At 52.4% G+C, this 106696-nt stretch overlaps 4 protein-coding genes and 1 long non-coding RNA gene across 11 annotated transcripts; 3 read left to right on the forward strand and 2 right to left on the reverse strand.

Annotated features, from left to right (window-relative positions):
* The first annotated feature begins 11378 nt into the window (after positions 1 to 11378).
* On the forward strand, positions 11379 to 22000 carry AP5Z1 (adaptor related protein complex 5 subunit zeta 1). Of its 2 annotated transcripts, XM_055339725.1 has the most exons (17): positions 11379 to 11438; positions 14318 to 14455; positions 14699 to 14885; positions 15332 to 15476; positions 15648 to 15760; positions 16202 to 16370; positions 16736 to 16876; positions 17164 to 17201; positions 17282 to 17444; positions 17920 to 18098; positions 18602 to 18744; positions 19041 to 19181; positions 19888 to 19999; positions 20149 to 20246; positions 20734 to 20866; positions 20951 to 21165; positions 21413 to 22000. In XM_055339725.1, the coding sequence occupies exons 1-17, from the start codon at positions 11398 to 11400 to the stop codon at positions 21681 to 21683; spliced, it is 2427 nt and encodes an 808-aa protein (XP_055195700.1). In that variant the 5' UTR covers positions 11379 to 11397; the 3' UTR covers positions 21684 to 22000. The 2 variants fall into 2 exon arrangements, with proteins under 2 accessions (XP_055195700.1, XP_055195701.1); XM_055339726.1 differs by lacking the exons at positions 20951 to 21165; positions 21413 to 22000 and having other exon boundaries at positions 20431 to 20810.
* A 107-nt stretch (positions 22001 to 22107) lies between these two features.
* On the forward strand, positions 22108 to 24631 carry LOC129519321 (translation initiation factor IF-2-like). Of its 2 annotated transcripts, XR_008666395.1 has the most exons (3): positions 22108 to 22963; positions 23881 to 24061; positions 24587 to 24631. XR_008666395.1 is itself a non-coding variant. In XM_055339728.1 (2 exons), the coding sequence occupies exons 1-2, from the start codon at positions 22415 to 22417 to the stop codon at positions 23965 to 23967; spliced, it is 636 nt and encodes a 211-aa protein (XP_055195703.1). In that variant the 5' UTR covers positions 22108 to 22414; the 3' UTR covers positions 23968 to 24348. The 2 variants fall into 2 exon arrangements, 1 of the variants encoding a protein (XP_055195703.1); XM_055339728.1 differs by lacking the exon at positions 24587 to 24631 and having other exon boundaries at positions 23881 to 24348.
* Positions 24443 to 92349, reverse strand: RADIL (Rap associating with DIL domain). 5 transcript variants are annotated; one of them, XM_055339724.1, is made up of 15 exons: positions 92245 to 92349; positions 87444 to 88042; positions 49389 to 49621; positions 47115 to 47753; positions 45181 to 45218; positions 38951 to 39111; positions 34700 to 34812; positions 33238 to 33475; positions 32264 to 32436; positions 28033 to 28183; positions 26860 to 27050; positions 26373 to 26700; positions 25407 to 25546; positions 25049 to 25188; positions 24443 to 24746 (listed from the first exon to the last, which is right to left on the reverse strand). In XM_055339724.1, exons 2-15 carry the CDS (start codon positions 87976 to 87978, stop codon positions 24641 to 24643), a joined length of 3186 nt encoding a protein of 1061 aa, XP_055195699.1. In that variant the 5' UTR covers positions 87979 to 88042; positions 92245 to 92349; the 3' UTR covers positions 24443 to 24640. The 5 variants fall into 5 exon arrangements, 4 of the variants coding, with proteins under 4 accessions (XP_055195699.1, XP_055195697.1, XP_055195698.1 ...); XM_055339722.1 differs by having other exon boundaries at positions 26373 to 27050; positions 47115 to 47195; positions 47544 to 47753; positions 92245 to 92304; XM_055339723.1 differs by having other exon boundaries at positions 26373 to 27050.
* LOC129519322 (uncharacterized) lies at positions 25211 to 29559 on the forward strand. The gene is made up of 2 exons (XR_008666396.1): positions 25211 to 25280; positions 28854 to 29559. It is a non-coding gene; the product is annotated as an uncharacterized LOC129519322 (long non-coding RNA).
* On the reverse strand, positions 73428 to 76552 carry PAPOLB (poly(A) polymerase beta). Its single transcript, XM_055339727.1, has one exon. The coding sequence runs from the start codon at positions 76458 to 76460 to the stop codon at positions 74532 to 74534; it is 1929 nt and encodes a 642-aa protein (XP_055195702.1). The 5' UTR covers positions 76461 to 76552; the 3' UTR covers positions 73428 to 74531.
* Positions 92350 to 106696: the final 14347 nt, after the last annotated feature.

Consider the following 106696-nt stretch of genomic DNA (forward strand, 5'->3'; position numbering starts at 1 on the left):
CATTAATCGGGGGAGAGGGAGCTCTGGTTTGGCTTTGGACCCCAATTACTTCTTGTTTTGTTGAAACAAATTGAGGCTTAATCATAAACCTGAGATGGAAACACAGAAGGCAATGTGTATTTGTGAGGTCAGCACCTATGGGCAGTTTACCAGCTGTATGTCTGGGCTGCTTACTGGCATTAATCCCGTGAAGAGCTGGTGCTGCCGCTCTGTCTGCTAACTTCAAGAAAGATTGACGGCCACCTGGATTGGTGTTCAGGGCAGAAAGTCGTCTGGGTGAGGAGCGGCAGTCCCTGGTCCAGAGGCTCCAAAACCAGGAATCGGCAAGCCCGGCGTCCTCTGCAGGCCTGAGACCCCGGTGCCTGAATGCCGTGGGATGCGCAGCAGTGGCGTAGGCCTCTCCCACCACCGTTGTCACCAAGTCACACTTGCTTTACTGCCCAACACATACCTCCTGCTGTAAGTCACATCGTCTCCTGCTCCTGCAGCACCAGTCCTCTGGTAAGCAGTGGCCGCGCCACCCCTGCGTTCGGCTCCTGATGACTCCATTGGTCTTCCCTGCAACCTGGCCACATGACCCAGCGAGTGACACCAGCTTCCCCAGGGAAGGACCCCTGCACTTGTAGATGCCCCATGCTGCTGGAGCTGTCAGCAGAGGAGGTGAGCCCACACTGCCTGATTATTAGCCCAGTTTGGGATCATAGTTCTTCAGCTCCTCTTGGAGAACATTCTCAGGAAATGTTAAGCACGTCTGTGAAAAGTGACTTTAAATTTGGCTGCCACGCTGGCATCTGGCATCAATTTTTCTGGCAATGGACACTGCCTGAAATGGCAGCCACAGGCCCTGCACAGAAGTCCAGCAGGGATGGTTTTTCTTCCTGAAAGTAGCCTGTCCTCAGCATTAGTCTCCCACCGACCAAGCTGCCTGCCCCCCACTGTGCCCTGATGTCAGCACCTGAAAAAGTGCAGCCCCCTTAAAGCTCCCAAGAGGAGGAGTGGGCCTCAATGATCAGGTCAGGTACTGGCTCAGAACGAAAGGGAAACTGTGGAACACAATTTCGAGGCCGTTTGGGCAGGATTGGCTGATGCAAACTTGCCCCGGCGACAGCAGAGCTCATCGGAGGCCAGGGTGGGTGTGACCAGACGAGTCTTGCTGCCACAGTCGTCAGGGTGTCCATTGCTGGGGACAAGTGCAGAGTGGCCTCCTGCCCAGCCCAGGGCAAGGCCTGTACCGGTGTTCCTCAAGCCCCAAACCAGTCGTTTCTATGGCACCCAACTTTAAGTGGGAAAAGAGCTCTTCTATGAAGTCCGTACCTGTTGCCTTCAGTGACGTTGGCCGTCCTTGGGGATGAGAAATCTCACTCTGTTCTACGTCAGTGTTTTCTGTTCTATCAACTCTATCCTTTGCATCAGCTGCTGTGTGCGTGAGAGGGCGAGTGGCTGGGCGGACGCAGTGGCACGCACAGAGGTTTTTTGGCTCCTTGCCGAGGGCCTCACCTTTGAGGGTCTGACCCTAGGGCCTGTTGCTTTTTCCCTCCCACCGTCATCGTTTACAGGGTCCTTTCGGAGGGGCGGTGCCCAGGGTTTGTCTCCATAGGAAAGCTGGCGCCCTCTGCAGAGAACACAGGACAGTTGGCTGCCAGAAACGTGTCAGGGCCTCACCTGATTGGGTCAGTCTGGCACTGACCCTTTGCTCTCCCAACTTTGAGGTGTTTTGGTTTCTGCTCGTTTTTGGTGATGGTCCTGCTTTCTATTCGGGCGGTGGTTCCAGGAGAAGCGGGTACAGGGAGGTCAGGATGTCGGCTGGTGGTACTCTGCCCCATGGAGAGCTCGTGCCTTGTTAGCTCCTGCTGGGACCAAGAAGGGGACCCTGTGGGATCAGCTCAGGCAGGGTACAGGGCGGGGGGGTGGAGAGGGGCTGGGCCTTGCGGGAATGGCCACCCTGGGTTCACAGCGCGCTTCTGGATGGGGCCAGGGTCATCTGACCAGATAGCAGGCCCGGTTTATGCCACCACTTGTCCTGGGACTGGTAGCCAAAGGCCCAGGGTGGCCCATGCCTCAGGGAGATGCACCTCACAGCAGAAAGGGCTGTGCCCCAGAGCTGGCCAAGGGATGGTCTCCTCCAAACCGGAACCAAGAGGCCAGCCGTGACCAAAGAATTGCAGCCCTCAGATTCTGGATTATAGAGGGTGGGCCAACCCCCGCCGAGATTAGAACAAGTGGAAATACGTCCACTCTGGCACAATGCTGGTGTCACCGTGGCCCCAGGGGCCCGAGAACCTTCTCTTTGATCACCCAGGGGCTCATGTGTGTGAAGAGGTCAGCCAGGCCCAAGTGTGCGGCTTTGAGAGGGGCTCACCTCCTCCTGTGCTGTGACCCAGGGTATGCAGGCCCTCTCCACCTGGCTCCCAGGTACCTCTTCTCTCTCTCCTGCTTACCTGTCACCATGTTTAGCAGCACCAGGTACAGGAAAACACCCTCCCTAGGTAGGAAGGAAGTCACAAAAGTAATTACTTTTCAGTAGTTGAGCGTTTTCCACCAAGACAGTCTGGTCTGGGTTTGGGAGGCAGAGGGTTGGTAACCAGAGCTCACCTCCAGTGTCCCAGGGCCCAGTGGGTGCAGCAGTGTGGGATACAGCTCCTGGCACCCAGGGTGGATCTCACAAGCTGTCCACATCTTTGTTCCACACTGACGCCCTCCGAGGTGATACACGCCAGCGTCTGCTGAGGACAGGCCAGTACAGCGCTGCTAGGAATCAAACACACTGTCCTTTTTCCACTTTCTTGGTAAATTCTTACAGATTGTGGAGCTTGCATCCCATGGTGAGGTTTGATGTGTCCCAGAACAGCCCATTGTCTTGGCACACAGCCTTGCCCCATGCTCTGAGGACAACAGGACCGATCACTGGGTCCACCGCGCAGCGCAGCACGAGGCCAGTGCCGGGGAACAGGGTCCGTGTGCCCACTGTCGCGCCTGTCAACTTTCTGCTCTCCGTCGGGTGGGTTCATGTTTGAGGGCTGCTGTTTGTCTTTTTCTTTAAGAACCGGGCCAAGTTGAGAAGATGAGAAAGGCTTTCTGGGTTGATAAAATGAGTATTCTGTGATTCTCAAAGTAGGAGAGAATAGTTCAGGGCAGAGGTGTCGCCATGGCTGGAAGGTGGGGGTTCCACCTTGCCCCAGGCAGCCTGACCCCAAAGGGTTCCGTGGGGACCTCCTGGTCCCTTTTCTGCTCCTCACTGGGGCTGGTGGAGGATTGGCTTGAGGCCACGAGCATCACTGGGTCAGTCTCTCCCTGCCTCTGAGGACAGGTCTTCATGGAGCATTCAGAGGGCTCCATCCTCTCCAGAGGGAGCAACCCAAGTCCCCTCTGCAGAAACCCTCTTGTGAGCCATTCAGAGTTGAGAAGAAAGAGCAGGCTTGCCTTTGGCCTTGAGATCAGTTTCTTAATAGAACAAAAACTAGGCCTCACGTGAAGGAAGGAGCACCTAGTTGAATGTGAGAAAGCATCAGAGAGGAAACAACATTCCCTGAGCTCTTGGAGCACAGAAGTCAGTCCAGTGGGTACGGGTCGGGATGTGCTGTTCTCCAAATGCCACAGATTCTACTTTGCCCTTGAGCTACTGTGTGTGGGATGTGGGACGTCATGGGAGCCCAGGGCCCAGCCCTGCGTCAGGGAGGAAGGATGTAAGGTCCCCAGCAAGGGCTCCTGTCTCCGGGCAAGTACGTAGTGAGTGTGTTGCTCATTCTAGAATCAGGCTGTGAGGCTGTGCCTGTGACAGGAGCCAGGGCTGCGAGGTGGAAGGCCCGGGCAGCAGGTGTGCTGCAGGCTGGCAGCCCCCAACCACAGTCCCGTCGCCAGCATGACCTAAAGGAAAGGACGTTTCCCATAACCCCTCACAAGTCGCCCTTATGATACCTCTGCTTCGGAGCGATAGTAACAGTGCTTGCTGAGAGTTTAAGTTATTCAGATGCACCGCTGCGGCGGGGCCGCCACAGGTGTGGGTGCGCACGTCCCCTGCCCAGTTTCTGTCCATTGTTTTCAAGTTGTTCCCCCTCTTATAAAGTCTTTTTATTTTGAGTCCTTTCCCAAGGCCTCGATTCTCGCATGAGGTTTTAAATGCTCAGGACCCGGCTGGGTGGGTGCAGGGCGTATGCGGGAGCCTGGGTGGGCATGGGCAGCCAGTGGCACCAGGAGTGGGCCATGGCCTAGGCCACCACCTCCGCTGTCCTCCTGGTGTCGAGATGGGACTTTGTGATACAGCCATGAGCATGTCCTCCGAATTGATGTACAACAGGCCCACCGCACAGACTGCGTTTAAGGAACATTGTTTTGCTCCTGGCTAAGAAAGGCCACCTGCTGAGCTGGCAACCCTACAGCCCGCAGGAGCCGCCAGCCCGGGCCACCAGCCGAGCAGGACCGTCCCTGCCAAGGTGCTCAGGGGCCCAGGCTCGCCGCAGTGCAGCCCCACATCAGCACCACAACCTGGGCGGTGAGCGCAGAGGTGTTGGGAGCCAGGCCTGCAGTGTGGGGTGGGGCGGAGGGGGCAGGCACAATGGGGTTTTGCCTAGACGAGCTTCCCCCCCACCCCAGGGTGGGGGGTGGGAGGGTTCTCAGGAGCACAAGGCAACTACAAGGAGGTGGGAAGTCCGAAGGATTGCTGCTCAGAGCTTGATGGGCCTGTGCCTCCAGCACGGCAGTGATACGTCTACCCATCTGGACTGGCTGCTTTGGCCCTGGATGCAGGCCTTGTCCCTGGGATGCTGGAGCCCAGCCAGTTAGTGACAGTGGCCCTCCTATAGTCAGCCACAGCCAGGACTTCCACAGAAGCTCTGCCTACCATCAGGGCCTGGCGTTTGCACTGCATTTTTACACAGGACTGAAATGAAAATCATCTTTTCAGAATTAGTGAGACTTGGGGATCCTGTTTCTTCGTTCTCCTAACCCCTGGTTTTGGCCCTCGCCACTTCAGCCAAGAGTGAGCAGAACATCTCTGTTTCTAAGGAGAAACCCCACAAAGCACTTCATCTAGTCCTGGCACCTACTTGTCATTGAGGCTCACTTGGGAGGTGTGAGCAGCAAGAACCAGGGAGCCAGTGGGGGTGGCCATCTACACGGGGGTGACCTCCTGCAGCCCCTAGTCTCCCACCTGCTTCTCGGGCAGGAGAGTCTCCACGTGGCTCTCTCCTCTTTGTTCCAACCGTTATTTTAAGAGTCAAATACAGGTGGAAGAATTCTGGCTTGTTATCTATTCAAGAATCTTTTCTGGAACAGTTTGCTCATTTGATTCATCTAAATATTTATTGATGTCTTACACTGTGTCAGAAATAGTAAAAAGTGCCCGGGGTGGGGGCAGGCCTGGGAGGGAGGTGGCCCTGCTGCTGGGGCATGTCCCCGAGTCACGAGGCGCATGCCGACCTGTCCCCTAAATGCTGAGCGAGCTGGCTGGGCTGGAATGAGGCCTGGGACTCCGAGGCGAGTTTTCTGCACATGAAGGTAACTGGTGTGGAGGATGTTAGACTGGGCCTGTGGCCTTTTAAGCTCTTAGCCTCTGAGTTTCTGCTAACTGACCCACCACATCTTTTCTTTTCTTTTCTTTCTTTTCTTTCTTTTCTTTTTTTCTTTTCTTTTTAATCCATTAAAATGGGATTTAAAATCAAACATTTAAAATTTGGCCGTTCCCTGCTTCCCTGCCAGCTTCCTTTCCAGAAAGCTTTCTGGATACCCATACACTTAATTTACATGGCTCAGTCTGTATTTCAGGATGGGGGTCAGGGAGGAGAGAGACAGAAGTGTGCCCCCGACTCCCACCTGGGTCAGCCGAGTTCAGCCCCATTGAGCTGTGCATGTCCCGCAAACCCTCGTGCTCCAGAGCTCGGCCCACGTGAGAAGGGATTGAACCAGTACTGAGATTTTTTTTTCCTTACCTGCCGGTAATTCTCCTGTAAAGATAATTTGGGGGGCGGGTGTTAGGGGTGCGTGTGCGTGCGTGTGTGAGAGCGTGTTTTTTTTGTTGTTTTTTTTTACAGTGGCTGTCTAAAGTATTTTCCACAGTACGTGTAATAATCAGTGCTTTAAAAGCGGTGGTACCCCATACAGTGGAAACCAGCGCACGGGATTGGAGGCCCCACCGTGTTGCAGGCTCCTGCCCCCTGTGCGTGCGTCAGTCTCCGAGAAGCCCAAGGGGACCCAGACGTCCCCACAGGTGGCAGGGAGCCAGCGGTCCCGTCCCCAGAAAGACGAGAGGCCCCATAGCAGCTGGGCCCGCCTGTGTTTTCATTTCAAATGGGATACAGTATTTTTTTAATGAGGAGCCATACTTTTTTTTAAAAGTTTGAGATCTGAATGTGATTTCTAATTGTATCAGACGTTAATGTTTTAAAGCTATAACAAAGTTTAAAATTTCTACGTTTTGTTTTTCATTTATTTTAACTGTTCTTTTATCTATTAAATTGTCGTATGTGGATGGGGAAGTTCTGTTTCTCCTCTTAGCATTTGTTTCTATAACCAGAAATAAAATTATATATTACAGAAATGAGCCTGGGGCTCTGTGTGGTCCTTATGAGTGGCTGCTGGGAGGGCAGACGGGTGGAGGGGCAGGCCCCTGGACACGTGGCCCCTCTGCGCTCCCTGGCACGGGGCACCTGACCTGAGGGGCCCTCACTGGGGAAGGTGTGCTTTCTCCTATGGCACTTGGGAGGTACCCATGATTTCCTGGCCTCACTGAGCCCCAGTGAGTTCCCCAAATCTGTGTTTGCAGCCCCAGGGACGAGAAGACCCCTCACATCTGGCCCTGGACGTGGAGGAGCCAGTGGTCCTTCAGCCCGCTCCTGGGCACTGACAGCAAGGATGCCACACTGCCCCCAGCTGCCTCCATGAGTGGGCCCATGCACCCACCAGAAGCAGACCCAGGACGGGCATGGGTCCCTCCTGCCGGCACTCAGCTCCATGAGACTTTCTGCCCCTTTGTGCACGTTGTCTCTTAGACCTCGCTTGTTCTGGGTACTGGGGGCAAAGTGGAAGGCAACATAGCAAATGTGGTCAGCCCGGACTCTGCAGTCAGACTTGGGTTCAAAGTCCAGCTGGGGCGGGGGCGGGGGGGCTTTCCCCTGCTAGGGGTTCCATTTCTTCACCTGCAGAATGGGCGCCCCTGCCCCGAAGTGTTCTGTGGATCACGTGGCCCACGGCACGTGAGCTGCGGTGAAATCGCAGGGCCCAATGGCTTTACAGTTACATTGTCATAAGAAGGGTGTGCCTCTGCCGCAGAAAGTCCCTGACCGGCTCTCATAGAAAAGTGCACTTCCCACCAACGCATTATTTTTTTTTTAGATTTTATTCATTTATTCATGAAAGACACAGAGAGAGGCAGAGGGAGAAGCAGGCTCCACGCAGGAAGCCCGATGCGGGACTCGATCCCGGGACTCGAGGATCATGGCCTGGGCCGAAGGCAGGCGCTCAACGGCTGAGCCCCCCGGGCATCCCGCCAGCAACACATCTTTTGTCAGGGTTCTCTACTGTTTGTCCCCATGACTCATCGCCTGTTGGAGCTAAATAACTGGTCTGTTCCAGATTCTACAGATGCCCACAGTCGCAGCTGGAGTTTGCATTCTTTCCTTCAGGCTACCCCACGGCCACTGTCAGATTCCAATGGTAAGCCTTATCGCAGTATTGACAGTACATTTTAGGATTTTAGCCAAATAAGAGAGAACATTAAGTCTCATGAGCTACCAGTGAAGCCAGTTAACATCTTTATGCAATGCGCAGCTTTTTAGGCTTGGGTTTTAATTAAGACAACTGTTTCTCACTAGTAAGACCACTAGTAAGATTGGGACACCTGGGCGGCTCGGTTGGTTGAGCTTCTGACTCTTGATCTCAAGTCAGGTTGTGATCTCAGGGTCGTCGGTTCAAACCCTTCGTTGGGCTCCATGTTGGGTGAGGAGCCCACTTAAAACATGAATGAATGAATGAATGAATGAATGAATGAATGAATGAATATTAAGAACTTAAGGTAACATTTTACACAACTGTGAATCTTGTAAGAAACCATCATGCATTATTAATCCCGGGAAGATGCTTGGGGTATGCATGAGCGAGGAGAGAGAGGATGGTCCCGGCACACAGCTAAGTTCCCAGTAGGACTGAAGCCACCGCATGAAGCTGGGTTTGTACTGAAGCATGGGGAGGACACACCCCCACCAAAGGCAGACTGCACTTTCCAGCAGGGTTCGTGGCTGCCAGAGGGGGAGACAAACCACGTACTCACCAGCAGCAGAACGGCCTAGCGGCAATAAGCTCCTACAGTCTGCTGCTCAGCAGAACACTGCAGTAAGGGCGGAGGGCTCTGATAGCCCCACCCGGGTGGTCCTCCCCGGTGTCGGGGGAAAGAGCCACAGAGGCGGCTTCATGCTGCAGGGTCCCGCGTGTATGAAGTGCAAACAGGCAGAGCTGACCCACGCTGAGAGAAGGAGGTGCCAGGAGCCAGTGGGGAGGTGGGAAGGGCCCACCCTGCTCTGCGCAGGGCCGCATGGGCTGGGGTCAGCTTGCCAGGGCTGCTTGCTACATTTCCAGAATTTGGGGAAGCCAGCTGCTAAAGCCAGTATTAAAATTGTAATTAGGGCAGCCTGGGTGGCCCAGCGGTTTAGCGCCACCTTCAGCCCAGGGCCTGATTCTGGAGACCCGGGATTGAGTCCCACATCCAGCTCCCTGCGTGGAGCCTGCTTCTCCTTCAGCCTGTGTCTCTGCCTCTCTCTGTGTGTCTCTCATGAGTGAATAGATAAATAAATCTTAAAAAAAAATGTAATTATATAAACTTCCAATTAAATAAATTACATGAAAAACAAAGGTAATGAGTACGCGGTTCATCCCTTACTACTATTGGACTCTAACTGAGCTCTCCGCCTGTTCCCATCCCTCCTGTCTGAACGAACGATTTCTCCTGGCGATTCAGTGACGTCACATTGGCAGCTTGAAATCTGCCGTCTGGGAGTGTTTACACATGGAAATCATCAAAAGCTCAGCCCCTCTGCCCCCCAGTGAGCCAGTGAAACATTTAGGAGCATACCACTGATTAATGGGAAAGATCCTGGAGTTCACTTGAAATCTGTATACTTCATATATGCTTTACCTTAATAAACATCTTTTTAGGCTATGAAACTAGTATTTGAACTCTTTCCAGGTCTCAGATTTCATAGGTCTCCATGCGGATTTGCTGTGCATGCCACAGCCCAGGTAAATCAGCCAACTCCCTGCAAAACCATGGGTCATTATCAAGCTACGGGCTGGCAGCTTCACACCCAACTTCCTGTGTGTCTGTGATGGGGGGGGCGGACAACATGGCTGGAGGAGATGCCAACCTCTGCTCTGCCAGCCTCTTCCTTCAGTACAAGGGACTGGAAGGCAGGAGGGCGCTTCCTGTCCCTGCCAACATCATCAAACGCTCTGACAAGGGTGGTCGACTGTAGTTAGTGTCTGCAGCACAGCCAGGGCTGGCCGCCTTGGGCCTCTCCTCCTAACTCTGGGCCCCCACTCCGCCAGTCTCCCCACTGCCTGCTCCCTTTCAGCTCTGCAGTACCTAGACGGCAGCCCCAGCAGCTCTTGGGACTTGACCTCCTCAGTGCTGCAGTCTCCTAAATGTCTTCCCACTGCTCTGGCCATTCCCCACTGGGCGAGGACAGGGCGGGGGGCGGGGCGGGAGGGGGGCAGTGCAGCTGCAAGTGCCAACCTGGGGTCCGGCTGCTGGCTCAGTGCACTTCTCCACTGACAGGTGTGTGACCTTGGCCACCTTAGCCTCAGTCCACTCATCCTTCAACTCAGCTCAGAGTCGTTCCACAGGTTCCACGAGGTCGCGTATGTGCAGTGCTGGGCAAGCAGCAGGACTTCCCTGAGAACCACCTGTAGCAGACTTCCCAGCTCAGCTCCGCTCCTTGTCACTCTGTGGCTCCCGCCTCTAACTCCTTGGGCCGGTTGCCCTCCATGCCTCCTGGGTGCCATCAGGGCATCTCAAAACCACCAAGTCCTGTTTTCAGGCAGGTGAGTACCTGGCTGGTCCTTTCGGCCCCATCTCCCACCTTAAGTGTCTCCTCACTGCTTATCCCTCTGACCTCCCTACCACCCCCCTGCCCACCACCCAATTGCCTGCGCTTCCTGGGCTTCATCTCCCTTTCCTGCCATTTCCCACTACTAGGCTGAGGTGTGTATTGCCTATTTGATCACTGTCAACTTGTTGATTGTAAATTCCACCTGGCCTCCCCTGCTCACTGTCCCCAGAACCTGAAACACTCCCTAGCACAGTGAGGGGACCCAGTCATTGCTGGCTCATTGACCGAATGACTCCCCCAACTTCTCTTCTGCCCCAGCGCCAAGGGAATGGCACCACCCAGAAAGCCAGAAACCCCATCTTGCCCGGTTCCTCCTCCTGTCTCCAAATACATCCCCGGGCCCTGCGAATCCTACCCCTGAATGGTTACTGTATCTGCCTACTTCCCATCCTCCCGGCTCTACCTAGCTCCAGCTCAGGCGACCTCCCTCCCTCTCTTCCCAGGGCCACCCCATGCACTGTCCATCCTGCTGCCAGACATCAGGACCCCCATGAGGTGCATTCAGCCCCGGGAAGCAGGCCCGCAGTGCCGCCTTCATACCTTTGCCCGCCCGCCCCCTCCCCCTCCCTAGATCTGACAGCCTGTGGGCCCCGCTTGGGCTCCCGTCCCTCCCGTCCCTCCCTCCCGAGCCGGCCTGCCGCGTTCAGCCCGTAACAGCATCGCCACGCACGCCTGTCACCGCCTGGGGGCGCACCCCGTCTCCAGGCGGTCGGCAGGCGGGCATCCTGTGGCCAACAACACATCTTTCGAAAGGGCTAGAAGTTGGCTTTCCCCCCTCTAAGCCTGTCGCCTCAGAGCCTGTGGTCAGCATGGGCAGCGAATAGGACTTTTAAAGGCAGCAGTACAGCCAAACTAAATACATGAGCGCTTCAAAGCAAAAGAAAACAAAACGCCACGAAGAGGTTCAGCTGTTCCCGCAAACTGCCAGACACGGGTGCAGCCCACGCCACAGGGCTCGGGTCCTGTATTCAAGTCGTACCGAGCAGAGGAGCTGCACACAGCAGTGCGGGTCTACGGCCAGGAGACAACCTAGAAGCGGGGCAGTGGCCCCGGGGCTGGTGACGAACCGTCTCCTAATAGCACCCGGGGGCCCAAAGTCCATGGGGACGCCTGGGGTCCCGGGGTGCCGAGGCTCCGGGGCCCGCGGCCAAGCAGGGCGACCCGCAGCGCCGACGGCCCCGCCCCCGACTGCCGGGCTCCGCCACAGCCCATTGGCCGGCGGCCTGTCCGCCCCGCCCACGTGACGCGGCACGTGACGCGCCCCGGAAGCGGCGGGGCGGCGGCTCCGGGCGGCGGCGGCGGCATGTTTACGGCGGGGGCCGAGGGTCTGCTGCACCAGGCCAGGTGGCCCGGGTCCCCTTGAGGCCCCGGGCGGGGGCGGGGGCGGGGGCCTCACGGAGGGGGGTCCGCGTGCGGCGGAGCCCCGGGGGCGGGGGCGGGGGGCGGGGATCGCTCTCCTGCGCGTGCGTTAGGTCGGGTGGGAAGTCGCCGTCCGGCCCGGCCCGGCCCGGCCGCAGCCCGCTCTGGACTCCCACTGCCCGGTCGGCAGCCCCTGTCCTCCTCAGTAGCTCTCCAATGAGCCACTGGGCCATGGCTAGGTAGAGCCGGGAGGATGGGAAGTAGGCAGATACAGTGACCATTCAGGGGTAGGATTCGCAGGGCCCGGGGATGTATTTGGAGACAGGAGGAGGAACCGGGCAAGATGGGGTTTCTGGCTTTCTGGGTGGTGCCATTCCCTTGGCGCTGGGGCAGAAGAGAAGTTGGGGGAGTCACTCGGTCAGTGAGCCGCTGAGGAGAGCTACTTGCTTCCACCCGTGGGAGAAAGCCAGGCGGAGGCTCGCCCCTCCCCGCCCGTCCATCAGACAGGGTAAGACCTGGTGCCACTTGTGTAGAAGAAGAAGCAGTCAGAACCACGAGCCCAGGGCAGACTGGACCTGCACCTGGAACAATTGATGGGGAAAGACCGGGATGGTTGTGGCTGCTGTGACTCCGTGGAATCGAGATCTCGGATGCAGATTAGGTTCTGAAGGCGGTGAACGGCGCAGAAATCTTCTGCAGTCAACATGACCCTTGAAAAACCTGCTGGGAGAGCGCCTCATGGATTCGGAGCACCACCTGTCTCTCCTTCACCGCGGGACAGAGATCCCAGCGTTCAAGCTCCAGTATTACAACTCAGGCTCATAAGAATTTAGGGGTTGTGTTAAGTGAAAATAGGTATCTTTAAATACCAGCAGCATCTCACTCACCGCTCAACATGCCCACCCCCGTGTTCTTGCCAAGAGACCCACGGAAACCGACACCCGCCCAGAACGCCACGCCACGTCACGGGGCTTACCCCTCTACAGCTCACCTTCTCCGGGCCACACGTCTGCGGAATCAAAGGCGGAATGAATGACCCCTCGCCATCTAAATTCCTGTGCCTCCCTCTGTCTCGGGTGGGCGAGTGGGCAGATTGAGGGTAGCGTATAGGGTCCCACATCCACGTAACTTGTGTAATTTCGCCCTTTTAGGGCTTGAGGGAAGCCGATCACCCTCAGGACAGAATACTGTGAAAACCAGTAAGACCTAACAGCCTGCCATGGGGGGGGGGGTACTCTAGAACAATCTGCTAATGTTCCAGAATTAGGATTTGGGAGTGAATTTTAGTGTCTGAACATTCTGGAGATGAAAGCAAGGATGGAGAAAGCCATCAGAAGCATCTTTTGTGAGCTGAAGACTAACTGAAGGAAGTGGGACTTGGAGAAGGGGTGGACAGGGGTGTGTAGCAAATCAGGGGAGGTTTCCAGAAGCCCAAGACTGCTGATTGGAGGCTCTGTGTGGGAGATAACCGGGGAGGGAGAGGTAGGGCCGAGAGCAAGAGAAACAGGACCGGTGGTTCTGAGAAGTAAGGAGGGCCCAGGACCCTGCAAGCATTGTTAGTGTCCATAGGAGTTTGGGTCCAAAGGCAAACTATTAAAAGGATTGAGCAGATTGGCCTTTTAGAAAGAATGCCACAATTTAGAGAATGTACTGGAAGGGATTCACTGGGATGGGAGGTACCATCATTCTAGGAAAGAGTCTTTTCGTGTTATTTTGAGGCAGCCTGGTGGCCCCCCGCTCAGTATCAGCAGCCCGGTGAGGAACAGACCTGATGACCAGGCCTCCTGTCTTTGTGTCCTCATCCCATTGTGTCTATTGCGTTTGTAAGTCACCGGGTCCAACTGTGGCTGTGTCAAGTACCAGGAAAATGAAAATGGGATAGGAGGTGGGAAGGACACCAGAAGTAGTGGGGGATTCATTGAGGTTTATCTGCCAGCCTTCAAGTGAGAACAAGAAATGGAAGAAGCAAGCCCCAGGTGCTGGTCAGCCCGAGGCTGGAGCTCCCTGTCTGTCTGGGTTCAAAATTCTGGGTAACTGAGCTCGAGTGTCTGATTGGTCCAGTCTGGGTTTAGTGGATCTCAGCTGTGGCTAGAGGGGTGAGGGGACCCTCCGAGAGCCCCCCTAGAAGTCCCTAATACCGTGTCTCCTGGGCTGATTGTCTCGTCTTGCCTTTGGGCTGGAACAGAAGCCTAAAAACCCAGGTTTCCATTTTGAGACTGTTGGATATCTTACCTGTTGATGCTCAATAGATGCATTTTAACTAAACGGTAAATGTTACGATAAGGTAACATTTTAACTAAACGGTAAGTAATTATGTTACTTATTGTTTGGTATAAATATTTATATTTGGTATAAATATTTACAAATATAAGGGCAAACAATATTTGCCTTTTAATATAGCTGATTTCACTCTTGTTCCCAGAAGCAAAAGGCTCATGGAAGGAATCTTTTGAAAAGCAACTTATTTAGGACCAAAATGCCCTTCATTCTGACTCTTAAAATCAATGAGTTTTAGTTCTTCCACTCTGGCAACAACAAAAATCTGCAGGTGTGGTGTCTCCGTACCGGGGTCCCCTATAACTGTTGGAGTGGGGGTCTCCCGCCTGGCAGCGGGGACAGTGAACGGGCGATGGCCGGGTGCCATTCATGGAGGGGCCCGGTGAGGTAACCAGCCAGCGACTGTCCCCGAGAGGAGCTGCGGGGGCTGGACTCACTTTCCCACAGGACACCCAGGCTTCTGTGCTCCGTGGCGTGGGGGTTTTCTGCAGTCCCAGAGCCACTGTGTCATAGCTCAGGGCCGCGCTTCCGGTTCCCCTGACTGGGTGCCCCCACACCAGGTTGCCAATGCCCCGCTCTTTGTCTAGAGGGATCCAGGATGAGGAGCTGCAGAAATTTTGTTCCCGGGTCGTTAAGCTGCTGCAGAAGGAGGAACTGGGTCCCGACGCTGTAGATGCCTTGCAGAGGCTCTTCCTCATCGTCTCAGCCACGAAATACAAGAGGAAGTAAGTGTGATGATCTTGGGGGATGCAGGCCCCGGCCAGGCTCCCAGCACGTGAGGCTGCGGTGGGTGCCTGTCCGCACCTGGCAGGTTAGCACACACGTGTGTCGGGCCCTGGTATCTTCTGTCCTCAGAAAGCTGCACCAATGGCCCTCAGATACAGAAAGCTCTTCGGCCCCCGGGGGCTTCTGGGAGTGGGTGCTCCTTCAGTGAGGTGCCACCCACCCACACAGCCTTGTCCTCCCAGGCTGGAGAAGACCTGCGTGGACCTGCTACAGACCACACTCTGCGCGCCCAAGTGCCCCGAGCAGCTCCAGCTTCTCTGCACTGCCATCCTGAGAGAGAGGTCACCCTCTGATGACCTGAACCTGTCCTGTGACCACGTCCAGAACAGCCGGCAGCTGAGCCTGGTGGCCTCTGTGCTCTTGGCCCAGGTGAGGTGACGATCGCTGCTCAGATGGGCTGTCCTGTTCTTGGTGGGCTCTGGGGTGCCAGTGCACGGTCCCTGTGCAGACACGGACCTGCCACATGCGCAGGCTTGGCTTGACCTCGCCTCCCCTTCCATTCCACTGTGTTTGTGGGTGCTGCTAGCGTGCCAGTACACCCTGCACCCGGATGCTTCTGGAAGGAGAAGTACCAGCCTCCCCTGACCCCTCCTGGTCTGCCCCCATTGTTCCTGGGGAGGTGGCCGGGCTCCGCAAAGGCTAATTCAGACTGCTCTGGGGACACTCCTGGACGTAAGAGGTAGCATCATGGAAACAGTGATGCTTGTAGAGACGCAGCCTATAGCCCCATCCCAGATGTGTTCAGACCAGATGACCTGTCATTCACCCACTCAGGCAGGTCACCACTTCATGATCCCCCCATGTTGCACTTGAAGGGTGACAAAAAGGAAGAGGTCAGAAGCGTGGGCCAGCGCGCCTTCAGAGTCCTTGAGAGCCGGCAGCCCGAGGGGCCCAGTCTGAGGCACCTGCTCCCAGTTGTGTCCAAGGTCACCCACCTGGCCCCGCACACCCTCCATGAAGGTAGTCGCCTGTTTTTCCCTAGGGGAGGGATGGTGGAGAGGTGGTGGGGGAGGCCTGAGGACCCAGCACTGTCTAGTGCTCATTGTCTAGAAGGACCTGCTCATGCCCTGTGGTGCAAGTCTGCGGGGTTGACTGTTTCCCACACGTTGCCCTGCCTCTCTCCATCCGTAGACCAGACCAACCTGCTTAGCAAGAGGCTGGTGGACTGGCTTCGCTATGCGAGCGTCCAGCAAGGGGTCCCACACACTTCTGGAGGCTTCTTCTCTGCACCCAGAGCCCGGCAGGTGAGCCTGGAGACTCAGAACCTCCATGTCCTGGGGCTTCCCTCTCTGTCCTGCCCAGCATTGCCCCAGGGTCCCTTCAGCTCCCCCTGTCCTTCCACCTGCCCTGATTCCAGAATGATCCCTCCCCACTTGTGTGGGTAGGCTCTGGGTCCCCAGGGTCGAGCCCCCAGCCTGTGATGTGTGCCAATCCCACTGGCAAGGGTCACTTACCTGATAGAGGACCGTGTCAGCTCAGGTGCCAGCATTTATATGTCTCATGGGGGCCCCTCAGTCCACAAGAGTGTGAGGGCAGAGCCAGGCATGCAGCCTCCCCTCTGCCCTCCCTGGTACCTGTGAGCCCGTTGGCGCCCCCTGGCCTTGGACCCCAGCACCTCCCTGGCCCCCAGCACCTCCCTGGCCCAGGTCCCCCACGGCCCACCCTTCCTTCCTTACCTCCTGCAGCCAGGCCCTGTCACCGAGGTAGATGGAGCGGTGGCCACAGATTTCTTCACTGTGCTGTCCACGGGCCAGCACTTCACAGAGGACCAGTGGCTGAACGTGCAGGCCTTCTCCATGCTCCGGGCATGGCTGCTACACAGCAGCCCCCGGGGCCCCAGCAGCCCCGACACAGGTGAGACGCGGGGGAGGGGAGCAGGAGGGAGGCAGGACCAGGTGTGCCCTGGGGGAACGCTGGCAGCCCTGGCTGAGCCTCATTGGCACCGGGAGGCCCTTCCCCATCATGCAGGAGAAGCCGGGGTGATCACTGAGGGCAGACATCAACAAGGGTGTCAGAGAGCTTCACCAAAGCCCTTCTCTGCAGTGGTGTAGACAGGTGGACTTTCCAGGGGAGGTGGGATGCCTGTACTCCATGGGGCGTCTGGTGAAGGTGATGGTGGGGCCAGCGGGGCAAGGCCTGGGTGGCCTGCCGCAGGGGCTCCCTTCACGCCCCTGGATGGGCCAGGCCGAGTGCCCTCCGAGTGCCCCCCTCTCTTCCAGACGACAAGTCGGAGCTGGAGGGCTCCACCCTGTCTGTGCTGTCGGCCACCTCCACCGCCAGCCACCTGCTGCCGCCCCAGGAGCGGCTGAGGGAGAAGGCCTTCGAGTACTGCCAGCGCCTCATCGAGCAGAGCACACGGCGTGAGTCCTGCTGTCATGCTCCACCCCGAGGGCGCCGGAGCCTGGGCAGCCTCTTTGTCCCAGCGGGGCCTTTGGCTTCCAGGCCTAAGCCCCTGGGATCTGGGCAACGGGCAGGACCTGTCCCCAGCCCACCAGCTTCTGGCCCAGCCTCCTGTCCCCCTGGGGTGGGGGCGCCCTCTGCTGGTCTGCTCCCTGCCACCATGTCCTCCTGGAGCTTCCAGAACAGGGTGTGTCCTGCTCACTGTTTGATGGTGACCAGAGACCAGGTGACTTTCTTCCTCCCCCAGGAGCCCTGCGGAAGGCGGACTCGGACCTGCAGAAAGCCGTAGGTGCCGGGCGGGCCGGGCGGGGTGGGCCTCACCCCCGTGGCTCTGTCCGAGCCCAGCCTCCGTGCCTGCCCCACAGTGCCTGGTGGAGGCTGTGCTGCTGCTGGACGTGCTCTGTCGGCAGGACCCGTCCTTCCTGTACCGCACACTGTCCTGCCTGAAGGCCCTGCACGCGCGGCTGTGCGGGGACCCGGCCCGGGTGCGGGCGCTGCTGCCCATCGCGCAGTTCTTCCTGAACCATGGTGAGCCCCCGTCTCACGCGCCGTCTCTCAGGGTCCAGACACTGTTCTGGTTCGAGGTGAAGCACAGCCTCCCTGTTCCTGTTTGTTGCTCCTCTTCCTTTGTTCGTGGAGCCACGTCGTTTTAATGGACTGTTAGCACCAAACAGGGTGGTGTTTAAATGGGTCATGTAGTGGATTGAACTGTGGCAGCTTCACACTGATCTTAGAACTCTTTGCCACGAGAGTGCACGCGAGTTTTGTGGAAGGTGCCATGAATCCAGCACGTTCCAAAGAAGGTTCCACACTGTGTGACTCAAGGATTGGTTTGTCACCAGAGACTCCCAGGGAGAGCAGGCTGTGGCGTGGCCAGTTTTCCCTGTGGAGGAAGGACACCTGGGGCGCCTGGTGTCCAGGACTCCGAGAGCCCCTAGCCAGCCGTCCTCACAAGGAGGTAGGGACGTTCTGCTGGGGTCCTGACACCACCGCTGCCTTTCAGGGGAGGCGGCCGCCGTGGACTCAGAAGCCATCCTCCAACACCTGTTCACCAGGATCCCCTGCGAGCTCTTCCACAGCCCCATGCTGGCTTTCGAGTTTGTCTGCTTCTGCAGGGACAGCCTTCCGGTGTTTGGCAGGAACCTTGACATTCTCAGACGGAGCTTCCCCAACCTCTTCAAGGCATGCTCCGGTGTGCTCAGGCCAGAGTGGGTGGCCCGGCGGGGTGGGGATGCAGCGCCCCTCTCCCTGCTCCTCCCTCCCGGGAGGTGGCCTAAGCTGCAGGCAGAGGGCCCAGGGACCACCAGGGAGTGGGGGTGGGGGGTGCTTCTGTGCATCACACCCTGGGGAGCTCCCTGCTGGGCCCAAACTGCAGTTTATTCTAGAACTTGCCCTGTAGGCTCCTCTCATCCAGGAGCCTTGCCTGCTGGGCTCAGCCCTCCGTGCTGCTGACTTTTGATGTGTGTCTGTGACTGGCTATAGTCACTGTGTGGGCTTTGCTAATTCAGCTGGAGCCTCAGTCCTTTTGTTAGAGAAAAAACAGTGATGAATGCAAATCATCATTGCTACGAAGCGAACACAGGGCAGGGGGTTTTACAGATTACAGTGGCCCAGGGGCCATGGGTGGGACCAAGGGGCTCTCATGGGCCCTCCCGGCTCCCACCAAGCATAGCTCGTCCCCGCAGCTCCTGGCCTGGAACAGCCCAGCCCTCACCTCGGAGTTCGTGGCACTCTTGCCATCACTGGTGGACTCGGGCACGGCCGTGGAAATGCTCCATGCGCTGCTGGACCTGCCCTGTCTCACTGCGGCCTTGGACCTGCAGCTCAGGTGAGCCCCGACGGTGACAACTGTCCTGGGTCCCCTCCCCATCCTCTGCTGTTCGTGAGCTGCCCCAACGAGAGCACCCATACCCTGGGCCTTGGAGCCTCTGGCAGGTCTCACACAGAGGTAGAACCCCACCCTGCAGGTACTGGGTCCCAGGCCCCTTCCGGTCCATCCCTCTGAGGCTCACCGCTGGCTCAGGGTGCTGTGATGGCACAGTGATGACTGCTCTGTCTCTCCTGAGGGCTGGAGTCAAATCTCTCCACCCCGGAGCCCGGCCTTAGGCATCTGCTTGCTCGCAGGCTGTCACCAGCTGCAGCCGAAAGACCGCTGTGGGATGTCTCCCTCAGGAACCCTAGCTGCCTGGAGGCCTCCCGGGACCCACAGTTCCAGGGTCTCCTCCAGCACCTGCTGCGTGCCACGGCCAGTGGAACCACGGAGAGGTAGGGGCCACTTGGGCCGGGGGGGCCCTGGTTGGAGGGGGGGGTGCCTGCGGCTGAGCAGCCCCAGCCCCCTGGGCCCAGGTAGGACAGGAGAGCACCCTGAAGCCTTGGGACAGGGCTATATGTGTGGCCAGAGCCCATTCCCAGTGTGGGTGAGACTTGTCTGGGGACATCTGCCCCCCGGCCTTGTGCCTTCTGGCCCAAAGGGGCCTCTGCGGTCGCCCCCCACCCTTGGCAGGCACCACCCATGCTGTGGGTGCTCACTGGACTCAGGCCTCCCACTCAGTTCTTTACCAGCTCCCTGATGTGGTCCACACAACCCTGCAAGATAGGCACTGTGGTGACTCCATCCTGCAGCTAGAGAAACCAAGGGGTAGCACTCCCCAGGAGCGGGAGGGCCAGGACTGGAACAAGGCATCCCGACTGCAGACCCCGTGTGAGCCGTCTCCATGTCCTGTGGGAGCAGTGGCCAGTGGCTGATGACGGGAGCAAGGCTCTAGCAGGAGGCAGCAGGCATGGTGACAGGGTGGCCTTGTCCCAGGAGGGCAGTGCAGGCGGGTTCAGAACTGGGTCCATGCCATGGCACCATGACCCCGTCCTTTCTCCCCTCAGGCACCAGCCAACTGTGGATGCGTGGAGAGCGCACCCATGGGCCCCGGGGAGCAGGTGGGCAGGTGCTCAGGGGGATGCGCCGTGTGCCCTGCAGGTTGGCGCCGCTCCACCAGCTGCTGCAGCCCCTGGCCAGCCTCACCCGGGTGGTGCAGTGCGCCGAGGCCGTGCCCACCCTGCTCCAGGCCTTCTTCTCAGCTGTGACCCAGGTGAGCCCACTTCCGGGATCCTCCAGTCCCACGCCAAGGGGCTGGCCGTGGACCTTTGCAAAGCCTGTGTCCTTGATCGAAGAGCCCGCTGCCGATCAGCGAGAGGCACCGGGAAGGGGCCTGAGTATATATCTCCCTCTTCACCCCAGTTTGCTGATGGGGCCTTGAGCAACCAGCTGGCACTGCTGCTCCTGGAGAGAAGCGACTCCCTTTACCAGGTCCCCCAGTATGAGGCCCATGTGCACAGGTGGGTGCATCACCGCCTCCCCAACCCTGCTGCCCCCACCCTGGCCTCCCGCTCAGCCTGCTGCAGCTTTGAGTCCCCACGTCCCCTAGGCTACACCTCCTTCCTGCTCTCTGTGGCACATCTCCTGTCCTCCAGCATCACCCCTGGGCCAAGCTGCTGCTCATTTCCTCTGTCCCCAGTCCAGATGGGCCCCGTGTGCATCCCTCCTGCCCCAGCTCTGTAACCTCCAGTATGGCCCAAGTCCCTCCCTGAGGAGCCTTCCAGACCATCCGTCCCCCTTCCAGAAGGCCTTATCCACACAGGCTTGTGCCCACGCCACTCGCCAGCCCCAGCATCCTCCCCAGTGGGCTGTGAGTTCCTTCAGAGGACAGACCATTTCTACCTGGTGCTCAGAGGCTCCCCCCACCCCCACCTGATTCTGGTTCTGGATCGGGGGCCACAGTCTGGTGCCCGGGGGTGGCCGCCCACCAATGTCCTCCCCGGGTAGGGTGCTGAGCTCACAGTTCCTGGTCCTGTGTGCGCGGCACCCATCACTGGTGGTCGAGCTGGCTAAGGAGCTGCTGGAGTTCGTGGGGAGTGTGAGCAGCGTCCACAGCAGAGAGGCCATGCTCACGGCTGTGGTAAGGCCGCCCCGCCCCACCCCACCTCTGCCCCTTCCCAAGCCAGGGTGCCTGCAAGAGGGCTGAGGCTCTGTCCCCACCCAGGTGTGGGCTGTCGGCGAGTATCTGTCCGTGTCCTGGGACCGTCGGTGTACCGTGGAGCAGATCAACCGATTCTTTGAGGCCCTTGAGGCCCTGCTCTTCGAAGTCACCCAGTCCCGCCCATCTGCCACCCTTCCCAAGTGCCCCCCACGGGTCATCACGGTGCTCATGACCACACTGACCAAGCTGGCCTCCCGGAGCCAAGACCTGATTCCCAGGTACAGGATGGGGCAGATGGGGGAGACCTGCATGCCACCCCCTGGGGAAGGGGAGATGGCTTTCAGATATCTCCCAGGCCCCCAGGGTCTGCCCATGGCCGGCAGCACGAGGGTGACGTGGACACAAGTGGTGTGGGCAGCATCCTCGTTGCCTCACTTCTCCCAGCCGAAGCCCCACAGCCTGGAGGCCACGGCTGTCCCACGAGGGGTGCATCCACAGCTCACCAACTGGGATCCTTATCCTCAGGGTCTCTCTGTTCCTGTCAAAGATGAGGAGCCTGGCCCAGAACCCAGCCCCGAGCTCCGACCGCTGTGGGGAGGACGCGGGGGCTGTCTGCACACGGGCCGCCGAGCTGCTCACCCTGCTGAAAATGCCCAGCGTGGCCCAGTTCGTGCTCACGCCCAGTGCTGAGGTGTCAGAGCCTCGCTACCACCGTGACACCAACACGGCTCTGCCCCTGGCCCTGCGCACCGTCAGTCGCCTGGTGGAGAAGGAGGCAGGCCTCCTGCTGGGGTGAAGGGATGAAGACCCAGTGGAGGCTGGCTGGGCTGCAGATAAGAGCCCTGTATTAGGGCCAGACTGCGGCTTCCAGAACCAGAGGGCCCTGTCAGGAGGGGTGTGAGACCCAGGGAGGAGCTTGGGGTGGGTCTCAGGGCTGTCCCATGCACACCTTCCTCTGGTTGTGTTTCTCGTGCACTGAGCTGTGCTGAAACAGGTCTGACTCAAGCTCTCACTCCATTTGGGGCTAGATGGGGGCTGCTTGGTCTGTTTCTGGCTGCTCCTTGTTTGGGGGCAAGAAGAGATCCAGCTACAATAAAGGTCTTTTAGAAAGTCCCCGTGTGCACAAAGCAGGGGAGAGGGCCCCATACAGGGGAGTGCACTGGGCTGGGAGGCCTGGCCCAGGGCAGGTGGGGACCCCCCCAGCTGGGGCAGGCACCTGGGGCTGTTCCTTCCCACCTAGTCCCCACAGCAGCCCAGATGCTACGAAAACAGCAGGACTGTGGACAGTCAGGAAGCATGTGACCTTCCCAGAAGTGCAGCCACCACTGGAAGGGCCTTTGCTCAGTATCCTTTCTTAGCCTGTCTTCTGATACTACTGAATGATTAGAGAAACTGCGGCTGGGGCTCTGGGGCTCTTTGGCCTGCAGCCCCCTGCCATCAGGGCAGCACCAACGCAGCAGGGTGCTCGGCCTCGGCCTGACTCCTGCGGGCAGAGCCTGAGACAAAATCCAGGATCGCTCTGGTATTATGCCGCGTGAGGGAGACACGCTGAGTGTGGCAGAGCAAGGAACGGGCCCTGCCCCCTGCCCCAGCAACTCCTGCCCCGCTCCAGCCTTTCACACCAGCTCCCGAGGCTGCCCCTCGGCTCCGGCCGCGCGCACAGGCGCCCGGCACCAGGTGGCGCTCCTGCCCCGCGAGCCCCACGCCCGCCCCGCCGGCTCGGCTCCGGCCCCGGCTCCGGCTCCCGCCCCTGCCGCGGACGCGGGGAGGAGCTGCGGCCGCGGAGGAGGCGGGTGGGCGCCGCGCGGGCGGGACCTGGCGACGGCCGGCGTCTTCCGAGAGGACGCGTGGCGGCCGGCGGAGCGGACCGAGGACGGGCGGAGCAACCCTTGGGCTCCCCGCCCCCGTGGCCCCGGGCGTCCAGGCCGGTGTGCCGAGCCCTCCCTGCCCCAGGCCGACCTCGTGCGGCCCGGGGCCGACTTGAGGATGTCTGTCCGTCCGAGGAGTCCGTTACTTCTGCAGGATGCCTGCGGTGTTTGCCTAAGCTCGGTCTCAAACCTGCGCCAGGGCTGCTTGGTGAGGACAGGTTTCGCGGAGACCCATTTCCCTGCTTCACACGCAGAGGTTTTCTCTGCGGGGCACACTACCAGAGCTCAGACCCCCGGGGGGGCTCCCAAGGGGAGATGGGGTCTCCTGCCACACTCCGGTTGTGGCCTGGGGTGCGGCGCGAACCCCTCCCTGGGCGTCCTGTCCCACGTGCTGGGCCGGCAGCCTGGGGTGTGCTGCGGAGCGGGGCTCGGCCTCTCGCGCTTTGCCACTGCGGAGAGCATCCCCGGCCGGTGCGTGGGGCAGACGTGGACCCCACCTGGAGCTTGGAACCCCCTCCAGCTGCGCTGAGCCGGGTGAGCGATGTCTTCACACACTGAGCGTCCTGTCCCTTCAGAGCGTTAGTATGGCCGTGGCCGACCTAGAGAATCAGGCTGCAAAGCGGAGGGGGCTCTGAGCAGTTGTGGCATGTGAGGCGCCCACCGCTGTGCGCCCAGCCCCTTCCCAGGGCTCCAGCTCCTTGGGAACTTGGGTTTTGTAGGGTCGCCCACTGGGCTCCACGGCTTTGTCTCCTCCACCGCGCACAGCGGTCAGGAACCGAGATCAGTAATTGGGTGAGCCTTAGGCTCCTGCTGGCCCCTCTGAACTTGAGGCCTTGTTTCAATTTGAATTTTCCTTTTTGGTTCAATTGTACATTTAAAGTGAATTTTTAAAAAATACACATCATCCAGCAGTTTCGGATTCAGTAGCTGGCGGCACTTCAAAGCAGGCCAAGCCGTGGCCCCTACCTGAGCCGCCCAGCCAAGGGCCTGCAGCAGGTGCAGGCGCGCCTCTCCCCTACGCTCGCCAGAGGGCAGCATGGAGCTGCGCGAAGCCCAGTGCATGGGACCGACCTAGGACCCCTCTCCCTGTGAGGGGCGCGTTGGCCAGCACCCTTTCTCCCCCAGGTCTCTCTGTGCCTGTTTGAACCCAGCCGTGAGCTCTGCGCTGTGACGACCGCACAAGAGCCATCTGTACATAGGCCACCGCGCTGACCCTGCTGAAGATCCCGAGATGTCCCAGCCCCGCCATCACCAGGACACTGCCACGGCCCTGGCCCTGCGCACCGCCAGCCGCCTGGTGAAGGAGGTGAGCCTCCTGCCAGGGTGAAGGGACGGTGACCCGGTGGACACCCGCCCAGTTGCAGATTAAGAGCCTGGCCTGGTATTAGGGCAAAGCTGCAGCTTCCGTGACCAGAGGGGTGGTCAGGAGGGGCATGAGGCCTAGGGAGGAGCCTGGGTGCCCAGGGGTCAGGGGTTGTCTAGACCCTTTGAACTTTATGCTGTGCATGTGTGATCAGCAGGAGCAGAGGCAGCTACCCCCTCCCCACCACTCTGGGCTTCAGGGCTGGGTGGGGGACAGAGAGTTAGTTAAAACCATATGGGACATCACAAGGATCCTGCGTCCTCCCAGGGGGTCTCCCTCTGGACCCCAGCACAGTGTCCACACTAGCTCCACACACGGCCGCCCTCTCAGAATACGAAAGATAGTTTATTGAATCTATACGTTTCCATTAAAATTTTTAAACATAAAAGCTCTGTAACAAACATCACAACTTAGTGTTATCTGTCATATAAATAAAATATACACTAAGATGTACATTATCCACAACAGGGAACACGGCATGAGCGCGGGAGCAGCAGGGTGGGGAGCACAGGGGCGGCCACCCTAGGGAGGCGGCGTGCGGAAGCGGATCTTCTTGGCTGTTTCCACATCAGACTTGGCAACCAGAAACCGCATCTTCTTTCCCCCGTGTCGGATCAGGTCCACGGCTCTGAAACCCAGCGCAGGGGAAGGAGGATGGTGGAGCGGGGCTCGTGTCATGGGGGCTCCCGGGGGTGCCCAGGATGGGGGCCTACCCTGTGCTGTGACCCAGAAGTGCTCAGAGGGGCCTGTGCTCACACTGCCTGGTCCAGAGCCCACCCCCCAACCTGAGGAGCCCCTGGTGGAGCTGGGGTGTCATCAGAGGTCAAACAAGCAGCTGAGGGCTGAGCCTGGACCTCTACCACAGGGTAAGGATGGGACCTGCTCGTGGGCCTCGGGGTACCCTGGGGCTGCGGCACAAGGCGGTGGTACCTCAGGTAGCTGACGCCCATCAGGCTGCTGCCGTTCACTTCCAGGATGCGGTCTCCCAGGGACAGCCGGCCGTCCGACGCTGCAGGGCTACCCGGGAGCAGGGTCTGGATGTAGAGCCCAGGGGAGCCCAGCGGCGTGTGCTGGGGGGAGAAGCAGCGGCCTCAGGGCGCCGTGGTCTTCAGCATGTCTGTGAGGGCAGGCCTGGACACCATCACAGCCCCCAAGGACCGAGGTGACGCTGCACGCTCTTCCCTCCTCCCAGATTCCTGGGAACTGCCTACGCCCCAAGCCCCTGGTCCCCAGCCCTCCTCTCCTGGGGAGCTCTCACGCTGCGGGCCTGTGCAGAGGGACAACTCACCATCCCGTCGATCAGGCCCATCCCCAGTCCAGAGGGGCCCCGCTCCAGCTCCACCACAAAGACATAGCAGAAGTCCTCGGTGCTGGAGCTGTGGCTGGAGGGGGCGGCAGGGGGCTCGTCCTCATGACCCGCCCCATCTCCTGGGTGGGCAAGGAGACGTGCCACTGTCTACGCTGCCGCAGCAGCCCACCCCAAGCCCAGAGGCAGTGCTCACACAGCTCCTGTCGGGGTGGAGGGTCTGGACTCTGTCTGTGGGCAGTGCCCCCGTGTGCCTTTGGGGCACGTCCACCCCCCCTTGCAGCTTCCCCAGGACACCAGCCCCTGTCAGAGGCTGGCTAGTGCCAGTGGCTGAGCGGTGGGCTCTGCCCACGGTCCCCCCAGGCTCCCTCTCTCCTGCCACAGAACTCTCCTGAGACTCTCCCCAGGCCCCCTGCCCAGTACCAGGACCCCCAGAAAGCCTGCTCTTTCTTGACTGGGGCCACCGTGAGGGTGGAGAGTTGCATCAGTTCTCTCTCCAGGTCAGGTCAGGGCTTCAGGCAGAGCTTGCAGCCCCCATCTCCGCACCGCTGAGGTGTCCTGCCTCCGGCCTGGCTCAGCCTGGCTGTGCCTGTGCTCAGACCACACTCTGGGGTCTGCAGCACTGTCGGGGGCTGTTCTGCCCCATCCAGCCCCTGGGGAGGGGGGCACACATGCCCTGCCTCCTCCCTGCCCCCCTGCCTCACACCTCCTCCCATGTGTCACCTGAGTCGTCACCTGAGCCCACTCTTCCTCCGCCCTGAGTGTGGAGACTCAGTCCCATAGACAGCTGTGTGTGGCCCGGCTGCCCACCCCGTCTGGCGTCCCAGGCTATAGGGTTCCCGGGCAGGTACTAAAAGCCCAGGCCAGACAGGCCCCCGGGACTCATTGGTGGAATGACCCAAAGGAGATCAGCCCAGGTGCCAGCAGGGCTGGGGTACAGGCCCTCACCTTCTGGAGCTGCCCCCCGGGAGCCACTTTGTCCATTCCTCCTCCCTTCCAGGAGCGCTTGCCCACAGGTGCCACCAGGCTCTGGCCAGTCGGGGACAGCGGGCTCGAGGCCGAGTGGGGTGCCGGGAGGTGTGAGCAGGCACGAGGAGTCTGCATGCAGAGGGCCAGCCTGGAGGCCCCCGCGGCTCTGCCTTCCCGGAGGGCCCTGTGCTCGGGGAGCCCCTGAGGAAGGAAGAGCGCGCATCTGGCTGGCTTCACGGGCTCCCCTGGAAACCAGCGGGCAGCTCTGGCCCTCTGGGTGCCCTTCTGGGGTGGTGTGGTGTGGGCCCTGGAGGCAGGGGAGAGGGAGAAAGAGTTCAGGTATTGACAGGCTGACAGGAGGGGCCCAACGTGGTAGGAGAACCAGAGGGGTCTCCCCAGCCTTCTGCAGCCGGGGCTCCACGAGCTGCCCAGGGCAGCAGCCAGGCCCTGTGTTGGACCCAGGTACCTGGAGGTACTCTGGCTGGGACGGCCCACCCCCAGGACTGGGTTTGCTGCGCAGGCTCCACAGGAAGTGGCGGATGTAGAGGAGGTGCTGGTAGATGCTGTCATCCAGGCAATCTGCTTCCAGATCCACCTGGAAGCCCTCACTGGGCAAAACGATAGGCGGGGGGTTTTCATAGGACTCCAGGACATCCTCTGCGGGGGAGGGACACACTGTGACCGGCCTGGCCAAAACAAAACTTCCTGCCCGTTACCAGGCTCACCCGCCACCCCTGCCCAATACTGTAGGGACTAGGGTCACAGCAGTGGGGCATTCAGGCGAAGACAGCTGCCCACACCAGCTCTCAGCCCTTCAGTCCCAGTGACCACCCAGGATGAAGCCCAAGCTCCCAGGGAGGACACGGCCCTGCCAAGTGGAACCTCTGCCTCACCCCCAGCTCCACCCGCCCCTCTGGGCACTCCCGGCCTGTGCTGACTGCATTCCGCATGTGTCACCATGATCCATTAGCTGGTGGCACGTGTCTGTACTAAAACAGGAGCCTGGTCCGACAGCAAGAAGGCCAGCACCCACACAATTTGGGGCTCCTGGCAGAGAGCCCCCCATGCGGCCGGCCTCAGGAGTGAGGAGGGGCCCAGGGTCCCACTCAGACCACTGGCTCCATCCAGGCCAAGGCTCCAGGTGATAGGGGCACAGCAGAACGTCGCCCACAGCCTTATTTCTAGCTGTACTTTCTACCTTCTTTTAATTTCCATCTCTGTATCACGATGTCGTGCAACGAAGAGAGATGGGCATCTATTTGTAAATCACACATATATGCACATACAGAGGCCCATGTCCACTGTGTGGGGCAAGCACACCACCTCCCCCTCAGTGTGGGGACCTGCTCTCCTCCTGGTGGGCGGTGCACCAAGCAAGGCCCCATCCTTGTGCTCCTCTATGGGGAGGGGACCTCCGGCCTGACCCAGAGGTTGGAACTGGGCCATAGACTGTAGACTCTGACATCCAGCTGTGGGATCTCAGAGTCCCTAGGCAGGGGGGACAGACCCAGGCACTCGGGAGGAAGATGGCCCCGGATGCTCTGTGGGGTCCTCTAGGGAAGTCCCCCAGGGAGGCTCCCCTTTGCCCCCAACACAGCCCACAGGACCCCTTGCTCCTGCCCCTGGGATGGCAGCTCACCTGACTTGAAGGCATCAGGGCTGTCCTGGGCACCCGGCTCCCAGGCGCTCATGGGGCCCATGGCCGAGGCCAGCTGGTACTGAGTCAGCAGCCGGTGCAGTTGCGCGGGGCTCAGGGTGGGGAACGCAGCCCGCAGGTTTGCCCAGCTCATCTGGGTGACAAGAAGGAGCTTGTGGTCAAGACCTCTGGGGGGGCACAGCTACACCCCCAGGAGGGTCTTCCAGGCACTCTGTGGGCAGGGGCAGAGGCCTGTAAGGGCTGATGAGGCCAGCAAGGGAGTCAAAGCCCCAGGGGTGGCCATTCCTGGGGGCCAGCAGGCACCACACCGCACGCTCTGTGCCCCCGACATGCCTCTCACCGCATCGTGGCAGGCCCGAGAAGGGAGGGAAGGAGCCCTGGGGACACGGGGCACAGAAACGGGATTCCTGCCTCACGGCATGGAAGAGACGTCGACCCGGCAGCCTCAAGACTCCGTGACGGCACAGCCTTCCACCACCTGGGACCCCCAAGACTGGCTCTGTGGGCACAGGACAGGGAGGCTCCTCCAGGGGGGCTGGCCGCCCAAGCCATGCAGAAAAGAGCAGACTTGTGCACGATGACGTCAAACAGCTTGCATGTCCCCCGGACCACAGTCTCTCCCGCAGCTTCCTGACAGGTGCCCCAAGGACCCCCACTGACCCTGCCCATCGGGGCCGGCCCACGCTCACGCCCTGGGTGGCGCGTGGTGGCTCATTGTCCCCCAGCTCCTGAGGTTGCTCTTCAAAGTTGGAAAACACTCTGTTGGCTAATCTTCGGGATGTGTCCCGTCTTTATTCTTCCAGGAAGTTCACAGATTTCTCACGCCCAAGGTCCCGACATCGTGGCGCTGAGTACCCCCTGCAAGTCGGTCTGGCCGCCGAGCTGCTCAGCCGCAGGCACCTCCAGAAGCTCTGGGTCAGCGGCCCGGGACCTCGGGGTCTGGGCTGCCACTTGCTGCGCGCTCCACTCCTGCTGTTGGGACCTGGGCCTTGTTGGCCGGCGCCCTCCTCCCATCTTGCCCTCGCTCCTCTGCTTCACTGTCTCCCGGGTTTACTGCCAAGAGGCGGGGGCTGCGGTTAGCAGGTGCCTCTGCCAGAGGGACAGCAGTGCCCCGAGGCTCCCGGTGCGGGGGTGGGGGGTGCAGGGCAGCCGCTCGGAGCCCGCAGGCTCTGGAGGCCTCCGGGTGCCTGAGGCAGTGCCCTCTGGCTTTCCCCGTCCCTGGAATCCAGGCTTCGCTGCCCACCCCGCGCTGCGTCCAGGGCTGGGGTCAGGGAGCCACCAGCAGGGACCCAGCACACTCGCGCGTCCATCTTACCCCAGCACAGGGACACTTTCTGGGTGACTTTGTGGACTCTGTCTCCCGATCTTGCCACTGAATCCTTCCTCTCTGCTGTCACGGTTTTAGTTTCCAAGAGTCCTTTTGGTTCTCTTATTTATAGAATCCTATTATTTAACGGACACTAAGTCTTTTTTTATCTTCATGAAGATAAAAATTTTTTTTAAAGTTTCTTCTTCCTGAGAAGTCTGTTTCAGTGGATGTCCAACTATGGCCTGTATTTATAGGGCTCTCAGGCTAAAAGTTCTCACCTTTTTTAAAGGGCTTAACAACAACAGAAGAATTTGGGATGGTGACTATATGTGGCCCGCAAAGCCTACAGTATTGACCACCTGGCCCTTTACAGAGAAGTCTGTCAACCCCTGATCAGTGTCCCCCGACCTCATCTCCTGGCCCTTTACAGAGAAGTCTGTCAACCCCTGATCAGTGTCCCCCGACCTCATCTCCCCGAGCCTGTGTCTCTCGTGTTGGAAGCCACTCACTCCCGTTTCAGCGTGGGTGCTGGGTCTGCCTGGCTGCCTCACGGTGGGACCCAGGTCTGCATCCTCCATCCCCAGCTCCCAGCTGTCACCAACCACCCAGCACCGCTAGGTCAGCCACCTGCTGTGGGGGAGGGCACGGGTCCCAGCCAAGCCGGCAGTGGCACACAGCCTCCAGCACTCAGAAGCCACGTGGCCCCTGAGCAGCCCCCTTTATCAGGGTGAGACTCCTGGTGTCGGACTGACAGCCTGGTTTCCTAGCCTGGACAGCCTTTGTCTTCAGTGCTCTAGAAATGAGCCCTGGTCTTCTGCTGGCAAGTGTGAGGAAAGGGCCAGCACCCGGCTGTGTAGGAAGGGGCAGCAGAGCACCCAGTGTGCCCACTTCGTCCTCTTCCCGTGCATGTCGTGTTGGAAGGACCAAGAACACACGGGAACCGTACACGTCCAAGGTGCCCAACTGCTGTTCACAGAGGGGCCAGCCGGTGCTCCCAGCTGAGGACAGGAGCGGAGAGCAGCCCAGGCCCCACCACTCCCCTGCAGAGCAGCGTCCCGACTCCAATGCTATAGCCGCAGCCGGGCTTCCTCCCTCGGGAGGAAGGTCCTGATGCTGGGACCACAATAATCCCTGCACCCCAGGCCTGACTCTCGCTCACCGACAGTGCTCATGGTTGCCGATGGCCACACATCCACGCCACTGTGCAGAAGCGCACGCCGGTGGATGCACCCCGCTTCGTTCACCCCTTGTGCCACTGAGTGCTTTTGGGGGCTCTCTACACCTGTGACATCCCCGTCTGCATCTGCGAAGTGCAGGCCAAAGCACTTCTTGCTGGAGAACCAGTCAGCTGCCCTGTCTATGAACACTGTTAAATGTGTCCCCCAGTTTTACTGAGATGCAATCATTACTACTCATTTTTAATATAGGGTCGGAATGATGTACCCTTCATTCTGGTATCAGCAATTTGTAATTCCCCACCTTCATTAGACTTTTCAAAGAGCCACTCCTGGCTTTCTGCTCTTCTCTGTTCCCCGTTTACAGATCTTGGGGTTGGAAGGAGCAGGAGCAGCACCTCCTCCTGCTCCAAGATCTGCATCCTCCCCCTCTGTTCTTGGCCTCCTCACGTCTTCCTCAGGAGCCAGCCTCCTCCACTGCACAGGCACTCATCCCCCTTCCTGGCCTCCAAACGTCTCATCTCCACGTTCTCCGTCCCTATGGGCTTATGCCACCAAGAAGCCCAGCTTTGCTTTGGTTCGGTGCCATTGTGGAGGAAGCCAACCACATGCCTGCGTCCCAGCTGTGCTCAGCACCCAGGCGTCCCCAGTTTCTGAATTTTCTCTAGCAAACCCACACTTCACTTTTAGGATAAAAAAAAAATCAAATAACTTCAAAGACACTTGAGCAAGATCTGATCCCCAATACGTGGTAGATTCTCAGTACCTGCTGAGTGATCGCCAGCTGTGGGGCCTAGGCTTAGCCAGCATGAAGCAGTGGTCCCCTGAGGGCAAAGCCAGGTGACAAGCATGAAGTTGGTTACGCCCTGTGGGTGTGCAGCAGACAGCAGCTCCCGCCATTACTAAGAGTGATGGTGATGCAGGCACAGATGAGATTTTCTGAGTTGTGATCCTTGGGTAGAGGCCGAGTACCCCAATTTTATTCCAGACTGAAAGGTCTACGATCCCTGTAGGAACTTCACATGTGCTCCCCTGGATGCTCCCGGCGGCACCAGCCATGCAAACCTCTCCCCATCGTCCCTGTGGCACACTCAGTGCTTTGCCAGGCAGGAAAGGGACACCGCTGGTTTGGTTTCAGTGGTATGGGGGCCAACTGCATGGAGAAGCGACTGAGGGAGAAGGTGAGGAGCTGTGCTAACTTCCTGTTGAGCTTCCAACAAGTGACCACAAATGCACATGCTGACAGTTCAGGGGGTCAGATGTCCAGTGTGCATGGGGCCAAACCCAAGACGCCGGCAGGGCTGTGTCCTCCTTGCTCATTTTGGTTGCCTGAACTCAGTTCCTTGTGACTGTAGAATAGCAGTCCGTTTCTGTGCTGGGCTTCAGCTGAGGGCTGTTCCCACCTTCGGGAGGCTGCTGCACCCCATGTGCATCTTCAGAGGCAGGCAGGCGGTGGAGTCCCTCCTCCTCCTGTCCTCTCTCTGACCCGCTCTTCTGAGCCCACCAGACAAGCCAGGGTAAGCTCTCCATCTCAGGGTCTCTAACCTTAATCACACATTCAGAGCCGCCTGTGCTAGGTGGGGCCAGGGGACTGGACTCAGACCTCTTTGGGGCCTGCCTCTGCCTGCAGGTGGTAGTGGCTGTGGAACAGAAGCAACTCTGCAAGATCTCAGAGGCCCAGAAGCCAGGTCTGGGGCCCACGCCAGGTTTGTAACTGTGCCCCTCCTACCTGGATAAGCTGGGCCCGGGGAGTGGCCAGCAGGTTGAGTGTGCAAGAAAGCTTCCGGAAGAAGCGCTCTCCGGCCTCCCCATAGCCGGCACTCCTCATCCACTCCAGGAGCTGCTGCAGGCGGGCACAGGCCTGGACACCTCTGGGCCAGTGGAAGCAACTGAGAGAGGGGCCTACGAGCAGAGAGGGCAGGTGAACCCAGCTGCTCCTCAGGGGCGTGCTGTCCACCCTCGCCCAAGGAGGTCCCCAACACCCGTACTCCCCGACCCCAAGCCTCTGAGGACAGACCTCATGACCTTACATTGGTCTCCAAGTTACCCAGCCTGCGTCTGGACCCCTCTCTGGGTTGGGTGGGGTAGGCATGGGCGTGAGGAGGCAGGGCAAGGAGGGGCTGTGACAGCCACTGAATCCCAGGTGCAGAGACATGGGCCACACCTACAGCCGAGACCCCTTGCTCCCATCTGGATCCTGCCTGCAGACCCCAAGCAGCCCAGGAAGGCCATGCTGGTGACACAGGTGCGTCACGGGTTCACACCCGCTCTCATCTCCCCATGTCCCAGCAGGACCCCTGGCTGGAAGTAACTGGTGCTCCAAGCCCCTGGCAGTGAGGAGAGCCTGGGGGCCAGCAAGTCAGAGACCACATCACCTCGGAGCCTGTCCACCTTCTCACTGCTGGGGCTGTGTAGGGACAAAATGAGCCAGGAAAGGCCGGTACAGACCCCCACCCCTCCCGCCACCCCGGGGTGTCTGCAGACACAGATGGACATTACTGCTCCCAGAAGTACTCGCTCTGTGACATTAGCTACTCTCCTGGACCTCCACTCCCAGCCCTTCCTGGCACCATCTGGATGCCCGTGGAGCAAAGTGCCTCCTGGAACTGCAGGGAGCAGACGCCACGGTCCTCAGCACTCACCAGCACCTGCGGCTTGGTTCTTACTGCAGGAGTGTGGGTCCCCACCACCCCCGGGCCTCACCCTTGTCCAGGAGCTGGTTGAAGAGCAGAGTGCTGGAGAAGAAGAAGAGGTATGCCAGCACCTGGGAGGCAATCTCAGGGTGCATCTGGAACTGCCGCAGGAGGTCCAGGGTGGCCTGGTACACGGACACGACATGGCGCAGCTCCTCCGGCAGTTGGGGAGCAGAGCACCAGCTCTCCCGGCGCTCTGTCTGGAAAGGGGGGCACTCCAGCAGGGCCGGGAGGCAGACATACAGGGACTAGGGGGAGAGGGAAACACCAGCTGTGGTCTGCAGGGGCCCTGGGGGCCACACAAGCCCTCCCTGCCTGGGCCTGATCACATATCCTGCTCAACAGGCCTCGGCTGTCCCAAGCCAAGGCCAAACCCGCTTATAGGGGCAGATGACACCAGGAGGCCACAGAGCCCCAGCCAAAGGGCTGCTGAGGACAGTCCGCGGGTCTTGAGGGGATGGGGCTCGCCCCTCTTGTTCCATCAGACAAAAGAGTGGTGAGGGGGCAGCTGACTGGCCTGGAGTTCCCCCCAGGACCACACCCCTGGCCCCCGGAGCACCCCTTCCCACAGAGCTGAGCCAGGCACAGCACTGGGGGGCCAAGGCGGTGGTCCTGGTGGAAGATCCAGCAGGAAGGCAGGCCCCTACACTCGTCTTGGGGGCGACGGGGCAGCATCTCTGCTCCCCAGAAACAAGGTGAAAGCTCCGCCTTCCTAGGGGGTCCTCGCTGCCACCACACCTCAAAGTGATCCTGTGATGACCGGTCAAGGGCAACAGGCTTCCCCACTGGGAACCCCAGGGCAGATGTGAGCACATGGTGGGGCGGCCCTTCCTGTTTGGCCAAGATACTGAGGTGGTGTCCTTCTCAACACAGGGCAGCTGGTACTAACTGGCCACGGATGCTTCTCCAACCACTGTCCTCAAAGTGCGGTGTCCAACCAACCCCCCTTGCTTCCCGCTGGAGAGCAGCAGGGGCAGGTTTCATACCCCCATGAAACCCATGCAAGTGAAAATTCAAGTCTTAGCAAGTTGCCTCGGCTCCCCCAGTTGGGGCCCCTCCTCTCTCTGCTCGCCTGCCTACACCCCCCTCCTCCATGTGCTGGGGTAGCAGGGACCCTCCTTACCTGGGGGCTTGAACGCTCTCTCTGTTCACCGCAACAGCCACCAGTGTCCATGGGGCACACAGTCTACCTTCCCAATCACTGCCCAGCAGCCAGCCCTCCTGCTCCCCCACACTGCGGGCCCCTGCACAGTCGGCCGACTCATGGGACAAGGATGACTGAGCCAGAGAGCAGGAGGGGAGGAGCTGGAAGCCAGGGCTCACATGCGCAGAGGCAGCAGTTAGAGCTCACAACCCCCCAATGATGGTGAGAAAAGGGCCTATCTCCCCTTCATGGTCCTCACCCCCTGCCCCAAAGAGCCATGAGGAACACACCCTGCGCAGCGTCTCAGTGAGCCGGCAGCCTGCTGTACCTTGGAGACGTAGTACACGCACTGCTGGAAGGCATACAGGATGACCTCCTCCAGCACCGCCATGGCCTCCTCACTGGCCGTCAGCGTGCAGGAGAACAGGGACTCCTTGGAGCCTGCGGGGAGACAGCAGTTACCACGTGGGGATGTGTCACCTCCGGAGGGCGCTCCCCAAGTCCCGCGCCACGCCTTCCCAGGGCAGCCAGGGAGGAGATGCTGGATGCGACGGCCAGGCCGCGTGCTTCCAGGCCCGTCAGTGCTACAGCTATGCAAAGCACATCTCGAGCTCGTTACTGAATAGATGCCAGACACATTTTCTGTTGGAACCAGTGGCCCAACAATAGATTCTGACCCAATTCCCCTGCAGTCACTTCTCACTCCTGACACAGGTTAAAGGAACACCTAGCCAAAGCTCCGAAGGAGACGGTCACTCCACAGAACTGTAACCTGTTTCCAAGAAGAGAGAAACCCAAATGGTTCTCCCCCCAGCACCTGGGAGAGGCTGCAGGGAAGTTGCTGCTCTGAGACCAGGATTTTCCACAGCCCCACAGAGGGAGGCAGCCTTGGCTGCATGCGGCTCCTCCAGGACAATAGGCCCAGGTGGTTGGGCCTCCCCATGTGAGCTGGCGCTGAGCCTGGGGGCTGCCCAGCGGGGTGGAGGGGGGTATCAGTGGATGCCACATGATTTGTTCCCTCTGGGAGGGGTTCCTGTCAAGGCAAGAGGCCAAACTGGCCACAGGGACCCCAAACCAGAGAACCCCAACAGGGCGGAAATGTTCTGAAGAGGCCTCTAGATCTCAGGAGGCCCGTGGTGTTCCACCAGCACTGAGCAGAGGTGGACACCCTGCCTTTGTCTCCCACTCTCTCAGATCCTCACTTTAGGATCTGCAGCAAGCAGTTCACATGTGTGCGTCCAGTGTAACAGGCACCAGCCCATTCTGCCATGGCCCTTTCGTTACCACACAGTGTGGGCCCCATGACCTAGGACTCTCCTTCCAGGGCTGGAAGAGAGGTGCTGGCTCTGATGGGGCCACCCACTGCTGGACAAACAGAATGGAAATAGTGTGTGAGTCCATCAGACACCCCCATCCCACCCCTACAACCATCTGGATGTGCCACTGATCAAGGCACTTCTCTTTCCAGGGCTTGGGGCTCTCCTGCCCAAGCCCACAGAGCAGCCCCGAAGGGTTCACTCCCCAGGAACCCGCCTGAAGCAGGAACCCAGAGGCCTTTACCACCTGCCCACACTGTGGGGTCTCACTGGGGACCGACCCTGGTGGGGTCTGGCTGCACCTGGCAGCCTCACTGGGCTGCAGAGGAGAGGCAAATCAGGCAACTTTGGGGTCCCTGGGGCTTGGGGTAGTAAGAGGCTCTTAACAGGCTGCTTGGCTGTAGCACCCCAGGCCGACAGAAACATGTAAGGGTGCCCACTGCTGACAGCAAAACCTGCAGACCAAAGGCGACCCACAGCCAAGCAAAGCCAGCAGGAACAGGGCCAAGAAACCAGTTCCAAACCCTTTCCCTGGAGTAGGGCCTGGACGAGAGCAACACACCGCCCTGCAGGCCTCCTACTCATCCAGCCTGTCTGAGAAAGCCCACTTGTACCCCTGTGTGGCAGTCGGGGCTCTGGAGAGAGGAGGGGTGGCAGAAAGAGGCGGCCAGGACCCCACAGAGCACAGCCATGGGGCGGCTCCCCACGGATGCCACACGAATCTCTCAGACATCACTGGCAAACCAGCTGAAACACTTGTGCCCATGGTACAGGCTCTGCTGGAGTGTCCAGCCAAGCTGACACTCACAGGAGCTTTTCAGGGGATCAGGGGCCTGCGCCTGAGGCCCCTAAATCCACAGGTGCTGAGGCAGAGGCAAAGCTCCCGGAGATACTCAGTGGATAAAATCCCCCCTGGCACCCATGGGCCCACCTTCTATCTGCCCAGAGAAGGGAGGCGTCCTGGACAAGAGCTTCAGACAACAAAAATTGTTTGCGGAACGAGAAGGCGATTTTCCAGTGTTCAGGACATGACATCTGTTTTCAGAATTCTTCCCACAGAAATTTCCCGCTGAAGGTCAGGAGGCCGAGACACGGCTCTGACCTTGCCTCTGCCCTTTGGTGATGTTATTTTTCCTCTGAGCTCTCCAGCGCCGGCACCACACAGGACGTCGTTTGTGGGACGGTCAGATCTCGCTGTGGTTTCCCCAGTCTGCATGGTCCACGGTCCCTGGGGTGGATGGAGGCAGGACCCTGGCCATCCACGTACTCCCTCTCCCAGCATCGCCTGGGGGCACAACATCCAGGGCCTGACCAGAAATAACTCCCCCATGAGCAGAGGCAGCAGCTAAGAAAGCAGAGTCCCTGTCAGCCCCAAGTAGCTTTTTAAATGAAAATCTGCCAGACGCACGGTCCCTGGGCTCAGGAGGCAGGCCCAGTGGGGCCCACAGACCACAGCCTCTCAATAGTGTGTGAAACAAGGTCAGATGAGATGGGGCATCAGCAGGACTCACCCACCAACACAGTGCCTAAAAGTCACGGGGCGGGGGGGGGGGCAGTTTTCCCAGCTGACTCTGCCAGAGCCCTAATTGGCAGCACTTCTTGTCAACACCCCTGACCTCACACCTTGCACAGGAGGCCACACTTGCTCAGAGACAAGCCAGAGGCCCGGGAGCTCCCTGGCCGACACCACGTCCAGAGGAGGAGCCCCTCGACTCAGAACAGCTGGGGGGGCCCCAAGGAGACACGTGGGCTGTGGAGAAAGGGGATCATAGGGAGGGCAGGAGGGAGGCCCTGGGTTCTGGGAGCACCAAGCTCAGGACAGCCCAGGATGCTTGGGCAGGGGGTGTGCCCTGGCTTTGGAGACACACAGAGGTCGTTTAGGTCACACTCGGGGAGAAGCCAGGTAACTGGGCTGCTTTAGGCCCAGGCCTTGTGGACAGAGAGAGCAGCCTGTCCTGGGAGGTCTATCTGGATGCCTTGCACAATGTCCACCCAAGGGGAACCAGGACGGGGACAGCAGGTCAGCAGGCCTGAATGTCCACAGGGACGCAGAAGGTTCCAGTGTGTCCCTCTACATATCCACGGAAGCACTGATTCCCAGGCCCTGGGAGCCCAAGAAGCTCTCAATGTCCCTTTCACTGTGAAGTGGGGGGTAAGTACTAAGAAGCCGTGACTGAGGAGAAGGGATGTAGACACACCCACTGGCTCTGCCTCCCCTCACCCCGCCACCTCCCACCAGGCCTCCTGCACAGGCTCTCCACCCCACCGGTCTCCAAAGCTCCAGGGTGGCCGACCTAGCACACAGTAGGACAGTCTGCACCATGCAGACCATCGACTGCCAGGAACCCCTCCTCTCGGGAAATCTGGCCCATCCCAGAGGGGCGGGGATGGAGGCTCAGCAGGGTCTCGCACCCCTGGGCAAGGTCCAGGGCTCCCTGCTACTTGCTTGGGGCTCTTTCTCCCAGAGCCCACGGCTGCCTCCCGGAAGACACCGCTGGGCACAGACCCGGCACAGACCCGGTGCAGCGTCCCGGCACACTAAGCCTATGGGGAGCTGTGGCCAGGCCCCAGCCTGACTGCCTGGCTTCGTTCCCAGCCCCGGTTGGTGCCTTCAGAGGCAGGACCGCCAACCACGCCTGCCCGAAGCTTCCAGTGCCCAAGCCCCACAATGGGGAGGGAGGGAGGTGAGCGGCTGTTCTTGCCACATGGGAGCGAGGCTCATCCACAGGAGGCTGTAGCCCTGGCTCCCTGACTGCCTCACCTCCTTCCCTGCTCCTGTAGGAGCCACAGAGCAGACACAGAACAGCTGAAATCCCACCCAGCCTCAGGGCCCAGCCAGACACCACCCTCTTCAGGAAGCCCCAGGCTGCCCCAGGCAGTCTCTCCCAGCATAGCACATTCTAGCTTGCGCATTCCCTGCAGCTGAGTCCGGAAGCCAGCACATCCCACAATCATACACAGCCCCCAGAGGTACTGTCTCCTCCCTGAAACCAAGGTGCACCCAGTAAAGGACAGCCCCGGCCCGAGGCACTGCACCCTTCCTGCAGGCGCTCTAGGGGGTGCAGCAGGCACACACAGTGGGATGCCTGATTATATAACAGGACATGACGGGGACGAGAGGAGCCGGGTCAGCCCAACTGCCAGCATCAACCCCTCCCAGAGGGAGCCCCAACACCACACCACCTCCCACTGTTCTAGTGGCCGACTCCACCCCAGGCAGTGAGGCGACCGCACTCGCAGCCCGCTCCCCCAAACGGCAGTACCTGTGACGTCCAGCTCCTCCTCCAAGCTCTGCATATAGAGCGGGCACTTCTGCTGGATGAAGTATAGGAGCTCAACTGAGTTGGACATCCAGAAAAGAATGTGCTGCAGGTCTGGCACCAGGCCAGCCATGGAAAAGCTGGCTAGGGAGATGGGCTCCTGGCTGCCAAGACAAAAGACTCAGGGTTACTCCTGGATGGTAACCCAGGGAGGCTAAATGCACCACACTTTGCAAATAAGGCTGTTTGTTCCAACAGGACGCCACCAAAACCCACTGATGTCAGGCTGGGAAAGGGGACGCACAGATAAGTTGTTGGACACATGAGGCCAGAGGCACACATCCTACAAACCTCGCAGGAAGGACAGCCAGTGGCCACAGCCAGCAGTAAAGGACTCATGTAAACTATTTTCACATCTTGTCTTTGGGGATTGAGATAATGAAGGCACGTTGAGAAGAGCGTGTGAAGTGTGTGTATGCATGGGGAGGGAGCAGCCTACGGCTGGTAGGATGAGGAGCAGGAGTGTAGTGTGTTCTTTATGTTAGCATAAGTGACAGAAAAACCAAACAGCAAACAAACAATCTTGGGAGGTGCATGGGCAAGATTAGCTAAGAACTAACTGATCATAGCTAGAAGTAGTTGGAAGATTTAGAGGGCATTGTTAGAAAAAAAAAAAAGAGGCTGCCACTGAGATCTACCGGGTGCTGCTGACACATGCTCCTCACACAGACTCTATCAGGGCCGCTCACTGCAGCTAGTTACATCGGAAAGCCACGAGGCACGGGACTGGAACCCTCCAGTGCCTTCAATGATCCTCATCACAAGCCTGAGGGATGACCAGCCGGGAGTGGAAATGGTCCTAGAGGCACTCCTCCCTCCCAAGCTGGCACCTCGAGGCTCTGAGCTCCCTTTCCAGGGGACGATGACAACGTCAAGGCCACCCTCCTCCAGAGTCCAATGGACTCCAGCCAAGCCCAGATCCACCCTGGCTCCCTCTCCTCACTTCTTGTCTCCCATGCACCAGCCCCTAGGACCCAGGACCTCGTGTCTGTGAGCTGCCCATGGTGACAGGAAGCTCCCAGGCACTGTCCTGAGCCACCTCTCCAGAAGTCTGAGGGTGCATGTGGTGAGGCTGTGCTGAGCTCTGGGAATTCCTCAATTTCCAGCTTCAATGGCTGGTGTTTCTGGGCATGATACTGCATCTCATCCCACTCCCACAGCAGAAGCAGGTCAGCAGGCCGTGCTCTCGTGGCCTCTGAGGATGCCCTGACGCCCAGCGCCCAGAATGTTGTCTTTGGTGCCACCATGACCACACCTAGTGACTCTCCTGACAGGGAGCACGGATCCATTTACAAGCAAATCAAACCATCATGTTGGTGTGACTTGGTTTGGTCTGAGGGGTAGGCTGGGCTGTCTGTCCAACAGTCCCAGGGACTCCTCACCAGAGAAACATCTCTTGCTGGTGCATGGTGATGGGCAGGCCAGGCAACAGCAGGGCAGCTTCAAGGACAGTGCTGTCCCCGGGACCGGCAAAGGCACAGACTCTTTACTCCTGCCTGGTGAGCTGGCAAAAGCCACAGCGGCTTAGGAACTCCCTGTCATTAGTGATGGTCGCACCCAGGGTAGCAGGGAAATAGGTCCACAGGAAAAGCCACAGGCACCCTGCATGGGCCAAGGAGGGGACCTCAAGCTCCGTTTCACACATTCCTCTGATGCCTGCAGGCTTGTTGTTCTCTAGGACTAACTTCACTGCTGTCATGATAATGTGACCTCTCTGTCCTGCTCCCGGGAGGGAAGGAACTGGCTTCAGGCTGGGCCTCCTTGTCTTCACTGCTAGATAGGTCACTGCCCCTGCTGCCACCCGCTCCTCTTGCAGGATCCTGAGTGCTGTTCCTCCAAATCTGTTCCACACACTCGCATCATACACGCATATCCACACAGGCATGAAGAGGTACATGTCAGTGAGAAAGGGATTAATCTGGCCCTTCAGAGCCTAATTCCACTTTGTTTTCGACATTCACTGCCTTCTCAATTTCACCCAGAACTCAAAGGGACAGACAAGCCTCTACTGACAAACAAACCAGCAGTATTGCCAACTGGAGTTTCGGTGTCGAATCCCGGAGAGGTCAGTGCTGATGCACACCTGCCAGCCTCAGGCCACATACCACAGCGCACAAATGAGGTGTGGTGAGGTCCGTCCCATCCCACTCCGATGAGCATTTGCGGGGGGGGGGGGGGGGGGGGGCGGCGGGAACAACTTCATGTATAGCACTCCAAGGTCAAAGGCAATAAAAGCCAAAACAGACAAGTGGGATGACATCATACAGCCAAGCTTCTGCAGACAGAGGAAACCATCACCAGAATGAAAAGGCAATCTACAGAGTGAGAAAAATATTTGCAAACCATCCATCTGAGGGGGTTAATTTCCAAAATCTATAAGGAACTCCTATCACTCAAAAGCAAAAAAAAAAACAAAAACAAAAAAACTAAGCACCTGGTTAAAAAGTGGGTTAAAGGGGATCCCTGGGTGGCTCAGCGGTTTGGCACCTGCCTCTAGCCCAGGGTGCAATCCTAGAGTCTCAGGATCGAGTCCCGCGTCGGGCTCTGGCATGGAGCCTGCTTCTCCCTCTGCCTGTGTCTCTGCCTCTCTCTCTCTCTATCATGAATGAATAAATCTTTAAAAAGAAAAAGTGGGTTAAAGACCTGAAGAGACATTTTTCCAAAGACAACCTCCAGGTGGCCAGCATGAAAAGGTGCCCAGCATCACTCAGCATCTGGGAAACGCAAATCAATACCACAAGGAGAGCTCACCTTACACCTGTCAGAACAGCCGTCATCAAAAAGACGAGATGACAAGTGTCGGTGAGGGTGTCAAGAAACTGGAGCCCTTGTGCTCTGCTGGGGGTGGGGGGGATGCAGAAAGGTGCAGCCACTGCGGAAAACAGGATGGACACTCCTCAAATTAAAAATAGCACTAACATATGATCCAGCAATTAATTCCACTTCTGGGTATTTACCCAAAAGAATTGAAATCAGTATCTCCATGAGATATCCCCACTCCATGTGTTCAGCGCAACACCATTCATGATACGGAAGATCTGGAGTCACACTAAATGTCCACTGAGAGAGGAAATAATAAAGAAAATCTGGTACATAATACAATGAAACATTATTCAGCCTTTAAAAAAAAATCAAGGAAATCCTGCAATATCCTACGACACAGTGAACCTTAGAGATGTTAAGTGAAGTGAAAGAAGCCAATCGCAGAAGGGAAAATATCGCAGGATTCCGCTTAGATGAGATATCTAAAACAGTCCAACTCATGGCCTCAGAGACAGAACGGTGACCTCTGGGGCCAGGCCGGAAAGGGAGAGACCAGAAATTGCCAAGATACACTTCAAAATTTAAAAGAATGGTTCACTTGTTAAGTGTTTTTACCACAATAAAATAAATAAAAATAAATCAAATCAATGGGTGCTCTGATGTAAAAATGTTTAAATCTATTTGGGAAGCATATGGGAAATTATTACTGAAATTATTACTAAAATCAAATGCATTTTTGCTAAGAAAAATTAAAATTTAAGAAGTTCAAAAAACGTTCAAAATAATTCATGAATTAAAAAAAGAAACTAAGAAATTATGCAAGAAAAAGGAAATAATCAATGGAACAGAAATGAAAGAAAAAGCAGAAACAAAATTGGTCCTTTTAAGCAGATGACAACAGACAAATCCCTGGGAAGATAAATCAAAGGGAGGTAAGAGGAAAGATAGAAACCCAAGAGGAATTAAATACGGAGATAATACCACAAATACATGAGAGATGAAAACAGTCCTAAGAGAATAAACTTTTATTCCAGTAAACTTCAAGAACAAAAATAGAAGTCACCGAAATCAACACAAGCAGAAACAGAAAACCAGATATGCCCATACTCACTGAAGAAGTGGGATCAGCAAACCCAGGGGCCACCCAGACACTTTCATGGGCTACTTCTCACACACCCCAGAAACTGAGTCCTTGGCCCACACACCCTGATGCAGGGAATTGGACACAGATAAGGCTGGCCAGCTGGGTTTCTGTGAACCTCACTATTAAAAAAAATATATTTTATTTATTTATTCATGAGAGATAGAGAGAGAGGGGCAGAGACATAGGCAGATGGAGAAGCAAGCTCCTCAAGGGGAGCCCGATGCAGGACTCAATCCCAAGACCCCAGGATCACAACCTGAGCCATAGACAGATGCTCAACCACTGAGCCACCCATGCATCCCTGAACTTTGATATTAAAGTCAGACAAAGACAATGGAAAAAGAATCCTACACCAATTTGACCTATGAATTCGGATGGGAAACGCTAATTAAAATGTCAACACGTGGTAGATCGCCATGCCACACAAATCAGTAGCCATGAAGGGTTTAATCCCAGGGATTCAGCTGTGGTCAGAAAACCTGCAAGCGCAGCACCCACACTCATGGGTTCCCAGGGAAAAGGTGTGACGATCACAGATGCAGGAAAAGCACACAGCGAAGGTCAACAGTCACTGGCAATGTAAAAAGCAGCACCTCACACAAGCACCTGAAGCCCGAGGCAAAAGGTTCATAATGTGAAGTTCAGGTGTGGATCCTTGGGCAACTGATAAGAGTCTGTGCTCTTCTGTATTTTGGAAGGGAGTCACACTTGGATAAAGAGGAGAGGAGAGGGAACATTCCCTGAGGATGGACACAGGCCTGTTAAGTTCTAGAATAAAGACTGGGCAGGAATGCTGAAGGGAAGGCCTCGATTTCCCAGTGATCAGACACTCAGGAGGGCAAGGGCTGCATGAGCCCCTAAAACCTCAGCTGCATCACCTCCCACATGTCCCTACAGCTGGGGGGCAGCCACACTGGCCAGCCCATCACACGGAGGTTCTGTGCAGGTCCCCCCACCTCAGGCAGGCCGGCTGCCACCCTCTGAAGCCAGGGCTGCCCTGTGGGGCCTGGTCCACACGGAGCACTGCCCAGGGAGCGAGCTGGATGGCAGAGCCTGGGCCTCCCCTGCAGCCTCTTGCCCCCAGGCACGAGGCACGTCACTTGTCATCAAACACTTCCTTCCTCAGATGTGGCGCTGGCTTCCTGATGTCAATAGGAGCCGGAGAGCACACATTTATGAGCAGCAGGAATTCCACGCTCCACTTCCAGCCGGGGCAGAACAGCTCGGTGACCCCAGATCCCTGCTGCTCCTGACCCGGCCTCCATCCCTCCCTGTCTGTAGTCCCCCCACTTTTGAAGGCAGTGGTGACCATTCCTCCCTTCTCTGCCTGGGACCATGGCGGATATGTAAGCACACATGTGTGGTGACGGCCTGCTTTACAGACGCCAGGGGCAGAAACACGATCGAAGCAATCCAGGGCGCCAGGTGTGACTTACAGTCCTGGGTGCCCTTTCCTCAAGACAGGCAGTGACTACCCTTTGACATGGCTCTTTGGGGGGTTGCCGCACATGCATGTTCCTTAAGTGGGCCAGCTTGGTGCAGGCTTTACGCCCTTGCACACGTGCAGTCATACTACAGCCACTCCTCCAGGTGCTTCGTCTACTCGGCACTATTTTCAGATTCGGCCATACAGATGCAGTGTGCAGTTCATTCCCTTTCACCATTCGTTGCCAAGTATACACCGCATAAATGCATGGCATGCTGCCACAGGGCACATGGGTGCCCTCGGACCTCTGCGCTTACAGAAGAGGCCTTGAGAGCGCGCCTCCCACCCATTGTGTGAGGACGTCTCTCTACGGGGCCCACATCAGAGGGGGACCAGCGGGTTGGGCACGTGCACGTCTCCACCGTTGATGCCAACCAGCTTCCCGAGGCCCAGCAGCGGTGTGTGAGCATAAACAGCACTTTCTATGAGAAGAGACGAGGGGAATGGAAATGCACTACCCTAGCTCAAAGTTGGGGGTTGTACATTCTCCTAAAGAGGCAGGTTTGCTTTAGCAAAGCCATTACGGTAGGTGAAAGCAGGCCAAGGCTCCAGGGAGCATCTCACCCCCTCGGTCTAACAGATGCTCCAGAGAAACTCCCCAAGCCCAGTGCTTCCCAGGGTGGTGAGCACAGAAGTGGGAATGGTCACTCAGAGACAGGACTGTGTGACAGAAGCCCAGAGCTGACCCCAGCAGTGTCTGGGGGGCCCCCTGGGGGCTTGGCTCCATGGGGAGGTGCAGGTCTCCCAGGAGCTAGGGGCCTAAGTAGGGGCCATACTTACAGCTGTGCCTGCTTCTCCGCCAGTTCTTTGGTTTTCTCCTACAATCAAAAAGACAAAAAAGCGAACCTGAGAAAAAACAGGATACCGCAGGATATGTTCAATGAGACCACCACTAAATTCATGGTATGCCATCCACATAAAAACCACGGCAGTGTCATTGTGGACATCCTGTACTGTGTGGCTGTTTACTGGAAACTAGGCTGGAAAGGATCATTTTCCATCTGATGTGACACCTTTCCATTCCATTCCTGAATATGATCTTCATATTTCCTGCAACAGACAGTTTACAGTTTACACCCAGCTCGCTGACATAACCACTGGCTCTTCAAGAAATAGTAAAGCAGGTCAAATATCCTCCAAATACCAGAAGAATCTACTAATGCTCATCTTGTTAAGCTTTATACATAGCTTTCCACTGTCAGCCACAGGGGTGATGAGTACATGTGTGTGCTTGAGTATTTACAAGCACGTTTAAACATCCCAATGGGGACACGGGTTTAGGCAACCTTTTCTGTCACTTTTAATCAAGAAATGGCTCTTGCTTTAGCAGCAAGTTGTTATCTGGCTAAGCACAGCCCCAGGTGCCGACTCCGTTACTTGTTCTAGGATGTGCTAATCTGCCTCGAGTGTATGGAATAAAGAGCATGGTTGATGCCCAAGAAACAGTGAGACAAACGATATATCCGCAGCTCTTGACAGACCAGGGCTGAGGCTCACAAGCAGCACAGTGGGGAAGCATGCCGGGGATGGCCTGGATCCAGACTCCTCTATTTATGAGCTCCAGACCTTGGGTGAGGTTGTTCACCTCGACAAGCCTCAGTTTCCCTAGCCAGGACATCGGATATGTCATATTGTCTAACTTACTAGGAAGTGTCAGGTCCAGGGCAGACTTAGAACAGTCACAACGCCTAAGCATTAGGCCTTCGGTCACCACAGGCCCCAGTGTGGTCAGGCTCCTGCACTGCACGGATGTCATCTGCCCTGTGCTTGGACCCCACACAGGGATAATACTGACATTGTTCTGCATGAGAACTGTGGTAGGAGGTGGGCTCAGATGCCCATGATGCACACAGATAACTTACACAAACCTCTGGATGTGACAGCCCATGTTGGCTTTTGCTTTTAAAAGGTTTCAAACATTTTAAGTGCAGATTTTAATCTGGGGAATCTCTCTAGTTTACAGGCCAAGATGAATGGGTGTCTCTGAGGGACTGTGTGTAACTGCCAGCTATGCTTCAGGTCCTAGGGAGTCCAGTCACTGGAGGGGCAGGAAGAGATGGAGGAGGGGGGAGTCGAGTGCTGGACCCAGACAGCCTACAGTAGCTCTTGCCCTGACCCTGTAGGGACAGGCTGTCTGTGCCCCCAGGGGACATCTGGCAGTGCCCAGAGCCATTTCCATGAGGGAAGGGCAGCCACTGGCGTGCAGCAAATAGAGCCCAGGGACGCTAGCCAACAGCTGACAGTGCACAGCCTGGCCTCACAACAAGAACTTCTGCCCAAACGTGCATGATACCGTGCTCTAGAGACCCTGATGGAAGGAAGTTTTACAACATAGAGAAGTCAACAGTCCTGCACCCCCACCACCAAGCTGACAGGGGCTCCACGGTGGACTTTTGGCAAGAGGCACAGGGCACTCAAGTCAAATAGGTGCTGAGGGCTTGGGACTCCAGGGCACATCATGGCTGTGCTGGGCCTTGGGGAGGGACATAGGACCAGAGCTCACAATGCCACAGCTGACCCCATGAAGACAAAGTGCCCTTCCCACTCCCCCCCCCCCCCAGGCTTCCTAGGGGTGAACAGGCAGGGAAGGCTGGCCCTCAGAGAGGAGGGACTCCTGAGCTCCCCCAGGTGGCCACAGCCTCCATCCAGCTCCTCCCACAAGCCCCCACTCCCCATCCCACCCCGCCCAAGGGAAGAGCACCCCCATGACTGACCCAGACTGTCTCTCTGATCGCCTTGGCTATCTTGAGCAGGAGCTGCCCAAATGAGCCAGGCTCCAGGCGGGTGGCTGAGTGCTGGATGCAAAGACAAAGGAGGAAGGCAGGGGTGAGCTTGTGGTCGTCCCCACTGGGCTCAATCAGAGTCATGATTCGCTGCAGCAGTGCATCCTCCACTTCGGGCTCAAACTCCAGGTGCAGCAGCCTTGGCCGGGGTGGGGGGACCCGTGTGGAGCCAGAGGTGGAGGCACCCCGGGCCCGGAGCGAGGCGCCACACATCCTGCAGCTCCGCGGCACGGCACGCAGTCGGGCCAGTGCCTGGGCAGGCAGGGGCTGGGCCTGCGCTGGGTCCTTGAACAGCAGCAGGTAGTAGAGGCCGAGGGAGAGCAGGTCCCCATGGCGCAACACCACTGCCCGGCCCCCCACCTCAGAGAAGTTGATGGAGACAGGTGCCCCGGGGATGGGCTCCAGGACCAGCCTGCTCCCTGCTTGCTCTGGGCTGGAAGGCTGGTGCCTGCGGATGGTGCAGTGCAAGGGTAGGATGTCGGGGGCCGAGAGGCTGACACTGGGCTTGCTGGAAGGGGTCCTCTGGCCCACCGTGTGCTGTTCCCGATTGAGCAGGTACACCAGGCTGTCCTGAAATGCAAATACTAGACCTCAGTAGCCACCTTGGGAAAGCCCGTCAGCGGGAAGAAACAAAAAGGTGTCCCAGTCCCTGGTTACCTAAGCCATGCGGCCAGGACCGCCAGCCTGGGCCCGCCCTGCCCTGTAGCCCTTCCGGACCTGCTGCTTGCCCCTAGCCTGTCCCACACCGGACACTCAACCTGTCCCCAGGGGATGAGGCTTCCCAGAGCAGCCTCAGGGGCACACCAGACACCCAAGGATGACTCCAGCTCTCAGACAACGAGGCCAGACCAGGGACAAGCTGGGCACAGACACTGGTTTACAGTCACAGCCAAGTGCCATCAAGCACCCCCCACAGGTGATCGGTACAAGCTGTGTGCAAGCACCCTCCTTTGCGGCTCCAGCTTAGTGAGGCAGATGTCTCCTCATTAGACAGAATAGGGACAGGACTACAGCCTCTCTCAAAACCCTAATGAGATTCAACTATACCATAAAGAAAAAACTTCCTACCAGAAAATTCACGAGCCTGTGTTTCTTGAGCAATATGTCTTAGGAGTGCAGAAAACAGGACGTCAACCTAAAGCAGCTAGTCAGCACCCAGAAAACCTGGCAAGATCCAGGCGACACCAGTCTGCACCACCAGAGACCCCTGATGCTGGCCTCAGAGTGTGTACAACCAGGGGGGTGCCCTCAACTTACCTTTCCCTCATTTAAACTCTAAAAATCACACCCAGGAGTAGAGATAGAACATGCTAGTGAGACATGCAATGAGCGGAAAAGCAGGCTCTCTGAGTACACACGTGCCTAGAAACCCTCACCTTTTCATGCAAATGCCACCCTCTGCCCACCTGTTTCTTCAAGAAACCCTCTCTGACCTCTCTGTGGGTACTCAGCCTGAGAAGTCAGCCTTGTGGTTGAGCATAGGCCCCAGTAAAGCCTCGCCCAGAGCCCTCATCTGGACTCTTGTCAATTCCTACTGCTTGGAAAGCGTAAGGCCAGGTTTGGTATGGCTAACACCTCAGCACCAGAAGCCCCAACACCACACAGCATGCACCTGGCGTGAGCCAGAAGGGAGCTCAGCAGATCTGCACAAGTGAGCAGACAAAGGAGCTTCCAAGGGCTATGCCCCTGCAGACAAGGGCCCCAACAAAAGAGGGAAGTGCCTGACTGGGGGCCCACTCTCCTTTCTGGCCTCCTCAGACAATGCCTCCCATGGTGCCCTCGAGGCCATGTGCTCCTATCTGGACAAGGGGACCCCCTGAGTTGGGGTCCCCAAAGCCAGGGCATGACATGGTCTGAGACACCATCTGGAAGATGGCAGACAATTCTCTGAGAAGGAGCCTGGTACTGAGTGAACCCTGTCCTTGCTGCCTCCTACTGTAGCCTGTACAGAGAATGTCCTGGAAACAAAGCACGGGGGAAGCCTCCACTTCCTCCAGAATCTAGGACGGCCCCCCACAGTGGTCCCCAGCATCCCATTTCTACAGCCTCATTGTCACCAGAGTGACTGCGGCCCACAGAAGTTCACAGCTGACTCAGCTAGCAGCAAGAGGAGGCCTTCTACTCTGAGAACTTCCAGCGGGCCTTCCTGGTCAGCTCTCGGGAGGGCGGCTGGGCCTTCGTGGGGGCACAAGGGGGTGCACTCACATGCTGTTGGCTGTAGCCCTGCAGAAGGAGCAGGTGGGGAGACTCATAGAGTGAGTAGCGCATGGTTTCCTGGCCGCGTTCCTCGGGGCCCGGGGTGGTGGCCGAGCTCAGGCTGCTCTCACTGACAGTGCGGCGCAGCCGGGGTGTAGGGGGGCTCTGGGCACCCTCTGAAGCCAGGGCTGGGGTTCCCTTGGCACGGCTCCGCTGCAGCCTCCGGGCTTGGGCGTTTATCCCTGAAACAGAAGCAGTACAGGGTAAACAAAGCCTAATAAATGAGGCCCACCTCTGGGTCCTTCTGAATTTAGATCTCATGGACCCACTTCTAACACTGGTCACTGTTTTGTCAACAGATGTGGAGAAGATCAGAGGACTCCACCCTCTGATCCCAACCTGGCAAGGCTGGGCCACCTCTGGACCCCCCTTGAAAAGCAGGCAGCCCGGCTGTTCACGTCTGGAGGAGCCCTACAAGGAGCCCCATCACCCACCCAACAGCCTCGCCACAGCCCCTCCCTCTGGATGACAAATGGCACTGCAGCATTGACTTCTGCCAGGGTCACCGTGCCAGGGGCTCCTGGTGCGTCACTGCACTGTGCCCAGAGCCCTGCTGGCCCACCTGTGTTTGTGTGTGTGTGCGTATGCGTGTGCCTGTGCGTGGGGGGGGAGGCGGTGCATGTGTCCGTGTGCATGCATGCGTGCTGTGATCAAATGAGACGAGACCTATTCACAGCCCCCTGGCCCTCCCCCATTTACAAGTAGGAAGCGGTCCGTTTGCCCTCTGAGCCGGCTGGTCTCTGTCTAGGACAGCACGACTGTCCCTCCCAAGGATGCCCCGCCACGGCCAGGTCGGAAAGCACACACATGCACACGCCCAGAGCACGCCCACAAGCACGCCCACACAGGCGCACACGCAAACCCATGCACACGCAAACATGCCCATGTATACACGCAGGCACACACATACACATATGTCCCCCTGCCTGGGCCGTGAAAGACAGTCTTCCATGCCCAGGAAGCAGTCTTTTAAACTAACGCTGCTGGAAAGCCGGAAAGCCAAGCCGAGAAGCCAGATGGAGCCCAGGAGGCCGATCTCCTGTCACTCCCAACAGGGCTGACCCCAGCGCTTTCTTTCTGAGCCTTCTGCTGACTCCCCTCTCCACAGCCTCCATCCACCCCCATCTGCAGCCTCCCTTCCTACAACCATTCCACCCAGACCAGACAAAGCCAGGGCAAAGGAGGGAAGCTAGCTGGAGCAAGGGTGCTCCCTTACCAGAGACCTGCCCTTCCAGGAGGAAGCCCGCTCTTCTGTAGCCACAGGGGGCTGGGTCTGCAGGAGGCCGGGCTGGCGGAGGAGCTGCAGTGCAAGGCAGTCCTCCTGGGCGCCTGCTGCTCCCCACCCGCCTGCTGCAGAGCCGGCCAGACACTGGCAGGCAGGAGCAGTCTAGGGCATGGGGGAGGTAGGGCGGGGAGCAGAGGAGGAGGGGGGAGGAGAGTAGGGTCAGGGGGCAGGTCAGGATGGGGAGAGTAAGGGGGAGGTAGTAGCAGGAGGAGGAAGGAGGGGAGCAGGTGGGATGGGCAGGAGGGAGCAGGTGGGGGGAAGAAGGGGGAAAGGCAGGGGCTGCCAGGGAGTATGGGAGGGGCAGAAGGAAGTGTGGGCCAAGTGGGGCCCAGAGGGATGGGGGGAACATAGAGGGGGAGCAAGTAGGGGCTGGGGGAGGTGGCAGATGGAAGCCAGCTTCCTGCCACTGTACCCCACCCCCACCTGCCCTGTCCCACCTGCTACTCTATAGCAGCACTGTACAACCATGCGGCCGTGCCTGAAAGAAGAAACATTTAAAAACCAGTCCAAAATGATGTTCTAGCCTCCAAGCTTTTCCTCCATCTAGGGCGGAGCCATGGGCCAAGATAAGCCTCAGAACTACTTCCCAGAACTCCAAAGCCTTCCAGAGAAAAGGGGGTCCTTTCCTCTTAGATTCTCAGGGGCCCCCCAGATGAAGCCTGAGAGACCAAGGTAAGTGTCCCCTGGACTGCAGCCCCACAAGGGAGCTCACCGCCAAGTAGGCCCCACTGCAGTTGGGCTCCTACCCCAGCAGACAGCCCTCCCAGTGCCCAGGGCTGGCTTCCCTGACCCCACTGTGGAAAGCAGTGGTTCTCACCCTGCCTGTGCTCAGACGCTCCTGGGGAGTTTTAGTTTTGTTGTTGTTGTTGTTTAATTTTTATTTATTTATGATAGTCACACAGAGAGAGAGAAAGAGAGAGAGAGAGAGAGAGAGAGGCAGAGACATAGGCAGAGGGAGAAGCAGGCTCCATGCACCGGGAGCCTGACATGGGACTCGATCCCGGGTTTCCAGGATCGCACCCTGGGCCAAAGGCAGGCGCCAAACCGCTGCGCCACTCCTGGGGAGTTTTAAATACTGCAGCTTGGTCGGCTTCCAGGTCTCCTTACTGGGTCTTCGGACAGCCACGTGAACACCAAAGGGCCAGGGCTGAGGAGCAGTGGCTCAGAGGCCAGGCCATCAGAAGTGACGTGCCCACGGCCAGCACGGCTCAGGTGCAGAGTAACCCAGAGCACCCAGAGAATGCAATTCTGACATGACCCCATGTTCACCCTGCAGGTGGCACAGCCAGAAGGACCCTCACACATGCATGGACACTGAACGGGCCATGTTACCCTCTGTGGGACCTGTGTGTTCATAGGATGAAGATGCTATAGGGGGAAAAGTGGGGGCCAAGTATGCACCCAGAGGTGGGGGGAAAGCAGACTGGAGTATAATAGGTAAGGTAGGATGCCAACTGTTTACATGTTTCAAAAGCACATAAAACATCACTGCATGTTGCTCATGGTTTACCTATGTGTGCATGTGAGGCTACGTTTAAAAACGAATAGAAAAGGCACACAGTAAATTCAAGAAATGGCTGTGTTCCAGGTGGGGAGCATGGAGTCTGAGGATGCATATAACATAGCACAACTGACAGGACACGATAATGCCCCAGACTGTATCTTTATACATAATGTCGTATATGGTGTTTTATTTTTGTTTAAGAAAACTCTAAATCAACACAATTTTTAAAAAAGAGTTATGTCAATTCTGGGAGGAAGGTCTTTATACTTCTACTTCTTTAAACTTTCTTAAAATAAAAAAAAAAATCATAAACACTGTGGAGACCTCCCCAGGCTGTGAACATGGTTTCCCTGCAGCGGGGTGTGGAGTTTCAGGGCCTGATGAGGCCCCCAGAGATGCGCCCCAGCCCCGCCCCCACTGAGCAGCAGGACCCGTGGTTTCCAGAGGGCTTCTAAGGACAGCCACCTTCCCTGCTGATGTCTGATTTCACTTCAGCTTTGCCGTCATCAGATTCATGCATCTGAGCAGCACGCAAAACCAGGACAGATCTGCCAAACTCGGAAACTACGTTCCCAGTTCTGGGTGGGGATGCCAGGTGGCTCACAGCTGGGCAAAATCCTGGCCAGACGCACCCCAGTAACCTCCAAAGGCCTGGCGTGTGCCGGTGGCCTGTGCGGCACAGGCGTTTTCGAGGCACTCTGCCCTTGGGCCCCTGCCACCTGTGATGCGGCTGAGGAGCCAGGGCACGGGGGCCACTGAGTCTGGGGCCTAGTGGTTGAGTCTCTGCCAAGAGCATGCTGGCCCAGCGGCCAGCCTCCCACCAGTCTGGGATTTCATTCACATGGGGGAGACTGAATGGCAAATCACTGCTCTTCAGCAGTGAGTTCTAATGAAATAAAAGGGCCACAGCGTCCACATCTTCCATGGCACAGGGACTCAGGTAGAAAGCTATTCATCCTATGGAAGAGCGCCAAGCCTCGCCCGTGGGTGAAGGAAATGCACTCCAAGGCTGGGAAGCCAAAATAGGCCCACTCTCCTATCACACCCATTCCCCACCTCTCCCAAGATGGGCCAGATGCCCTGATCCCACACATTTTCCTGCTATGGTGCAACTGAGCTCATTGGGGCCAGAGATTTTGGCCTGACTCTGCATCCCTGAGGGACACTCAGGAATCTGTACTTTATAAAAATGCCCAGAAGGTTCTATAACACAGCAGACAGGCACAGGAACTCCTGTTGAGAATTTGTCCCCCTCCTTTGTCCGCAAAGCACTGTCTACAGAAATACACTGAGCACTTGGTAAACTTACTTGAGCACCTACCAATTTAACTTGAGTTTGGGATTTCCAATTCTTTTCTCTAGATGAATGTATTTATTTGTCAGCTCCTAGAAAGGTGGCAGATATGGAGCTCCCCGCTCCACCCTTACATACCTGCCCTGGTGGAAAAGCAGAAACACATTCAGCAGAGGAGCAAAAGTGAGGGTCTAGGTAATCTGAACCTGGGGAGGCTTCTGTGCTTCCCCAGGGCACACACAAGGGACCTACCATTGTATTCCCACCCAGTGACACATACAGGACCTACTTTGTCATGTTCTCACTCCAAGGACACACACATGGGACCCACAATGCCACCTAACACTTGCTAATACACATGGGCACCAGACCCAGAAGCAAAATGATTACTTTCCACATTCTAAAAGGATAATGAACTTCAGGAGATTCTGAAGTAACAGGAATCACAGACCCTGATGGGATGGATGTGCAGGGTCCAGTCTGCCTCTCCTGAATTGTTTGCCTCTGACGCGGGAATTGGTAAGGGTGCCCTGACCTGCAGAAGGTGTGACCGTGATCGAGACAGTGAGAGAATGCCAATGTCCATTCATAGTGGCCACGTTTACAGAAAGGAGCTCACTTTCCCTGGCCACTGGCTCTTGCTAGCTCCCTCACCTGCCCAGAAACCCACAAGCATGCGGCTCTCTGCAGGGCAGGGAGCCCTGGTTCTTCCCCTACTGGCTCAGACACTCCTGGGAAGGAAGAGGTGGGGGTGACACCCTGGGTCACATGGCTCTTTAACATTCAACCCCCTCCTCCCACCACAGCAGGTTGGTACAGATGTCCCCTCTGCTGGTGGAGAGGAGAGGACTCTGAGCATACCAGGGGTGGTAAAATTAATTTTGAAAACAGTTGGTAGCTGTCAACCAGAGCTCCAGTCATGGGCCCAGTGCTGGCTCCAGAACAGCACTGGAAAGAAAAACACAGCTCTTTCCTGAACGTCACTAAGTTCAGGACAATAAATTTAACCTGCAGGATTTACCTCCGAATCCTGTTTGCTCTTCCCTCCTGGACTCTGAGAGTTTGAAACAGTATGTACAACTTGGAAACTTTTGTGTTGCTTATACCCATGGCCAGGGCTGGAGGTCTCACAGATGTGGTTACCAGTGGCTACTAATGGGGCAAGAACTTGGTTCTGCATAAGGGAATTTTACTAGAATTAGGGGAATTAGACTATTTTTAGATGACCTCTAATAACAGTTGGGGATACACTGCTAACATACAGCATTGCTGCAGAACACAGAGGGAAGGAAGCTCAAGCAAGTCCTTTGAACTGAATGCCTTCCTACTTAGCAAGACATGGATGGAGCTCTTGGTACCAAGCAATCCTGGAAGTTAATTTTTTGAATTTGAAATGCACAAAAAGAATGACCAACTCACAGATAATTTGGTGAGCCTATCTAATGCATAGCCAGCCTTATTCTGGGCATTTTGAATTCCACTTCATTCTTGCATTAAACCCTATAAAGGTTTAATACTGAAGGGTAGATAGAAATATGTTAGCTTAGCTTTTTAGGACCGGTCTGACTATTGGAAAAGGAAATTCTCGGGGCACCTGGGTGGCTCAGTCAATTAAGCAGCTGCCACTGGCTCAGGTCATGATCCTGGGGTCCTGGGATTGAGCCCTGTATTGGGGTCCCTGATGAATGGGCAGCCTGCTTCTTCTTCCTTTCCAACACTTGTGCTCTTCTCCTCTCTCCCTCCCTTCCTCTCTCTCTCTCAAATAAATAAATAAAATCTTTAAAAAAAAGAAAATTCTCAACAAAATGTGTACTGAGTCCCCCTCCCCTATCAAGAACAAGCAAGGATGCTTGCCATGACCACTTCTGTTCAACATTGCACTGGAGGTCCTAGCCAGTAGGACAAGATAAAGAAATGCAAGGTTTAAGAATTGAAAAGAAAGAAAATTATAAATTTAATTTTTGTTTATAGAAATTGCAAAAGGATCTATGAACAAATTACTAGAATTATGAGGTGACTAGACATGTTGAGCGTGCTTATTCAATCATGTTTTCATATAGGAAAAACAATGAGAAAAGGATATGTAAAAGTAACAATGTCATTTATAATCATGTCAAGAAACATAAAACTACTAGAGAATAAGTCTACCAAATGATGTGCAGGATCACAACACTGTAAACTGCATACACTGCTGACAGAAATTAAAGGCCTAATGAATAGACAGGTAAATACCAAGTTGACAGATTGTACGGATGTCCGTTCTCTCCAAACTGGTGTGTAAGCTCAATGCAATCCAACTGCAAACAGGGTCTCAGTAGAGTTGCATGGGCAAGTGTGTGTGTACCTGTAAACCCATGCACAGTTAAGTGTGCAAAAACTGGTAAAACGTATATGGGAATACAAACGGCAAGGTAACCTTGAAGATCAGCGACAATGCTGGAAGACTCGTACTACCAGATGAGAGCCTATCCTAAAGCTATAGTAACTGAGAGAATGTGGTATAAGGACCAAGAGACCACTGGAACAGAAATGAGTTCTGAACCAGAATCTCATATCAGCAGAAAAGACAGTCTTCTCAATAAATAAGGCTGGATCAATTGCATTTCCATATGGAAAAAAAAATGAATCATGACCCCTACCTCACACCACCCACAAAAATTAACTCCAGATGGATTGGAGAACTAGCCATGGAGGTAAAACAATAAAGCACTGAGAAGAAAACACAGGAAAGATCTTCATGGGCTTGAGCACACAAAGATTTCTTACATGGGGGGAAGGTGCTGCTCACAAAGGGAACACTGCCCTCAGGTGCTTCTGAGTGCACTGGACAGGTTACAGACAGACATCGCCAAGCACATCTCTTCAAATATGACCATTGCACTGGTCAGAGAAACAAGAAAGTTTCTAGAGGGACCCTAAAAGAATCTGTTTCTTTCATCAACCAAACTAAAAATCAGATATAATAAAATTTAACTGTGTGGTTTGCAGAATAACAGTAAAAACTGAACTCACAGCCTCACCAAATTTCCCATGTGAAAGTTAAGGCACTGACTGGGGAAAAGCAGGACCCTAAACCTTGGAACATAGAAATCAGGGTAGGATCCAATGAAGCTGGGAAGCTTCAATGCCTGATTCAATCTGAGCCTTACTTGCCAAGAGAACCAGCTGTCCTCCTGTGTCTGAAAAAAATGGCCTTCCCTTGCTTACGGAACCTACGATAGCCTCACCTGGGAGCCCCAAGAGGCTGCCTCCTTCCCTGAACACTCACCTTTACCCTTGTTAGCACACTTTGGTGCAGCACTGAGCCCACAGGAGCCAAGTTTTAGAGAACAGTGCAAGAGGAAGCTGAGCAGCAAGCTGGGCAACAGGCAAGCCGCTCTGACCCTGGGGATCCGACAGCACTGGGAGAGTCTGTAGCAAGGAGGTCTGCAGTGTGGTCCCTCTGGGGGTTTGGGAGCATGCCTTCTTCCTTCCTTTTGAGAAACAACTCCTGACCTGTTATTGAGTGGGAACTGGAGGTCTCATAAAGCAACATTACAGGACCGTGCAACCTAGGTTCCCCTCACTATCTGGTGCGGTTTCTGTTTTCCTGACTGACACAGTAACTGTTTTAAGAACTTCTCTTCAAAAGAATGTAAAGCCAAACTACAGAGTAAGAGGAGGTATTTTCAGTATATACATCAGAAAAAGGACTCATCTCCAAAATCAGTATGAAAAAGGCAGACGCCCCAACAGAAACTAGACAAGGGTTTGAAAAGATACTGCAAAGTAAAAATATCCCAAATGGTCTTTCAACATGGAAATGTGGCTAACCTCATTAATCATCAGATAGACAAATTAAAACCACAAAGCAATACCCCTGTACAACCGTGAGAATAGATAAAATGGGAAAGAACAGGCAGCACCAAATGTGAGAGAGAAAATGGAACAGTCAGAGCTCTTACATACTGCGGGCACACACACTTGAAAAGAGGATTAGGAGCATCTCCTACAGCTGGACATCTGCACACCCACTGGCCAATCAAATCCATTCCTAAGTATATACTGGACAGAAATTCACGCATTATCATAAGGTAGAGCCAAGAACATTCACAGCAGCATTATTCAACTATTGAGTCCAAACTGGAAACAACCCAAGTGTCTGGCAACAAGAGAATGGATTCATAAATTGTGGTGTATTCATATAATGCAATACTGTACAGCAATAATAATGAATGAACTCTTCCCTAAGCAAAAAAATAAATGTCTTTAAAATATAATATTAAGCAAAAAACGAATTTTAAAAAAGGCCAGACACCAAAAGGTATATGAGATATGATTCCATTTATAGGAAACATAAGAAGAGGCAAAACTGATCTTTAGTGTTCAAAGATAGCTGGGTCAGGGACTAATAGTTGGGAGGGAGATGAGGGAGCCCACTAGAGTCCTGGTAATGTCCTATCTCTTGATCTGGGTGCTTGCTGCACAATGCACTCGCTTTTTGAAAATTCACTGAGTTGCACACTTATAATCCATGCACTTTTCTATTTGTATGCTATATGCTGTATTTCAATGAAAAGCTTCCTTCCAAGAGAAGGAGCTCAGGTGTTGAGATTATCATATACAAAATATGTGTATTTAAACTTACCCTGTTTAAAGAAATAAAACACACCTTGAAATATCTATAGAGAAAAATAAACTATAAACAGTAATGCCAGGTTTGTAAAAGAACCGATTAGAATCTCCAGAAATGAAAAATGCAGTAAAGAAACTACAACTTCAGTGCAATATACCAGACACAACAGAAAAGGGAATCCAGCGAACCAGAAGACCAGTCAAAAGAAATTATTCAGGAAGTGGTACAAAGAACCAGGCAAGAGAGAGAAAATCTAGGAGAGAGCTAAGAGACACAGAACATAGAAAGAGAAGGGCTGACATGTGTTTAAAACAGCTCCAAGAAGAAAGGAGTAAGAAATGAGGCAAAGGCATTATTTGAAAAGAAAACAGTTGAGAATCTTCCAGGACCAACTGAAGAATCCAGCTCATAGGTTCAGAAATGCAGTAAAAGAAAGAAGAAAGACATCACAAGGAAACCACCAACTCATCTCCCTTCTGAATAGAGATGTGGATGTCTTCAGCAAGACACTGGCAAACCAAATCCAACAACATATCAAAAGGATACATCACAAACAAGTGGGATTTGTCCCAGGAATGCAAGGTAGACTTAAGCACACAAAAATCAATCACCGAAATACACCAAATCCACAGACTAGGAGGCCAAACCACATGATCTTCTCAGCAGACATGCACAGAGCTCTGGACACTTGGAATACCTGAGGAAGTGTCTCAGCAAATCCTCTTCCCAAAGACCCACACACTCAAAACAGGCCAAACCATTGTGTAGGAAAAAACACACACAGATGGTATCACTTAAAGAAAAGCAAGAAAACGGGCATGAGGAAATCAGGACTATGGGTACTTGTGAGGGGGAAGGCAAGGGCCAGGTCAGGGGAATGTGGTGCAGGCCACCGACCCTGTCTGCTCAAAAAAGCAAGTGGGAACGCACCAGTGCTAGGAGCACAGCTCGGGTGGGCAGTGCCCACTTTACCATGTTCCATTGACCCCAGCGCTCGTGGTTTACACCCTTTCCTGCACATGGTCCCTTGCATCACAACTACAGTTACGCACACCCCACCTTGGCCTCAGAACCACATCGCCTTGCCTTTGTATGGCACAGAGGAAGCAGCCTGGCAGGCTGAGAGGCCTGCAGGAGACACTGGGGACCCCAGGAGCCAGGGACACGGTGCCAAGACTGCTCATGGTAACCATCTATACCAGCCTAGTCAACATCAGCAGTTCAGAAAGTGGGCTGCTGCAGGGACGAGTGGAGTCTCGTCCACTTCTTCCCAGTCCTTGGTGGGCCTGTGTCCTGTGCTCCCACCGCCTACTGCCAGCCCTTCCACTTCCACCCACCAGTCTCCACAGCACACTTCCTTCTCTCTCCCCAAGGAGCTGCCAAGTGCTTCCTTACTGCAGGACACCTGGGAATTAATTCCCGGGTAAAATGGAAATGTCCTAAACCTCCCGAGCTTTCTCTCCATGTACCCTGGGAGGGATCCAGGAAAACTTCCAAGGGAACAGCATCCCCCCGGACTCTGTCTATAGTGGCCCAGTCCTTAAGCTGTGTCATGGGTGCACAAATGCTTTGTTATGTTATTCTGTATCTGTTTTCCATGTGCTTGAAGTATCTCAAAATCCAGGACAGAGATGTATGGGATGAGAAATAGAAACACTCTGTAAACATTCTAAAGACCACTCAACCTCACAAATACTCCAGGAACACAAACTGGAACAGAGGGAAACCATGTTCCTCTGTCAAATGAGCAGAGAATTTCAAATGATAGAATCATGTGATGGCGAGAAGACAGAGTCGGACATTCTCAGTGCTGGTTGGAATGGAAAGTGGCACGGATCCGCCCCCAGTTTTAAAAATAGCTATGGAGACATGTGGGCTATACCAATATTAGATATAGATGTATCACTATCTAAAACTATCTCCATTCTTCCACAAAGGAATCCCACTTTTAGGCTGTTGTCCTACAGGAAGAATCAGAAAGGGATCAAACACTTATGTACAAGATGTTTATATAAGCATAATTTATGGAAAAAATGGAAATATTCTTAAAATCCAATAGGGATATGGCTAGATACACTCGTTCACTGGCATTAAAAATTATGTTCATAATATGAGCAAATAAATATGTGATAAAAAAAAACAGAGGAGGGGCGCCTGGGGTCTCAGTCAGTTAAGCATCTGCCTTTGGCTCGGGCTGTGATTCCAGGGTTCCTGGGATGGAGCCCCACATCAGGCTCCTGGCTCAGCAGGGAGCCTGCTTCTCCCTCTCTCCCCTGCTTTTGCTCTCTCAAATAAATAAAATCTTTAAAAAATAAATAATTTTTAAACATTTAAAAAAAAACCAGAGGACATATAACTATATATGTAGCTTGATTTAAACTGTGTAAGAAAGTAAATATAACATTAAGAAGAGACTGGAATGATAGGAGAGGACATTTTAGGTGATGTTTATTCTCTTCTTTATACTCTATTTTCCAAATTTTCAACAATAGAAATGTCATTTAAGTGCAGAGAAATTGCATATTTTTAAATTTTATTTAATTTAATTTAAATTCAGTTAATTAAACATATAGTGCAGTATTAGCTTCAGAGGTAGAGTTCAGTGATTCATCAGTTGCATATAACACCCAGTGCTCATGACAAGTTTCTCCCTGAGAAATTCCATTTTAAAGCACTGATGAGCATTATTTCTGTGGTAAAACCTGGACCCTCTCACATGAATTTGAGTCTCAGTCAGAAAATGACATCCCCTCTTTAGAAGAAATAAGTCAATTGAGAAAATGGGTAACCAACTAGATAAAATGCTCAAGCCATTTATTTGTCACTTACAGATGGAAACAGAGCCTTCCAGAACTGTGGCCAAGAAAGAACAGTGTGGCAGAAGCAAGAGTTTTATTTAGCTGAACCCAAGGCCCTATCTAGTTCCCCCAAAATGACGAGATGGCGCTAAGCCCGCTCTCAGGGAGGACAGGGTGGCACAGTGACAGCTAGCACAGACTGACCTGTGGGCCGCTTTCCACTCTCACCCCAGCAGGTGGGCACCCCTGGGTCCAGGAGCAGCTCTTCCTGCCAGAGTGGAGCAGGCCCATCTTTCAGTAGGAATCCTGTCCCCAGAGAAAGGCCACTGTCCCCAATGACTGCTCTGCGCACCCCGCCCCTCCATTGCTGCTCTGGAATGAGCTCCCCAGGCTCACCCATCACTGCAGGTTGGAAGAGACAGCTGAGGACACTGCTTTGAAAGTAGAGCAAAAAGACAAAGATGAGAAACTGGGAGGCAAAAAATCCAAAAAACAGATCCAGAACCTGAATAACAGAAGAACCAGAAGAAATCATCAAGAGAATACCATATTTTTTAAGAACCGAAGATAATCATGAGTTTTTAGATGAAAATGGTCCATTAAAAGTCCAACACACGAGAGATTAAAAATGCATGAAGGCTCAAGATGTGCAAGTGGATATATTTTGAATAAACATCATAACAGTTACAACAATTCTTTTTAAATAAGAAGGTAAGACTCTAACATACGGGTGCAAACATACCATCCCAAGGCACACATGTGACTCTTCAGAGCGAGGCTGGGGGCTGGGGAGGAAGCAGCATAAAGAAGTTATGTGCTTCCAGAAGGAGAAAAAAGCTACCGAGCATGAGGGGTGAGGAAACACAGTGCCCAGCAGCTTCTCAGAGGGCTGTGTAATGAGAAATGGGCCAATCCCTTCAAAATTCTAGGAAGAAAGCTGTTTGCATTCTAAAACTCTACACTCTACATGCTAGATATTAATCAAGCATTAAAGCAGGATAAAGACCTTTTTAGACACACAGGGTCTAAAGCAATTTTAATTCCCTTGCATACATACTCTCTCAGGAAGCCACCAACTCCACCAAGATGGGAGCGAATAACCAAGACAAGGAAGGGGGGGGGAACAAGGAGAAACAGGGGGTCCTTCCTCAGGGAGAGGCCCACGGGAATGATGTGGGGCAGCCAGCCCACACTGAAATAAGGCAGACTCCAAAATGCTGGAGTTCGGGATGCCTGGGTGGCTCAACGGTTGAGCATCTGCCTTTGGCTCAGGACCTCATCCCAGAGTCTCAGGATTGAGTCCCGCATCAGGTTCCCTGCATAGAGCCTGCTTCTCCCTCTGCCTATGTCTCTGCCGCTCTCTGTGTGTCTCTCATGAATAGATAAACAAATATTTTTAAAAATGCTGGAATTGGTAAAATACACCATATATCCGAGCATCCTGAAGTAAGGTAATTGGCAGAGAGCTGGGGAATACTGATTAGTGAGAAAGAGAATACAAACAAGAACCACAATAATTAACTTCAAAGAAACTAAAAGTTGGGCAAACAGAAAAAGTAATCCTTGTATACACCAACCTTCAGTTGTGCAAAGGCCCACCTGGCCACAGAAATGTGCACCCTGGTTCCTTTTTTTTTTTAAAGATTTAATTATTTATTCATTCATTCATTCATTCAGAGAGAGAAAGGCAGAGACACAAGCAGGCTCCTTGCAGGAAGCCCGACATGGGACTCGATCCTAGGTCTCCAGGATCACACCCCAGACTGCAGTCGGCGCTAAACCGCTGCGCCAACAGGGCTGCCCTGCACCCTAGTTCCTAATCCAACCACCACTCTGACGCCCTGAGAGCACCAGCCACGGGAGGTGGATGTTTTAACAAGAGCCATTCTCATCTTCATGGTAGGAAATCACTAGATGTGCCCCAAAATCAAAACAAAAAAATCAAGTATAGTAGAATAAGCTTGTTATTTTAAGCTATGGAATTAAATGACAAAGAAGAAATAGTCTCGGATGATACTGATTCCCTTGGAGGAGTGCAAAATTGGGAAGGGCAGGCAGGGTGAGGAACTGTGTGTGTGGTCTTTGTTTTGTTTTTAATCAGTAATAGGAAAGTACAGCCTTAACTGTGCACCTATGTAACTTTGGTAAAAAATAAGTAAACTTTTTTTTTAAGATTTTATTTTTTTTATGAAAGACACACATAGAGAGGCAGAGACAAAGAGGGAGAAGCAGGCTCCCTGCAGGGAGCCCTATGCGGAACTTGATCCTGGGACTCTGGGATAACGACCTGAGCCAAAGGCAGACCTCAATCACTGAGCCACCCAGGTGCCCAGTAAGCATTTTTTTAAAGTAGGCTCCATGCCCAGCATAGAGCCCAACACAGGGCTCAAACTCATGACCCTGAGATCAACACCCTAGTTGAGATCAAGAGTCCTATGCTTAACCAACTGAGCCACCCAGAGGCCCCAGTAAGTAAATGTTTTTAAAGGTATATCCCCTTCAACTTACTAAACGAATGAATGAAGGCACACACTTAGGGTAGACATGTCCTCTGTCCCTAGATACACCTTTCTTTAGATTTTAAATTCTTGACATTGTTTGCATCTTTTAGCTAGAAAGCATCCTATATGCACGTGGCATGTCAGCCCAGCAGCAGCCGTGATGTGAGAACTCCTCCCGTCCAGGGGTGAGGTGGGGGAGACCCTACAATATTTCAGTCAGATAAGGATTATTTGAAGAAGGAACATGAGCTCTGTCATGTGCATAACTTGCAGGATTTCATGCCAACACTGGGAAGAAAATCGCAGAGATCACAGTGAAGCACTCTCCTCAGAAACTCTGCCTTGCTGGAGCTCCTGAGGGTGCAGAAGACGATGCTGTGTGCACTCTGATGGGCCCAGGGTTGAAAAGTAGAATTAGACGCTGGATTTATTTCACTCAGATTTATCTTTTCATGTAGGCACAAAACGGATACAGATAAAAATCCATGTTTAAATAAATCTTTAGGTTTACTAGAACTCTTTAAGGAACTACAAAACTGGGATCCCTGGGTGGCGCAGCGGTTTGGCGCCTGCCTTTGGCCCAGGGCGTGATCCCGGAGACCTGGGATCAAATCCCACGTCGGGCTCCCGGTGCATGGAGCCTGCTTCTCCCTCTGCGTATGTCTCTGCCTCTCTCTCTCTCTGTGTGACTATCATAAAAAAAATAATAAAATTAAATAAAATTTTTAAAAAAAGGAAGTACAAAACTAAGAATCCTAAAGTAATAGTAAAGCCTTGTGTCTGGTTTAACGAATAGCCCTTTTTATTTTGTGGTAAATAAGACATATCATTAATTTTAGTGGTTAAGGGGGCACCTGGGTGGCTCAGCAGTTGAGCATCTGTCTTTGATTTGGGTCATGATCCCAGCGTCCTGGGATCAAGTCCTGTATCAGAATCCCTGCAAGGAGCCTGCTTCTCCCTCTGCCTATGTCTCTGCCTCTCTCTGTGTCTCTCATGAATTAATAAAATCTTAAAAAATTTTAGTGGTTAAGACATATTTATTTTAAAGGTAATACATATAACTGTATTGCAAAATTGTTCTTAATGATCCCCAAATATACATAGATAGCGCTCCATCCACGCCATGGAATATTCCATAATCCCTATAATGAATGAATGAGAACTGTAATAGATGTGGAAGAAGTTTGGCAGGAAAACGAAATATGTGATCCCATCACTAAAACAACAACCTTGAACCCAAAACATGTGCATGAACACACTCGAGTAGGTCCACACCTACTCAAGCGCCCAAGCACAGAGAAACTACAGAAGGCCACTGTGGTGGACAGGGTTCTAGGATGACCTCTGTTGTCTCCGCCTCCTGGGATTACTCCCATCTTTGTGTTCAAGGGCAAAGAGATTTTGCAGATGTAATTAAGGTCCTGGCAGGATTGATCTTAAGATACGGAGACAATCCAGGGGGCCCGACCTAATCACCTGAGTGCCATCAAAGCAGGGAGTTTTGTCCAGTCGGTCACAGGAAGCAGAATTACCCTGTGAGAAGAGTTTGGACAAGGGGGTGCTCTACTGTGGTGCTGGGAGGGAGCCCTGGTCGACAGCAAGCAGCAGCAGCAGGAGGAGAGGCAGAGGCCAGACGGAGACCCAGTCCTACAACCCCGAGGAACTGAATGCTGCCAATAACCTGTGGACTTGCAGAATGGCAGCCCCTAAGTAAGCAGAGGGTCCAGCTCCCCCTGAGCCAGACTCCCAACTCACTGAAACTGTGAGGCAATAGTTTTAAGCCACTAGATTTGTGGTTATTTGTTACAGGGATGACAGTAGACTCTCATCCTGGGAAATGAGGCACTGCTGTAACAAATACCTACAATGGGGAAGGTACTTCCAAGTCAGGCAGCAGGAAGAATTCGAAGAGCACGGAGCAGAAAGAGTCCAGAGGGCCATTAGCAGGCTATTCACAGAAACATGGGCTGAAAGACACTGCTGGTAAGAGCTTGGAAGACAGTGAGGAACACTTCCTCAAACTGCCTTCGTGGAAGCAGAACCTGCTGTGGGCAACGTGCCCTGGGAATCTAGACTTGGAGAGGGCTGCAGTGGAAGGTCAGAAGGACACGGGATGGGGATGTGTTCCTGGAGATCTGGGAAGGGGGCCTGGTTGTGCAGAAAGGACCTGGAACTAAGGGCCCGAAAAGACCTCTCAGCAGAAGTGGCCCACTCTCTTCTTGCTACCTGTCAGGAGAACCAAAGAGCAGAGAATCAAAACGGAACTGGGACTGGATGACTGCACATCCTCAGCCTCTCCGCGTGACAAGAGAGGCCAAGAGTCAGAACCTGCTGCTGGAGAATGGCGCCCAGACAAGGCTCAGAGCCCTGCCTATCCCTCTCCTGGCGTCTTGGAAGGATCTGGAATCAGAGAGCTGAGTCATACAAAGACCCTTTCAAGAGACCAAAGGTGCTCCTCATCAAACTATGGGCATTGGAGCAGCTTACAAGCCCCCTCACATCTCAATAGAAGCTAGAAGTGGAGAAGGGCCACATCAGAAGCATCGCCTATGGGTGTGGCTTGTGTGACAGGTGAATGCCCCTGGAATCCGTGCACATCACAGGCCCCAGGTTCTCGAGAAGCAGCAACTCAGACTAGGGCAGAGGGAGCCTGGCATGGAAGGAGGCTCCTGACAGGCTGAAGGCTGAGGAAGCCACTTGCAGGGCTGCGGAGGAGTCCCATCTTTCGGGAAAAACAAAGGATGGCTCAGAGCCCAGAGAATGGTAGGCAGAGTGCTCCAAGCCTTGAAATTTAACCACGGACTCCAGGTGCAGTTTGCCTGGCTGGATTTCAAAAACTGCCTGGACTGGCGACTCCTTCTCGCCATCCGCTGCCCTCTTTCTGACCCAGAACACCATGACTCTTGTCCTGCACCTGGCCACCCACTGCATTCTGGGAGCCTCTGGTTCCACAGGCTCAGGGGTGGGGAGGTCTGTGCCTTGCACCTGTGGAGCTCCACTTACTGGATGTTACTGGATGTACTCAGGCACCTGCTCCACATCTGACTTACATTATGTACATGATGGACATTTGGACTTGAGCTGATGCACAACGGCATGAGGCTGTGAGGCCTGAGGATGACTAGAGCCTTTAGCCATTGCTATGGATATAGCTATGGCTCTTGGGTAGCCAGACCTAGGATGACCCCCAGTGACCCTTGCCCTCGTATAATCACCTCCCCTGAGCATGGGAGGGACCTGTAAATGTGGAAGCCATCATGCCCCCAGTGATGCTTTGTTTTATGACAAAGGAAGTAACTAATCAGTTTAGTTCACTCTGGGTTCATCAAAAGGGAGGTTATCCAGGTGGGCCTAACCCAAGCACATGAACCTTTAAAAGCTGAGAGGAAGTCAAAGATTCAAAGAATGAGGGAGGGCTGGTGCAACACTGCTGACCTGAAAGGATACGGGAGAGGATGGGGGGAGTGCAGGGGGTGGCACACATGGATAGAAGGCGGGAGCAACCCCAAGACAACAGCCAACAGGGAAATGGGAACCTCAGTCTGACAACCACAAGGAACTGAATTCTGCCAACGGTAAGGATGAGCCTCCTGACGAGAACCTGGCCTGGCTGACACCTTGCTTGGATCTGACCTTGTGATACCCTGTGATTCCAGCCACACCATGTCAGACTTCTGATTTGTGTGCTAAGGAATGGGCGTTGTTTTAAGCTGCTATGCTTGTGGTAATGTATTACATAGCAAGGGAAAACTAATACAGGTCCGTACTAGGCTAGTACCATGAAATCAGGAGGAATCAGAATGGCAGAGGCACTTATGTGGGAGAGAGCAGAATTCCATGGTAAAAAAAAAAAAAAAAAGTCTATACCATATGAAGGCATTTATATAAAAAAGTGTAAGAAGTGTGAGTGTATCTCTTAGCATTATTTCCCTAAAATACAACAGTCTAATCAGGACCAATCAGATGACTTTGGACAAGGACAGCATTCCCACTGAAAACAAGGAACACTGGCGATATAGGGCATAAGCAACCAAGGAAGAAACTGTCAGGCCAAAATCTGAACAAAAAGAACCCAGAGGTGGGAGTTTCTGAAGCTACTTTTGTCCTGCAAACACTGGCCAGTTCCAGAGAACAAGAGCAGTGGTACTGTGAGAAATCAAAGCCCCGGGCTTGCTGTGTTGGAGCCTCTACAGGAGACCCTCCCCGCTTGCTCGTCCTTCCCTCCTCTGGCTCTGATAGGAAAGTCTTCTTGGTTTCATAAAATGCTGCTCCTTTCCCTGTCCTCTGGAATAGTCGGAGGTGCAGTACTGGAATGATCCTGTCCTTGAGTATGAGGAAGAACTGGATAGACCTTGGGTCCAGCGTTTTCACGGTTGGGTTGGGTTGGGAGTGCATCCAAATTGCTCACACACTCTCTCAGGGAAACTGTCCAGGTTTTTAAGTCTTTCTTGAGTGAGCTTTAAACAGACTTTTTCTAGAAGATTGTCCATTTTGTCTAAGCTTTTAAATTCACTAGCAAAAAGCTACCTGTAAGACCCTCTTAAAAAAAAAAAAAAACCCTACTGTACAACCCGGGTGGCTCAGTGGTTTAGTGCCGCTTTTAGCCCAGGGCGTGATCCTGGAGACCCGGGATCAAGTCCCACGTCAGGATCCCTGCATGGAGCCTACTTCTCCCTCTGCCTGTGTCTCTGCCTCTCTCTCTCATTCCCCCTCTCTGTGTGTCTCTCATGAATAAATAAATAAAATCTTTACAACAACAACAACAAAAAAACCCTCCTACTGTAGCTGTAGCCCTTTCATATCTCTGAGACTGCTCCTGTGTACCATCTTCCTTTTCTTCATCAGTCTTCCCAGTTTTGATTACTAGTCTTTTCAAAGAACCTACTTTTCATTTTATTGATCCTCTCTCCTCCATGTCTTAATGCAGTAGGCAGATAGCTCATCAGTGTTTAGGCTTTATTTAGCGTAAGCATTTAAAGCTATGGCCCTCCTTGGGATTCCTGGGTGGCTCTGTAGGTTAAGCATCCTACTTTTGGTTTCGGCTCTGGTCATGATCGAAGGATCATGAGCCTGAGCCCCATGTTGGTCTCCACACTCAGCACAGAGACTGTTTGAGATTCTCCCTCCCTCTGCCCCTCCTCCAACTTGTGCTCACACACTCTCTCAAATCTTTTTGTGTGTGTGTGCCTTTGCACAACTGAAGGCTGGTGTATACAAGGATTACTTTTTCTGTTTGCCCAACTTTTAATTTCTTTGAAGTTAATTATTGTGGTTCTTGTTTGTATTCTCTTTTATACTAATCAGTATTCCACAGCTCTCTGCCAATTACCTTACTTCAGGGTGCTTGGATATATGGTGTATTTTACCAATTCCAGCATTTTTTTAAAGATTTATTTATTTATTCATTCATTCATTCATGAGAGACACACAGAGAGAGGCAGAGACATAGGCAGAGGGAAAAGCAGGCTCCCTGCAAGGAGCCTGATATGGAGCTCGATCCTTTACTTTGACTCCCACCCTGAGTCAAAGGCAGACACTCAACAGCTGAGCCACCCAGGCATCCCTCAAATAAATAAAATCTAAAATAAAGCTATAGCCCTCCTTCTAAATCCTGTATCAGCTGCATTCCACAAGTTCTGATTCATAGGAAAGTCTTTCTTGATCCCTGAGTTACTTCGAAATACTTTAACTTCTAAATATCTGAGTGCTGTGTAAGAGACGGCCATCACTGCTGGTCAGGACCCATTCTCTCCTCCTTCCTAATAGCATCATGGTGAGGAGTGACGAGCTGATGTGCCCAGCTCACAAAAACTACCTTTTCCAGTCTTTCTTGCAGATAGGCATGGCCAGTGATTGGTGGTCAGTGAGCAATGAGGCCATGTTCCCATTGCAACTTCTAGGAAAGTTCCACAGGAGGAGGATACGGTTTGCAGGGATAACCTTTGCCTGGCCCCCTCTTCCTGCCTTCTTCCTGTCTCAACGCAGATGTGATGGCAGTGGCCCTGTAATTATCCTGTACTTGAGGGGATCTTCCAGACCGCAGGCATGAACTAGAATGGTAGGACTGAACGTGGAAGGAGCCTTGGGTCCCTGGTGACCTAGAAAACCACCTATTGGCCCTGAACCTACCATCGCTGTAATGCGAAGGAAAAGAAACCTGTCTTGGATTCACCAGTTACCTGGCCAAATGCAGCTCCTGACGCGAGGCTTCTAAGATACCACTTTGATATTTGATTTCTGAACAGAGAATAGTTCACGTATATGAAAGCATTTATAACTTAGACTAAAAATAAATACTGCTCCATCTACCACGTAACTTAAAAAGATGAAACACTGGGATGCCTGGGTGGCTCAGCAGTTGAGCATCTACCTTTGGCTCAGGGTATGATCCCAGGTCCAGGGATCGAGTCCTGCATCAGGCTCCCTGCAAGGAGCCTGCCTCTCTGTGTCTTTCATGAATAAATAAACAAAATAAAATCTAAAAAAAAAAAAAAGCTGGTTCATTTTAGGCTCACTATATTCTCTAAACTACAGCTCTCTGCCTTCTCCCCACCTCTCATCTCACCAAAAGAAACCACTACCCTGGACTCTGTGATTAACATTCCCTTTTTCCTAATTTACAGTTAGACCACATATTTGTGTAACCTTAAGTTATACTGCTCTACTTAGTATAACATTTTTCTGCTATTTTCCTTTTTCCTCAATATTCTGATACACCTCTACATTGATGAACGTAGCTATGGTTCATTTAATCTCACAATTCTACACCGTTCATTGCATGAATACACCACTACCTATCTACTTCCCCACTTATGGGTTTGTGGGTTATTTCAAGCTTTAAGTTATTACAAAATGCTGCTACCAAAACTCCCATACTGATCTCCTGGTGATCCATGGGACAGAGTCTCTAGGAGAGTGCTTCCTGACTCTTCTAACACCATGGCACGTGTAGAAAACGATATTTACATGAATACTGGAAGAACACCAGAGGGGTGTAGAGTTCTGGATGAAGCTGCAGAGGGGCCCACAGACTGGCACCATGAAGATTCAGTGCCCCGCCCCCCGAGCCCAGCGGCAGGCCCAAGCAGGCCCACAGTGCTAGTTAAGTCCAAACTGTCTCCCAAAAGGAACACAGCATTTCCCCCCTATGTAGACCCTGAGTTAGAGCTCCCATAGCTCCCCCTCCTCCACAAGCCCGGATGTTGTCAGACATTCGGTAAGACAAATTTCTATGCACTCAAGTCATGTTTCCTCACTGCTAATGAGATGGGGTATCTTTCTGTGAAGTCTATTTGTAGCTCCTCTTCTGAGACACTGATGTATTTCTTTTGCCCAGGTTTTATTAGGTAAAATCTGTTGTTCTTGAACGGATTGTTTTTAGCATCCTTGATACAGTCCAGATAGTAATCATTTGTCAGTTTTATGTATTCTAACATCTCCCTATTTGAGCCTGTTTTTCACCTTTCACTGTTCATTATTTAATACAATTAAGAGATTCTGTTCATCAGTCTTTAATGGTTTGAGCTTTTTTTGTCTTCTTCAGGAAAATCTTCCCTAAGTTATTTGTTATTGAATTTAATAAACAAAAACAAAACAAAAAAAAAACACACCTGTTTTATAGTCAGAGAACATGCTCTGTGAATCAGATATTCTACAATATGCTGAGTCTTACTTTCTGATCAAGCAGGAGGTTAATTTTTGCACATGCCCAATGCTTATTTGAGAATAATATGCACTTTCCAATTTTTGGGTGGAGGGTACTATAATAAATGTCCAATAGTTCAGGGATGACAAACACCGGCCAGGGGGGATGGGTAGCAAATCCAGCCCTGGCCATCTGTTTACATATCATCTCTGGCTTCCTGTACTCCACAAAGGCAGAGTTAAGTAGTTGAGACAAAGACCATATGGCCTCACAAAGCTGAAAATATTTACTATCTGGCCCTTTATAGGAAAAGCCTGCCAATCTCTGTTGCGCTCAAAACTGTTCCCCTCCGCCTTTTTCTTTGGTCTGCTTGATATCAATTAATGAAAGGGCTGCTTTAAAATCTTCTATAACTGGGCAGCCCAGGTGGCTCAGCGGTTTAGTGCCACCTTTGGCCCGGGGCCTGATCCTGGAGACCCAGGATCGAGTCCCACATCGGGTTCCCTGGGTAGAGCCTGCTTCTCCCTCTGCCTGTGTCTCTGCCTCTCTCTGTCTCTCTCTCTCTCTCTGTCTCTCAATAAATAAAATCTTAAAAAAATATATAAAAAATAAAAATCTTAACAATGACACTTCAGCAATTTCTGCTAATCCTTGCTTGTTATGTTACTTTATATTGAGGTTAGTTTATTAGATAAAAGTTTTAAATTGTTCCATTTTCCTGGTATATTACTTTTTCTATCATTAGAGCAGTGGTCACTCTTGTCCCTAGTTGTTACTTCTGCTCTGAAATCTGTCTGGATGACCTGGTCACTCTAGCAGTTTCTTTTCCTTAGCATGTATTTTTTCCATTCTTTGGTATCTTGCATTTTGGATGTGTCTCTCATAAATAGCAAACAGCTGCACTCAGTTTTTCCATGGAATCTGACACTCTTTTTGTCAGGAAGTCTGGTCCATTTGTTTTATAAAGTGACATATATTTGGTTTCATTTCCATCATCGTAGACGATATTCTCTTTTTACCTGTTTTTTTTCTATCCTCCTCCTCTATTCTCCTTAAAATTTTCACTCCATTTTTTACCTTATGAAAGTTTTAACCTTTTCACGTTCCCCTAACATTATAACATGACTTCTAGAGTTAATAAAGTCAAAAATTTCAGCAGTGTCTTTATCCTCCTCCACAACAATGTAAGAGCATCTGAACTCTTATTGTCAGATTTAAACCCCTTTCCTTGCCTCTTTGCTGTTTATTTTTATTGTGTTTTCAATGGAGAAATACATCATCTGTTTCCAAAATAGCGCTTGAAAAATACAAGGAGTACAGGTTCTATAAAACAAAGCCAACTCCTGCCATGAGACACTATGTACATCATGTGAAAAAACTAGTCTGATATTCAGTTAACGAAAACTAGAAAACTCCCAAGTTTCCAGCTTGGTTAAACAAGTATAGTTACATGAAACACTTAATAAACTAATTTTCCCCCAATGTGTAAACAAAATGACAAGACCACATCTGTGCCTGGCAATTCCAGCCAGACACCTCAACTATCTGAAATACACAGCTCCTGTGCACACTTTGCCCAACTTCTTGTAGCAGAAGGGCAAGATATCTTGACTGCACAGGCAAATATGTGGGCAATAGGGACACTGTGTACTCGACATCACAAAGTAGGGGTAAAAAGAAAGCCTCAGTTACTGCAGAGCCTAAAAGGAAGAAGACTATATTCCAACTTTGGAAAGTTAATCTAGAAGGATAGAGAAAGGGTTTAAGAAATTATAGTTTCACATGAAAAATGCACACATGGTAGAAAGGAACACAGTTGGGGGAGGGTAGGAATCAGAACCAGGCTAACCGGGAAACCTGTCAGGCTTGCTGTGTCTAGATTCAGACAGACCAAGTTTCCATTCATCTACATCTGTTGCCATTCATGTGTCCTAAACACAGATGTTTTGCTGCTTAATTATGAGTGGCCTTTCATTTTTTAATTTAAAAGAAGGTATTCCTAATCTCTCGTAGGATAAAACAAAAACAGAAAGCTGACTAGATGTCAAGTACTTGCTAGAAACCATTTTGTATTTCAATGTTTTTACATGTGAAATTTACTGATAAATTTTAGTGAGTCCTTTAAAAATAAAAATTGGTTTAAGTATTTTGGAGAAAATGCCTTTTTGCTTACATGTTTAAACTGGAAATTAACTTTATCATAAGCAAATACTCTGTGGAGCATACAAAATTTCTCATATGTATAACTCAAACAGCCATCCAAGACCAATAACATGTTTCCCAATTCATTACTTTCGGTAAAACTTTAGTAAAATATTAGCCATAGAACCCAAATCCAGTGTTTTGTACCGTGTTGCCACAGGATTGTTGGTTTTCTATCATGGTTAAAAATATACTAGCATTTTTTTAAAATGAATCAACATACAAGCATACCTTGTACATACAAGCAAAAAGCAGGGGAGAGGCAAAAAGCTTTTTGTTTTAGGACAAATGCAAGAGAATATGGATCTTTGTTAGTTCTGAGACAGTATTTGGTATTTGACTGCTGACTGTATGCACTCTAAAACAATTCCACAGATAAGACCAACAGATCATTTCTTGATTGTGTCCCAGAAAAGCCAAAGACCTACTAATTACTGTTCCAATGTCAAATATATACCCTATGAGTTGACATTTCATTTTAAAGGGTTACAGCTACCTCACCAGAACCGAGCTAGATGGACTTCTATGCTTTTTCTGAAGTTTGGTACACACTGCACCCACAATGGTATCTAATTGACAATAATGAAGAAAACTCTTCAGGAAAAAAACCTAAAATTCATCAAGCTGAAAAACTTAAAATTAGTTCTACTTTCTAATAAAAATATAAAGTGCATCATCAGTATAAGGAATTCTGATACCAGTTTGTATTGTAAATTTTCCCCAACAATGCATCAAACATAAATCCAGTCCAGATGTCAGGCATGGGTACAAATATAGTTGGAGGGTTTTTTTTCTTTTTTTTTTTCTCTTTATGGGTAGTCCTTTAAAATAGTTACCGTAACTGCTGCTGACATATTTATAATAGTACTTCTAGCTTCATATACTAACCTGGACTTCTGATCAAGATTAGCCAAATAAAGAAAGTTACCAAATAAGGCTAAATCTAGTTTGAGTCAAATCTAGTTTGGCACCCTTCATTCTCCTCCTTTAGAATTTGAAGACAACGTTGAGTTGGCAGATATAGTTTATGGATCCTTGAGGTTGTTTTTATAGTTCAATCTGTCTTACTGAATTCTTGGTAACAGGAACGGTATTTGCAGGGAGAGCCGGGATATTAGAAAGTTCTGTCCTGGGTGTTTTCCACAAGGCCAGCACTGTCTGAGTAATTTCCAATGGAGTTGTACTTGTCTCTTAATGAGATTGTTCCTTTTCAAGTTTCCTTGGTCCTTTATGAGGTGAGAACGTCCCCTAGACTCCCACAATAGGATTAGCTATATTTGTTGCAGGACTCCCTGAAGGCCTGGGTGGATGGTTTACCAGACGTGCTGAAGAAACAACTCTGGCAACTGTGGGCTTTGGTGGTGGAAGAAGGGCTAGTTGTGAGGCAGTCTGAGGAATGCTTTCACTCAATGCACCCCCTAAGCTTTCACTGGGATTCGCTTGTTGCAAGGAAACTTCAGTAACTTGTACGGTGGTCACAGATGCAGCCATTACAGTAGGAACAGGACTACTTCTGCCCTGAGAGCTGCCAGTCACTGGGCTGGTCTTCATAGTGCCAGTAGGTGAGGGCACAGACATGCTGTCTTCACTGGCTGCAGACAAGTCAAGGCTGCCATCACTCAAAGCTGTCAAAGTGACACCTTCCATTGAATGTGTTTTCCATTTCTGAAGCACATGACTGGGCAGTAGTTGATGAAGTTCCTTTCTTTTTAAATGCATTGCAGCAATTTTCATATCCATCTCAAACATCTTGCTATTTATTGCTTGCCTATAAACTGTATCTGTGAAAGACTGGATATCATAGGTGAGATCAATACTGAGAACGTCAGAGTTTTCTGGCTTTTTTAGCACTAACCCAATTACCCACATAGTACGAAATTCTTCCTTGTCAGGATTTTCCTTAGGTGCTGGAAATGACTGAGGATTCACATGTGCCAGAGTAATAAATTCATTCTTCTCCAAGCTTCCAACCAGGATTCGGATTTTTGATTCCACCAAGCCCACCCATTCGAGATGCTGTTTTTCTGTCGGTGCGCTTGCTAAAAGAACAATATAATGCTTATACTTTTGAAAGAAGCTCGGAGCTTCAAAAAGCTTGGACCACTCTGCCTTACTGAGCAAAATTTCATGTGTGATAGCAAGGCCTTGTTTAAACTCCTCAATCATGACCATCCTTGTTGAAACAGACACATTGTATGTGGAGTTCTGCTGTGGGTATGCTGGTGTGATTATGGGCATAAGATGGTACCTATCACTGGGATTTACTCTTGGGTCCCATACAGGCAAATTAAGATTCTGCTCTTCAGGCTCTTTCAGTAGCACTGGATTTGGCCAATCCCATTCAGAAAACACCAAGAAAAACTTCCGTACAAGAGTTGATGCTATAGCATTTGGGTAGAGCTGGCAAGTTCTTGCTACTAGCATGGCCCAGGAAACACCTCCCAGGAAGCCTAGTATATTGGAATAGATATTGTGGCATTTAGCCCACAGTTTGATGGCTCTCAGAGTTAACCTGAAGTTGTCAATGTTTGGTACTAGATGTAAAATTTCATCTGTCACCCGGCAACCGTTAAGGCTTCTTATGCATCTAATATCTAAGTTTTTAAGCAGACTGTCATCTCTCAGGTCCAAATCTTCAGGAATAGTCTGCAGTGCCAATCTTGCAAACAAAATATCAATCTCTATCCCATCAAAACACAGTTTAATAACTGGTACAAATGCCTCCTCAACAGCCCTTAAATCTTTTACTTCTTCGTGTAGTTTCAATTTGTCATAGAACGAGGTGAAAAAGTCGCTTCGATCGACATGTCTCGGTGCAACGCACAACGCATCAATATCGGCACCTTTTGTATGTACTCCTAATCTGTAAGAACCAAACGTAAAGATTTTCCCTCCAACATTTTCAATTACAGCTTGTGGAAGGCTCTTGCTTTCACTGATTTCTCGTATCCATTCCTTTACCAGATTATTTAATTTTTCCAAAATTAAAATCCTGCGCTGCAGTTCCTCTTCCTCTTCAAAAACCCCAAAGGGCTTTAGGGTTTCAATTAACTTCTGGGTAAGTACGCAGTCAGTCTCCTTGGGGGCTGCTAAACTGATGGGGGAAGAGATGCCATAGTGCTTGGGAGGCGGCGGCGTCTGTTGTGATCCCGGGGTTGTCACCGGAAACGGCATCATCTCTAGCGCCGGCCCTGCCACGCCACGTCCCCCGCCACCGCGACCTCCACGGCCGCTGCCCGGGTCATGATCCGCTGAGGCGGGAGGGGCGGGGCTCCTACCAGCCCAGGTCCAACCCGCTCCCGCTCCGCTCCCGCCCCGCTCCCGCCGCTTCAAGCGCCTCTCAGCCGTCCCCTCGGCCCCAACATGGCGCCCGGGCCCTCAGAGCGGCATTCTAGAATGGCCACGCACGCCACGTATGTTACGGCGCCTGCGCGTGGCGCGGAGCCTCACGGGAGTTGTAGTTTCCGAGGTTCCACTGCAGGACCCTGGCGGGTACAGGTGGTCAAGGGGTATGCCTTGTTCTTGGCTTCATCCATACGGTTTACACACACCTACCATCTAGTCCCTTGATCACCATTTTTTCTTACGCCTCCGATCTATTTCCTCTCCAGGGGCAGCTTCAAGTGGCCTTCGTCCTACAGCGCATTCTTCAGAAACCCCTCGCAGCGAGGGTCTGCTGTGCAAAGAGCCTCCCATTGCATTCTCCGTGGTGGGTGCCCGGCTGGTGGCTTAGCTGGCTCTGCAACTCTGGGCTGACAGTTCTGTTCTTCCCAGCTGGAAGGTCCTACCTGCCGCCTCAGGTTTCTACGATTTCTGTTGAGAAATCTGCAGTTCAGCTGACCCACTCACCTCTCTTTTCCTAATGGCAGCTGTAAGAATCCTCCCTGCCCTGAGTGTCCTTCAGGACCGCCACTGGTATCGAGGGATAAACTTTTCATTTACCTTACACTGTGATTTATGGACCATAAGATTCGTGCTTTTCATTCCATGACCTTCGGAAGAAGCTAAGGCATGTCCTTGGACTATCCTCTCCACACCAATCTCTTGATTCTCTTCACGCAGACATGTGATAGAGTCACTGGGTTCTCCGTGTCTCTGAGCTCCTGTTTCTTCGTGGGTGATGCCACATCTCCCTCTCAACTCTCCAATTTTCTTTCAGTTGTAGTCTGTTTAAGACCATCACTGAAGTATCCACTTAAATACTTACATTAAAAAATAATACTTACATTTTTAATTACTAAAACCATTATCTTGTTCTTTTCTAAATCTTCCCTGCCTCATTTTTAACTTACTTAATATTCTATAACTAATGGTTCCAATTCTTAATATTCTTGAGAATCTGATTTTAACTTGTTTTCTACTAACTCAGGCATCATTTCATGTGTCTTGTAATTTTTGGATTGTGAGCTCATCTCTGGTGAGGCTTGGGATGCCTGGATGTCCTTCCAAAGAGGATTTGCTTTGTTTCCATGAGATGTCCTTGTACACTATCAAATTGTACACTGTAATTTAATTCCTTTTCCAGGGACTAGCCAAATCACCTGAGTAGTGTGATTTTGAATCCCAAACATGAGAGGAAGGGTGGTTTTCGATTCTAGGGAAGAGTTTTTCCCACCCAGAGCCCACATAAAGAGAATACTTTGTCACCTCCTTTCCTCAGGTATCAGATTCTTCCTGTTCCATCTTTTCATTCAGTGTGTCTGCCATTCAAGAGTTGCAACCATATCTGGGGGTTTCAGTTCCAACTCCCTGCCTCTTTAGGGTTTTTGTTTTGTTTTTGTTTTTGTTTTTTTGCCTCTTTACGTCTTGAAGCTCTAGGTCTCTTTCTTATGTAGCTGCTAAAGTTTTTTTTTTAAGATTTTATTTATTCATGAGAGACACAGAGAGAGGGGGGGAGGGGGAGCAGAGGGAGAAGCAAGGTCCGTGCAGGGAGCCCGACGTGGGATTTGATCCTGGGACTCTGGGATCACGTGCTGAGCCAAAGGCAGATGCTCAAGCTCAACCGCTGAGCCACCCAGTGTCCCTAAACTAAAGTTTCTTGATCACAAAGACTCACAAATGCCTCCAGAGCTTACAAAATCAGCTAAGATTCTGAGGTTTCAAAGTACCTCTTTTTTTTTTAACCCCTGCTGATTTACTTGGTTACTCAACTATGCCTCTTAAAGGAGATTTTAAAAAATATTTCAACTAAGGAAGGTGGGCAGGGGGTTGGGGTGACTGGGTAGCGGGCACTGAGGGGGGCACTTGACGGGATGAGCACTAGGTGTTATGCTATATGTTGGCAAATCGAACTCCAATAAAAAAAATATACAAAAAAAGCAGATCTGAAATTTAAAAAATTTTAAAAAAATATTTCAACCAACACTTTCAGGTACTTTATATAGAAAGATTTTCTAGGATAAGTAATCCCACATATTGCAAGAAATAGAAGTACCTATTTTTCAAACCACTTCAATATGATTTGCATGCTCAACATTCCAGCAACACAGCCATCAGTAAGGTCTTTGTTGACTTCCATGTGCTTAATCCAATGGATCTAATGGTCTAAATCTTGTTTTATTTATAAAAGCCTCTTCTTGGCCTCCATGGCACTACACTCTTTGTGCTATCTTGTACATCTCAGGCCTCCCCTCAGCCTAATTTGCTGACTGCTCCTGCATTACTTAGCCTCTAAAGTCAGTGATTCTCTAGATTCCATATTAAATTATTTCTTATCATATGTATATTCACTACCTCAATAATCTCAATTTTCACAGCTTTAAATATCACCTATTTACAGCTTAATATAAGCTTTTGTAACACATTCTTTTTTAAAGATTTTATTTTAGAGAGAGACCATGTGCACAATGGGGGGACAGGCAGAGGGAAAGGGAGAGAATCCCAAGCAGACTCCCCACTAAGTGCAGAACCCAATATGGGGCTTGATCTCACAATCCTGAGATAATGACCTGAGCCAAAACCAAGAGTCAGACTCTGAACTGAGCCACCCAGGCAGCCCATAACAGATTCTCTTCTAAGCTCCAGATCCATATTATCTGACTTCCAATCTACCACCTCCATTGAGTATTTGAAACTTAATCTGGTTTAAAGAGAGCTTACTCTTCCCTATATAATTTGTTTCTCTCTCAGTAGTCACCATTCTAGTAAATGGCATCCCCATCCACCCAACTGTGCAGAGGTCCCTTCCTGATTTTGATCCTAAGATGGAAAGAAAAATACGAGTGTTCCTTGAGTGTCTTGATTAAAGGATATGATTGAATGAATTTGAGCAGCTGCCTTTGGGACTGGGGAGTGTGGCATTCTCAACACCTTCCTCTTTCTTATACTCAACATCTGTTTCATTTATGAATATTGTTGATTCTTTCTCCAGAATACATTTGGGATTCATACACTACTCCCTACCTAATCCCTCATAACTCTACTCAAGGTTACCATTAACTCTCATCTAGACTCCTATAGTAACCTAATTAATCTCCTATTACTGACCTTTTTGAGAATTTTCTACTAGGAGCCAGAGTGGTCTTTTAATCCCTTCAGTAGCCTCCCATTATACTTAGTCTAAAATACCTAACAACCCAGCTTGTCTTCCCCCTAACCATCTCTCCAGCCTCACTGCCCAGAGCTTTCCTCCACACTCTAGCCACAATGGCCTTCTTCCAATGCATTGCATTTGCTTCACTGTCTCTCACCCTGAGTCTGTACACAGTGCTCTTCCCTCTGCCCAGAAGGCCCTTCCCACCCCACCAAGTGTCTACTATTCTTCACCTGCTTAACATGTTGTCATCCTTGAGATTGGTTTAAATTTTATCTCCTCAGAATTCTCTAACATTCATGCTAAATTAGCACATGTGCTTTTCTTCCATAGCGTTATCACAATTTGTGTTTTTTTAGATTTATTTATTTTAATAATAAATTTATTTTTTATTGGTGTTCAATTTGTCAACATACAGAACACCCAGTGCTCATCCCGTCAAGTGCCCCCGTCAGTGCCCGCCACCCAGTCACCCCCACCCCCCGCCCTCCTCCCCTTCCACCACCCCTAGTTAGTTTCCCAAAGTTAGGAGTCTTCCATGTTCTGTCTCCCTTTCTGATATTTCCTACCCATTTCTTCTCCCTTCCCCTCTATTCCCTTTCACTATTATTTATATTCCCCAAATGAATGAGAACATATAATGTTTGTCCTTCTCCGATTGACTTACTTCACTCAGCATAATACCCTCCAGTTCCATCCACGTCGAAGCAAATGGTCGGTATTTGTCATTTCTAATGGCTGAATAATATTCCATCATTATCACAATTTGTAATTATGTTTTCCCGTGATTGTTTCTTTGCCTTTACTTCCCACTAGACTCTTAGCTCCATGAGAACATGATTTGCTTTGTCAACTGCTCACTCTCTCGTCTCTCTCTATACACACACACACACACACACACACACACACACACCCCTAGTCAAGCACCTAACAGAGTAGCACTCAACAAATATTTGCTGATAAATTACTGAATGAACACAGAAAAATTCTTTCTCCTTCGAATCCCTGGTAATCAATAACCAGAAGACTTATTACTTGAATTTTGATTAGACAGAGGTCACTTTCAAATCTACATATTGTTACTTTTGGGAAATTATTTCATGACTTGGTTTACAGCTACTCGTACCAGTTGGCTACAGCGAGCTTCTATGGCTGCATGACTCTAGTACCCCACTACATTATAGGACCTTTTGATTTGAAGTGTTTCCAGAGGAGATTTTTGTGGGTCAGGGGCTCATACTCAGTGCCTAAGGATGTGGAAGGGCCTCACAAGAAAGCACGCCATTGTCATGGCTGTCTTTCTGGAGAAGCTGCTGTCCAGCAGTGCTTACTAGGAAAAAAAAACTAGATATATCTACAAGACAAAAATTCCATTCCTTGGATAATACACTAAGAGAACTCTACACAGAACCTCTAGAGGGTGGGGTGTTTGCCATTGTTTGTAGTAGGATGAAGCTGGATGAAACCTCAGCGCCCATGACTTGGGGAAAGGATAATGTGGTATATGTATATGATGGAAAACTATGACTCAATCAAAAGCAATGAACTGAAATTTATAGCACCACAGTAGATCTTAATCTTATTACAGTGTCCTTAATTCAACAGAAGGTTTAAATTTTTACACAGTCAAATCCCTCTACCTTTTCCCCTTATGGTTTGTGCCTTTTAAGTCGTCTTATGAAATCTTTCTTTCTTTTAGCTGATGCCAATTATCCCAACACCATTTACAAAATCCTTTCCCTACTCTCTGTGATGCAATCCTACATCACACCAAATTCCCATTGAGTCAGTCCACACAGATCTGCCTCTCCCATCTCTACTGTGTTCTCTCCATCTGCTTGGATGTTTCTGTCCCCAAACCCACATGCTTTGAATTACCACAGTCTTAAAACATGTCTCAGAGCTAAGGAGGTCAATCTCCCCTATCCCTGTTCATCTTGTTCAAACCTATCTTGGGCATCCTTTCATAAAGATGGACTCAGTCTGTGCAACAACAGCACAGCAAAGAAGGCGGACTTGGGCCTCATTTACTGCTTTCACTCTGTACACATCTGAACATGTGTTCAAGACCTCTAGGAATATTTCTGCCACTTCAACCATCAAAAGGAAAAAAAATAGTTGACTAGCATTCTCTGTTTATGTGAATATATTATCTAAAACCAATAAGAGATACTATCCTACATGATTAAATATATCCTCCAAAATCTTTCCCCAAAATTATAAGTCATTTTTGGGAACCAACAACTATCAACATGCTTTAAATGTTAATAAAACATAGTTGTTAATATGTTAATACTTCTTGGAAATGCTTCACATGGTTAACTGGACCAAGTGAGATCTCTCTTCCCATTTAACCAAATTCCAAATTTTGCTTTTATGTCTACCTGTTTCTAGACAACTTTAAAGAGGTTGATTCATTTTGTTGCAATTTTGTATGACAGAGAAGGCATCAAGGACTAGGAGAATTTGTTGTACTAGTTAGAGAGCAAATGCTGGCTAATGGATTTTTTTTTATAAATTAATTTTTATTGGTGTTCAATTTACCAACATACAGAATAACACCCAGTGCTCATCCCGTAGGCTAATGGATTTTTTAAAAAATATACTTCTTCCAGAATTTAAAAATCAATTTCAATAAAACTATAAAGAGGTTTTAGAAAATATGAGTTAAGTGCTATTTCGTTTATACAATCAGTAGCTAGTCATGACAACCAATAAACATCCACTTTCACATTGTGAGCATCCCAACTGGGGGCCAAATGTAAAGAAAGATAAACTGCAGATCTAATGGCTAACAGATGTCTGGTATTCCTGCTCAACCCCTCCACCTGACACCTAATCCCTTCTGGCTCCAACTCCCCAGGAGAGCCTGCATCCCCGCAGGTACACACTTCCCTCCCTGCAATGTCCACACCAGCCATACCTTAGCCAATTCCTCTTATATTTTACATCTTGCAGACATTTTACACCAGTTGTGACCTCCCCCTGTGTGTTCTGTGTTAAGCTTTGGAGGCTCCTTATATAATATGGCTGGAATCCCTGGGGATTCCCTGGGATCCCCTGGGAATCCCTGGGGAGGCGGGGGTGCTGCTGGCCAGGCCCCGGGGTGGGCACCACCCAGCCTAGGGGAGCAGGCGTTAAGCCTCTTCCAATGCTGCACTTCAATGTGGAACTGAGGGCTGTGAACTTTTAAAAAATCTACACAGTGAATTAAAGGATGAGATGGGCTGCGAGCAAATAACCATTCAACTTTATGTTCTCTTTGAACTAAAAATCCTCAAAAATGTCTTTTAAGCTCAATTACTTTAGACTGATGAGAAAAGTTAGCAGTTGTCTTACTTTTCACCAAATCACATACGATAAATGCTGCCCACAATGATTTTTATCCCTGCGAATATGCTCAAAGGAATCTCACGCAAGACTTACAAGGCAGTTACTTCTAAACAAAAGGAGAAGAAAATCGAAATCGCCTCCTTCATCCCGAGAGAAGTTCTTAATGATCAGATTCGTAGCAGAAGAGAAATATCAAAATCACAGAGAGGTTAGGGGATGTGTGAGGACACAATTCATGGTGCACAGTCAGAGGGTAGAGACACCAGAGGGCTCCCATGCAGCCTCAACATCCCTGTCTGTCATGGGAGTCCAGGCTCCATCTGCACATCCATGGATGGAGAAGTGGGAGGAACCACACACCCAAAGTCAGGCGCACTCAGAGATGACATAATCTGCCCCCACCAGCCACTCCGGGCCTGAAGGAGAGGAGAAGCTGGTGGGTTGCACTGTCAGGTGCCCAAGTGGCAAATTCCTCGTCACTCAAACCCTGGCACTCACGGACTGCCGTCAGCACACCACCCTCTCTCCTCCCTGTCCCCATCCCCTGGCAAAGAAAATGGATTCCAACCCTGGAGTTTTAGATGCACACATGATGTGGGACTTCAAGAGGAGCTTGTTCTCCTTACATGCATCAAGAGGCATTTAATGAGCATCTACTGTATGACCCACACTGTACAGGCATTCAAAGGGTGGTTAGTCCCAAGGCCAATGGCTGAGGCAGAGATGCCCTGCAATGGCATAGCCTGCACACCTTGAGTCACAGAAGCTTTGACACACTCTAACCTTGCTTGATTTCCAGGGGACACCCAAAGCAAAGGAGGAGACCCTGCCTGCAGGGAATGGAACAATGCCAAGTCTCCGAGGGCAATAGTACACCACGCAAAAAGGCACCCAGGAGCAGAGAAAGCAGCTCTGCATGTCACCCTCAAAACACTGGACTTTCAAGGCATCCAAGTACCTCAGTGAGCCACAAGATAGAGGGTGTAGCCTGAGGATCATAAAGGTACATGGCCACTGGCCAACCAAGCTCAGGCTGCTAGGTCCAAATTGTGGTTCCCAAGCAAGGGCAAGTTTGCCCCCAGGGACAGCCACCAATGCCTGGAGACATTTTGGTTGCTGCAGCCAGTAGAGGTGTTGCTAGCATCTCGTGGGCAGAGGCCTGGAACTGCTAACTACCCTCTAATATGCAGGTTGGCCCTCACAGCATACCATTGGCCTAAAATGTCAGTAAGGCCAAGCTTGAAAAATCTAGGCCAAATATTCTGCCACCCCGAGACACAAAAGAACCTTCTCTCGCCTTCCCAAGCCACTGATAAAGGCCACATGGCCCAGCTGTCACTCCTCCCCAAAGTGCAGGGAACCTGATTACCATCTGTATGTCAGTGACAGGACCCAGAGCCCTGTCTGTGCTCCTGATGCTAAACACCAGCCTTCTGGGGATATGCAAGTAGGAGAGGCCTTGCCGCCCCACCTACACCAGCAGTCTCTCTCCCAGAGCGGATGCACAATATTTTGATACTCTGGAAATCAGGGGGAAGCTGGCAGCTGTGAAAAGACAGTGTTTATGAAAACAAAACCCAAAGTGCCTGAGTGCATTACTATGGGTGCATAATAATGGTCCAAATGGTTAAGGAAAGCCCCAAGGATTCTTGCTCCAATGCCTCTGGGAAGCATCTGGCACACCCTCTCTCAGGCTTTGATTCTGAGGGGACCCCAACGAGTCAGTAGGAGAAGAGCCTGGGGTGAGTTCCCGGCACCCACTCCCAGCTGCTCAACTCCAAAGAGCAGCCAGGATGCATGCCTTGGGCATTGGCTATAGCTCATTCTGAAACCAGTACCAGTGAGCCCAGACTCACTAATGACTGGGGTGACTCCTTCACTGTGACAACGGGGAGTGGATTGGTGAAAACCATGATGGCAGTGCTCAGTAACCTGAAGCCTGAGAAGGCCGGTGTGAAGTCACACACAGATGCACGTGCATGCACACACCACATATAACGCACACATGTGCACATATGTACGTGCATACACGTGCACATAGGCACGTACATGTACATGCACACGCAGGCAGTCCCTTCCCCTTTCCACCATTTTTCCCAGATGAGGTAGACTACTGGCTCATTGGAAGAGTAGGATCAACCTGTTCTGCTCTTTAGGGGAAAGAAGAACAGAGAAGCCGTGGAGCACTGTCCCGCGGTGGAATTCACCACCATCCTAAACACGAAAACGCCCCATCTCTGTAGGCACTGCTTTCACCTGTGCAAATGCCACCACGCAGCCTCATGCCCACACACAGGCCAGCTAGGCCCCACTCTCTAGTAGAAGACAAGCAGGCCCTGGGGGTGCGATGGGCGGCATATAAAGCAGGAGACACGGGGCAAAGTCTTCCCGAGCAGCCAGTCCAACAAGCTTGAGATTCTTATTATCAAACCTGGCACAGAATCCTCAACAGACATGTAACACCCCCTTCAGCTCTCTGGGGTCAGTTCGGACAAGCCACAGCCTCCGCAGGCCTCACCGCACTGTCTTTACTGTCACAGGCAAGGGGGACAGCATGGTCAGGAGGCCCTGGGGTGCCCAGACCACACCCCAAGAGAAGGCCAGCAGCAAAGGCTGACTCCCTGGGGTCTAGGAGGCCTGCTTCAGGCAGGTAACACAACCCGCTTCCAGCCCGAAGAAGTGTGTCAGTGAGACTGGTCCTGTTCAATAGACTCTTTATTTGAAAGGTTTTGCAAAACCAACACCAAGTTGAATAGGCCATGGGCAATGGGGCCTTCTCTTGCCTCAACTCACATAAAAGGAAGGCCATCTGCAAGGGGCTGGTGAACAAGAGACAAGGTCCCATGTCGGGAGATGGCATCTGGCCCCCGGTTCCCCACCAGCCATCATCTGTACAACACACAGCAATCTTTCCAAGGCCCTGGCTGAGTAAGGACAATGACCATGAGCTGAACACCAGTGAGGCCCCTCAGCAGGTCTGCCTGGCTTCATGAGAGGCAAGACAGGGCCAGACGAAAAACCAAAGCCTAGACCCACAGGGTGGGGGTGTTTGGGGTGCTAGTCCAGGGAGGCTTGGAAACAATACCAACTCCACCTGGGCCTGCTTTTAATCATCATTGTATGCCAGTAACTCCCAATGTCATCAGGGATTAACTCCCCCTGTCAGAAGGAACCCCAACTCTGTCCTCCACACACTTCTGCCTAGGAGCACACAGAACAAGCTGCTTACCACATACAGGAAACATTAATAATGATACGGAATTTCAACTCCTTGGCATCTGCCAAGCACCATGCTAAGTGCTTTTCTATGTCACTAACACGAGGCTGAAGTCATGCCCCCATTCTCCAGATCAGGAAACTGAGGCCACAAGAGGTGAGCTACTTTGCCTAAAGTAACAGAGGGTCACTACTGCTAAATGCCAGTAGTGAGACTGTGAGACTGGACTGTGAGACTCAAGGGTCCCATCAGGCCTGAGTGACCCCAGCCCCTGGGAGACCCACTGACCCACCACCCTGCTCCTTTTCACACACTGACAGTACAAAGCAGGCCCCAAAGCAGAAACAGAGCTCATGAAAATGAACATTTACAACACCTCAGAGACACACTCAACAGGTCAGGAATGCTCAAGGCCCCTTTTGACCCTGGGGCATCATGAAATCAAATGATAACTCAGGACAAGTCCCTTTTTTGCATTAAGCCACCATTTCTCCAGGAAATTAAGAAAAAGTCAAATATGATTTAACATACGTTTAAGAGTTGTTCAGCATTTGAAGAAAATTATGATTTATGGCATTTTACCTATTAAGGTCATCAACTTCCCGCCAACTGAACAATAGACGCAGAGCAGGGCCCCATAGGTCGCCAAGTGCCCCAGGCACCCACAAACTCATGCAAACTCGGTGCACCCTGTCATCTCTGAAGACTCAACTTCCTCCCCTGTCCTTTCATTGCACTGTCCCTAAGACTCGCCCAGTACTGCAGGTACTACCGGACTTCCCGTAACACATGTGCCACCTCCACTGGCACAGCATGTATGGTGTGTGCTTGGCACTAAAGCACATGACTGCAAGATGGCAGCAGGAGCCGCTAAAGCACCAGCACGTGTCCCACAGCATAGATGAACTACAGTCTCCACGGCAGCTTCAATTAAAGCAGTGAATTTAAGAAGTCCTCAAACTCCATCACGGAGCAAACACACCTTACTGAGCTTTCCCCCAAAGAGATCCCTAAGCCTCTGCCTTTAGGTTCTCCCCCCACCAGCCCCTGCTTTCCCTGAGTCTTCTCCCGTCCTCACCTGCAGTCAGAGTGTCCACGTCCTTGGCTGCCAGCTCTTCCACGTCTGACCTCTTTCTTAGCTCAAACCTCCGGGACAAGCCTTCTCGGGGTTTCCACAATTCCTGGATCAAGAGGGGCTTCTCATTATCCCCAAAGACCCGAAAGCATTCAGCCTGCCACTGCTGCCCAGGGTCACCAGCCTGGCCCACCACGTCACACAGCACATACTGGCTGGCGCACTCTGGGCTCAAGGCATAGCGCTCCAGGGCCTCCTTCACCAGCTCCTGGGCGCTGGACATGCCGGTGGCCAGGACGCTCTTGTAGTGGGTACCCGTGCAGACACTGTCCCCGAACACCTTCAGGACCCCAGGGGCCGAGAGCTGGGTGGAGAGTTCTGCAGGGTCATCGCTCGCACCCAGGCTGGAGAAGGTGGTGTCCAGGTCTCGGTACTTGTAGCTCAGCGTCCGGGACAGCACGCTGGATAACAGCTGGCTCTGCCGCTTCAGCTTGCTCTTGGTGGGTGGAGACATGATGAAGTGGGTCCCATAAAACATGGTGGGCCAGTCGTCATGGACAAGGACTGAGGGCTCTGGCCAATGACAGGGCAAAGGCTGTGTCCTGGGAGAAAAACATAAGGGTTAGCACTGACCATCATGAGTGGCAAAGCAATCAAGGCTCAAGTGAATTTTGATGACTCAATAAGCCACCCAGGGCCTGGTTTCACAACAGAGCCAGCAGGCATGCTACATCCGGCCAAGTGCCACGAGCACCTGAGTCAGAATTCTAACAGTTGAAGCCAGCAGGAACCACAGGGGACAGAGCAGGTTCCAATGGCCTCAAGCACCCTTCAAGGAAAGCCATTACCGGGAAGCACGATGAGGTCACCAAAAGGTAAGACAGGCTCTGCCATAGGGTTCTGACTTCTGCGGAGAGCCAGGCACATACGCCCTTGCGGCAGGCAGCCAAGAAACAGTGGCAGCGGGCATGTGGATGAGCGTACTTGCCTAGCAGAATCGTGCAGGGCTGGCCCGGTCTTGTAGGAGGCAGCCCACAGAGGGCAGCAAGCCCAATCCCCTTAAGCTCAGCCTCTCCTGCACCACAGCTTCTAATATGGGGAATGAATCCCAAGCACAAATGGATCCAGGCAAACAGGCAAAGTCACAGACACGTTAACAGAGTACTGAGTAATCAGACATTCTGCACATAGATCCGCAATACATGGCTCCTCGATGACTGGCCGTGGCCTGGAAGAGCTGCTTCCTCAGGATAGCAGCACTACAAGGTCCACACGAGTACAATGGACACAAAAGGGCTCTTCCAGAACCAGGGGAGGCATGAGTGGAATGTATGCATTCCACCCACCACATCCAGCCTGGTATTCAGGCCCTGTCCCAGCCAGAGATGCGATCTTGCTGGGGAAATTAGAAACAGCTCAGGGACGCTTTGGTGTGTCATAAAATCATAACTCTGATGCACCTGGAGCTCGAAGGACCTAGAATTCTAAGTTTACCAGGTGCCCCCTGCTCCCTGCCCAAGCGCTGTAGGAGCAAGAAGGCAGTCTCTGCTTCATGAACACAGAGACTTTGCAACAGCCAGAGGACACTGAAAAACTGTACCCATCTCCTGACTACTGCATCCCGCTTCTCTGCTCATGTGCTCACCAAACCCAAAAGCAGACCAACCAAGAAATGTCTACTCTCTCAAGGCTCTGGAGACAGTGGCCCAGGTCCCAGTGAGGACAGCAGTGGGCATGGCCTCTGTGACTGGGAGAAAAACGGCACTCAGCTGAAGTCAGGGTCCTGTCCTGACCCACTCCTGGCTCCACGGGCACTGGAGAAGGCTTTCTGGAAGTGAAGCTGTGTGTGGGGGGTAGGAGAATGTCACTGAGAAGCCACCTAAACAAAAGGGCCCACACGGACCCCAAGGGAACCCACAGTGGACCTGTGTTTGGGCCTCTTGCTAGCTCCACAGAGGCTTCTGTCACATTTTGTAAGCCTCTCACTCCACCCAGGGCTTTCACTGAGGAAGCCTGGAAGCAGACCTGCCATTCAACTCCTCTTGACCAGCCTGGGTCTGTCAGCCACCATACATCCTCAGAGAAGCCCCAAATCTTCAAAATGGTTCTGACAGCTTCTTGCACCAAAGAGCAGGTTCCAAATACTAACGTTTGCCCTTTGGGGGTGGGTGGAGGACATTCGTGTTCTATAGCCTGTTATTTATGCTTCCCGCCCCCCCCCCCCCCCGCAAAGCTCTTTATTATACACCAGCTTCCTGAAGCCTAGAACTCTCTTAAAGCAGTGTCCTAAACAGAACAAGCATTTGGGGTTCTCTCCAGTCTCCATGAATCAGGGCTTCAATTCTCTCCCCCTGAGAAATGTGTGACCCATCTCCTTGTGAAATTCTTTTCTTTTTTAAGTATTTTTTAAAAGATTTTATTTATTCATGAGAGACACACACAGAGAAAGAGAGAGAGAGAAGAGAGACAGAGGCAGAGACAGAGACACAGGCAGAGGGAGAAGCAGGCTCCATTGAGGGAGCCCGACGTGGGACTTGATCCCGGGTCTCCAGGATCATGCCCTGGGCCAAAGGCAGTGCTAAACCACTGAGCCCTCCTTGTGAAATTCTAACTCTGGCCTCCCCGCATGGGCCCATCAAACACAGCTGAAGCTTTTTGGATAGTACCTGCATACCAAGTTTGCATGCCACACCGGCAGCCCATACCGGTATGAGCCTTCTGAGAGTTACACAACCCTGCCTCTCAGGACACCTCAGCTCAGAAGCCTCTAGGGCCTCCGCAAAGTACCCGAACCTTCCATAGACGCCCTGCTTACCTGGCCCCCTCCTCCTCCAAGCATTGGCTCCAGGGTCTTGACCCAAACCCAAAGTGGCCCAGAGGCTTGGAAGCTGCTGCCTTTCGAAATGTCTGAATGTGAACTTAAATATGATGTCCTAAACTGCAAGGAAGGCACCCAGGTACAGCATAGAAGGGGAATGCTATTCTGTGCCTGGCACAAGGTCCAAGTTCTGTAAGGTCTGAAGCATATACAACTCTGCTTTAATAAACAAGAAACAGAAGCTTACACAGCTGCTAGGTTCCCTCCCAGGGACTCAGAAACGAGCTCCCCTCCCTTCTCTTCAGCAGGATTCCAAGGCAAAGTTAGCAAAATCACATCAAGAGAGAAAATGTAGGACAGACTGTGATCTATCTGTTCTCTTCAGAAGCTCCTTCTTAAGCCCCAGAAGTCCCAGCAAATACAAATCCTGGTCTATCTGGCCAAGGAGCCTTTTTCTCCTCATGGTCATTCTCTCTGTGGCCACTTTCAGAAAGCAGCCACCAATGGTGGCCACGTGTTCCCTTGCCAGCATCCTTCACAATTGCAGAATGCAGAGGATGACCTAGTTGTCCCCCTGTGCCAGATGGTCCCTAGCAAGGGCCAGAGCGCAGGTACACCCTACAGAGTGGGGTGTGCCCTGGGTAACTCAATCTGGGTTTTGGAGGCATGACCTGTCTTTCTCTTTGCTACCCACTCCTCTTTCACACAAATATTTGGGGAAACAGGACCAACCGTGTAGGACACTTGCTATTGCACCTCTCAGGCAATGTTTTTCTCTTGTTCTCCAGGAAGAATCTAATTTCTGATGAAAACAAGCTCAAGTCACCCCAGTGAGTGCAATGAGTGAGGTCAGTGCCGGGCTGACGAAATGGGTGGAGACACATGGCCAGCCCAACACCACAATGTGGAACTCATTAGAATTTCCACCAGGACAGGGAAGGAAGAGGGTAGACTCCCAGGCTCTGCTTTATCCGCACCGTCCATAAATCCTGTTTTGAGAGCTCTAGCCAGAGCAATGCTTTTAAATACAAAAATAATTTAATCAGATGTAATTCTGACATGCTACCCTCTTGAGAGGGGACTTTTTCCTCCGATTGGATTAAGGACTGGCTCCTCTCTGGAATGCACAAGAGGTGCTAACTGGAGACACCTGTAATCACCTTCAACTTGCAAATTCTTTTGGGCATTTCAGATTAACTAAACACTTAACAGGGAGAGAGAGAGAGTGTGTGTGTGTGCGCGCGCGCGCGTGCGTGTGTGTGTGTGTGTGTGCGCGCGCGCGCGCGCGCCCTTGGGGGGGTGGGGGGGTGTTGCTGAGCAGGCGGGTCTGCAGCCTCCCACCATCAACCGGCTCCCTGATGGGAAAGAAGCCAGTTTCTTCCTCGGAGGCCCCCAGGAGCTCCAGCTCAGCATCTGTTTTCTTAGATCCAGTATTTGTCGAGGGGCTGGAGGTGGTACAGAAATAGCTGGGAGACAATGCTTTCAGCTGGCACCCGAGTGGGGGAACGCGCCGCCGTGTGAGCAGGAAAACCAGGACCAGCTGTGGGCGGGTGGAGGGGGGATGTCACGCCGACCCTGGAACGAGGGCGCGGCCCCGGGTGCCCTGCTCCCCCGCGGCGCCCGCGCTGCCAGACGCCCTCGAAGGGACCACCAGGGAGACTGAGGCCCTGGGGTGCCCTGCAGTGGTGGGGCCGGACTCCCAAGTCCCATGGCACCGCTGCCGCAGCCGGACCCTGGAACCTGCAGGGCCGACCGCCCTCACCCGCGCTCGCCCCCCTTCGGGTCCCGCCCCCTCCCCACCCCCGGAGCCGCGCCCGGGGCCGGGACACCGCCGGTCTCCATGGCAACCGGACAAGCCTGGCCGGCCCGGCCCGGGAGATGCCCTGTGAGGGCCCCGTTGCCCCAGCGCGCGCCCCGCGGCCTCCCCGCCGGCCGGCTCTGCGCCCCGGGACCCCGGCTGCCGCTCCTCGCGCACCCTGCACTCACCTCCGGCACAGCCCGCCGCCACCGCGTTCCCGCGCCGCTCCCACACTGCCGTTAACCCGCGCGCCCTCGCGCCCTCGCCCCGCGCGTGGCGCGGCGCCTCCTGCCGGCGGCCCAAAGGATGGGGCGGGGCCTGTGAGGGGGCGGGGCCTCCTGCCGGCCGCCCAAAGGACGGGGCGGGGCCTGTGAGGGGGCGGGGCCTCCTGCCGGCCGCCCAAAGGACGGGGCGGGGCCTGTGAGGGGCGGGGCCTCCTGCCGGCGCCCAACGGACGGGGCGGGGCCTATGAGGGGTGGGGCCTCGTGGGGCGGGGCCTCCCTCTGCCGGCCACCCAATGGATGAGGACAAGTCCCCGGGGGGGTGGGGCCTTGGTGGGGGCGGAGCTGGTGAGGAGTTGGGCTGAGCGCCAGCGCCACCTGCCGGCCAATTAATGGATATGGGCGTGGCCTCGAATATAAGGGCGGGAGGAGGCCTCCCGGAGAGGGCGGGGCTAACTGCGGAGAAAGAGACCAAGCAGCCCACCCTTGCCTGCAGCTCAAGGGGTGGTGCCTCTGCAGGAGGAGCGGGGTTGGTTTCTCCCGAGGCCTCTTCCTTGGCCTTCTCCTCCGTGTCCTCCCATGGACATCCTTCTGTGTGTGTCTGTGTCCTAATCTTCTGTTACAAGGACGCCAGTCATAGTGGATTAGGGCCCACCCCAGTGACCTCATTTTATGACTTAATCACCTCTTAAAGGCCCCACCTGCAAATATAGTTTTGCTCTGAAGCCTTAGGGGTCAGAGCTTCAACCTATGAATTTTAAGGGGACACAGTTCAACCCTAACACTCATCTTCGTCACCTGGCCAATCCCCACTCTTCCTTTAGGACTCAGATCAGGTGTTATTTATGTGGTAGCCAACCTCCCAGGAGATCTCCGATGATTCACACCCTCTGGAACTGTGTAGTTCCTTCTCGTGTTGGATAGGGCTGATCTGTGTAATCACTAAGATCTCACCAAAATGACAGTGTGACTTCTGGAGTTAAATTATAAAGGATGTGGCTTCCTTGCTCTCTCTGGGATCACTCACTCTAGGAAAAGCAGTCTGTCATATTGGGAGAACACTCCAGAAGCCCTAGAGAGATCCACATGGTGCAAAACCAACAGCCAGCACCAACCTGCCATCCACATGCATGCACCATCTTGAATGTGAGTCCTCCAGCCTCAGCAGCCTTCAGTTGAATGCTGCCCTGACCAACATGCTAATTGCATCTCATGAAGGACCCTGAGCCAGAACCATCCAGCAAAGCTGCTCCCCAATTCCCAATCCTCAGGAACTGCGGGATGATATATGTTTCTTATTGATTTCACCCACTGAGTTTGGGGAAGTTTGTTATGCAGCAAAAGATAGCTAACACACCTTATCCAGGAAGGGTTCCCTGCCCCCCACACTTGAATCTACACCCCTCCTCTGCACTCCCACTGGTTCACATTATATCAAACTATGTTCCTTAAATGCAAATGAGATGTTACTCCTTAGCCTATGCTCCTCCATGACTCCCCTTTGCACTTAGAATAAGCAGACCTCAAACCCTACCCCAACTGTCCCTGCTGCCCATGCCAATGCTCCCTCCATCACAGCACTCTAGCCATACTGAACTTCTGTTCTCAAATGCACTGTTCATTCCCACCTCTGAAATCTTTCCCCTTGCTGCCTCCTCTTCCTCAAATACTCCTCCTCTTGTATCTGCATGCTGGCACCTTCCCCTCATTAAAAGTCAGCTCCACTACTCTCTCTGGACTCATTCTCTTGATGGCCTCCATCTCATTACTTGCATTATTTAATTCATAGGCATTTATCACTATTTAAATGTATTTGCTGTGGGGCACCTGGGTGGCTCAATGGCATCTGGCTTTGGCTCAGGTCCTGATCCCAGCGTCCTGGGATCTAGTCCCTCATTGGGCTCCCTGCAGGGAGCCTACTTCTCCCTCTGCCTATGTCTCTGTCTCTCTCTCTCTCCCTCTCTGTCTCTCATGAATGAATAAATAAAATCTTTAGACATAAACATACATAAATAAATAAATAAATAAATAAATAAATAAATAAATAAATAACTGTATTTGTTGGAGTATTTAACACCCACTGAGGGTCGTGTTCTGTAAAGGCGGGTACCTCATCTGCCTTCTTTAGTGCCATGCTGGTGCCTACGAGGTACTCAATAAATACTGGCTAACTACGTAATCAAAGGAATAAATAAATTTCCACCCATCTCCTTCTCATCCCCTCAACTGGAAACTTATCAAGGGCAAGAACTGAGTTTTATTCATCTATGTATCCCTGCGCCGGGCCCAGGGGCAGGTGAGCAAAACAAGTTTTTGAGCTGCAAGGTTGTCCATCTTTGGAAATCCACGGAATAAAATGGAATGCCACGAGAGGGCAGCAGAATCCTAGGACTCCATCAAGGAAAGGCACCAAGAAGCCCAAAGAAAAAGCATCTGGTTAACACCAAAGGGCAGGTTCCCCAAGAGATGACCTGTCTAGGGGCAGAAAGACTGGGCTCTGGGGGGGGACCAGAAGGGAGGAAGGACAGGTAGCAGCAGGCACGTGGACTTAGATCCCAGTCTTTCTTTCTGTCCAAACAAGTGATTTAATCCTGGGATCCCATTCTCAATGAACTCAGCACCACAACCTACAACATCAGTGCTCTGGGTTCGGCCATTCCTTGTACACTCATCAGGCAAAATTCACTGTTACTTTCCTTGCTGTGTCATATGTTGAGCAACTTCCAGTCAACAATGTAGTACACCTCCTGGCACTGGGGATATATGGGGTATCAGGTCTACAGAGTAATTATATTTTATTTTATTCAGTTTAAAGTTGATATGTCTATTCTGATGTAGAGGCATTTGCATCTGTAGCTTGGGTAAGATACTTAATTTGAAAACACAATTCAGGGACGCCTGGGTGGCTCAGCAGTTGAGCATCTGCCTTTGGCTCAGGTCGTGATCCCAGGGTCCTGGGAAATCTGAGTCCCACATCAGGCTCCCTGCACGGCGCGTGCTTCTCCCTCTGCCTGTGTCTCTGCCTCTCTGTGTGTCTCTCATGAATAAATAAATAAAAACTTAAAAAAAAAACATGATTCAATGTATGGAGATGGGAAATGAAGCCAGGGGTAGTAGGTGTGTTTGATTGAAACAAACAAAAGTCTCAGTTCTGTTCAAATGGATCATGTCAAATCACTTTACACTTGAGTATTTCATCTGTTGCATAGAACCTGAACCACTTACTTGATTGTCAAAGATTTTAGCTCAGGTGGGACCTAAGAAATCATCTACCCCAGTGGTTAATAAACTATTCAGGTGGGGAAGCCTCGAGGCCCAGTCTTGGAACTGGGGAACATGTGGGATAGTATTTCAAACCAAGTAGAAGTTAGGATCAATGTCATTGGCCAAAAATATGACTTTGTGATATGATCACAATATAAGATCAAGAACATGAGCATATGTAGCCTCAAGAAACACAGTGTTGAATTAAATATGTTTGGCTGGGTCTGACATTTCCATTCACATTAATTTTTTCTATTTGTTTACTTGATTTGATGACTGTGAGAATTTGTTATAGAAAGTACCATTTAGTTTGTAATGTATGTATGAGAAAAATAATTAAGATCGAAAAAATACTATGCATTAACTGTTTTGAAATGAGAATTGAGAACAAGTGGCCATTTTTCAAATTGGGGAGAAACAGCTTAGTCCAGCTGGATATCATTCTAGTGCCCAAGACACACGTGAGAGCCCTTAATCTAATTCCACGTCTACACTGAAGCCACGAGAGGCTAATGGACTTGCCCAAGAACACAAAATTTTATTAACAGATCACTTCTCCCTTGTTAAATCACATTCAAGAAGATGTGCAATCAGGATAGGTTGGGAATATTAACAGTGATTATTTCTGGGTGATGGAGTTTGAGGCAGTTTCCAAAGATAGATAGCCCTATCAATATGTCCACATCCCACATGCTCCTCTTCCACTGTAACTCGAACTCTCCTCCATCAGGTGGTGGAGAGGAGGTCTGCCTTCCCTCCCCCTTGATCTTGGGAGGACTTTTTTTTTTTTTTGGAAGGACTATTTAGCTGTGTCCACCATAGAACATAGGAGAAGTGAAGACTTCCAAAGCTAGATCATAAAAGATCGTGTCTCCTACCTGACTTTCTTTCTCTTGGGACCCATCTGCCTTGTTGTAAAGGGAAGCCCAGACCAATGGGGAAGTCACCTGGTGTGTATTAAGATGTCTTTGCTTTTGATGTTTTCATATCTGGGACCTTATAGCAGCATGGGAAGACTGTCCTTCCCAGGGGTAGCCAATCTCTGGAGAGTAAACAACTCACCTGCTAAGATATACCTTTCATATGCAAACCAACCAGTCGTTTCATATGCAAAACAACCAGTCTAGAGACCATGCCTCCCCACCTCCTCTATTGGGCTCTTAGACTCCAGACCAATATTCCCCTGTCCTCATCACCCCAGGACTAAGTGTCACACAACTAGGGTCAGCCCCTATGCCCCAGAGCCTGCTGAAATTCTGCAAACTAGCCACCCCCAAATCTGCTAATCCAAAATGTCATCTGTTCCGTCCCTCAGAAGCCACAATAAATCTAGTGCCTATGATTTTCTCTGGTCCACTCTGTCCCCTGATGGGCCCTGAATAGGTGGTATCCTATGCCCCCTCTTCCTGGGAACTCTGAGGGACAATCTGTCTTTTCAATGTCAATCATCCCCTGATCTCCTGGCCTTGCCACACCTGAATAATAAAATCTATGTTTTGAAACAGGATGTCTGGTCATCCAGGGCCCCAGGAACCTACCAGCATCACCCAACGGGATCTGTGAGTGAAAGCACCTTGAGGCAATTCTCAGGCCAGCCTTCACATCCTCCACCTGAAGCCCATACTGAGTTCCCAACTGATGGAAGTTGTGAGAGATGCCAATGATTACTGATGTTTTAAGCCACTACAGGGACACCTGAGTGGCTCAGCGGTTGAGCGGTTGAGCGTCTGCCTTTGGCTCAGGGCATGATCCCAGGCCCTGGGATCGAGTCTTGCATCAGGCTCCCCTGAGGGAGCCTGCTTCTCCCTCTGCCTGTGTCTCTCATGAATAAATTAATTTAAAAAAATTTTTAAAGCCACTATAATTTAGGGTACATTGTTTTACAGCAAGAGACAGCTGATGCAGGGTTTTTAATTTACTTATGCTTTCTTAAATAATTCAGGTTATCTACAGTGAACAGAGACTGCTTTGATAAAAGGAGTGAACAGACGTTATTTTTAAAAAGACAGCTGGACAAGAGGGAGGCATCTTGGATTTTTATTTAAGTGCTTTCTACTCCACCACAAACAATAACATTCACCGGCAGGATTATTCCTCTTTACTACAAATGTTTATCAAATGTTGTGTTAATACAAAATGGCAATTTTACAAACACAGAGAGAGTCCAGTACCAGCAGGACATTTTTTAAAAGTCATGCCACAGATGCCAGTCTCCAACGTTGTAGACGCAATAGATCTAGAAAAACAAGTCAGAGCTCCTACTCCCCGCCCCTACCCCTATCCTCCTAGAAAGGCCTTCATAAGCAACAGGAGTGGGAATATGCATAGTAAAACCTGGTGATATAAACAGGGCTGGCAGGCGATCCATTCAGCAGGATCAGGGCTCAAAATTTGAAATTGGAGGCACAATGGTTCTTGCAAAATTGGGTCCATTCATTTTTCAAACAGATTCGCTGTCTCCCTCCTGCCTTCCCAGCCCTGCCTGAACTAAACATTGACACACATTCCTGAGGTCTCTGGGACCATCCTGCCCCAAGGTCCCTTAGAACATGGGGCTAATCACCAAAACAAGAGACTCAAAAATCTGGTCTTGTATTCCTCTCAGTGGGGTCAGGGTTCTGAGCAGCCAGATCCTCTAAAGCTCCTAACTTCTTTCTCTTTATCTGTTCCCATTTGCCCTTGGGCACCCAAGTTCCTGAGGAGCAGACGGCATCATGCTGACCCCCCCACCCCCAATCACAGCGACTAAGTACCTAGAACCAATGCTCATGCCTTCCCAGGACAGAACCAACTAGAACAATTTCCAGACCGTAGGTTCAGACTCACTCGTGAGGCATAAAAGCAGTGTTGTGCATTGCAACCAGCAACTTGAAAAAGTGACAAAGGGTAGGATGGACAGGGGAGGGTAGGAAGCACCCTAGTGCATCACATAAGTAGGTCCTGTTTCAGCGATGGACGTGTAAATTGGAATCACAGTATAGAATGTATTTCTGATGATGAGTGTTAATCAAAAAGGTTTGGAAAATGCTAACATCTGGGAATAAATGGAGGACAGCTGACCCACACAGCCTGCAGCCTAATCCCACATGATGGGGCAGGTGGATCCCAGGAAGCACAAGTGAGCCTCCTGTTACTTGCCATGGCTGGAATGTGGCACCTCCCCTCCTAATGCCACAATGAGGGTACAGGTGGGTTTGAGAGCCCATCACGAGGCCAGCTTTGCAAAGAGAAGGTTGTTAGGACACCTGTGAGCTGAGGTAGTATGGGCAGAGACTCCATGCAGACCTGGGATAACCAGTTGTGGCTGAGCCCCACTGCCCACTGGACCCCAGTGACGAGGGGCCACTCTACAGCTCAGGGTTCGATGGCTGGGCCACATGGAAGGCCTTGGGCTCCAGTGTCCTTGCCCCCTGGAAACAGTCTCAGCCCTGGCCAGTTTCCAAAGACAGGAGCAGAGCACATCAGCCTTTCATCCTCAGGCCGCGCAAGGCTCAGGCAAAACTGAGTGCAGAGATTGAGCAGCCAAAGGATGGCATTGCTCAAGTCTGGAGAACAAGGCCCTGGAAGGATGTTAAGGAGATGCCTCATCCCCTGCCCCAGAGCTCAGCAATCAGGGAGCAAGACAGTGGAAGGAGGAGGATGTGACGCCCAAGCACCATGACTTGGATTCCAGCCCTGCCCTGCACCATGGATGACCTTGCACCAGTCACATAGTCTCTCTGAACAGCCTGTTTCCCTGTCTTGCAAGGTTTTACTGGGAGAAATATATGAAAACATGAACATGTGAACATGTTCGGAACTGTGTGTATAGTGCCTGTTACACTGATAAAGTGGGGGGTGGAATGCAGAAAGATGTACGCAGGCTGCAGGCAGTGGCATGCTTGTAAAACAGCTCTCCAAAAATATTAGGCTCTGATCTGTAGCCTTTTGCTGATTCTTATGGTGTAAATATTCCATCAAGGCCAATCTCCCACCACTCTCAGTTTAATGAGCTACCAGGCCCCGGGATATTTAACAACTGGTCTCCAGAGTGCCCTAAGCAGAGCACACCAATACCTCCACGACTTCCTGGCTCGCACAGGCAGTGGACATCGTTAGACATCATGCAGGCGCCAGCAGCCATATGGCAGGCAGCATCCCCTCCCCTGCCCACACCTCCCTCTTCCGCCCCCCACCAATCAGACCACCTGAGGAACAGGCACGTATTCCTCTGGCTCCTCCACAGTTGATGCCAAATGCCAGAGTTGCCTGCTCCAAATCTTCCAGATAAGCCAGCTCCTTGGCAGTGCCCAGGCAGTAGATCCCTAGATACCCTGACCCCCCAGGGACAGTGACCAACTGTAGAGAAGGCTCAGTCCAATGACAGCAGGTGGAACAGCTGCCACTGGATGGCACAGACAGGACTCAAAGTCGAAATGTGGCCTTAAGAAAATCCTCTCTATTCGGGGAAAACTTTATGTGGAAAGATACTCATCAGAGATACCTATATCTAGACCAATTATAGATCCCTCTTGAATTGAAAGAACAGTTAAATATATTATGGTACAAATCTTTATATCTCCCATCCTTGTAATTTGGGATAGGCATTCCCTCATCCCTACAGATGAGCCTTGGTGAGTCTGAGGTTCCCTCCTGAAAGGTCACTCTGATGCTCACCACCATACAGACTGGGTGTGTCTCCCCTGGGACCCTGCCTCGTTCACTCTGTAAGTCCAGGGCTGGCAGACCCACTAGGGAAAACCTGGGGAGCCTCTCAATAGCACTCCGGTTTGTCCTCTGATGTTCAGACTCACCAAGAGTAAAGGCCAGGGCAGCGTCCACACAGACCATGGCTGTGAACCTGTCTAACCTGGATACAAAGGGCCAACGCATACATGGGACTCCCTAGCCACACATTCCCAACCTGGGAAGAGGAGACCAAGCTCCCCTGCTACCCCCACAAATGTGCACGGAGCACCGACTAAGCACTGGGTATGGTGGGCTGGGCACAGAGCATGGGCAGTGTAGATGCAGCATCTGCCCTCAACCAGGTGTCCCAGACTGTTGCTCACACCTCTCCTGCCTCCCTATCCTGCCCATGTCTCCAGGCTCAGCTAAAATAAGCTAAAAGGAGGAGAGTGCTGGCCTGTGATATTCACCACATGTGTGGCATTTGTGACCTCTGTTTAGAGGGAAAAGTCTAGATCACTGATTCTCCACAATGTTGGTCTCCCCAAGCCCTTTCAGGGGCTCACAAAGTGAAGCTGTTTTCACAATAATACTATGACATTATCTGTCTTTCCCTCTCCCGCCTTCATGCAAAGGTTGCCAGACACTACAGCACAGGTGATTGTCACATACTCGTGCAAACACAGGCAGGGGAGTCCTGTGGTGGTCTGTTAAGCCAGACGTTCAAGAGATTTGCAAGAACATGAAACAGTGCCACTCCTCCTCCTAAGTCTCTTTTTGTCTGGACAAATATAGTTATTTCTAATAGAAAAATATGTTACTTATGTTAACGTGTAATGAGTTGATCTTTACATGAACTAATAGGTATTTTGAAATACTACCAGTTTTAATTTCTAGTATGATGAATGTTAATATTAGATCTAGCCCATAAACAAAAGTTCTTTGGTGTCCACAATAGTTTTTAAGAATACAAAGGTGTGGGATCCCTGGGTGGCGCAGCGGTTTGGCACCTGCCTTTGGCCCAGGGCACGATCCTGGAGACCCGGGATCGAATCCCACGTCGGGCTCCCGGTGCATGAAGCCTGCTTCTCCCTCTGCCTGTGTCTCTGCCTCTCTCTCTCTCTCTCTCTCTCTCTCTGACTATCATAAATAAATAAAAGTTAAAAAAAATTAAAAAAAAAAAAAGAATACAAAGGTGTTCCAAGACAAAAAGTTTGAGAAACATTGATTTACATTGTCCAATGGAACATTCTGGAAGGATGTAGACTGTCTTTATCTGTGCTGTCCAAAAAGGTAGCCACTGGCCACATGTGGCTATTGAGTACTTAAAATGTGGCTAGTACCCCTGAGGCACCGAGTTTAAATTTTATTTAATTTTAATTGACTTAGCCACCTGTGCCTTATAGCTACCATGCAGAGAGCACTCCTCTACATGGAGTCTGGTGTTTCTCAGCCCATTTGGGCTGCCTTTATTTTCCATACACTGATCTATCAAAGGTGTCTATGCATGAAGGAAGGTTTCAGTGTTGTTCCTAGGAGGAGCTGGGTCCACAGCCCTCTGCTCCCCTAGGGGACCTTGCCTTAAACTGGGGAAGAGTCTTGCCATGCTGAGTCAAGCCAGCCCAGCCCACTCCTCTGGGTTTCATGCCCATCCCTGACCTGCACAGTTTGGAAATGGACCAGCAGCTGACAATCAGCTGAGTAAGACCACCAACTCCTTTTACAGCTGACCAGATGAAAGCCCAGAGAGGATACGTCAGCTGCCCAAAGTCACACAGGAAGCAGGAAGTCAGGTACACCACATCTACATGTGGAAAACAAGATCACAAGGAAGGGCTGGTATATCCTCCCTGCCAGACCAGGAGGAACCATGCCACCTGTGCCACCAGACTGTGAGAGAGGCAGCAGGCTGCACATCCTGTCACTGGAGGGGGCAGGACTTGCCATGGCCTTCTACCCAGAGCAGGGGCCACAGTGCCCAGGAAAGAAAAGAGGCATGGGAGGGAAAGGCATCAGCTCCAGCTCTACCCAGCTCTGTGCCCTGGGCATGTTGCTCCTCTGCTCTCATCCCTGCTCTCTGGGTACAAAACTGAGCTGCCCCACCCCTTCTGGCTCATATTCAAGGCCCATGCTGTTCAGGCTCCCAGCCTTGCACATTGCATCTCAAATAAAGCAATCATAAAAGAGGATGGGTCTGGGATACACAGTTTCCTGCCAGCCACCTGTGCACAGGCCAGGTGTCCCGTTGGGACCTGTGGCTTGGAGCTCTTTACAGGGAATCCAGTCCCTGTGGTAAGCATTAGCATGGGGCCAGAGAACGTCCTCCCAGCCACCCTGCCACTGGGAGCCATATGGCTACACATTCTCCCAAATAAGCATCTTTTGAAAGCCTGAGTGGGAGCTTCTGCCAATGTCTCCAACACTGGCCTGAACACAGGGCTAGTGAATGAAGCCTCACACCTTTGGTATAATCGTTCAAAGCACATGAACCAGCTGAAGCAAAAACATGAAGCCCACCATCATTTCAACTGCTCCCACCCACATGCTGGAAACCCTAAAATTGACTTGTCAGTGTTTTAGGGAGCATAGTGGAGTTGGGGAGAGCCCATGGCCACCATTTATAAGCTAGGTGCCCTTGGATGAGTTACTTAACCTCTCTGAGCCTGTCTCCAAATCAGTAAGATGGGATCATACCTACCTCATAGAGTGCTTATAAAGATGATGTAAATCACAGGGCTTGGGACAAAGCTTATGCAACGTTAGCGACAGAGCCCAATTTCAGGGATGGCCTGTGTATACACACAGGCTGCTAAGGGGTATTAGTGCTGTGAATCTAGGAAACTAAGTGAGAAAGAGACAGCTCAATGCAAGAACTGTGGTTAGGGCCCCCACTCCTGGACATGAGTCTGTCTTCTGGAATCTGACTCCATAACCCCATCACTAACATGTGGGGCATGGCCTCAAAGCAGATGGGCTCCAGAGGAGGGCTTCCAGAACTGGTGTTCAAACCAGCTGGCAGAGTTCAGACTCCAGAGTGCCATCCTGACCTATTGGTTCAGCCATTCAAGGGGGGTGGCAGCCGGGATCTGGGGTTCAGCAAACCTCTGCAGAGATTCCCTGGCCAAATCCTAGGGCCAAGAACACTGTTCTGACTTCCTTCCACAAAAATGGCCTTTGCCCTTCACTTGGCAAGAGAAAGAGGCTCCATGTGCTGACTGCCATCTCCATTTTACAGATAAGGAGACTGAGGCAGAGGGAATGAAGGACATGGCGGAGGGTTGCATGCTGGTCTGTGTAGGGCTGGACCCTGAGCAGGTCTGATTGGTTCCAGGTTCCAGACTCTGCAGCTGGAGTGTCCGAGCAGCTCAGTGCCAGGCCTAGCCCTGCACAGGGACCCCTCAGAGCTGGTCTGTTCTCACAACTCAGCATCCTGGGCATCCCTGGCCAGTTGAGTGAGAAGCACAGGCAGGAAGCAGTGGGGCACAGGTGGGCCTGTGCGAGCTTTGGAGGGCCAGAGATGCATACCCCTTTCCAAGATATCTTCAGTGATGTCACTTGGTAGCTTGAAATCAGCCATAGGAGCATTTACACCATGGAAATCAGCAAATGCTACACACCAGTGCTTTAAAAAAAAAATCATTAAAAATGTTCAGCCCCACATTCTTCCCTGGCGGACAGACTTGGGGGCAGTGGATGTCCTTGGAAACAGGAGGTTAGATAGTCCTGGCTTCAAAGCTTTGCTTTGCTGGTTAGATCCTGGGTCCCCTTGGGGAAGTTGCCAAACCTCTCTGTGCTTTGCCTTCCTGCTCTGTAAGATCAGCTAATAATCCTTACCCCGCTGAGGGGACTGTGTCAATCCATGGACAGAGCATCTATGAAGCCACAGCACAAAGCCTGGCCCCCAGGAGGGGCACCATTTCCATAAGCCTCTGCCTCCCAAGCTTCCTGCTTCTCCTCACGCCTGCTGTGCACCATACCTATGAGTGTACTCATGTGTCAGTGTACTCGTGTGGACCTGGCTGCTGGGACTGCCACAGGTTCTTTCAGGACCCCATGATGCAGTTCCCAGAGCCTACCTTTCAGCACCTGCTTGCACAGTGTATGGTGGCAAAGATGATGAGTGCCGTCTTGACTAAGTCACCAGGTTCATTTCCCAGACCTCTGAGCTCTACCTGCCCCTCTTAGCTTAGCTCTCCCCAACACCTGCTTCCCAACAGAGGCCTGAACTCAAATGCAGGTGCTCAGCAGAGCTGTGGGAAAACATTCAGAGCACTTCAGCTCTTGCAGACGAATACGGAAAAGAGTTTGGTGCACCGAAAACCCAGGACTGCAACATTCTCGGGAAGCCCTGTACAATATCCCACTGTGTGAGGCCCCCACCCACCACTAGTATGGTTTCAGGACCTCAGCCTAGTCCCATTGACAACTCCCATCCTGCACCTACCCCTGCCCGGTTCTGTCCTGGGATAGTCCCCGGCCTGAGCCCGATGCTGATGGAGAGAAGGATGCTCAGCCCTGCTCCTACCATATGTGCAATTTCCAATCAAGAGAGAAAGGCAGCTCTGGTCTGTGATGTTGGCTTAAAGTCCCCTGGCCTGAGAGGCTATTGGCCCCAGGGACAGCCCTCGGCAAGCTCTGTTCAGGGCCGGTCAGGGAAATCCTGCCAGCTGGCAGGCAGGCCTCCACCAGCAAGTGCACCTGCTTTGGCTTGCCCTGATGATTGCCAATGGATGGAGGATGCAAGTTGTCACCTCCAGGCCTGTCCTCTAGCCTGGCTGAGCAGTGGGAGGCAGCTGCCACAGTGGGAGCCTCCTGAACCTGCCTTCATCCTCACTTCTTGCCAGCTCCTACCCCTCACCCTGCCCCAACAGTGCCTGCCTAACTCAGGAGCAGCTGCTGAAGTGCCCAGAATATCAAAGAGGCCTGGAGACCGCCTCCCTGGCTCCTTGGGGCAGGACAGCCGCTTTGATGGATCATCCTGGCACATGACAGCCTCAAAGGTGGCCAGGAAGAGGGAGCTGGCATTTGAATTCCCAGTGTCCTGCCTTCTCTACCCCACATGCCCAGTGCACAGACCAGGATGCTTACCCACAGCAGGGACTGGCCTAGGAACATCTTTCCCTTTCCTGCACTGTCTCCAACACATTTTGGAGGAGGCCAGGGCCTGGGTTTGGGTGAAATGGAATGCTGGGAAACTCACTTTCACAAATGATGTTGAGGAAGAGAAAGGGTTCATGGGAAACCACCTAAATTGGAGCAAAAGGAAGGAATGTGGCCAAGGCCAACAAAACAGTGTCCTTACCAGCCTGTCCATAGTCAGAAATCCTACCATTCGTAATTCACTCCTTTGGGCAGTGCAGCTGACACTCCTAGAAGAGTGTCATCTCATTATCAAAGGTTGCTTCCAAGTGGACAACTAAGGATGCTAATTAGAATACCAGGCTGGGTATTTCACATTTGTCATCCTACCACATCTTTAAGCAACCTTGCAAGGTACCTTACTATACCCAGCTTATAGCTGAGGACACTAAGGTTAAGGAATTGGCCCTCACAAACAGAAGAAGCCAGATTTTATGTTAAGTCCGGCAAAATATAGCTCCTCCCTTAAAGAGCTCCTGAGTTGGGGGGCAGGTGCAAGGACCAGGATGATGAAGGACAGAGCTTCTAGCCATGGCACAGGTAAGCACAGAGGGTGGTGGGAAGCAGGCGGGAGCACCTGAGTCAGAGAAGGTCAGAAGTCCCTCGACACTAATGCCTGAGCAGAGCTTTGAAGGATGAGTAGGAACAAGATGGGTGGACCAGCATCTCAGAAGTTGCGGGGCATAAAGGGGCAGGCTGTCTTGGGGAAAATGCAAGCTTGAGTAGCCAAGAGGAGGGGGCAGGAGGAGATGCAGGTGTCACATAAGGAGCTGAGCTCCAGAGTCACTAAAGGAGACCCAGGTCCCTGTCCCAGGCCACCCAGGCCCGGTCCTATAACAGGGCTTTGGTTTTCATCAGTGCCTCAGTGACAGGACTTTCACCTCAGCTTGGCATGGTGCTGGTGCCGTGGTCTGAGAGATTCCCTGACTGGTTTCCCATAGCTAACAAGAGCCCCTCCCCCACTGTCACAGTGTCCCTGCCTGTGGGCAAAGCCCTTCTCTAGGGGGCCCTCCCCCACAAAGCTTCCTCTCCCCATCCCCCAACTTTCAACCCTGACCCCAACTGAGGGTGGGCAGACCAGATGAAGGCAGCTTCCAGGGGCTGGGAGTGCATGCACACATGCATGCACACAAGGCGCAAGAGGACAAAGCTAAATCCCCAACCCCCAAAGCATCTGCCAGCTCAGAACCCACCTGTCTGAGGAATGTGTCGGATGGTTTAATACTGGCTTTGGTACATGAGATTCCAGATGCTGGAACCCTGAAATACATTGGAATGTACTAGAACTAAGCATAAGGCATCCTGTCTTGGCTCACCCAACTCTGATTGGGAGCTGTAGGCTGAGGCT

The sequence above is a fragment of the Nyctereutes procyonoides genome, unplaced genomic scaffold, assembly GCF_905146905.1.
Source record: "Nyctereutes procyonoides isolate TBG_1078 unplaced genomic scaffold, NYPRO_anot_genome, whole genome shotgun sequence".
Lineage (NCBI taxonomy): Eukaryota > Metazoa > Chordata > Mammalia > Carnivora > Canidae > Nyctereutes > Nyctereutes procyonoides.

Excerpts from the sequence above, each read along its gene's own strand:
- AP5Z1 (XM_055339725.1), top strand. The coding sequence starts at position 11,398 with ATGTTTACGGCGGGGGCCGAGGGTCTGCTGCACCAGGCCAG. Across the intron at positions 14,886-15,331 it reads CCTCTGTGCTCTTGGCCCAG|GGTGACAAAAAGGAAGAGGT; the intron begins GTGAGGTGACGA and ends TTGCACTTGAAG. Across the intron at positions 15,477-15,647 it reads CCCGCACACCCTCCATGAAG|ACCAGACCAACCTGCTTAGC; the intron begins GTAGTCGCCTGT and ends CTCCATCCGTAG.
- LOC129519321 (XM_055339728.1), top strand. The coding sequence starts at position 22,415 with ATGCCGCGTGAGGGAGACACGCTGAGTGTGGCAGAGCAAGGAACGGGC. Across the intron at positions 22,964-23,880 it reads ACCTGCGCCAGGGCTGCTTG|GTCTCTCTGTGCCTGTTTGA; the intron begins GTGAGGACAGGT and ends TTTCTCCCCCAG.
- PAPOLB (XM_055339727.1), bottom strand. The coding sequence starts at position 76,460 with ATGATGCCGTTTCCGGTGACAACCCCGGGATCACAACAGACGCCGCCG.
- RADIL (XM_055339723.1), bottom strand. The coding sequence starts at position 87,978 with ATGTTTTATGGGACCCACTTCATCATGTCTCCACCCACCAAGAGCAAG. Across the intron at positions 32,437-33,237 it reads CAACCAGCTCCTGGACAAGG|GCCCCTCTCTCAGTTGCTTC; the intron begins GTGAGGCCCGGG and ends CTCTGCTCGTAG. Across the intron at positions 27,051-28,032 it reads CCCTGATGCCTTCAAGTCAG|AGGATGTCCTGGAGTCCTAT; the intron begins GTGAGCTGCCAT and ends CCTCCCCCGCAG.